The sequence below is a fragment of the Phaethon aethereus genome (assembly GCF_964289735.1).
Source record: "Phaethon aethereus genome assembly, chromosome: Z".
Taxonomy (NCBI): domain Eukaryota; kingdom Metazoa; phylum Chordata; class Aves; order Phaethontiformes; family Phaethontidae; genus Phaethon; species Phaethon aethereus.
In genome coordinates this window covers 17428164-17572342 of record NC_138577.1, presented here as the reverse complement: position 1 = coordinate 17572342, position 144179 = coordinate 17428164, and the positions used below count along the sequence as shown (strand labels likewise).

The following is a 144179-nucleotide window of genomic DNA, read 5'->3' as shown; positions in this document are numbered from 1 at the left end:
AGGCCTCTGTGCCTTCGAAGTCCAAATACTGACTTTTTGGACCTTAGTACACTTCTATCTACAGATCCTTTAGTTTAACCTTAAAAAATAAATAAAAATAAAATTACAAATTCCGCCACCCTTCCTGAACACACCATATTGATGAAACATCATAGCTGACGAATCACATACAATAGAAAAAATACAAGACTTCTGAGTGCATTCCAAACCTTAATTAGTCTGCTTTTGTGTTTACTAACTATGAAACAGGTAACTCCACCTAAAAAGGACCATTTCCCCTGTAGGCACAGAGAACACATGTTGTGAAAGGAGACAGGTGTTGTCTGCACGCTTATGTGCTCATTTGAGGCAGAAGCTAGAAGGCATGAAAAGACTGGTCATCAAGGGAAAGAAGTCAGTCATAGAAATGACATACATCCTAGAGAAGCAGCTTCAGTCTTTGCTTCTGTGGTCATAGTAGGCTGCTGCTGGACAAATTTCCTCAAGGAAACATTAACTGTGTGCTCCTCTACACCCAAACTGAGATGCTTCAGTTGAGATGAGCAAAACCGTTAAGTGCTCACAGACACAATAGAGATCAGTGACAACTGGTTTCAAATAGGTGATGCTCTGAAGTGTTGAGACCCAAAGAGATTTAAACCCTATGTTCCAAATCAGTAGATATTTCGCACTTGAAATTCTGCGTGCATCTTTCCTATCTATAAAGTGGGAGTAAAGGGCACAGAGATTGCAGAGATCACTGCACTTATCATGAAGTAACAGTTTCATGAAATAACCTTTGGAAAAGCACCTGCACAAAATCTAACATTTGGGAAAAAAAAATACTGCAAATAAGGGAATGAAATGAAGTTTAAAAACAGAAACACAGAAAAATCTGCTTCTCTTAAGAGTTCTTCTCAGTCATCTGAACACATTACAAGAGTTATTATGCTTTTCAAGTATAGTAGCTGAAACCACAGTCTTTGTCTTACAGCCTTTGACCACCAGAGCTAAAGCAATACTACTTGTTATTCTGTGCAGATTCAAAAAAACCCTTTTTTTTCCCTAGGACTTAAAGGTAAGATGAAAAAAAAAGAAGATTCATTCCATTTGCTGTAGTTTGAAAATTTTTTAGTACTTTTATTAAAATAAGAAATAATTTGTCATTATACCGAGAATGAAAAACACATTTTTATCAAGATCAACAGTATGCACAGCTTCTGAGATGACTGTATTTCTGTGGCGTAGTAGGCATACAGTTTACAAAAAGAATGTTACTGTTGACTTTTTTACATTTTTTTACATTGTTGTTGAATTCTAAAAAGAAAGAGCTGACCAAACTGTCAAACAACAGGAAATTGTCTTTCCAAAATAAACAATGGACTTGAGACACATCAAATATTAATCATTGGCTTACAGCACAGCTTTACTGCTGTAAATATGAAACATACCTGTGGGGTGAATGTTCATAGAATAGTTTGGAGTTGGAAGGGACCTTTAGAGGCCATCCAGTCCAACAATCCTGCAATCAGCAGGGACATCTTCAACTAGATCAGGTTGCTCAGAGCCCCGTCCAACGTGACCTGGAATGTTTCCAGGGATGGGGCATCTACCACCTCTCTGGGCAACCTGTGCCAGTGTTTCACCATAAAAAATCTCTTCCTTTTATATTTAGTCTAAATCCACCCTCTTTTAGTTTAAAACCATTACCCCTTGTCCTATCACAACAGGCCCTATTCTGTCCCCATCTTTCTTCTAAGCCCCCTTTAAGGACTGGAGGGCTGCAATAAGGTCTGCCTGGAGCCTTCTCTTCTCCAGGCTCAACAACATCCACTCTCTCAGCCTGTCCTCACAGAGAGGTGTTCCACCTCTCTGATCATTGTTGTGGCCTCCACTGGACCTGCTCCCAGGGGTCCATATACAACAATATTGCTGCTGTAGAGAGACTGTAAGTCATGTAAGAGAATAGGAAGATACTTACACTGACATGTAATCGTACAGCGCATTGTCGCTGACCTCTGAAAAGGCTTTATTAAAAATCTCCACATCTGGGAGTGATTTCCAATCAACAGATGTCCAGAAGGGGAGATCCCTCAGGAGAAAATACCTCCACAACAATGGATCTTGCACAGCTGCCCTCCAGTAACAACTCGTACTTCCCAAATGGCACAAATCTTGTGGCGAGAGGAAGGACATGATGTTCAACTGTACGTCAATCTGAAAACCATCAAGAGCAGCAGTTTAACGACCCAGGACTTAACAGTGAAGATGCAGAAGGTGGGATGACGAATTGAACACACACCCCCCACACCCCCCCCCCGACCGGGCCCCACTCACCGGCAGCGCCTGCAAAGCGCTCACCTCATCCTCCGGGTGCGCTGGGCGCGGGGGATCCGCGAACGCGGCGGTACCGCCGCGTTCGCGGATCCCCCGCGCCCAGCGCTCCCGGAAGATGCGGAATCGATCCCGCACAGCGGCCTCCAAACTGCCCCGCTCCTCCCTTCCCCCGTACGCCATTATGCCTCAACCCCGCCACCGCCCGTCCGGTCCCAGTACGCCGGCGCCAGGGAAGGCGGAGCGGAGAGAAGGGACAGCTCTGGCACCGTAGAGGATTTTTTTTTTTTTTTTTACCCCCCTAAAAATACTTGATTAGACTTTGGACCTGTATTCCAGGAGTTCTTTGAATGCATGTTTTTAATGCAACGCAAGTATACATTTTGATAAGAATGGTCAGACACTGAAGCAGAGAGACCACCTCCCTCAGCGTGCTCTTCACATACAAGATTTCTTCCCAGCACAACCAAATCAGAGTTTTTCAGTTGTGGCTTTTCAGAAAGTAATACAACATCTCTTTTGCAGTTGTTGTGTTCCACCCTTGGCCTTTTAAAGGTCCCTCACACACAGCCACATACTTCGTTAACATCTTTTTGCCCGTTTCTCGGAAATCCAGCGACATACTCTGTGATCTGCAGACCAAGTCACTGGTAGAGACTGAATCTACGGTCTCAAGTCTTTCCTGCTTCCCTTCTCCGCAGTGTTGCAGTCCCCAGTAGCACATTTCTCCGCTGTACATCATCGCCAGTAAGTGAGTGTCGCTAAATACTCCTGCAAAAATAATTTAGATCAAGTACTTACTGTTGTGTACAATACAAGTGTACAAGTACAATACAAGTACACAGCTTGTTAACCCCAAAATTTTTCAGAAAAAAAATCCAAAAGGGCAGTACAAGCCTATTTGAAGGGTACACCAAAAACCCCCAAATTTTAAGCATGAGATGATTGGCACTGCCCAGAGAAGAACCTGAATCAAGGCTTTGCTCATTTTGCCCCTCCATAACACTAAAATCTTTAAGATTGCCATATAAATATTATTCTGATAATTGTGTTTGCCTATTTATCTTAGAGAATTTCAGTATTTCTTTACAATCCATTAAGTGCAGGCATGATTATGCATCTTTATTTCAGAATGCTTCTGTGCCTACCACAATTCAAGTGTAAAAGAAGATGCCATTTGAGCATCGTCATAACTCAAGTTAATCAGCAGCAGCTTTAGTATTTGAATAAAGCACGACATACTTGTCCACGGTCACTGAAAAGAAAAATCCTGCTAAATAAAATTACAAATCAGTTACTGAACTTGGTTTTGTATTGTGGAGCTGAACAGGAGCAACGTTTCTTTCAGATGAAATTAAGCAAGAAGGTGCTCCATGCCCCCCCATAGCCAGAGTAGAGCTAGTTTTGCATGTGTACAACATGGGCATCATGTGGATAATGGTTTTAAACTAAAAGAGGGTAATTTTAGACTAGACATAAGGAAGAAATTTTTCACAATGAGGGTGGTGAAACACTGGCACAGGCTGCAGAGAGGTGGTAGATGTCCCATCCCTGGAAACATTCCAGGTCAGGATAGATGGGGCTCTGAGCAACCTGATCTAGTTGAAGATGTCCCTGCTGATTGCAGAGGGGTTGGACTAGATGACTAGATGACCTTTAGAGGTCCCTTCCAACCCCAATTATTCTGTGATTCCATGTCCTCAGCACCAGCTGTTTTACCTTACAAACCCCCTCCTGCTATATCACTCTACCTGCACCACACTGATGCAGCCTCAGATCCTCATGTAAATGTACTATAGTAATGCAACTTACATAAAGCTACATAAAGTGGAGGCAGAGAGAGTGTTTGCCAAATCTAACCAATTCTAAATGTACTTCCTACCTGTGTGAAGTCAGTAATTCTGTGTTCCTATCTGTGTTCTCTTAGATCTAAACAGGAAGACTAACATGGGATTGTCAAGCACCCTCTGCAGTCATATTTGTGCTTTCAACAGTTGTCAGTGGACACTTGGATTGTTGTAAAACACACATGCTGTGCATAAAACAACCATTGTCTCAGTTCACTTTACTCCAGTGAACTCAAAAACAGAGAAAATGAGTGCTGCCACGTCCTAAAATGCATGAGTCAAAAACAAAGGGGAGTGAGGGGGAGAGCACTGCTGCCTGCTTATCCACCTCATCTATTTTAGTTTTTTTTCTAAAAAGTGACAGGTTTTGAACACAAATGAAGTCAAACAACAAAATTACACAATAAAGCATTTAATAAAGTGGAGCAATTATTAAGAGGAGAGGGCTGTGGGGTTTTTGGAGTTGTTGGTTGTTTTTTTTACCTTCGCTGAGTAATCTAGCTGTGTCTTTATCTTGAAGTAAGACATCTTCATTTAGCTGAAGAGGGCATCTAAAGCTAAGCATCTTCATCAAGTAATGAACTCCATCATTAAGACACTGAGTACAGTTAAAAAATGAGGGGGGAGAAAAAAAAACTTTTAGGTAAGTTCTGATTAATTTAATGATGGCCAGAAATACTTCTTTGCTATGAATTTCCCAAACCACTATTTAAAAAGAAAGAAAAAAAAAGCTGTATTTTAAAAGCGAAGAGTCAAACTTTAAAACTGTACTCACATGCCCATAGAACTTTTTAATCTCCTTTACCTTCTTAAATATGGCAATGTTTTCTTGTAGCCATTTACTCCTTTCTTTTGCTGTGTGACAATACATGTAAATCAGGGCTCCTTTTCTCCAGTAAAGACATTCTAACAACTCTGCACCAAGGACATTGATGGGCTGAAATAAAATTCAACAAACTGGGCTAACCCAAAAGTAAACCATCTGAACTACTCATATACACACTCACACATGTGAACAGTGTAAGTCTCTTAACTTTAGAGGCTGTACTTAACAACAGTCACAAACACAAACCTAATACTTTGGATTTAAACTGCCAAAAGCACACAGAATCATGAAATGTTACCAAGAAAAGTTCTGAGCATGCAACAAGTAATTTAAAAAAATATTTTCAGGAATCACTATTTAAATACAAATAAGTCTTGAAAATTTTTCAAAATATCTTAAATTCTGCCCATCGAAAATACAAATACTAATACCCTGTTCCAGATTTTTTATTTTTAAAAATTAAATTATTAATTCTTGGGCTGAATAACATTAGTACTTACTTCTTCATTTATGTTGCATTCCCTCATTAACTCTTCAGGTTCTGAAAGAATACAAACAAGTTCTTTAACTTTCTGCAAGGAAGATTCTTCTGCAAAATCTTCATCCACAAGCTGGGTTTCCTCAAAATATGTAATGTCTAAGACAGCCTATGGAAACAATAAGAGACACAATGTAAAAATGTTACCAGCAAAATAATCAAATGGTGGTATGCAGTAACAAACTTGTTACAGTTTATAAAACATTACAATTTTAAACTAATTTTTAACCTTTAGTTTACAAAAGTTGCAAGTTGTAGCTATGGTAAGATTGCTGACAGTGAAGGTAAACTCAAAACCATTCCTGTCCTTACAATGCCAGCACAATTATTAGCGACTCTATGTTCCAACACGGAGAAAAGCAGCACTACACTTCATGGATGTTCACCGCACACAGCGAGTAACAGAGACCCCTTTCTGCTATACCCTCTTTCCTACACCCAACCCTCTCCCGTAACCTACACAGCAGATTTTCTTTAAAGGGAGTTCTTAGCGCTTTAAATAGACTACCTGTGTATAGAGCTGCAAAAGCACGGAAGGATGTTCTTTCCCTTCATTACAGAGGTCCTTCAATTTGTCCAGAGTAGCAGAGCCCTTTGCTAAGAAGGTATCTGAAGGAAGAACACAACGCTTCCTTAGCACCGAACAAGCACGCAGCAACAGCATTGCTTACTTTCCCCTTTCACTTCATAGGGTTTTATCCACCTTTGAGGCACCTACAAGAGCTGCTGGACGATACAGCACTGAAACAGGCCCGTTGTCCAGTTCGACTACACCTCTCACGACTGGATCAAGGGCATTCGTGGTTACCGTCTGATGTTTCAACACCCATGCCACACACTCGGCCTGCAAAGAGGCCGCACACCAAGAGCGCCCCTTGCTAAGGCCCGGGTACACACTCGCGGCCTCAGCCGCCCTGCTCCACAGAGTCTGCAGAGGGAGCGCCGGAGGGAGGCTTGGCCGGCACAGCCGCACCGCTCCTGGGGCAACTCTCTTTCTGGAGGAGGGCGAAGCGGAGCCCCCCCGCCGCCCCGCGGCCGGGGCTCCAGGCCTCCAGGCCCGCTCCCGCGACGCTGCGGTGTCTGCTTCCCCGCGGCGCGGCGGCGGCGAAGGGCGGAGCGGGCCCGCGGGAGCGCCGGGCAAGGGCCCGGCCCCGTCCCCTCCCTCCTGCGGCCCCTCACCGTCGCCGCCCGCTCCCCTCGGCACCGCCAGCCGCCGGCCCAGAGCCGCCAGCCGCGGCCGCAGCGCGGACTCGGCGCCCCCCGCCTCGGCGCCCCCCGCCTGCGCCTCCGCCATCGCCGCCGCCCGTCACCGCGACGCGGCAGCGGTTCGGGGCGGCCGCTGGGGCGGGCGTCGCCGGGGCGGGGGTAGGCGCGCAGGCGCGGCAGCCGCGCCGGGTCCGCGGGCGCTGGGGATGGCCGCGCCTCCCCGGTGGTGCGGTACGAGGTGGGGGGCGGCCGCCAGTGGGGCTGCGTGGGGCAGGCTCCGGCGGAGCGGGGACCGCTGCCCGCCGGCGCCGCGGCTGCACTCCCCTCTCCTGCCGGCGGGGCCTGCCGCCACCGCGGCGGCGGTGGGGCCTTGTTGGCCTCGCCTGGCAGCGGGCCAAGGCGGCAGGAGAGGACGAGCAGCACCCCGGCCTCCCCAGCTTGCTTTTGTGTTGCTTTCTTCGTAACTAGTCAAGTGGGCAGGTGGGTCAGCCCTTCACAGCAAAGGAGATGTCATCCAGCTTTCAAGTTGTCTCTTGTAAAAAACAAAACAAAACAAAACAACTAAACAAAAAAACCCAAACAAAACAAAAGTCCAAAATGGTTGTGTGATGACTCATCTGGTAAAGGAAGTGGTATCCTGTGCTTCAGCCACTGCTGCAGCTTATTTTAGCTGTATCTGTTTAGAAAGCTAGATGTATGTGCAATGAATTTTTCCCAGAAATTGTTATCCAGCGTTTCCTTAAATATACAGTGAAATCTGATTTTGACCTTTCTCATCAGTGGCTGAGATGGAAGCAATGTGTTTCTGTCAATACCAAGCTGGTAAAATAGAAGGTGCTACAAATGTTAAAATAAGGGGCTGATCGTCAGGTGGCCAAGGCGGCCAACAGCGTCCTGGCCTGTATCAGGAATAGTGTGGCCAGCAGGAGCAGGGAAGTGATTGTGCCCCTGTACTCGGCACTGGTGAGGCTGCACCTCGAATCCTGTGTTCAGTTTTGGGCCCCTCACTACAAGAAGGACATTGAGGTGCTGGAGCGTGTCCAAAGAATGGCAACAAAGCTGGGGAGGGCTCTGGAGAACAAGTCTTATGAGGAGCGGCTGAGGGAACTGGGGTTGTTCAGTGTGGAGAAGAGGAGGCTGAGGGGAGACCTTATCGCTCTCCACAACTACCTGAAAGGAGGTTGTGATGAGGTGGGTGTTGGTCTCTTCTCCCAAGTACCCAGTGACAGAACAAGAGGAAATGGCCTCAATTTTCACCAGGGAAGGTTTAAATTTGGTATTAGGAAATATTTCATCACCAAAAGGGTTTTCAAGCATTGGAACAGGCTGCCCAGGGAAGTGGTTGAGTCACCGTCCCTGGAGGTATTTAAAAGTCGTGTAGACATGGCGCTTAGGGACATGGTTTTATGGTAGGGTTGTCAGTGTTAGGTTAACGGTTGGACTTGATGATCTTAAAGTCCAACATAAATGATGCTATGATTCTATGACATTTAGTCATGTTTGTCTCCTGTGGATTTGAGCAATAGAAGTTCACTCTAAATAAGTTTGAAGTGTGTTTCAGGTCCATCTTGTTTCATTTTGCATCAGGAAATGAGCTTTACTGAGCAAAGACATGAACTGAAGGGATGTGCCAGCTTCACAGCCTGTTCTGTGGCTCACCTGGTCAGAGCTGCCTCAATAACAACTGTATTGTTGCACTGAGATGTCTGTCATGAATGAGTGGTTTAGGCCACTTAAAGAATCACTGCCAAAGATATTAGAAAGCAAATGATTTTAATGTAAATTTGTAAAAAAGCACAACCTAGCAGAAGTCAATGGCAAGGTCCTCTCTATTATGTATTCAACATGGAAAAATCATACAAAAAAGAAATCACAGTAAAATTAAGTTAGAATGATTTACACAGTCAGGAAAATTGAGTCAGAATCAGGTTGATGTGATTATTACTTGTGATTAACTCTATTAAGGTAAATTACAAATTATACAATTTTCTAACAAAGCTTAATAACACAAGAACTTAGTTAAATGCTTAACAAAGTTCTCAAATTACATACACAGCAATATAGACATAGAGATATATAAAGAGATATAGAGAAAGATATATATATATATATACACAAAGGTCCTGTTAAAAATTTCCCTTGAGAAATGTCAAAGGCCTTTGCATTTCTCAATGAGTGAAGGTTGAGCCTTAAGGAGTGGTGGGTTTCAGCCCAGGTCCTGTTTCAGCCCTTGAGAATTTGCAAGCTCTAAGAGGCGTCCCACTCAGAGGAAGATGCTGGAGAGCTCAAAGGGTCTCGCAGAGAACTGCTGTTCATGCAGTGGGGAGGTGATTGACTTTAGGCATCTGTAAATTTCCGTCCTTGCCACAATCATTTGCTGGTAATTGCTGGAATTCTCAAAGTTCCAGCAATGCTGATACTGATCCACCTGAGTCACAATTAGACAAAAAATGTTCCAGGGCTATCAGGGGACGATTAGTCACTCCCATAATTGATAGTCCTGGTATGGTCCGTACCATTCCCTACCTTAGCTATGCAAGAGGGCTTGGCACACTCGGGGGCTCTCAACCGCCAAACAAAGGCTTGATGCAGCAAGGACAAGGCTTGATGAGAGTTCCAGGAGCAAGGGCTGGGAGGGTGGGAAATGCACCACCACAGTCCACCCTGTGACTAAAATCAACCCATCTCTTTATCACAGAGTGGTGGAGTGGTCACCTCGTGCCTCTGTGCCTATAAACACAGCAATGTTATACTCCAATTGTAATTTGAGGGAAATTTTTGTGTTAGGAGTTAAACAACATATGCATGAGGAGGTTCTCGTAGTAGCATAATCTGATGTGTCAAGTGCCAGGTTTCAATGCGTAGAACAATGTTTGACAATTAACGTAGTATAACAACAATCAACAGAATTTTGATGGGGTGTAGCATCTGGTTCAGGGTTCCAGTTTCTGTTGGACACCACCTAAACAGAGTGTCCCACTGGTGATGTTCCCCGCCTTTCTTCGTGCTGTCCAAGACACGGTGTATCTCTTCCGCATCGTGATGAATGGCGATTAGAGTTTCGTGTCTATTGTTTTGGATGTGTTCTAGCAGATCACATAGGCCACCATGTTTCAACAGTTTTCTCACCAATGTGAGATTCATTACAATAGAAGTAGGCAATAAATTTTGACTGCATGTATAACTAAATTGTAACAATTGATACAATGTAGCAGGAGTTGAATAATTAAAGTTGCATCCCATAATTCTGGTAAAGTTAGAAAAACAAATATTTGAGTAGTTGCCTGTCTTTACAGTGGCATCATCTGCAAATACAGAATCATAAAGGGTTCCTTATACAAACACATCCATTTCTACTATGTACTAGTAAAATTTCAGAGGCTTCATTGGGATGTACTTCAAAATTACAAACATTTTGCTTGGTATCAAGATAAATGTCTTGAGCCTTGATGGTATTGCTTTCACAGATAAATCTCTGTTGTTCCTGCACAACACGTGAATCAACGTTGACGGTTTGCCAGTTTCTGGTTTTTTGGGCCCGTACTCTATGTTATAATGAATAGAGTACAGTTCCATGGTGATTTAATCCCAGTGCAATGATTTGGTATATGGTGTATACCAAAGCATTGCGTATTGTCAAATTGGTAGAGTCATAAGTGAAATTAACTAGATGCCACCAGGATTGGAATTCCTTTTCAAATTTGGTTGTATTATCCCAGATTTTCTTTTGAATTTCAGTGGGTAAGGTTCCTCCTTTTCTATAATAATAGCTGCTACTACAGACTGTATTCATAATTGTGCTTGGAAACAGCTGAATGTGAGAGCAATAATACCTCGGGTTGGTCCAAGGGCATTTATAATTAATTGATGGTCATTTTCTTCCATTTGTTCCCGATGAGGTAGAATGTTTGGGAAGAGCCATTGTATTGCTCCTAATGCCAATAGAAATTATTTTAGTGGGTGTTCTCATTTGTTTAGGTTATTGGTAGCAGCAGTTAATTTGTTATAGGACTTCAGCGTCTATGCTATTCAATACTCCCAGTCCTGTTCCTCAGATACCAGTCACATCTCTCCGTGATGATTTTGGAGAGGTGAGGGTTCATCCATGCAACCATGCTAACCATCCTGTATAAGTTGTATTCAGGAATGGTGAGCAGGTAGATTTAATTGCAGAAGTATCAACCTGCATTGACAGTTCCACGCATTTGAGAGACCACGGCGGGTTGAATAACATTTGCTGTTGCCCTCTATTTTTAATTATGTAGGGAACAGTGTTATAAATCTGAAGAGGCAATTTGAATAGGAGGCTGAGTTGGTGAATATGATTGTTAGATATCAATCTTGAATTGAAAACCTAGGCTGGAATGAGAGTTGGGAGTCTGTCCAAAGGCAAATTATGAGTGCTGAATATGTTGTAGTAAAAGCATACCAGCATTCATGTTTGAAAGGACAGTCATGTCTGTATTGTTTTCCTTTGACATAGTTAATGATAATGCGCAAAGTCCTTGTCATGCATTTAATGTGGTTTTCAGTTCGGCATCCTATCAAAATGGTGTCTCCTTTAGTTCCCTTTAAAGATGTAATTTGTCGATTTTCATTTTGATCTTTAACGATCCATTCTTTTCTATGGAAGGTGACATTGTGTTGTAGTATTAGTGTTGATAAATTTAGATTAGGTGTAGGTATGTCAAAAAGTATGTATGCATCAACCCATGACCTGTCACACATGAATTCCTGTCACACCGTCATACATGAATTCTACATTTTACATATGATAATCATGAAATCAAACAATAGTTCTGCATCATGATTATCCCAGAAGCAGAGTGTGAGAACCGGTTGTGTAAAAGTGAAATTGTACCAGTGATCTCATTCTGGTATCTTATAGCAAGATTTCTTACTGTCTTTTGGTTTAAAAAAATTGGTATATTTTAATTTTGGTGGGTTTCTTCAATTCATTGATTGCCCAACACCCAATTTTTATTTCTTCCCCTGGTGTGGCCTGAAGTGATAATATTTGACAAATGTCATTATTGTTATGAGAGTTTTTAATATTTTGGTTATACAGTGTCTCCCATCTCCAGTCATTCTCTAGATACAGCTCATTTCCATGAGTAACTAAAGTAGCAAGGTTCAGGTTTGTCTTAATTTTTGGCTGAATCTTACACATCCAGTGTAATTTAGTAGTGCATGGTCCCAAAGACGCTGTGCCCAAATTGGAAGGATCATACTTACCTTGAATAAGAGGGAAAGCAAGGCTGGGTTGAGGGCATTCTGCTGTTGTTGTTGCTATCGATGTAGATTCATTTTTCCCTGTAAGAGAAAAGAAGGGAAATGTTTTGGTGGGGAAGGCCGAACGGGTTACCCCTTTTTATGATGCAGGAAGAATCCATCATGCACCGATTCTGTGTTTTGCACCATTACTGTCAGTAGCTTCCCAGGCACACAAGCCACGAGATTTAATTAAAGTCATGGGCACAGTGCTGATGGATGGTAGGTTAACCATTACAGGTTGTCCTGGTTGTAGTGTTGTTGGACACTTTCTGTGCTCAGTAGGTGGAGCACTAGGCTCAGCCTTTGAAAAGAAAGCTCGGCTCACAGGACTCCGTGTGAGATTACTTAATTGATGAGGCACTGTGGAAAGTGGAGTATGCCACTGGGCCTTGTGTGGCTCAAGGCTCTTTTTCAAGAAGCCATTGGCTCTTTCTACCATCCCATTTGGTTGAGGGTAATGTAGAGTGTGGAGTAACCATTGAATTCCTTCTTGTTTTGCCCATTCTTGTACCTGTTTGCATGAGAAGTGCGAGCCGTTATCCCTTTGCATGACATCCAGGGTAGGTAGGCTGTAGTCCTCATATTGTATTTTGTCCATCGGCTTTACGACACTTAGCTGCCATAAGCAAGCTGGAGACTGCTTCTACTCCTGTGAGGATATATTGGTATCCCGCAGAGGATTTGAGTGGTCCAGTGTGACCAATTTGCCATATAGACCATAAAGTTTTCCCTTCATTGATGTGTAGAAGTCGTGCCCTAGCAGGGTGATCTGCTTGTAGCTTTAACCTACCCTGGGGACATTCTGTAAAGATAGTTTCACAAGTTTTTCTGTTTATAGGCCAGCCTTTGCTTTATGCAGCTAAGAAAAGTGCTTCTTTACCTGGGTGGCCTAGGTTTTGATGTAAGCATTCTCCAAATCGATACTACTCAGGATCTAAGGTGATTTTTCTAATCTTTGTTAACTCATTCACCTTTTGGTTCCATCTTATGGCTGACTTACCCTTAGCATGAGCTTTCACCTATCCCGTCTTGAATGGAGTTTTCCTGGCTATACCTAATAATAATTGCCAGTCTGGAGTTCTCCAGACTGGAGATCAATTCACTTCCCAGTTCTGATTGATTCAGATTCCCACTGACAGAGCCATTGTATGACACCAGCCCACATGGCGCAGGAGTCTACATATATGACTTTTGCTCCGTTTTGTGCTGCTAGAATAACTGCCCTTAATCCTCCCTTTTGTGCAGTGCCTTCACCTTTTTCTGTTATTTGTTTGCCAGGGGCAATTTCTAATGCAGCAGCCCTGTATTGCCATTTACCATTTATCCTTTTCGCTGAGGCATCAGTGGACCAAATGTTTTCTGCAGGTGTTCCCTTGGTGAGAGTAGGTGCATCTACAATTGGTGAGGGTTTTGAAGGTTGTTGCAATGCTAGTGGGTCTGCATTTGTAGGCATCTAATTTGGAAGCTTTAGTATGTCCTTTGGTTAACTGCATTTCATCTGCTACTCCTGTCAAGTAGGAACTGCAGGTTTCTGTGCAATTCCTTCTGGGGGAGGAGTTCCCTTAAGGACTGTTTCTAACAGGTTAAACGTCCCTCTAGTCTGAACGGGTTGTCCGTGATGTATTTTCTCAACTCGTTTGACTGCTTGGACTAAAGACAAAAGTCCCTTTTCTGATTTGGAATATCTCTTGTTCTGTCTCTTCAAATGCAGCTGAGCTGAATAATGCAGGTCTCCGGTGTGTCGGGGCAGTTTGGAATAGATTATGGTAAGCACCATGTTCAGCACATCCCCATTCTGCTATAATAGGATCGTGGGGGTGTACTGATCCCAGTGACTGGTATGTTTTTAATTCCTGTATTAAGGTTGTAATTGCTGCTTCATATTCTGGGTCCCATTTCCATAGTTTTCCCTTTCGTAAAAGTGAGTACAGTGAATGAGAAATGATAGAAAATCCAGGTACGTGTTTTCCCAATATCCTAGAGTACCCATAAGATGTTGCAATTCTTTGAGATTGGAGCATCTGCAATTGCTCTGTTTTATTTATGGTGTCTGGTGGAATTGCTGCACTACCTGCAATCCACAAAGTACCTAAAAATTTTACTTCTCTGCTTGGTGCCTGACATTTTTCAGGTGGGACTTCAACTTCTGCTTGGTATAGTGCTTGCCACACTGCTGTTGCTGCCTCCCCCACCTTTTCAGGGGAGGTCCCTCTGATTAGAGTATCATCTATATATTGGTACAGTGTCACATCCTGAGGGACTGAGACTGTAAAAGTTCAGCAAGCGCAGCATGAGCAACCGTGGGTGAATGTTTACATCCATGTGGGAGCCTGTATTGTACACCTTCCCAGGTACGAGCAAATTTCTCTTTATCCGTTTCTCCTAAGGGAACCATAAAGAACATACCTTTTATATCTAGTGCTGCCATCCATGGGTGTGCGGCTGCTTGAAGTGTGGCTGTTAGAGTTGCAATATTAGGTACTGCAGCTGTTAATGGGGCTGCTTTAACATTTAAGTGCCGTTAATCACTAGTTAATTGCCACCTCCCATCTGGTTTTCTGACTGGACAACCAAGTGAATTATAGCAGGAATGGGTTCTGGAGATGATTTGTCATCTTTCCACATCTGCTATTAGCTCAGAAATTCCATTTTGTGCCACAGCAGAAATTGGATATTGCAGGACATTATTTTTGAATCATAGAGTGCAGGGGCCAAGCGGACTACCCGCACTGTAGTCTCCTGAATTTTATCAGGGCTAGGGTCAATTTTTGAACTGAAGGACCACACACTGCCGTCTGGCAGGTGCCAGGTTTGGCTGTTCAAAACATCAAAACCCAAAATATTTTAATTATGATCTTTAACTGTAAAGTGAGTAGACAACAAGATTGGAGGCAGCCTGAGCTGCAGTGATCATTCACTGGTGGAGTTCGCAGTCCTGAGGGATGTGGGGCAGGCAAAGAGTAAAGTCAGGACCCTGAATTTTAGGAAAGCAAACTTCAGTTTGCTTCAAGGAAAACTTCCAAGCTCTTCAAGGAATTAGTCAGTAGGACCCCCTGGGAAACTGCCCTCAGGGACAAGGGAGCAGAACAGAGCTGGCTTATCTTTAAGGATGCTTTGCATAGAGCGCAAGAGCTCTTGATCCCCAGGTGTAAGGAATCAGGAAAGGGAGGCAAGAGACCAACATGGCTGAGTCAAGACCTGCTGGTCAAACTCAAAGGCAGGAAGGAAATGCACAGGCAGTGGAAGCAGGGACAGGTATCCTGGGAAGAGTACAGGGACACTGCCTGGTTGTGTAGGGATAAGGATAGGAGGGCCAAGGCATGGCTGGAGCTGAACTTGTCAAGGGACAGGTATGTCATCCAGCAAAGGAAGGTCAAAGAAAGCATAACCCCCTTGATGAGCAAGACTGGCAAACTGGCAACAATGGATGAGGAGAAGGTTGACAACTTCTTGGCCTCAGTGTTCAATGGCACTCTCTCTTCCCACACCTCTATATAGACTAGATACAATGAAGAAATTCTTCACAATGGAGGTGGTGAGACACTGGCACAGGTTGCCTAGAGACATAGTAGATGCCCCATCCCTAGAACATTGGAGGTCAGGTTGAATGGGGCTCTGAGCAACCTGATCTAGTTGAAGATGTCCCTGCTGATTGCAGGGGGGCTGGAGTAGACGACCTTAAAGGTCCCTTCCAACCCAAAGTATTCTATGATTCGATGTTTCCATGACATATGTTTCTCACCTGGGAGCCATAAATTGACCTTGGCAGTTTGGCAAACAGCACTAGCTCCATTTATCCCACTGATTTTAACTCTTTGCTCTTGGGGTTGTATACCCAGCTTCTCAGCATTCTGTAGTTGATTTCATTTCCAGCACTGAAATTTGTACTCCCATACCTATTAGAAATGTATTAATTGTTGTCAAGGACCAACTGGGATCAAAATATATGGGCTCTTATTATTTATCCATTGATATGATTCCTCTTGCTGGAAAGACAGACCCAATTGTCATCCAGGCAGTATTATTTTTTTTGATCTCGAGTTTTGGGAAAGGAAGGGGTCATCATTCCCTCTCGGAGCTGGTGATGGTGTCTGAGTGTTAAGAGTGTTTCCTCTCTGACTGTGTGTCTGGAATGCCTGAATTAGACCCTGGGTAGTGCTAGAAGGTCGTCTCCGAATTGAGCTCTTGGAATGCCTAATGCTAATGCTTGATTATATAGTTCTCTCCAGCTGCAAGGTCTGGGCTGATGATCAATGGGCTCCAATTCTTGGGAACTATTTTGAGGTGTTTAAGTTGCCTAATGTTACAACCTGGTTCTGGTTTTGTTGGATAAATCACCACATACCATTTCTTGCCCATGATTTATGATATCATACATTAGTATTGCCCAGGTAGGGAGATTCCTGTGCATTAGTTCTTCTTCCTTTTTGTCAACAACATTCTATGTCCAATAGGGCATTGAAATCTGTATCTCTTCTAATTTCATCTCATTTTGCAATGAGATAAAGATTGAGTACAGCGGGGGCTCTCTTTATTAATGGCTTTAGCATTTCATGATTTACGACCGCGGATATAGGAACATTGTGAAGGCTATGTTCATGCATAGCCTGGATACAGGCAGCCTTTGTAATAGCTGCGGAGTGATCATTTAAAGATTGTATCAACAGAGGCTCTCCTCTCTCCAATATGTCAGTTCCACCAGCTCACTATATGTGTTACAAAATATTTGGTCTTTTGTACGTCTTTCACCACTGTATTCTATGAAGAAAATACTTCTGCTCTACAAAATAAGCAAAAAAAAATTATATTTATGCACAGAAACTATTAAACATGGGTCTTTATTTATTGTATGTGAGCTTCCTGAGTTTGTTTTATCTAATAATATCTGTAAGAAAAATGGTCAATATTATGGTGTAACCTTTCAAACATTCCTCAGATTCACAAAAGGAGATGCATGTTCTCTCTCCCTTTCAGTGTGGCTTTGCAATTACCAGAGAAGGGGCATAAAACTGGAATTTATTCAGAATAATGCTACAAAAGTGGAAGATGGTTACCAAAGATTTCCTACATCCTCATGGGATTAAGCACTATGAAATGATTTCCAGAGTTCAGTGTCATAGTGGATAATGTCATGGCATTGAATAAGGAATTATCAAATTCAGTCAGTGCTCTTAAAATAAGGCTGTGTATTCAGTCTGAAATATATCAAAGTCAGAGCATTTGATGTTCACACTGTTGTATATGAATGTGAAATCAGGGCATAAGGGTTATCTGTAATGGCATTTTACCTTTGTATCAGTAGATGTGAAATATATTTATTCTGGAGAGGCATGTGAGTGTCAACTGTTAGTAGACATTGTAGGTGCGTCATATTTGTGTTGGCATAACCTTGCATGACCGTTCTTTGTTCTACCTACTTTCTACTCTGTGTATAGTTAAGGTGGTGTCCTGACAAAGTATAAACCAGCTGCTTTCTTACAATGTGGTCACCTACAACCAGGATAACACAGTACCTCATCCACATTTAAATAGGTTCTGAACACACAAGATTATTTAGCAGTTTGATTTTTGATTATTAGAAGTGGCATGCGCTGAACTTTGATGTTGGAACCGCTCTCTTCTAAAGTGACATCCGTAGAAGAAGGGAGCATTAGAGACTGACAAATAGGAACTGCTTCTTGCTGCTCAAGGGAGAGCTGGAGTAGTTTCTTTTTGAAAAGCAAGTATAAAGTGTACCGTCTTCTATAATGGATGAAACATTTTATTTGCAACTGGCAGGGAAACCTGTGTTTTTCTGTTATATGGTTAATGATCAAAGAATAGTGTGTTCTGTGGATGCCTTCCTCCAGAAGAATGCTTCTGCCTGCTGCATCTCTTTTATGGGCTCCTATTTGTATTTACTTGGGAGAACTTGCTTACAGCAATATTCATCCCAGTCTCCTACTGTTATAAATTACTGTGTATGTAACTTAGGGTAGCACTTCACAGTTGACTTCTAGCTAACACAGAAGTAATGTAATTTGGTCAAACAAGTGATTAGACTCATGTCCCTAACTGCATGTTCCCATGTTTAATTGTATTAATCCTACAGTCATGGGATGATTCAGTGTATAAGATCAGCTCGCTTATCTGACTGAATGCTGCTCATTTTTCCACAGAACTAGTCTGCAGTTGGATCACCAAGCTGACCTGGATGGCTATAAACTGAGATCATAACTTCCTTCTGAAACTGTAATGTGTAACGTACTCTCAGAGAACCTTCATTTGGCTTTTAGTAAAGTTTTGTGCCACCATAAGAGGTTTTATACAGTTAATTTCCTTGGATCATAGCAAAATTAAATCTACTAATTGAGGCATTGTATTAATCTATGTAGCACTTAGCATTAAAGCTTTTCCAGTTCGTCTGGGGTTTCTCTTGAGGAAAAAAAAAAAAACCAAACCAAAACATTCCTGAAAGGATCATGGGGTGGGTAAGAAGCAATGTGTACTTGAGAATGCAAGACAGAGGGGTCATATGTTACTCTGGCAAGCATTTCTCTTGGAAGAGAATTAGTTTAAACAGCTGCTCTGCTCTCTTGCCTCGTCTTCCCACTCTTTATGATACTGCCTTTTAAGTTGTGCTCATGTAATTGTATCTTTCAGATGAACGTGACTGGGAAGCTCATCTGTGTGAAAAGACTCCCCACCCCTTTTCCTGTACTGCAGTTGAATGTTCAAACGTGCAAATGCATGTACTGTCCCTGCGAGGGCAAGAAGTCCATGTTTCTAGTACATTAACTGTGGAGTAGGATGTGAAGTGTCTGCACTGTTCTGGTTGGCTTGCTGGAAATCTGCTACCTGGGAGTGTGACTGCCGAGAGGACCTCCTTGAACCTATGTTCAACCAAATACTGTATCTTTCAAAGGCATAAGAAAATAAATACAAGCATACTGATTTTGAAGACCTATTCTTGTCACAGGTAATTCCTTTGTTATGGCGCACAACTGCTGGAGTAGCAAACCATGATAATGGTAATCAAGGTTTTATCCTGTGAGGTAAATGGGAAATTCAAGTATGTTGGCAGATTTTATGATTCCTGTTGTGGATAAATTGCAAGCTGAGTGAAATTCTGGAAGTGCTTGCTTGAATTTATTGAAAATTTAAATGCACTACAACCAAAAAATATTATATTTATCACTTGGATACATAAACTAAAGTCATATGAACTACACATTCTAAAAGTGCTTTTAAATCACGTGAGAATCATAGAATCATAGAATCTTTAGGTTGGAAGGGACCTTTCAGGTCATCTAGTCCAACCCTCCTGCAATCAGCAGGGATATCTTCAACTAGATCAGGTTGCGCAGAGCCCCGTTCAACCTGACCTTGAATGTTTCCAGGGATGGAGCATCTACCACCTCTCTGGCAAAACTGTGCCAGTGTTTCACCATCCTCAGTGTGAAAAACTTCTTCCTTACATCTAGTCTAAATCTGCCCTTTTTTAGTTTAAAACCAGTACCACTGGTCCTATTGCAACAGTTCCTGCTAAAAGATCTGTCTTCATCTTTCTCATAAGCTCCCTTTAAGGACTGGAAGGCTGCAAGAAGGTCTCCCCAGAGCCCTCTTGTCTCCAGGATCAACAACCCCAACTCTCTCAGCCTGTCCTCACAGGAGAGGTGTTCCATCCCTCTGACCATTTTGGTGGCCTCCTCTGGACCTGCTCCAACAGGTCCATGTCTTTCCTGTGCTGAGGGCTCCAGAGCTGGACACAGGACTCCAGTTGGGGTCTCACCAGAGTGCAGTAGAGGAGCAGAATCCCCTGCCTTGACCTGCTAGCCACACTGCTTTGGATGCAGCCCAGGATACGGTTGGCCTTCTGGTCTGCAAGCGCCCATTGCCAGCTCATGTTGAGCTTTTCATCCACCAGTACCCCCAAGTCCTTCCTGAGCAGGGCTACTCTTGATCCCTTCATCCCTCAGTCTGTGTGGATAACAGGGATTGCCCCGACCCAGGTGCAGGACCTTGCATGTGGCCTTGTTGAACCTCATGAGGTTCACACGGGCCCATTCATCGAGCTTGTCCAGGTCCCTCTGGATGCCATCCCGTCCCTCAGGCATGTCAACTGTACCACTCAGCTTGGTGTCACCTGCAAACCTGCTGAGGGTACACTTGATCCCACTGTCTATGTCACTAATGAAGGTATTAAAGAGCACTGGTCCCATTATGGACCCCTGAGGGACAGCCCTCGTCACTGATCTCCATCTGGACATTGAGCCATTGACCACTACCCTCTGGATGCAACCATCCAACCAATTTCTCATCCACCAGATAGTTCACCCATGAAATCAATATATCTCTAATTTAGAGAGAATCTGAGAGCCTTTCTGCCATTCCCATTGGCATTAGTTTCAACCGAGTCTTTCTGGTTACCATTGGTCCCTAAAGATCTCTGTGCCAAACTTGCTACAGGAGTAGCACCTCATTGAGGCCCACTAGTCTTAAGTGAGGACAGACATCTGTGCTAGAGGAAGACAAATGCCACCTTGAAGCCCTTTCTGTTTGGAAGTTCAGCAGGATGCCACAGGGTGTCACCAGCGTGCTCAATATAGTCCCGCTTTTCACGGGGATGTTTCGTGGTAGTGATGTCAATCTGAAATGATTGTGTTTCCTGAAGCTCTGCAAAACCCCAAAAGTACGGAAGTCTTCAGTGAACTGTTAGCATATGGCTTCAAAGTGGCCAAACAAGAATGGCCAAAGTCGCTGAAACAAGAATTAGGCAAAATGGCTCAAGTGAGAATGGATTTGTCAGCGCACACAGGGAACTGGCTCGCTAGTCAGTGGATGATAAAATAGTTACAAGGGCTTGGATTGCATGCATGAGTTTGCATGCTGGACTTTTGTAGCCAAGAAATGGTGCTTGCCAATTAAGCTCCACACCCATGAAACGGATGGCAAAGTCCAGGTTTCAAACAGGAAACCAGAGTTACAGGCGAAACTTGCAGACCAGGCAGGTGTTGCTTTTTTTAATTTCCAAGACTGGCAGCTGTCCTGGGGTCTTACTCTACAGCACTAGCTGCAGGGACGTACAGGTGGGGGTGTCTGATCTGTTAGTCTGTACAACATCTGTAAGCAAAGTTTTGCACTATCATCTTAAAGCTGTATATTTTTAAGCTGTGTATGAAATACAAGGAGAAAGATTTCTTCACTAGTTGTTTTACAAAGTCCTCCTAGGTTCTGAGTTTAAAGTACATTCTGTTGCTGATGAGGTTTGTTTGAAAGTACCCCGTGCATCTTATTAATGTAACATTGCATGGCAGAATCCGGAAAAGCCTGTTACAGTAGTGCTACCAAACATGAACTGACTCGCAGTGTGACAGCTGCTCGGCATTTGTGTTTACAGTTTCTTGTTTCTCTAGCCCTGTTTATTATGTTTACCTTTACTTTTTTACAACACTATGGGTATGGAGCGTAAAATAGATCCATTCTTTCAGCTTGGACAGAGCGCGGAGAAAAAAGACTTTCCTGTTCTGCTGCATTGTTGTTGCATTGCAGCAAAAAATTCCTGGCAAAAATGAAGAGTAAGAGATTAGTAGGGTTTTCTGAATAAGAATTTAAACCAGCCACCATAAATATCAATACACAAACATGTGGAACTTGTGCAGCTTATATGTGCAAATATCTGCTGAATAGGCATTTTGGTTTTTCCTTACTCCTGCTGTAAAGGAATGATAAGTCACTTATCCTTTCTCCAGAACTAGTAGACATACTGACTGTTGAAGGTTATTACACTTAACTAAATATGCAATATATGAACATGAATAGAAAGGCCAAGGATCATGCTGAGTAACAGACTTTGTGGTTCTATTTAAACAAAAATGACACTTTAATTTTAAATACTGTATAATTATACCTTCTAAGTACTGTGGTTTTGAATTTATGTGTAGCATTTGCAGTGGTCAGAAGGTCTGAAGTTTTGTAACTTTAAGACAACTGAATTGAAGTAACTATTTAACTGCTGATATTTTAGTGGCTATTTCTTAGTGCTGTCAAGGTTACTAAGCGAATAACTTGCTGCGGTAACTTTAATTCTCCAATTTTGACCAAGTATAAAACGTTCAGTGGCTTCTAAGAAGTTCTGCATAGGTGCTTATCTTAGTTTGTAATAATGATATGAAAGTCTGACAGGATATAGAAACTTCTGTATCATTTATATGAAGGTAGGGCATCGTGCCTAAAATATTAGACTGCTATAACGGAAACTGGCCTAGTATGAAATAGGCAAAAAAATCCCCCCCGACTATTTTTCACAATATGGACCTCCTCATGCAATTAGGCTTTTCTATGTTCTTAATTAGATGAGCTGCTGTGTTCTACTACGATATTCATTGTAACAAAAATTTGTTGATTTTCTGTTGTCTGCTCAAGAGGTCCTTCAGGGATAAAGAACTGCTCTTGCCCAAGGGTTGTTGATTCTTCCTTATTATGGAGCTTCAGGATCTTTTCATAGTTTGTTATCCCCTTTGATCTTAAGCTCAGGGCTGTGAAGAGAAAATGTTGCCAGAGTTAGTTGGCAAAGAGATTCCTCAACAGCTCCACAGGTTGTTTCCTTAAAAAATCTTGGCTCTGAGGTTCTCTCATTTGCTTTACATTTCCATAACTGTCTGGAAGATGGCTTTTTGGTTTGGGGCTTGGTTTTTTTTTTTTGTTTTCCAATTTAATTTTTCCTTTGGTATTTATGTTTAATTATGTATGAACTTTCATTTGCCAAATCCCTGCTGATTTTTAACATCTATAGTTTTCACTAGACCTGTGAATATCCACTTTTCTTTGTAATGACCTTCCTTTCACGTGGACCTTGTTAATAAGTTGAATATTTAAGTTCACATGGCTTACTAGTGTAATAATTGGTGATGCAGGTGGCAGCCCTTTTGTCTCCCCTAGCTGAATATATTTCCTGTAAATACTATGAGTCAATCTTAAAATGATTGACCGTATTGCACAAGAGCTTGTACTTATTTTTATATTCTCAGCTGGAATATATTTGTAATTATCTAATGCCTTTAGGTCTGTATCATAAGTTCTGTATCCTTCCTTTATTTGTTTTCTGTGTGGTATTCCATTCTTGCAGGAAGATGTAGATGCTATGAAATAATCTTTTGGTTTTCTTTGACTTTCCATCCCGTATCAAGGGAATTGGGTTCATTCCACTTTATCCAAAGATGAGTTTCAAGTGCTCTTAAATGATTAATATTAAAAATACTTTACTATTTTGAGTAATACTCAAAAGTACTTAAACACCAACCTTTTGTTTCAGCACTGGGACCTATTAACGTGTTGGAGGTAAGTTTAGGTGTTCTCTGTGTGTTCTAGTTGCTGTGTAGTTTAACAAGCTTTCCTGTCTGTGTGGCATGGTTTTCATGCCTCAATAACTAAATTTTATTGCCAAATAAAAAAGATCTGAAAAGATCTGAAAGAAAAGCAAATTGCTAAATTTTCATTCGCTAAAATCTGGGTCAAGAATAAACGAATTTTAAGAAATTTGTCAAGAAACAAGGTTGTTCATCTCAGACTTGCTGTTCTTCCCCCTGTAGAGATAAAACAAACATATAAAAATAGCCTGCCTACCTGCTAACTTTTTGTTGGCTTCTTTGGGAAATATTTCACTGTATTGGAGTACTGACTTTGATGTCTTATTATGCTTGGTATTGGTATAAATTAGCTGGTGTTATATGGTGTATATAATGATTAACCTGCGGTAGCTCCAGAATGCCTACCTGCTGACTTGGTTTTGGCACCAAAGGCTTAAAACTCTTCCACTACTCATTTGTAAATGCTGTTGAATTTTAAAAGTGTTTGACTTGCATGCTACTATCGTTATGTGATTTACTTCAATAGACAAAAAAAGATGATATTAAAAATATTCTTGATCATTTTAGAGACTTGTTTCATGTTGGTTGCTTAGTTGTAGTCTTTGTTGTGTGAAGAGCTTTAAGACATCTTAAAAATTAAGACAAAGTAGATGATACTACTATCCTTTATAAACTTCTCCCAAACAACTTCTTTTATCTACTCATTCAGTTATGTTTTGAGCTTTTCTAGCCAAGATAAGAGGGTTGCAGTCCAAAGCATGTGGACTTTGCACAATTTTTTTGAATTATTTTGGGTTTAGATAATCCATAACACCTGATAAGGAAAAGTTATAACCCCTTAATTTCCTAGCTCAGAAAGGTAATTTATATACGTAGCATTACCAGTTTTACATAATAAATCTTCCAGGGAGGTATTAATACCCATGAGCTATACCTACTGCACGCAGTTAGCCCTCTTCCTCCAGCCTGCCAGGAGGAACGTTGTTGGATTGCCAAATAGTCCAAACCCCATGCAAAATAAATGCTAGCTGTTATGTAACAAGTTCTCAAGAGTGAACACTTTGATAAGTTTGAGAAAGCACACTATAGAAGATACTCTCTTCTATAACTGAAGAGAATAAACTTCTTTTAGATGAGTTTTTCAATGCTTAGGGAGATTTTTTCATTAAAGGAAATGTGACTTAAGGATTTACATGTCTCTATGAAATTTAGGTAGAACCCAGGTTCAGAAACCCAGTCCTGTAAAATGTTTCTACTGATCCTTAACCCTGGCAGAATACAAGCTGTGCTGTTATTTTGTTTTTCAGTTCACTAAGCCCCTGTAATTTGTAGCTTTTTACACCTGGAGCTGCTGCAGACTTAACTGACTAGCTAAATACAGTGAATACCTGGAAAAAAAAAACCAGCCCAAAACCTACCTGCCAGAGAAGGTGTCTCCACCACACTTCACTGGCATCTGCAAGGTTTGTCTGTTACGTGAGCTTTGACTGCAGGTACCACGTACCACCACATTTTAAAATACATGGCAGGGACCACAGAGCAGCACCTGCAAGGCTGGACCAGCGCCTTGAATAAAATGGACTGGGTGTGCACAGGCACTTCAGAGACTGGCAGCATGCTCTTAGAACCTTGGCTTCCTTGTTGTAAATTGTCCTTCTGCGTGTTCATACCACGATGGCTAAGCACAGCGAGGCTGGCGTTGGAGATAGCCTGGAAAGAAGACAAGGAGCAGCGTGACATGCAAGAAGTGTGACCTCCTGTCATGTGCATGAGGGGAATTTCTCTTTTCCTGCATCTGAACAGTTTCTCACATTTTTCTGTAAATCCTTCTGTTTCATCGGGCATCGTTAGGCCATGCACTGATCATTTGGGGTATTTTTAGAAAGGGTAAATAATGGCAGAGGCATGCTTTGAATTTTCCTTTTAGCAGCGGCAGAAACGCCAGCAGTTCACATCACATGGCTGCTTGAACAAGTACAGATCTATTCTAGTAACATTTTCCCACCCAAACATAGCATCCAAGCGCCCTGTGGAGACCATGTGCTTACTGGAGCCTGGCTCACCCTCACGGCTGCACGTTGGAAACTTAACTGTTCAAAGCCTCTGCCCTTACTTTAATTCTTGTGATGTTAGTCCTCGGGACAGAAATGAAAGCCACCTCAGCTTCACAGAGACATCCGCCACGGCGCATCCGAGTTGCCCGTCTGTGGAAGCAGTGGAGGGTTCAGAAGGAAAACAGGAAAGCCCCTCCCCCGCCCCCCACTTAACAACTGAAGTGGCTGTGACATTGATGGGTTTGTCCGCGCCTGTTTTCCGTGGGTCCGAGGGTGTTTAAGAACAAAACCGCCGACTGCGCGGTCGGCGGTACCGGTGGGCTGTAGGTCTGCTTCTGCTCCCCGATGCTCTCCCGCGCCCCGGACTTGGGGGCGTGCGGCGGGCCCCCGGCTGAGGGGAGTCGGCAGCCGCTGGGGCCCCGCCGGCCCCCCGTCCCTCCGGCGGCCCCGCCTCGGGCGCAGCCGACGTCAGTGGGCGTCAGGGCCGAGCCTCCCACCCTCCCTCCGCCCGCGGTCTCCGCCGTCCTTCCCGCTCTCCTCGCCCGGCGTTAGACGGCAGCAGCCGCCGCCTCGGCCCAGCCCGCCGGCCCCTCCGTTCCCCTCCCCGACAGCCGCGCCGCGCGAAGATGGCGGCGTACAAATTCCTCCTGCCGCCGCTCAGCCGCCGCATCCTCTTTCCCGCCGCGCGGGTGCGGGCCGCCGAGGTAAGGCGAGCGGCGGGGGCAGCCGGATCCCTGCACCGTCGCTTGGCCGCGCTCCCCGCTACAGGGGCCGGCCCCGGCCGCGCTCCCCGCCGCGTCCCCCTTCCCGACGGGCCCTCGCCGCCTTGCCCGCCCGGGCGGCGGTGACCTTGGCAGGGGACCCGCCGCGGCGGGGCTGCCTCCGCCGGGAGTCGATGTCTCCCGTGGGCGAGGCGGGCGGGGCCGGGCGGCCGGCGCCCCGGGGGTAGGCGGCAGCCCTGCTGCCCTGAGGGTGCCGTTGCTCGCCCCGCGGGGAAGTGATGGGCTTTGCTTCGGTTCTTCTCCTGTTACGGTGACGGGTTTGGCCCGAAGGAGGCCCGCGGGCGCGGCGGGCGGCGGGGAGGACGGCAGGGCGCGGCGCCGGGGCAGGCCTGGCCACGGCGGCGGCTTGGGATGCGGTGACCTTGGGGGACCGGCCCGGAGGTTTGGTTTTGAGTTGGTTTTTTTTAAATTTTGTTATTTATTTCCCCTGCATTTGCAATGGCCGCGCAATTGCAGCATGTTACTGTATGTTTCAGTCATGCTCCCCCCACTTCGGTCTCTCGTGGGCTGCAGGTGTAGGCAGGGAGGGCCTGCCCGCCCCGCCGTGTGTTGCCGGTCATCAACGCGCGGGGCTTGGCCGTGCAGCAAGCTGGCGTGCTCGCTTTGCTCCTCCTGGGGGAAGCTTCTGTCAAACCTTGCTGTTCTGATGGTTTCCAGCCCACGTGTAACCGTAGCCAAGTTATTTTTTTGGTCTCTTCAGCAAGAATTGTTTCTGTGGCTTTTCATATTTTATTTTAGTTGAAACAGCGCATCTACTCTCCTTCCCATGCCCATGTTTACTCTCTCTGATGTCTTTATGGACACATAATCATAGCTCTTTCGGTCTTTGTTGCGCTCAGTTACATTTTGCTCTTCTAGAAATTTACTTCGATTTTGTTGATTATTCTAGGAGCTCATCTGTTGCCACGTTACTTCTCTCTTAAACCTGGGCTGCCAGAATTGCCGCCAGCTGCTGAGGTCATAGCTTGCAGTCCCAGTGTGCAGGGGAGCGTGTGTGATCCCTGGCATCTCAGCTACCTCAAAGCCCATTGCTCTCAAATGCCAGAGTGGGTTAGAAAGGGAGTGAAAAGAACTTAGTGTAGACAGGTAGATGCTCTCATTGGAGACATCCAGCCTGGGAACACATGCTTCTGCAACACATGCTGCTGTGTTGTTCCACACTGTTACAGGCAGTTGGGAAGATTAAACAAAAGGTACCACATGGCCTCTTTGAATATTTTCCTATGTGTAGGTGCAGTGGCATTGCAGTGGCCTGACCTCCCTCCAGCCCCAGCCCTCATGCCTGCTTGCAGCCCTGTTGTACTGCATTCCCCTAGGCTGCCAGCACTTAATACTCGTTTTGTCACTTACCTACTGAAAGCTACTGGAAGAGACACTCTTTGCAGTCTTACTGTCGTTACTGTCTGAAAGAAATACTCGTGGTATAACTGAGCATGGGGAAGGGCCTTTTTCTCACCGGGCACTGTTCCTTATGACCCATGTACTGCTGTGGGTTTTTTTAAGCTCATCAAAGCAGAGGAACATCAGTGTTTCCACTGGGAAGCAGATAAGTGTCCATTCAGGAAGGTGATCTTAATATTCAGTGCGAAGTCTTGCAACCTTAATTTTGTAAAGAAGGCAGTTTGTGTAAGTCTTGAAACTGAGCCAAAAATGATTGCCCTGGTTGTAACTGGATCTTAAGGCAACTCTTTAGGGAATAATTAAGCTATTGTCTTTAAAAGGTATGTACATTAGCTTGTTTATTTATTTACTCATTCTTCTCCTTCTTTCACAGTTTAAAATTTCTCACTTCTACTAACAAATTAGAAGTGGAAACACTTAGTATCTTAACTTCCAAATACTCTCAATTTACGGGGACTGTGTCAATGTAGTGACTTAAATGTCAGTTGCTTCTGGTGCCTTGACAGTAGTTGATTAGTATTATTGCATGGTAGTACTAGTGGGAAATACTTAAAGAAGAAGAAAAAAGGGTAACTGTGACCTAAGAATATAACAGATGAGTTATGATGATTACTGTGTAAGGCTTTGCACTGTGAAGTTTACTTTTGGGGGTGACATTTGTACTGATTTCCCTCTTGCCCTCTGTATTTCACCAGTTTGTTGGAGTCTCACTGGTTCTGAGCTGTTCTTCAACAACACAAATAGCTCTAAGACTGCATTAGGAAGCTGGGGAAGGTTTACTCCATTGAAGGTAGTCCCTGCTTACTGCACTGCCAGCACAGCACTGTACTTCGTATTGTTCCTTGGCCTCCACTCAAATTTTGTGGTGGTGTTGGCTCTCTGCTTCAGCAATTTCTGGTTATGTTTAGTGTCTGCATGTCTGAAGCTACAAGTAGCAATATATAGGTTAAAGCGGCCTTTGAGTGTCTCTGACTTGTGCAGAGGAATTGTATTTGTGAATCTGTTCACAATAAGTTACAATTTGTCAGCAGTTTAGGATGGAATTCAGAAATTTAAAATCTCTTTGGATATTGTCAAATTGATGCAGTTCATATTAAGACTAAAGGTTTTGTAATACATATGAATGTCATAAAATATGGGTGATATGAGGGAGAGACAAGAGTCCTTGTTGTGGAGACGTGAACCATTCTCTTTCTCCCATGTAAACAACGTTCAGTGTTTACAGTAGCAATATCTTTTTTTATGTATTTTTCCCCATATCTAGCCAGAGGCATCGTCGTCATTATAAAGCCACTATATAATGCTTTTATTAATTCACTTGTTTCTTTTAATGTTGTTCCAGATCTGTGGATGCTATTTTTCTACCAGCTGTCATCGCAACACCAAATTTTATACTGATCCCGTTGAAGCTGTAAAAGATATACCCAATGGGGCAACTGTACTTGTTGGTGGTAAATATTTGAATTCTTTATGAATGCAATCACATGTTCTATTAATGGCATGCTTTTTACCATTTTACCATGTTTCCTTTAATATTACCTAATTTGAAAATCCATATTTTTGTATGGGCATTTTAAACAAATTATTTCCTACCCTGCTAATGAGGGGCAGACTTCTTCAGTGAGAAAATCACAGTTTGTTTCTTAGGAGAGGGAAAAAGCCTCAGAAAAATCATTAGGTTTTTTTGCTCACTAGTGAAGTATTACACTTTACTTGTGCAAGTTTGAATGCAGAAAATGAACTTGTGCATTTTCAAGTTAGCATTGTTATTTCAGATAGTGAGGAATAAAATTTGGTTTGATCATTTTTATGGTAACATCCTCTATATTCTATATCTGCCTAGTAGCTGGATCTCTGTGACTTTGAACAAATCACCTCACCTGTTTCTGGCTTTAGGAAGTGAAGATAATACTTATCTGTGTTACAATAAATGGTTATGCGTAGCATTTCCAGAAGAGTTAAGAAGTTGTATCATACTGACTTTCACTGTGACTTGAACATTTGAATATTCTAGATGATTTCCACAGTTTCATGCTGTTCAATCTATGGAAAGAAAAGCAGTCTCTCTAGTAGGTTATAAGCGATTTTTAGCATTGAAGAAGTAATTAATGTAATGTTGTAAAACATGGGAAAACTCACTGGACATATGTAATGAGGCAAAATGCCTTCTAGGAAGAATTACTGTATTTTTTTATTATTGGAACAAAAGATGTGAGGCTAAGTGGCTGGGAAGGAAATGGTAGTAATTGTAGTATTAGACCCTGGCCGAGGACTCAAATGTGGCGTCGTGTTTCATTTTAGACATACTGAGTTGTTGCATAATAGGTAGGAGTGTGAGGCACCTCAGCCTGGGTGGAGATGCGTGAAAATTCACAGATTTTTATCACCTAATTATAGGCTGAGCTGTATGGGAGAAATCCTTGCTCCTCCTGTTTGACATTGTTAGGTGCAGCAAAGAGCTGAAGGGTAGTTGGGTGGAAGGAGGAGGAGGAATAAAGAATACAATGGTTAGGGCACAAGTCAGGAGAGAGGAGGTCCAGGAGCCCTTCGCCAAAGGCCGTTTGTGTGTAAGCAGACCTCTGATGGTTAAAAGGCTTTCATCTAAACTGGGAATCACCTAGCGACTGGGAGATTCCAGTACTAGGGTGCAACTCTTTCCAGAAGCATTGGTGTATTTAGTTGATAAGGAGCTTGTTCTATTTGGAAAAGATTTTTAATTAAACAATGCGCATTCTCAGACTTCTGATTAATCTGTGTTCTTTTAGACTTGTTCCATGTTCAGCTGTCTTTTATTTTACATAGGTTTTGGATTGTGTGGGATTCCTGAAAACCTCATTGGAGGTTTACTGAAGACTGGAGTAAAGGGAATAACAGCAGTCAGTAATAATGCAGGGTACGTATTCATGATATGCCTGTGGTTTAGTAAGTACAGACTGAAGTAAGTACATTCTGTTCATGTGAAAAGGCTCATACGTGTGGAAGGGTCTTACTTTTCATTATAAGAATTTTCCTATTAACCACAGCTGTGTTTGAAAGTGTTCTTTTTGGAATGAGCCCAGAAAGTACACTACTGTATGTATACTCAACTTTGTCAGGGAGCAGTTGTCACTGTTGTAGACAATTGCAATTATGTGTTTTATATATATTTAACTGGCTGACTGTAACTGAAAATTCTGACTCTAGATGCTTTAAATGTAGTATTGTTGTTCCAAACAGGAGTTCTTTCTCGCGGTGTGCAGAGCACCGAAAACCACATGGAGTCAAGACACTTGCTTTTATTCCATGCTAGGTGGTAGGTCCACAAAGCTAGCACACTTCAGTTAACCCAGGGGAAATATTTATACATTTCGAGCAACAGTTAACAGTATTTTTGCAAGTTGGCTCAGTCACCCTGGTTCCTACTGGTTCTTGCAAGCCTCGTCTCTGCTTAAAGTCACAGCGTCCTCCTTTTTGTACTGTGCATGCTCAGTGAGGAAGGGACCTCTGTGGACAGGGGCCTTTCCCTACCCGATGTTAATTAAGGTAGTTCACTTAAAGTTCAGTAGTAGCGTTCCTTTGTGGTTATCTTGTTCCTTCCCTCAAAGTTGCACTTTGTTAACTACTGTCAGAGACTAAAGTATAACCCTTAGCTTCATTCCTCCCATATGTCCAACAGTATCAATGATTTATTTTATTTGTGTGTGGGTGTGAAGTTCTAAATAAGGATTTTTTTTTTTAACTACACTTTGGTGCTTTCTGACCTTCTTACTGTAATTCTGTTACTTTAAAAAAAAAAACAAACAACACAACAGCAGTGGAGAACATTTATGATGAAAGAATGGAGAGCCTTTTTAAAGGGTCTTGGAATTATTCTTTTTAAATGTTTGCCCATTATGAAATTCATGTGGGGTCAACAGTGAGAATAATTCTTTTACATATGTTTTCTATACTTCTCCGTAGGGCTAATTTTTATGCAAGCTGTTCATTGTAGTAGACTCCACAACACATAGTGATCTTCATAAAGAGAAATAACTACAGCCACTTCTGTTGAAGTGCATTGATAAAATAGAAATGCAATTAAATAAAAATATGCAGACTTGTATTTGAAATCAGGCTGGCCAATAAGACTGATATTCTGTTTCTTGCAGTGTTGTTGGATGACTAGCATCTGCAGGTGGCCCTAACCTTGGTTCAGTGACTTATCCTATTAAATGTCACCTTCAGCAACATAATAATTCCAGTGTAATTTAGTTCATTGTAGATTTAAAGACTTTGGGAAGGCTGATGTCTCCTAGAGGCATCGTACTTTCTTTAGCAGATTTTCTTTGATTAGGGATCTTATCCTAAATTCTATTTCTATTGTCTTGTGAAATGTCTTCTCACAGCTAGATGTACTGGGGTTACATAGACCAGTTCATGAGGAAGATAGTTTGTGAGCATTCCTTCTGGGGTTTTTTTGGTGGTTTTGGTGTTTTGTTTTTTTTAAACTTTTTATAATGTTGCATACTTTCAGCAAATAGTAGTATCTGTTACTACATTTTCTGTGAACTTTTTACTTTTGAATGCTGTATTTATGGTGAAATGATAATGAGAATTTTGTATTTTTTTCATGGAATTTCATTAATGCTTGCAATTACGAGCCCTTTCCTTGGGTTGGAAGTCTCCCATCTGTTCTGCAGAAGCTCAGCCTTTATCCAATTGCAGAATAAGAGTTGTAGGAAAAAAAATCACTGGGGAACTCTTTTCTTCTGTACTTACATTGGAATAAGAGTCAAGTTTATGTGAGCCAGAAAGGTTGTTTGGCTATAAAGAACTTTGTTCTTCATACAAAATGAAAATAGATGTCAAACCTTGCTCCTTCAATTCCTCCAGCCTTGGCAAAGTGAATTGGGTAGGATTTATCTAATAATGTTTTGTGCTGTTTTCAGCTGTATCATTATAACTCCCATATACTTTGTCCATAGACTTGTATCCCAATCTGTTTTGTTTTTCACGTAAGTTAAAACCAGAATACCATTCAAAACCCACAGATGTATGTATACACACACACACTCTAGGCTTTGGAGGCTGAAGTTCACAGTGTGTTGGTCTTCATTTTTCCTCAGTGCTTCATCCTTGCCATTTCACATTCATTGGATAACAGATGTGATTTTTATTGGTATTTGGCACATACACAGTCAAACTCAAGCTCCTTAGACTTTTGTGGGAAACAAATTTCTGATGGATGGTAAAAAAAAGAGAGAAAGTGGCAAATAATTTTGAGTGGAAAGATCAATCACTTAGAGTAGAGATCATTCACTTTCTTCATACTCTTGTTTCTGAATGATACACATATATGTAGATAGGTTGCACAGATGCTCCTGTGTGGGAGGTGAAAAAGAATCATTATGGAATAGACTGGAGAAGATGACATTTTGTATTGTATTCTGCATATAGTTGTTGTTGGTGGTATAGGTTAGAATTAATTTTTCTTGAAATAATGCTAACTTTCCTGAAAATTCTTTGGACTTTGAGTCTGGAGTGATTACTGTAAAATGTTTGGTTGTTGGTGGGAAAGCAAAATTGAATTCCTTTTTTCTTGAAACTAGTTTTCCATGAGCAGTCATGGAAGTCTGGTAAGCTCCTTACAGAACAGCGTAATGATTTGAAAATGCCCAAGGGCACTTAGGCTTTTTATAAAGTCTTGTAAAAATCCTGGTTTTGCTCTCATGTTGAACAGTATAATTTAGAAATTAAATTAATAATAAAATACGGTCTCTTCTATTGTTTTTATGTATTGTATTACTATTATATGGAACTTAGCCTGCTATAGTTCAGTAGGGTTTGGGAACCAGGTTAAAGCACAGATGTCATCATTAATAAAGTCAGAATCCTCATCACAGGGATTGATACCATTTAAGCATCTTCTAATACCATGTCAAAAAGCATAGTGATAGTATCAAATACTGCAATACTAATAAATGTGTTTGAAAACTGAAGTAGCACAGCAATCTCATACTCTGCAGCAATAGTATTCGAAGGGTGAACTGTTCCTGTAATCTCGGGATGTCAGGTACTTTGTGGGATCAGTAATTTGCCACTTTCCAAGATGCCTCGGGATTAAGTGTGTTTTGCTTTGGCACTGTTGTGCTGCAGTTGATGCCCTGCTATGTTTCGTCTTCCTGACTGCAGTTGCTTTCTCTTCTCCAGTTCTTCCAGCAAACAGGAGGTAATTGGCTGTGTTTAGGTTTTCTCATCCTGCAGTGGGTTTAGCAGGCAACTTGTAACTGGAGCAGGGGAGGAGCCAAGAACATAGATGGACAACCTGCTCTGGAGAGCAGTGCAGCTGTATGGATTAGGTCACATGTCTTTCAATACGCGTGAACCACAAAATGTGTTACAGAGCTATCTGTTTATAACTAAAATAGCTGCAATGGAGACAGCGTTTCATTTGCACCTAGGGGAAGGTAGTAGTTGGGAAGTCCTGAAGAGCACTCTTAGCTGGAAAGAAGGCTCAGCGAAGCCTGGAAATGCTTGGCAGTGTCTGGAAACAACTTTAAAGGAGTAGGATATTCACAAGTTCACACCCTGCTGTTCTGTGCTGCAGTGTAGCAGGGAGGAGATTCATCCTGCAAATCCTTGTTCAAATTGCGTAGTTGCTGGCAGGTAAAGTCCTTGTTTTGGCCTTTGAAAGACTTGCCAAGGACAGGTTGTACAGTAGCGTAGGGGTGTTCTTAGGCACCTTGGTTAGAAAATCATCCTGCTAGTTATTGTCTGTTGCTGTGCATTATGCTACTGCGTACGCCGTGTGCTGGCTTGTGAAACAGCACCTTTAAGAGTCGGTGCTCTTTTGCCAAGCCAAACAAGGCAAAGTGTTTGAAAGGGAAGCAGTACAAATATGCAGTATCTCTGGTATTTACACAACTTGCTGCAAGGGAAACCAGCTTGTGAACCAGGGAGATAGTGAAACACGGTGGGTGGATTTCTCCTAAAATACAACTTCTCACACCTTTCCTTTTAACTTGTGTTGCCTACGTTGTTCGTATTTCTTCACACTATGTTATTATAAACCCTTTAAATTTAGAGGATTCTGTGTCAGTAAGCGACTAAAATCCATTTTATTAAATTTTAGCTGCGTTATTGTTTAACTTTTGTTTGCTCCTCATACGTCAGTGGGTCCTTATTTTAAACCTTGATTCAGTAAATTCCCAACATGGTTGTGATTAGTATACAGTACCTTCTTGCACATGGCTGTTTTTTCATCTGCATGCGACTTGGTGGTATCATGTTGCATACTGATTTCAAGTTAGAGTGGACTTGGATGTTTCAGATCAGCTTATGCTAAGACTTCCCTATTGCAGGCTATCAGACCTATTGTTTCAGGACCTGTGTTGCAACAGAAACCACGTTCTTGTCAACACAGTGGAGTATTTAAAATGAAAGTTTAAGAAATTGGCACCAAATTATTATTTTTTATTACTTTTGCTTAACGAGATGGATAACTAATTTTGGTTATAATCACATTCTGAGATCAATGCTTTCAGTCTGTCTCTACCACCTCAATAGACTGAATTTGTACTTGGTAAAAATGAAGTCTGTAACTTGTAGTAGCTGCACATGTGTTCTGACTTGCATCAAATAAGCTACTTCCCTCTGGGCTTTTGAAGGGACTTTGAGACTTAAATATGCATTCTTTTTGAACGCAATAGTGTTGAACAGTAGGGTTTCACTTATAGTAAAAATAGAGAATTCACAATTAAGATCTTAATTACTAATCACCTCGGTGATCATCTAAAAGGAGATTGACAGCATGCTGTCAGATTATCACAGATTCAGACTGTCTGCTTAAAAGGCATTACCAGCTTTTTGAACCTTTGGTCTCTGTGCTGTTTCTGAAGAAGTTTTTTTTATTTGCAATGTTATGCATATTAGTAAGAGAAAATAGCTTTGAGATAAACATTTGAACTGTTGGTCATGATGCCCGAGTGCACTGTTACTTAGTTTTGTTGAACGTAATACCTTTGTTTTCCTAATGGGCTATTTGCAGTTGCCAAATTTCCAGATAAGGCACTACCCCGTGGCATCAGATGCAATGGTAAACTTGCTGTACCCTATATTCTAAGGCACAAAAGGTATTTTTATGTTCTTAGCAATTAAATATCTTGGATTTAAGGCAGGATGCATAAATGTTAGTATGTTGAAGTCTAATTTTTCAGTCATTGCTTTGAATTGTATGTTTCTGTTAAAAACAAAATGTGTCTGCCATCTTTGCCACAGACTTTGCCTGTTTGTTCTAGCATGTGCAACTCTTGTGGCTTAATTCCATCCTTATTATTACTTTTATATATATGTTATATATACTTATACATATTTATGTTACTTATATATTAAAATATATTTTAAAAATATAAAAAAATACCATCAAGTTTTTTTCATATAGTATAAGGTGTCAGGTGATTTTTAATGGCATGAATTTCGCAATCCTTTGATTCAGAGGGCTAATATGTGTCTGAAAAAGTCTATGAGGGACTGGGAAGATAGCTTGTATGCATACACAAAGATATTATCAAGGTGATGCTCAGAGTATCTTACATTATGTATGTAATTTTTGTATATGCACAAGAAATTCTTTAAACATCCCAAATTAAATATACTTTCAGAAGTGAAATACAAGGTCACCAATGACTCTTATCTTTTTTTGTGGAGATATGAGAGTGGAGTTAGGTAAAGTCCTGTGCATGGCAAGTTGCCAAAACAATGTGGGAAGGTATATAAAATACTTTTGGTGTTAAGTTGATTATTTGAAGTAGTTTACTTTTTAAAAAAAAAATCTCCATTCTTTGTAAAGAATCTAATCAGATCCTTTACTACAGCAGTTAAAGTGATGACGCTGTGTGAACTGCAAATCCCTGAAAATCTGACTAGGTCATCTTGCTAATTTTAGTGTGGAGGTTATTTCGGATTTTGGCAGGGTGAATTGTACTAAACTTTGCACTACATGGAACTATTGAGAAATCATCTGTGCAGATGGCTTTCTGTTTGTGAGTAGAAATGAGGAAGACAAAATAGGAATGTGGTCGAGGAACTGTGTCAACTTGGTTTTAGAAAAGTTAAAAACAGCTTTCAGGAAATTTTTGAAGTATGATGCATTTCATGATGAAATTCAGATATTTATGCTATTAAGTCTATAGCATATAACTTCACTGTGAAGGAAAAATACAGTAAATTTTAAAAGTTCTGAATAGAGTTGTCTTATTTGTTGTAATAAAAACACAGTGTGCCATTCCATAGCAGAAAGGAATGTGGAAGGAGGAGACATTGCTGCTGATGTACAGTACTTGTCCTCTTCAAAAATTATCTGCCTTCACAGCCTTTCGATGGACTTGGCCCATATGCCTGCATCCATCATTCTTACAGCAGTGCAGCATCGTTTCTGGAGGAAGAATACTGCCGTGTTGCTGCGAGGCTGGAGCTGAGATGAAGTTTCCAGAGTAGGGAGGACAGAGTTCCCCTAAAAAGGCTTCAGTAGGGGAGGGAGGAGAGTGCAGTGCAGACGCTGCGGAGAGGGAGCAGAGGTTGTTTAAGGCTCCGTCATGCCAACTTGCACGCAGGGCTTTGTGATTCCTGGCAGCTGTGGGCTCACTTTCTTCCTTTCTTCCTTCTCTGTTCAAAGTGGAAGAAGACCCAGGCTGCTGAGCTGAGAGGGATTCAGTGCACTGTTTCTTCTGTCCTTTTCCATGGGCTGAAAAGGTGATGAGACAGTTTCTGTAGTTTCTGGGAGCTGTGACCCACTGCCCTGTTTTCTGTCCTGCCTCTTCCTTCTCCTGAATGGGTCTGCCTTAGCATATGGCAGCACCCGTCCTTCTTCCCTCTTAGTTGACTCCTGTTCCTCACCGTGCCCTAATGCTATGTACCCTGCTGGAAGTCAGGGACAGAAAAGGAGGAAAAATACAGTATTGTCTGAGCTGGCTCCCTAGTAATCTTTCAGTGTAACATGTGGGGGATTATTTTGGGTTATCTCACTGCTAAGAGCCAGCTAGATGGCTGGGGAAGGCGAGTCGTCAAGAACTGTTAACGTGAGTGATTGACCACATTTATTTTACCCTTGGTGTGCCTGCACTTTGGTTTGGTGTCTTCTGTCAAATGCCATCTAGTAGGCATCTACTCATTTTCTGCATAAAAGCTATAAAGGATCACTTTCTGGTGCTGCCAGGATTATACTTTATGATTATTTTTGTGGACCTATGAATGTACATCACTAAGAACTCGGGTGGTGTCTTCAGCCACGTACCGTCTTTCATGTTGGTGGAGTTTCATGCTATAATCGAGCACCCCTGTGAGCCTGAAAGCTTAAGGCTGTGTTACTAAGAGGCTCCAAACAGGTAGTGATTGATGCGTTCCTTTCAGCTGGGGAGCGTATGTGGCTTCTCTAGGAAGTGTGGACGTACAGGGAGATGAAATTGCATGTAACTTGGAGCAGATCCTTTTGAGGCCTGAAAAGCTGATGTTACAAAGTAAAACAGGCGAGATGAAGCCTCTTTTAAGTGGTGAATGATAGAGGAAATTGTTTCCCTCTCCCACTCCTAGGCTCTTGCCAGGAAAATTTCTAGCTCTGGAACAGGTCCATCTGTTACCAAGTTTCACGCACAGTTGTGTAACACTCGGACCTGCTGAATGCCTAGAGAGACTGTTCATGTGTCTCCAGGAGCTGACTAGTGTCTTTCCATAAAGCATTCTCCAGGAGCAGGATCAAGCATAAACACGCTTTTTTGCAGCAACAGCTGCCTTCTTGAGTGCCAGGTTAGATCTTTTCCTACATGTGTTTCATGTATTCTGTTGATTCTGTTTTCAACCTGATACAGAATGGGGAAACTTCTAGAGATATTAACAATTTTGAGGGCAAAAGAATGCATTTGCTGTCTTCCACCAATGTGTACTTTCCCTTTTCCGACAGCATGCATAACAACTGTATCAGCTTCCACCACGCCTTTTTCCTTCCTATCTAGAGCAACACGTTTCTATTGCACTCACCTTTGTTTAATTTTTTAAAGGACTGGACCCAGCTTTTAAAATAGGTATAGAGGAGGTATTCTTTCCATGCACTCAGTAAAGGATCTTTTTTTCTTTCTATGGTTACTATTTGATAGGAAGGGCATTGCCTGCCAGACAGATTTTAGAGGTAACACTTTCAGCATAAACATAATTTAAGCTGAAAAGTCCAAAGAAACTTTTGCACCTAAAACAAAACAACCAAGAAAGCATCAAAATCTAGAAAGGGAGAACAAGTAAGTAAGATAAAAAATACTGTATTAAAATGTTATATTGAAAGAAATTTTCCTAAACCAGAAGTGCTTTTTTATTTTTAATTCTGGTATAAGGATGCGAAGTAAAGAGCAAAGGTTAGGCAGAATAGGAGTGAGAACAGCATTTTCACTATTGTGTGAAATGTTGGTTTCTTAGGACATTCAAACACCAGCAAAAAACATAGGAAATGTAAAATAGTCTGAAGTGCTCAAATAAGTTTTTGGAGGGAGATGAAAAGAAAACTCATGTGCATGGAAAGCAAAAGAGTTATTTCAGCTAGAAACCTGAATGCAGATTGCATCTTTAAAAAAGGTGGGTAGCACTATATTTCTCTTAAGAAATTTACATCTAAAATAAACATATAAGATGAGTAACAGCACTTGGATTTTATCATGCTGCTCTGAAGATGAAATGCAGCTGGGAATTGAAGTAATGTTGTGTTATCTGTCAGGCAGAGCCTCTTAGTGCATGACTTTCTGAAGGTAAAATTCCTCTTGTCATTGTGCTAGGGAAATAATGTTGTATGACCTGTGTGCTCAGTGACTGATCCTCACTGCAATTTTATTTTTTAATAAATTGACTGTCTTTGAGGTGTGGAGAAAGAGTGACTTAAGAAGTGAGCAATAACTTGGAATGAGTGTGACAGAGAATAATTTTTGGCGATTTTCTATTTAATTTCTATAGGGAACTTTGTAACTACAGAGTTTTGTTTGAGAGAAGATACCTTCCTGTAGTAGATGAGGGAATCAAGTGCATCTGTAAGGGATCCTGCAGGACAATATGCAAAATCCTGCTAAGGACAATGTGCTCCAGTCCAGCTTCTGAAACTGTAGGAGGAAGGATTATATATCTTAGTGAAATGAGGCAGAAATTTTTTAACCATTACAAATCTGCTGTTGACCCTCTGTTGCCATCCCTTTCTCATGTGAACATGCACTCAGAATTTTGTTGTCTGCATGCAGAAATCTCCCATCTGCCTGTTTATATTTGACAGCTTTCAAGTTTTGCAATGGTAAGAGCAGCGTTAACCATGTGAATGATAACGCAGAAGTAGCAAACTGTGTTTGTAAGCAGTTCAGGCTGCCCTTGCTGGTTCTTGACCTACAAAGCACTGCACAGTTTCATTTAACTTCTGTACTTTCGGTTCGCAGCACTCTAGTTATACAAACCCATTAAACTACCATCAGATATTGGCTGGTCTGTTACATTTGCTTATTACCCTTTACAATGAGAGTTGAGGCTTTGATGGTTTTCTTGTGAGAGGGGTCGTCCTGCTTTGAGTGACCCTGTACAGAAATTCTGGAATTCATATTTTTATTCTTTTTTTTAATCCCTTTCTTTGCCCACAAGACTCCTCCTTCTACTCTATTCCTAGCTCTTTCTGTTTCAAACTGCTGGAATATTTTTCTGTGAAGAGTTCGAAATACAGGTTGTTTCCAGGCAGCATACATTTTATTCTTTATTGCTTTGGTCCTGCAACACTTTGAACATTGCATCAGAGTTAGATTTTTTTTTTTTTTTACTACGTCAGAGTTGGGGAGTGGAGAAAGCTTTTATAGTCAGTGAAGTTCTTTACATCTAGAGAACATAGAATAAATTCAGAGAATCAGATCAGAGGAGTGCGTTTCACTTCCTATCACGCAGTTTCCAAACATCTGAGTATGCATAGAAGTGAGCTATCTTCTTAAAGTAATCCTAAACTTAAAATAGTCCTCACTATGCATGCAGTTAAGAAGTCTGATGGCATGTCTGTCCATGCAGCTGTGATGAATATTGTAGTAGGAGATGAAGAGCTGGTGTTGGTCTTTGTTCAGCCCCTCTCCCTTCACACATGGCACTGTGGCACGTGCTATGGGATGCCGGTGCTGGCAAGCAAGAGGATAGTGATGCTGTTGTAAAAGTGGGTTCATCAGTACCGCTTTTATATTTGAAAATGGATATTGTATAATAGTAAACGTTTGGAATCTGGCCTTTTGATAGGATGCGAGGAGGTTGCAGCTGGGATGTCTGGTGTGGATCCTGAAGTGGTAGAGTATTAACGTACATTAAGTGAGGTTTGGTTGTGGCTCAGTGGGTTCTTTCCTTTGTTCTACGCTAATTTATTGTGCAAAACAAAAACCTTTCAGCTCACTCAGCATCATATCTTGATTTCTAAGTGGCTTCTTTTTTCCTTTTTTCCATTTTTTGCGTAAGATAATATTTTTTGTATGCGGTATAGATTTGTATTACAGTACTTATACATGTCTCCTTTACATTACTTTTTTTCCCCCATCACCATGGCTTATAAGCCAGGGTTAGGGGATATACTTACTGATAATTGGGGTAAGGTATAAAGAGGGAGAAGAGAGGGAATGCGGTCTGTCATGGGACAATGACCAGGGAAACCATCTGGTGATTAGTGGAAAGAGTTCATTTCTGATAGGACCTAAAGAAGGAAGCAACGTTGTAGACATGGTGGTGTAAGAATACCAAGAAGGTAATATTTATGTAGGAAAAACATATATGTTATTAAAGTAATTAACAGAATTAGCAAATACAGACAATGTTTTTGGAGCTGTTCTTCAGGAGTGGTGTTTTCAATAGGATGCATGTATTGTAAGCACACGTGCGTGTTAATTACAGCATGCTGGATATTGAGTTATCCATATTATATATTGAGATATTGAGGTATGGGATTATCCCCCAGAATCCAGGAGGAAGCAGTTAAAGACCTGTTAAGCCACTTGGACACCCACAGGTCTATGGGGCCTGATGGGATCCATCCAAGAGTACTGAGGGAGCTGGCGGAGGAGCTTGCCAAGCCATTCTCCATCATTTATCAGCAGTCCTGGTTAACAGGGGAGGTTCCAGAAGACTGGAGGCTTGCCAATGTGACACCCATCTACAAGAAAGGCTGGAAGGAGGATCCTGGGAACTACAGGCCTATCAGCCTGACCTCCGTACCGGGGAAGATCATGGAGCAGTTTGTCCTGAGAGTGCTTACAGGGCATCTGCAGGACAAGCAAGGGATCAGGCCCAGCCAGCATGGGTTCATGAAAGGCAGGTCCTGCTAGACCAGCCTGATTTCCTTCTATGACCAGGTGACCTGCCTAGTGGATGAGGGAAAGGCTGTGGACATTGTCTACCTGGACTTTAGTAAAGCCTTTGACAGCGTCTCCCACAGCATTCTCCTGGAGAAACTGGCGGCTCGTGGCTTAGACAGGTTTACTCTTCGCTGGGTGAGGAACTGGCTGGACGGCCGAGCCCAGAGAGTTGTGGTGAATGGCGTTAAATCCAGCTGGTGGCCAGTCACAAGCGGTGTTCCCCAGGGCTCGGTTCTGGGGCCGGTCTTATTCAGTATCTTTATTGGTGATCTGGATGAGGGAATTGAGTGCTCCCTCAGTAAGTTTGCAGATGACACCAAGTTGCGTGGGAGTGTTGAGCTGCTGGAGGGTAGGAGGGCTCTGCAGAGGGATCTGGACAGGCTGGATCGATGGGCAGAGGTCAACTGTATGAGGTTTAATAAGGCCAAGTGCAGGGTCCTGCACTTCGGCCACAACAACCCCATGCAATGCTACAGGCTTGGGGAGGAGTGGCTGGAGAGCTGCCAGGCGGAAAGGGACCTGGGGGTGCTGGTTGACAACCGGCTGAACATGAGGCAGCAGTGTGCCCAGGTGGCCAAGTTGGCCAACAGCATCCTGGCCTGTATCAGAAATAGTGTGGCCAGCAGGAGTGGGGAAGTGATTGTGCCCCTGTACTCGGCACTGGTGAGGCCACACCTCGAATCCTGTGTTCAGTTCTGGGCCCCTCACTACAAGAAGGATGCTGAGGTGCTGGAGTGTGTCCAGAGAAGGGCAATGAATCTGGTGAGGGGTCTGGAGCACAATTCTTACGAGGAGCGGCTGAGGTTGTTGAACAACTGGGGTTGTTCAGTGTGGAGAAGAGGAGGCTGAGGGGAGACCTTATTGCTCTCTACAACTACCTGAAAGGTGGTTGTGGCGATGTGGGTGTTGGTCTCTTCTCCCAAGTAACTAGCAATAGGACGAGAGGAAATGTCCTCAAGTTGCACCAGGGGAGGTTTAGATTGGATATTAGGAAAAATTTCTTTACCGAGAGAGTGGTCAGGCATTGGAACAGGCTGCCCAGGGAGGTGGTGGAGTCACCATCTCTGGAAGCATTCAAAAAACGTGTGGATGTGGCACTTCAGGACATGGTTTAGTGGATATGGTGGCACTGGGTTAATGGTTGGACTTGACGATCTTGAAGGTCCTTTCCAACCTTAGTGATTCTGTGATTCTGTGAGTTTGGTTTCTTAAAGGATTGTTTTAATATTTTTCAATATTTCTTACCCTGAAAATTCAAGCCATTGTGTAGATAATTAAGTAATTTGAATTGAAACAACTAGTGGCAAATACACGTCACTTTTTCTGAGGTGCTTCTGGATCATGGCGTCTTTCCTCTGGTGGGAGTGGAAGGTCTTAGTTTTTCACTCACACGTTGCAGAAACCAGTATAAATGTAGAGGAACTTCACACACATGTACCAGTCTGCCAGTATCCTGCATAATGTGTTGGAAATGTGAAAGAAACATGCCTTCGTGTCCTGGTTTCGACTAAGATAAAGTTAATTTTCTTCCTAGTAGCTGGTATACTGTTTTGGATTTGTGATGAAAATAATGTTGATAACATGCTGATGTTTTTATTTGTTGCTAAGCAGTCAAGGGCTGTTCAGCTTCTCATGCTCTGCCCTGTCAGCGAGTGGGCTGGGGGTGCGCGGGAAGCTGGGAGGGGGCACAGCCAGGACAGCTGACCCCTGGCAAAAGGGATGTTCCATTCCATACCACATCATGCTCAGTATATAAACTGGGGGAGTTGGATGGGGAGGGGCCACAGGTCGAGAACTAACTGGGCATCGGTCAGCGGGTGGTGAGCAATTGTGCCGTGCATCACTTGTATATTCTTTTATCATTATTATTATTATCATCAGTATTACTCTTTTTTTTCCTGTCCTATTAAACTCCCTTTATCTCAACCCATGAGTTCTACCTTTTTTTTTTTAGATTCTCTGCCTCATCCTGCTGAGCTGGCGGGAGTGGTGAGCAAATGGCTGTGTGGTTTTAGCTACTTGCCAGGTTAAACCACAACTCTTTGTAATATCATCTCTGTTTAGTTCCATTTTTATATTTTAGCCTTATATTTTTTCAAATTGAAATAGCTTTTTTTACAGAGCCCTTTTGTTACAGTAACTCTTGAAGTATCTTCTCCCATCACATACACAATGTAGTGTGACAAACCACAAAAATTCTGAAGATTAATAGAGAGTAATGTCTTTAGGATAACAGAATTCAGAAGCACTGGCACAAGGAAAATGTTGTATGTTATCTCTGGCATTCAGTTTGAGATGATATATTAAGACACAGACAAGAAAACCTTGGCTGCAGTGTTAACAGCTTTTGCTGGAGTAGGCAATTTCTCAATAAGATAGTGAATTACTTACTTTAATAAGAAAATTTAAATGCAAATATTCTTTTACCTTGTATACAGACCAGCACTATAAATGTGAATTCGCCTTTCTCCTTGAGCTGCTAAGCAATCACTTGCCTTTTTCCTGGGGAGCAAGAGTTTAAAGAAAGAAGTCTGTTCACTGAAAGACAGATTGTGCCATGTGTGACTTTTTATTAATTAGTAAGGCTTTTTAAAGGAGCAGATGTGTAAAATAACACCACTTATTAAGCTGATGTTTGTAGCTGTTACATGTAAAACATCTTTAAAATGGAGTTTGGGATGTATTCAGTACCTTAGAAGAGATAAGATCTGAGCACTGGACTTCTAAATTTTATTTGTAGTTTCGATGTTCTCCCTCCTAAAAGCTGAAATTCAATTTTTGTCTCCAATTCCTATGTCTGAAGTGGGGGGAGATAACTTTGTCCTATCTTGTTAAGTCATTAAAGTTTATCGAGTGCTTTGAATGCAACAAAACTCTGTTATTAATGCTGAGTATTGTCTGGCTTTTTCTACACAGTGTTGACAATTTTGGACTTGGTCTTCTGCTTCAGACTAAGCAGATAAAACGCATGGTGTCATCATATGTTGGAGAGAATGCTGAATTTGAACGCCAGTATTTATCTGGTGAGCTTGAAGTTGAGCTTACCCCTCAGGTAAGGAATGTGTCTAGGAGACAGGTAATTTCTTTTAATCTAAAATAATGAGCAGGATAATGCTTAAGTGGTCTTACAAAATTATTTTGCAGTTCAAATGTCTTACCTGTGTGCAGAGGTGCAGTAAAGATGTGCAATAGAGAAATGGCATTTGCCATCTTAGGATCATGGGCTGTAGGCTGCAGCTGGTCTGTTAAGAACTGACTGGTTGTATAGTGTGAATTCATTTTATGGCTTGTTACATTATATTCATTCCATGTATATCTGTCTCTCTCTCTCTCTCTATGTATATCTTATTGTACAATCTTTGATTTTTGGTAGTTCCTCTCAGACTATAGAAAAGACATGAAGCATGCTCGCTACTGTGGCCCATATACAGGGAAAAAATTGAGGGAGTTACTGAATTCCTGTATTGGTGGCAGCTTGTGTATGCTTTTGCGGATGTTGCGTGTGCAGTGTCTGCCATCTAGTGGGTAGGAATCAAATTAGGAGATTTCGGTTCATTGTGAGACATAACTCTTTTGGGCTTGTTCATTAAATCTTAGCTAAATTAATCTCAGCATAGTGTTAGGAGCCACTATTTACAACTTCACTTTTTAGCACCGTAGTGTTAACTATTCTAGCGCTGCCAAGCTACCCAAATAGCCTGCATGCAATGAGATCCTAAAATCATGAGTATCAGTCATATCCTATTGAGATATAGTTTTGTGAAGTTAGTACTTTAACTTTAAAGCCTACAGCATGTTAGTGTGTGGCATTTCCAAAGGTAACACATAACCTTTAGGCTTTAATGAGTATTGATTTAAGTCTCTAGGGAAAGCAACAATCTTAAGTTTTTATGACGAGAGTTTTGGGCTCCGTCTCTTGGGAATGTCTCTTAGAATCCCAGAGATGAGCAGAAAAGCTCCTCACACCCAGTCAGCTGACATGGAATAACCAAGCACTTGTCACTTCTCATGTTTCAAAAATTGCAAACCTCGCCTTTCTATCACCTCACAATTAATTTTTTTCTTCTTCCTACTTAATGTTCAGTGGTTTAATCTAGAAGACCATGAACTCCTTAGACACGTAACCGCTTTGTGGACTGCAGAGACAAGCTATGTAGATCCAGCATGAAAATGTTGGGTCTACAGTGTGCAATGGTGAACAGTGAGGTGAATTAATGACTTGCTGACTGATGCGGGGATTTGAAATATTTGTGTCAAGATGAAATAACCTTTTGGAACATGGTCTTCAGGTTTGGTATGGCTTTAGGCAAAATGGGGGACTGTTGCATCCTTGTTACACAGTAAGGGAGAGGTCATGGTGAGATCTTGACATGCTAAGGCTGCTTGGAATGCAGGACTTTGTATCATTGCACGGTTTGCGTCTGCCTCTTGCTGCCATATTGTAAACCTACTAGAAGTCATTGTGTTTCTTGCAGGATAACTGGGGAAAATGCAACCTATGTTTTGGAGGCCGTCAAGCTAGATAATTGACTGTGACGGCCTTGTCTTGCTTTGAATCCAGAAAAATATAAAAAAAAATTGCAAAAGGACACTAGTGAAAAGCAGGCAGACATGTCTTTGGCCATAAGTCCATAATTAAGGCTGATGAGGAATTTGGGCTGTTGATATCTATGGTACAGCTGGACATTGAGCAGAGTGCAGATGGGATGGTCAAACAGAGTAGAAATGCTATTCTGTCAGCTTCTTGGTATTCTTAGCACAGGCAACCTAGATCACTGGACTCCCTTTTCCTTTCTCAATCTGCTATGTGTGGCTGTTTCAACTTGGAATGAGGTACGAAGTTTTTCTTAAGATGTTGGAGGATGAAACATAAATATGTAGGACTGTTATAAAAGAAAAATCTTCCAGCATATGTAGCCATGTGGGAAAGAGAAAAAGAACTCTGTAGTGTTCTCAGAGTAATGGATTGGGAAACAAGCTGAAGGAGAGGAGGCACAGCAAAGTGCTGGGGCTTGGGAGTTGACAGGGGGTTGTGTGATGGTGTGCTCTTGAGCAATTTATGGCTGTGTGTGAAGCGTTTCTTGCCACATCCAGTACCCATCCCACAAAGGAAAGCTAAAACGGGAGGAAGAAATAGGTGTGGTGGTCTGCTGAGTTCAGAAGAAAAAGCTCCAGATGACAGGATATAAAAATAAGTTCATGCAAGCCATTCATGAAAGTTTGATTTGTTGTTCCCAAATGACTAGTTCTTGAATGCGTTTTCCCACAGGGTACGCTTGCTGAACGTATTAGAGCAGGAGGAGCAGGAATCCCAGCATTTTACACCAGTACGGGCTATGGGACACTGGTGCAGGAAGGGGGTGCACCTATCAAATACAACACAGATGGCACCATTGCCATTGCTAGCCAGCCAAGAGAGGTAAGACATCAATTTCTTGTTAGGAAGCCTTTTGCTTTGAAAACTGAATTTCTTACGTATTTCCAAGATAAACAGTAGTTTAAGCACCTCCTGGCCAAGTTTAACCTTGGTATTTTGGATTAACAGAATATCTGTAAGCACTGGACGCATTAGTTTTTCTCCCAATGCTTAATTCTGTCCTCTGTGATGTGTTAGAAAAGTTTTTACATCTTTAGGGTGACTTAACATCAAGACCAGTCCAAGTGAAAACCTATCTTGCTGAGTTACTCTTCACTTAGTTCCCTGACCAGGTTTGCTGTGTATTCAAACAAACTCTTGTACCAGGTCATTGCAGTACACAGTACAGATTGAGGACAACCTCCTATTAGTGAGACAGGTGCTCCTTAAATACTGTGGTATGGAGTAAGCAGCCCTGCAGCTGTACATGAAGCTTTAGCATTAGAAGAGGTGGGACGTTTTCCTGTTAAACCAGGAAGAGCTCAGTTGACGCAAACTTTCAGGAAATGTATTTGCCAACAGTTGAAATGCAATTTCATCTGAGTACTTGAAATTGCAAAGAAATAAAAAGAGTGTAGCTTCCAAGTGTGAAACAAGGGCTTCATGTTGAAATTGGATGTAGAATTTGGAGACAGGAAGAGATTTCTCAGTGCCATAACTGTACCTGAAAAAATGGATGGGGCTAATGTGGTATGTTCCATTTAGGCTGCAAATGGCATTAAATTCTACCTCGAGAACGTCTCTTGGGTAAAAGTAATTTTTCCCCTTTCATGATTTTTGTATATTTTATACATGGCTATTTTCAGTATCTAATCATTAACATAGTCTTTTTTTCCTTAATTTTCTTACTGAATATATCATTATAAAGTTTTACCATTTGAAGGAATGTTCTGTTTATTAGGTAGTTTATAATTTGGATAACATTTTTCTTCTACTTTTCATATTTGTGGAAAAGTCTCTCTTACTCAGTCTTTTGGGGGGCTAATAACATGACTAACACTGATAGCATGATTTGATCAAATCCATTCTCCAAATCAATTTTGACTGCAAGTTCATTTTATAAAAGCTGAGATCTGCTTTTACAGGACCGAAAAACTGACTTCTGATACACTTCTGTCATACTTCCTCCCCCTCTCAGAAATGTTAATAGCTCTCAAGTAGTATTTGTGTGTACTCTAACCTTCTGCATTGTTAGAGAAATGCTGTTTCATGTTTCTATATAGGATTAAAATACTAGCTGTTTGTCAGTTACATATTGTGGCTTCAGGCACAATATCACTATTGGTCATACATGCAGAGAAAACCAAATGAAATTCAGCCTGTCATATGATGTGATTTCAGTACTCTGAAATCCACTTCATTTTTGATTTGGTGTTTCTGGTAGTGGGCAGTGATTATGAACTTTCTCAACAGTTCTGCTTTAGCACTTCAGTTTTTGGTTAGCTGATAGATGTGCAGGAAAAAGCATATCTAATTCCAGTAGATGGAGCAGCAAGAATATGGATCTGATTCGCATTCTGTTTCACTGAACAGAGACACTATGATAAAACTGGGGTTTACAGCCTTTCCACGCTTCTCTGTTACTATACAGTTGAGATACAGTTTTTCAGATAAAACTTTATGTAGTACAAAAAGAAGTCTAAATGTAATAGCCTGTAAAATTAAGCCCATAAAATAAATATTACATGGGGTACCTGTTTGAAGAAACCCACATCTCAATAGTGTACTATTCTCTGTAGGTGCGAGAGTTTGATGGCCGTCACTTTATTCTGGAGAAGTCAATTACAGGAGATTTTGCTCTTGTGAAGGCATGGAAGGCTGATCGTGCAGGAAACATCATCTTCAGGTATGACTTGTTTACCAGTGGGAAGAGATTCTTTAATGGTTTAGATAATGAAAGAGAAGGAGAATCCTGTCTCCTGTGTGATGGCAAAATAATGTTCTACTGATTTCACTTTCATATTGCCTTTCCCTACTGTCAAATCATACTGCTATAAAAAACAAAATTGCTTTTTGTTTTGACTAATTGCTTTTTCTAATGACTTTTGAGAATTCAAACATAGCTGTGAAATAAAACATTGGTAGTTAAAAATGAGACATAATAGACCAAAGTCATCATGATGACTGTGGAGGAATGTAGTGACATTCTGTTAATTTCAATTTTCATGGTGGTTTGGGTCCTATTCCTTGCGAAATTGAAGACTGACCCAGGAAGCACAGGTTCGTGTATGTCAGAAGAGGAGGGAGCTGAGTCAGTCTCTTGGCCAGTCAGTGATGGGAAAACTTTGTTCTGTCCCCAGAAAAGTATGTTTAAAGTCAGTATCATCTCAGTGATGTAGGGAGAGGCATTATATGTATCTAAACGTCTTTTGTAGTGAAAAGTTTGGGCATTGCATTAGTGATAACATCATTTATTTAAGTTGCTATACTTCTGATCTAGTTTGTCCTGAACTGAAGCAGGAAAGGTTTGCTTATGTTTAACCTCTGGTTTTTATTTGTTTGTTTTGTGGCTGTCAGATGAAAAGGTAAGTGTTACAGTAGCCAGTTGCAGTTTATTACAAGATTCTGCTCAGTGATATAGTCTGTCTTTGCTTGTATTAAACAGAAAGTTGAAGAAGCAACTGAAAAATATGCAGATAAAATAATACCAATAAAGTAGTGCTTTTTCTGTGTATATATGTATACATACACATGTATTCACATAAATCTATGTATCTTGTAGGTATAATAATAATATTAAACGAAAATACTTGAAAATTAAGACATAATTTTTTATTTTATCCAACTCAATATCCTGGCTTGACTACTGGCAAGACAAGATGGTTTCTGATTCAAAATTGAACTTTCTTGTGTGTGCGCACAGGAGTTTGGTGCCTGCTAAACTGTTTTCCTTAGGCTCTGGGACATGGAATACAGGAAATAGTCTTCCCCCTTGGCCTTGACTTTCTCTGATCTTGTCTCCCACATTCACACAATACAGTTGGTACCAGATACTACTTCCATCTGGAGTGGAGACCTAAAAATCTTGACTCCTTCTTTCAAGTGTGACTAATGAAAGATGGAAAAGTCATCATCCAGTGTCTTATTCCATGTAGACTATTGCTATCTTAAAAGAATTTGCTTATAATAAGCAGTGACACATTTTGGTTTTGGATGTTTGTTTTTGGATATGGCACAGATTACCTCATGGCCTACAACAGAGAAACATAGGCTCATCTCATAGCCTGCAGGAGACAATAGAGGAGGAACTTGTAATAGATTAGAATAACAGCAACATTTCTGTGATCTAGAGGATGAAAAGGAATATGTATTTTTGACATAGTGGATGTAGTTTGTTGGTTTAGCCTACTATGAACTAGTTTCCTATCTTTTGCCTTTGGGAGAAAAGCTGTTGTCATGCCTTTGGGTCAGCTTAGGAATCCATCACTGGAACAATGGACTTTGTAGACATTGCTGGGTCTAGATGTTCAGAAACATATCTTGAAATAAAAAGACAAACCTGGCTATCTAGCTTCTTGATTTCATACTCCAAAAACCTGAACATTGTTCTGTTTTGGAAAATAAATATAGTGTTTCTGTTTTTTTTCTTCTGGCTTATGTAGTGTTTCTGTGTAAGTAGTGTTTAGGTGGTGGAGTCACCATCACTGGAAGTGTTCAAAAAATATGTAGACATGGCACTTTGGGACATGGTTTAGTGAGCATGGTGGTGTTGGCTTGATGGTTGGACTTGATGGTCCTAAAGGTCTTTTCCAACCTTAATGGTTCTGTGATGCTTTTTTTTTTCCTTCTGGATGATGTGTTCTTTAGAAATAAGACCTTTGATCTTGTAAAAGACTGCTGCTTCTGAAACAATTTTACTAACCTAAGAACATTATAAACTGCATAAGCTTTTATAAATAGGGTCAGAATCAAGCCCATTAACTCTTCTTAATTTGACATTGAAATGTTTTCTTGTAACTTTTTCCCCTGTGTAAAAATAATTTTATACCAATTCCTTTTACTGGCAGACCAAATGATCTTGAGAAAGTCTTTGGCTTAGAAAGATGAAATAACTGAATTCTTTCTTTCCACATCTGCCCTCCTTCATCTGGATCCATTCCCTTGGTGTTTTAATTCAGCTTTTATAACTCTATTTTTCTTCTCATTCTCTACCTAGTTTAGGGTAGTTTTCCCTAAATCACTACTGTCTAATGTATTCATGCACTAAGAGAAGAATATAAATTAAAGCCTTTTTCTTTTTTCTATGTTTTCCTCTTCTTACATCCTTTTATGTTTCCACAGCCACAGAGGAGAACCACGGACAAAAGATACTGTCCCTTCTGTAGCCTCTGTCAGAGGCTTCACAGCTGCAGTGTATTGCCGATAAAACAGGATTTCCCCAAGACAGGTGTCTTTGAGTATAGCTTTGATTCTGTAGGTCTCTGCACTAGAAATCCTGTTAAAACTGCTTGGTAGTCTCAGGATTTGGCCATTTCAGTTCCCTACCGCCCCCAAAGCCACGAGGTGGCAGCAGCATCCCAAAGTTCAGCATGGCCACAGCACTCGGCATGGTCATCGCAGGCAAGGGTGAATAAGGGAGGAGAAGGCTTTGGGAAATAAGGGTGGTCAGAAAAAAAATGGAAAAGGGACGGGGGAAGGGATGTTTTGACTTGTTTTGAACCTGGTTTCATGCATTTTGATAAAAAATTTTCAAGAATTCTACTTCTTGAAAGAGAAAAATGCTGAGTATCTATCAGTGGAATGCCGCTAAAATATATATAATATTTCTTAAATATTATCCTGCACAGTTTTGTTTGCTTTCTGAAAAAATACAGAGAGGGGGTGACACAGGTCACTTGTTTTTTCTTGTGCCTACTAGAATCTCGGTGCAGATCCCAGCAGGGTTATATATGTCATGTGTTACTTTTAGTCCCTAGAGGTTCTTCTTCCTTGTTACAGAAATACTGCATGGAAGTACTTAGGATGAATGCCAGAGTCTTGCAGAGAGTGCCAAAACTGGCACAGGTTTTTAATCAAGAGAACTATATTAAATTTACTAATGTGCAAAGTGTTATCCCAAGTCCTAGTCTGAATTATGAAGGCATATGCGGGACTTGAGAGGTTGTTGGCCCTGTGCTGGCTGCCTGTGGAGATCAGTTTCATTCTTTGTGCAGTGAAATAATGGGAAGGTATGTTGTTCAAAGCCCAGCTTGCTGCTACTCTTGGATCTAATAAATGAAGATATCAGTAGCATACCTGATTTCAGTTAAACAGTGTGCTGATTAAAAGTCAAGAGAGCTGTAATAAATATTTTCTAATGTAGCAAAATATGATTTAATTTCATATGCGTCTTAACACAATTCCATAATACTTTTTACTCCCTCTGTTTTTTTATTAGTCCTCTAGCTATTTGGTGAAGAGATTTGTGATGTTTATATGACAGAAATACTTGCAGTAACTTATCTCTGAAAAGTCTTTCTTTGTACTATTAACAGCTTTTAATAGTTATTAATTTTCTTTTCTTTTGCAGGAAAACTGCAAGAAACTTCAACCAACCTATGTGCAAAGCTGCCAAGACAACTGTGGTAGAGGTAGGGAATTGACACATTGCAAGCTCTATACCCCTGTAGTCAGTAAGTTCCATTGTTTTGTGTGGTGTTATGGGGACAGAGTTCTTTTCTTTTCTTTACTCATTGGGGGATTTCATACCCGGGAGAGTGGTATAACCTTGTCTCCCTGGATTGCCTCCTCCTAACACTACGATCTCTTTTAGTTCATCATGCTTCCTCAGTTTATCTGATCCTGGCCAGGACTTCTTGTTAGCTGTGATTAGCCTTTGAAAGGGAAACACGGCTACAGCCTTTGAATTTGTTAAATAAAATAATATATGGATGGAAGAAGAAATGTAGGCTTCGGCTGTGCTTGAGAAGATTCACATAAGACCTTATGCAAAACTTTCTGATAATAAGGATAAGTACATAACAACATAGATTGGGCAAATCGTGGAGCTATCACAGTCAGTCTCTAATGAGTTAGATGAGTGTCGGTGCAGAATGAGAAACAGACATTTGGTTATGCCTTGAGAAAGAGAATGGACTAGATGATGTGGAAGTTTCTTCCAATTTTTTGTCCTTTTGCCTTGTCTGGAACAATAACGTTTAAAAACATGGAGCACCCTCCAGTGGAAATATATTGGTGACTGGAGAGTTGATAAGACATAGCAATATCTAAAAGATAGACTGCTCTATTAGCTTTTTCATCACTCTCTGTTAAGTTTTTTATATATGCTTAATAAAAGCTAAGTATGGTTTGACAGTAAGATGAAGACAAACTCTTTTAGTCTATTTCTAGTAAATTCTAAATGGAAGAGGCTTGTGTTTTTTCAGGGTTTTTGTTTTGTTTTTTTGTTTTGTTTGGGGGTTGGGTTTTGATTTTGTTTCTTTTTCTGTAAAATCTTATCTGAAAAATACATTTGTTGTATAAACATCCCTGGGTAAGACATTTGGGGACTTGAGTTATTTCTTTGTGTTTTACAAAACTATGACAAAAAATACCGTAGAATTTGTCACACAACTAACAGTGACAGTTCACTAACAGTACATGACTTTTCACAGTTGGTTTTCAAGAAAGGTTTAAAATATTTTTCCATTTAAAAGTGAAATAAAGAATCTTTCATCATTCGCTTTCCTTCTCATCACTTGCCCTTCATACTTTATTCAGTCTGGTGTTTAGAGAATTTAAGTAGATCAAAGCCTTCCACCTACATTCCATCTCATTCTCTCTTTCTGCTCTTCTATCCACGTGTGATAGTGTAGAATTTTCTTGTCAGTGAGCAGCAATTATGTGACATCCTTCTTGCTATAATTCCATCTAACAGTATTTAGTAGATCTGCTGTGAACTGTGTCCACCGTGAGTCATGCTGCTTTTTCAATACCATTTAAAAACTGAGAAGCTTTTTGCAAGATTTCACATTAATATTACTTTACAACTGTAGTTTTTTATGGAAAAATTAATGGCTGAAGAGGCATAACCAGAGATTTAGGATAAATAGATATTTTGAGCCAAATGCAATGCCTTATTGTCTTAACTTCTAAGTGTCTTTCTTCCAATGTGGAGTTCAGAATGTTGTGTTTGGGTTTAAGAGTTCAAACCCAGGGAATCGCAAGGAGATATCTCAGTATGTCATCTAGTACATCCTCAGTACTTAGCACTGTCAGCCTGCAGTTGTCTAGAACTAATCACTGGGAATCTAAGGCAACTGAAAAGAGTTTTGCCTGACTCCTTAGTTAACGTTGTACAAAGCTGAAGGGTGAAATTCTCAATCCCACTTACAGGGAAAAGAAAAAATATTTTGTAGGGTAGTAATTTTAATACTGTCTTGGCAGCAAATTTCTAAATTCTGGTATATGTTCCCAGCACTGTTTTTCACCCACTGACCATTTAATTTAATTTAAGCAGACAGTCCTAGAAGCAGTGATTTGAAGCCATCCTTGCTCCTTTCCATCAAACTGGCTACAAGTCAGACTTGTCTTAGAGTCATGCAGTGATTAATTGGGATTTGCAGGATTGTAGTGTCTCAGTTTAGCGCTCCCACCCAATTTTGAACACGGAGCTTCGTACCTGTTATGCAACCTGACTTGTGCTGCCAACATCTGCTTGTCTCACACAAAGCACCAAGCTGAGGCAGGTAACGAGCAAAAATTAGAGGCATATCCCTCTGTGTTTCTGATTTTTGACTTGCTGAAATTTTTCTTTTAAAATTAATGCTATAAATGCACAGAAAAAGAGAGTTTCTCCTTGTAGCTACTCTGATGGGATATTTATTTCCTTCTTCTGCTTATTTGTATACATCTAGTTTTATCCAATCCTTTAGAAGCAACCTCTTTTTTATGAACAGAACTTCATTTGTTAACCTTTACATTAGAACAATGGTGCTGGGTCATTCACTTATCATAGAATCATGGAATAGTTTGGGTTGGAACTAGCTGGTCTAGTTCCTGGTCATCTAGTGGACTTGTCATCCTGGACTAGATGACTGGCTGGTCATCTAGTCCAACCCCCCTGCAATGAGCAGGGACATCTTCAACTAGATCAGGTTCCTCAGAGCCCCGTCCAACCTGACCTTGAATGATTCCAGGGATGGGGCATCTACTTTGGGCAACCTGTTCCGGTGTTTCGCCACCCTTATAAAGAATTTCTTCCTTACAATCTACCCTCTTTTAGTTTAAAAACACTACCCCTGGTCCTCTTGCAACAGGCCCTGCTAAAAAGCCTGTCCCCATCTTTCTTAGAAGCCCCCTTTAAGTACTGGAAGGCTGCAGTAAGGTCTCCCTGGAGCCTTTTCCTCCAGGCTCAACAACCCCAACTCTCTCAGCCTGTCCTCACAGGAGAGGTGTTCCATCCCTCTGACCATTTTGGTGGCCTCCTCTGGACCTGCTCCAACAGGTCCATGTCTTTCCTGTGCTGAGGGCTCCAGAGCTGGACACAGGACTCCAGTTGGGGTCTCACCAGAGTGCAGTAGAGGAGCAGAATCCCCTGCCTTGACCTGCTAGCCACACTGCTTTGGATGCAGCCCAGGATACGGTTGGCCTTCTGGTCTGCAAGCGCCCATTGCCAGCTCATGTTGAGCTTTTCATCCACCAGTACCCCCAAGTCCTTCTGGGCAGGCCTGCTCTCAATCCTTTCATCCCCCAGTCTGGATTGATAGCGGGGGTTGCCCCAACCCAGCCAGGTACAGGACCTTGCACGTGGCCTTGTAGAACCTCATGAGGTTCACACAGGCCCATTCGTTGAGCTGCCTCCAGGTCCCTCTGGATGGCATCCCATCCCCCAGGTGTGTCACCACTCAGCTTGGTGTCACCTACATAGTTGGTGAGGTTGCACTTGATCCCACTGTCTGTGTCACTGGTGATGGTATTAAACAGTACTGGTCCCAGTACAGACCCCCGAGGGACAGCACTCGTCACCGATCTCCATCTGGACATTGAGCTGTTGTCACTATTAAGTTGAGTGAGTACGTTTAATCAGAGTATAACTTGAATTTTGGAATATGTGTTTAAATCAGAAAGTTATCCTGCCTTGATGCAAACAAAACAAGAGATGGAAACCTCATCCTTCTGTTTGTGCTTGTTCCAGTTGTTAATCACTGGTGTAAATAAGTCTTTTTACCGTAATTAGTTTGGCTTTAGGTTCCATCCAGTGCTTTTACTCTCTCTGCTAGATTAAAAGCCTTTCTGGGGCTGGCATTTCCTTCCCCTGGGTGACTTCTCAGTGCTGTTGATACGATGAACAGATTGAAGTCTTAATGATTTTATCTGTAAAACGTTTTCTTTAGCTTGCCTATGCTTTTTATGTCCGTCTCTTTCTCTCTCTGTTTTTTTCTGAAACTTTACAAATACGACGAACTGGACTGTCTTCAGCATTGTAACGCTGCTGCCACTAATGTCCCCTGAAAAATGGAGTTACTCTTTGGACTTGCTGCTTCCTTGTTTGCATACCTGTAGTCTTTGCTGATCATTATACAGTGGGCCCTACCGTGTTAGTTCCTTACACCTTGTTGATCTGTTTCTGGTATACTTCAGGAAAGGTATACTTTCCAACATGCGTCTGTAGGTATTGCAGATATTTCTTGATCACAGATGTCTATCTTTGTATTCTGTTGTGAAACATGTTATGTTTGAATAGACCCAGTTTACCTGTTGTGTCTGGTACTGCTGCTTCCTTCTTAGGATTTGTTTTTTCAGCAGTCTTTCCCCAGATTTGTTTTAGTTTCTGATCATTGGTAAAAATATGGAGTGGCACTTGGCATAGTAAGATCCAAACCAAGGGAAATATAAACTACTAGAAATCCAATCTCAAGGCATCTGTGAGCTTGGTGAAAGTGAGTGGGAAGTACCCTGGGAATCAATTGCATTTGTTAACCTGCCCTTCTAAGTTAACCTGAGGAGCTGCATACACAGTAAAAGACACTTTTTTCTTTAATGTGTTAAAGCTGCTGTTCTCTAGTTTAAGTCAGTGTGGTATTTTACACTCTCATAGCTGAAGTACGGACAGACTTAATTTTTGTAGCAATTCAGATGTGGGGGAACTTTGCAGCATTTGCGGATGTGGAGGATAAGAGTAGAGACCAAAAAAACCCCACCTCAGAAACCCACAGACAGATAGCTATTGCTTGCTTAAAAACTCCTGTGTTGTGAAGAGTGAGGGTGGCTGTGTGTAGAGAGGCTTCTGAAGGAGCAGGCATTCAAACTGTGCTGTGACCAGTTATGTCTGTGGCACGCAGCGGAGAGTTACGGATTTTTAAAACTCCCCTAGAACAAATTTTAGTTTAACGTACCTGACCCTGAGCCCTGTTTATTTTGACTAGGCAAATGGTCAGAAGTGGCTGTTCAGTACCCTTTCTGGGATCAGAAATAGACTGATTGTAAACCTCTAATGAAACGCAAGACCTGTTTACTGACCTGCACAAATGTTTTGGAGTGTTACATGCATTTCTTTTGTTTATCTAAGTGATAGGAAAGAGAACCTGCTAAGATGTGGGATGATACGGATATATGCTGAAGCACAGCTAACTGTCTGTAAAGACACAACTGTGCTGCGTCCAGTGGAATTTGTACTTCAATTTAAAGATGACCAGTATTAAGGGTCAAAAAGAAGTTTTCAACTGAATCACATGATTCCTGTTCTTTGGAAGATAACCCTTGCAGAGAAAAATGTTAAGTAATCCAGTATTGGCAGCATTGGTTAGTTTGGCTTTATCTATATGTGAAAGCAAAATGATGCAGGAATTTATTTGTTTTTCAGTTCTTCTACAGTATTGCATTTTAAAGAAGTTCTTTGTTCATCTGCTTCTCACTTCATCTTGCAGAACTCGCAGGAGTGAAGTATGAAGTCAGAGCTGTAGCTTTGTTTGGACCTGAGCCCTCACACACGCACTCAGCCTGAGGCTTTCAGTTGATTTTCAGATCTATAAACAATTTCCTGCTCCTTTTGCAAAGACTGCGGAGTTGGAAAATAAGCCAATCTAAAAGGAACGCAGCGGTCACAAGTTATATGTGAGCCACCAGCTCATGTAAAAGTGCAGAGGAAGGTCTCGGCATGTGAAGAAACTTGAGGGCTTGTGTAGTCTTACATATGTGGTAACATTTCCAACACCCTCTGTTGCATGAAAGACACGTCTGCTGAATTCAGCAGGCAGCCCTGCTGTCAGGCTTCTCAACAGACCCATTGTATTGTGTGGTGGGAAGTGAAATGTCAGCAGCTCAGAGTTACAGGGAGGCCTCCTGGATGTGTGCCTAGACTGCTAGGGCAAGGGCTGTGACACTAGGACGCTTCCTAAGATGTGCATCTTCCTGTAGAGGCTTCTGTGAGCAGAGCCCCACCGAGGGGCACAGCTTTTGGTGATGTTGCCTGTTTTTTGGAGAGAATTGAGGCAACCCAAAGCCACAGGAAACAACATGGTGTGACCTTGCCAGGTGTGGGTGTCACCCTTCACCTCTGTCACAGCAGAGGTGAAGGGTGATAGAGGCTTTGGCTCATGTTCTCTGCCATGGAGGAGTACATAAACATCCATAACAGCCCCAAATGTCCCTAAGCTGTTGTCTGTTTTCTTGCCATTGTTCTTCTCTGCTGTGAGACCTACTGAAGACTAGTCCCTGGTGAAGTGGTTTGAGATCTCAGCTGCTACCATGATGTAAGTTTTTGATAGAGATAATAGTCAATATGTTTAGAAATATTTATTGACTGGCTGTTTGAATATCCAGTTTGAATAATTTTCCTGTTCAGACTGTAGAGAATAGCTAAATATATCTCCCTGTGTAAACAGCATTTCCACCTCAAATAATATCAGGGGAGGGAAAAAGAGAGTGTACTTTCTCATAAAAATGCATTAAATAAAAATCATTAAAGCCTGCATTTTATCTTTGGTTGCCTAGTAACAACATAGCCACGTCAGCGAGTGCCATTATCTCAGGTACAATGAACTGTGCTGCACTAAGGGACAGAAGCAGACTGAAATAAGCTATTTGTGTCCTGTTATCTGTGCTAAATCATGGCATTGTGTTTTATTGAGGAAACTGGAAAATGAACCTTTTTTTTTTGGTGTCTATTTCTCCAAGTGCTTTAACAACAGTAAAACTTTCCTCAGATGCATAGCTCTGTTCTGAGGAATTCTTCAAGGTTTTTGCACAGTGACAGTTTACTGTAAAAAAGCCTGTAAGTACTATTTTGAAATGGAAAAATAATCTAAATGAATCTTTTTCCTTTCTTGGGTGCCCCAGCCATGCAACTCTAAACCTAACCCTGCTACAGGAAGTAGTTCTGTATTTGGGATGGGTACTGACTTTGCATTAGGAAGTGTTTCTGGGAAACCACAGATGGGGATTTGAGGCCAGGAAGGATATGGAATTGAAGTACTTCTGTGCAAATGCTGTAATCACTGAGCTGTTGTGTTGCTATAGCCTTTTTTGATATTGTTTAATTGCTCAGTGATGACTCCATGTGCACTCAGGAGATGATTGCTAAGGGAGTGTCCCAGGGATTTGCAGTGGGGGGATGCTTTGTTTGAGAATCCCATTTAGCACAGCATGGACACTGAGCTGCTTGGTCCTGCCACCTTACCAGCAGCTTTTGGCACAAGTGACAGTAGAATTCTGTCTAACAATATGTTAGTATAATATATGCAAAATATATATGTTTATAAATGTATATTATTAATAGAAGTACCAAAGTCTTTGCATCTTAAAACACCTAGGTGGTTAGTGAGGGCTTTTGACTGCAGGATTGGATTTACATGGCTAAACCCTGAATCAGAGGTGCTCGTGGGTCTGAATTTAGAGGGCCCAATTATGGAGTACAGGCATTACAATATCCATTCCCAAAGGAACCTTAGATGAAAGATTTGACTGAACACTTGTGGGAAAATAGGAAATGCAGGCTCGTGATTCTTAGAAAGCATAGAAGGGAAAATGGCAAAGTATCAGGAATGCCTCTTAGGAAGACTGCTTTTATAAGCTCCAAGACTTGGTAGATGAAGGCTTCTGGGAGGTATAGCTAAGAAGAAATGAAGTTAGGGAAAGACTGTGTTAAGAGCTTGAGAACAAATTTTTCCAGCATGGAGAAAGTATTGGAAGAACAGTAGGAGTTTGACCTTGATCACAGTCATTGCAATCTCAAACACAGAAAAGAAAAATGGCAGAAAATGAGACCAAGGTCAGATGTCTGAGGCTAAGCATTACAAAACCCAAACAAGCAAAAAAGCTTGAGCACATAGGAGCAAACTCAGAAATCTCTAGCCTAGTATGAAATAAAGAAGACTTGAAAGTAGCAAGAAATCTTTCTTTCTAGTACATATGTGGTGGTCTGGGAAACCAAGGATGTTGGTACTTCACTACTCAATGAAGAGAGTAAAATTACAAATACAGAGTACAAAGGCTGAAGTGTTTAATGACTTTTCTGCTTCAGTATTCAGCAGTGTTCAAAGTTTGGTGCCTCTTATGGCTCCAGTCATAGAAGGTTAAAGAACAAGCTAGAAAAGGATTGGAATTGAAATCCAGGGACTACTAGTACTGATTTGGAAAAGCAACTCCTAGAAACGTTTGCTCACCATTGCCACAGTAATTTTAGTTTGCCAAAATGAAGCCCACCCACAGACTTGAATGCTCTTTGGTTTTTATTTCCCTTCATTGTATTTGATCCCTTGCTCTGTGTGTGCATGTGTTTACTAAAAGATAGAACAGAAGAACAAAACATTTTTACAGCTCTCGTGCAGATCATCTTATTATTTGAGAAGCACTGGAATAGACTGGGCTAGAAGGGAGTTCATGAGATAGTTCTTTCTACATTTAGTTTACATGCTTCTGATTTTTAGGGAGATAAACTTCTTTAATTTAGCTATGTGATTTTGTTTTGTGGGTTTTTTTCCATACAGTTGCTTTTCTTATATATATATAACCTCTAATTATGTGGGTTCAGATTTGGCACTTCATTGCTGGAGTAGTGCATATTAAGTGGTTAAAATCCTTAGCAGATCAAATTGTTGCTGACTGCTGTTAAAGACAGTTTTACCTACACACAACATTGTGCTGGAAGATTGGAATTTATTTTTCTTTTATCTGTCTCTTATTTTTTATTCCTTTCTAAATTGATACTTTCTTGAACAGCTATCACGAGCTTTCTCAGCATTTAGCCTCAGAAGTTCATTGCAGATGTGAATATAATCTTTAATGAAAAAAAATCTTTTTATCCTTGTCACATATGTTAAGAACAAGTATGACATTCAAAAAAAGTCAAGCTAGAGCAAGTCCGTGCTTGATCAGTAGATACTGCAGATTGCCAGGAAGTCAGTGTGCTGGAGAAACTGATGGAAAGCCTCTGTTAGCTCCTAAAGCTAAATTTAGGGGGTTTTAATAACAATTTGTAGAAAGCCTGATATCCTGTACATTTGAAGTGTGATTCATTAACAGTACTCATGTCCTCTATCATGAAAATTTGAAAATTAATAAGGTTTAAAATACTCTAGGTTTAACTTTTTGTTGTATGTACTAATATGTACAGTAAATTAATGATAATTCTTATGCCCTGCTTTGTGTGTAAGATGCGTTGATCAGTGATACCAGTCTTGTCATTTTAAATCATGCATGATTGTATCACTGAAAAGATGCTGCAGAGAGAGTTCTAGGCATGATTCAAGGAATTTGTATGCATATACACTTTTTTTTTGTATGTCTTAAAGCAATAATTTGTTTTCTGTGCTTTTAACATCTCTGATAGCGATTTCTAGTACAAAATGAGAAAGATTTGACATTCAAACTGAAAATCTTACAGAAAGTTCACAATGTGAGTAATTGCGTACTGACATGAAACAAATGTATTTTTCCAGGTGAGAAAAATATACTGAGATTTGAAAAGCTGCAGCCTTGTAACTATTGCTGCAGTGACAATTTTTGAATAATCGTTTGAATCAGTAGCTCAGATTTTAGTCTTCTCTTGCAGCATCCTTTCTGCAAATGCTATAGAATAGAATTATTCAGTGACAAAAGTAAGGATTTAAGGAGAAGTAAAGGATTGTGATACCAAGACTGTCTTGACTTCAAATCATGCTGATTTTGCAGACTGCAGGAGATGGTACTAGAACGAATGAAGGACACAGAGTAGTTTTCTATTTCTGTCTCCCAAACAGTTTCCTGGTGTTTATTTGAAAGTTGTCTAGTCTTCTGTTTTTCTTCTAAAACTATGTTAAATTGCTTTATAGAAAATCTGCACTCATGAAGTCTAGTGTGTGGAAATGTGCTCCACTTGATATTCCCATGAATTAGATACTAAATTCCTTAGTTTGCCACTTGTGATTAAGCTGGAGAAAGCAATAGCTAAACAAATCTTGAAACAACATAAAGTTTAAACAGGTTTTTTGGGGTTTTTGTTATAGAAAAATAGATACATTTATCTTTTTTTGTTAATCTTTGGAACAAGTCAAATGCATTATATCAGTTTTTTAGTTCTTGTTGAAAGAAGCAGGGGAAAGCAAAGAGGAGAGCTGGGATATATTCCTGATCGAAACAGGGAGCTATGTAGCCAGTTGGCTGTGTAAGAAATGCTCTAAGGAGCACTTATGCCCCCACAGGCTCTCAAAGTGCTGAATTTCTGAAACACTCTGAGCATCAAGAGCTGCAAATGAAGGTACAAACACATCTAGCAATTATTTTTTTAAGTAAACTAAATTTCTCAATAAAAATAGTTTCAGGTACCAATTTTTTCCCTTCAAAATAGACGCTTGCATTTTTATGCCAAAATGTTTATTTATTTGAATTCCAGGCTAATGGAAGTTATACTGATGTCTCGTGGCTCTCCCTTGTTATTTTAAGTGAATTAGGCAAGCCCTTTGTCTCCTTTGTTTCTGTTGCTTTGCGCTTGTTGGGTTTGGGGTTTTTTTTGTGTGTGTTTTTTTTAAATTTTGTATTTTGAAATGTCTTGTAGCTTTTGTAACATCTTGGGATGAGGCCAGCTGAGAAACAGGCTTCCTATCTTGGACAGCAGCACATTCTTGATGCTGTGGTATTTGGTCACCTCCTATAAGGCATTTTGGAGGGGTTATATGCTTTGTGTTTGCCTTTGCCACCAGCAATTAGAAAAGACTCCTGGCCCGCCATACACACTAAAGTGGACTATCCTGTGATTTTCCTGAGCTATGTATGCATTCAGTTTCTCCTAGTGTTCATGCATTGAGAAAAGCTATTTTTACATGGTTTTGGTCTTAAATTTTACAGAAATATTATGGTAGATGTGCTTCATTCATTCAAAATTAGAACTAATTTGGGATTTTAAGAAACTCCAGATTTAAGGACTAAATTGAGCCATCATATAAGTGGAAATGAATTGCTGTTTGTGATGGATTCCATCGGAATCCATCAAGGCTGAAACATACACAAACCAGATGTATCCGATTTGGATGTCTGCCAGGAGGCTTATGGGAAGGGGGAGAACCAGATGAGTTATATGAAATTATCCACCCAGCCACCCACTTCAAGACATCATCTAGACTTTCAGACACAGGAAGAACAAAAATTGCTAAATGAATGTGAAGGTTTCTGAGAGCACTGAATTTCTGTTTCAACAATTCAGAGGAATCAGAGACAGCAGAGGAACCTACCATTAATGTATTTCTGTTTTGAAGGGGCTGGAGAGGGAAGTTTAAATAAGTTGCGTAAGTATTTATTGGGAATTTCAAGCTAATTGGTATTGGCTTGATGTGCTTCAGTGGTTATTCGTCCTGATTTAATAAATAGACAGAGTAGAAAACTTGGTATGATCAGGAAAAATTAGAGGTCATACTTGTTATGTCTTTGAATTTGAACGTGCTAAAGAAAAGTTCTCATCGTTGCTAGACGGAAAGAAATGAGAATTTTCTCAGGAGGCTATGATAAGCAAAAACTTCTATTTTTGTGATCTGAAGGACTGATCTAACATGTTTCTGTCAGCTTCAGCATCAAATAATGTTTTTGGTCCTGTGAAGCACTTTGTTCTTGTTTTTTATTTCCATGCATGTCTAATGCTCTCCTTTCCAGGCAGCTTTCAGGAAGGAGAATGACTAAGTGTAAGAAAAGTTTTATTATTCTTAAAATTTACTTTCAATCTCTTGATACCCACATTCCTGTGGCTTCTGATTAGTCTGTTGAAAGTGTCTAAGCCACATGACATACTACCATCAGCTGTTGTCTCTCTTCCAATCCTTTCCTTGAAAAATACTCTTGACTACCTTCTCCCTTAACGCTGCAGAAAGGTTTACTGATCTTGAATACTTTGGGATATCTCCTATGATTTTGAAGGTGAAATGGGCCACACTGATCTCTCATTGAGAAAGGAACTGGTAGCATATAAAGTAGTTTTAAGCAATCTTTGTAAACTACCGCTGTCTATAACAAACGTCTAAAATAAGGATGATAACTAATACATGTGTGCACGTAAAGTGGCATTTTGAGATGATGTGTCTTTTTGTAGCCTTTATTGAAATACCTGTGGGGTTTCTTTTTCTTACCAGAAAGAACCAGTAACATAATTTGTTACAAAATAGCTGCTAATATGTTGTTTTACCCTGTTTACCTTCCTATCTGTCTCTTCGTTAGCATGCTCTGGTCTGATCCTTTGCTAGAGGCATTCCTTGAATTTGAGGGTTGTTTAGATGGACTTGCATAGCCTGGAAAATACAAAGAATTCCATCTTGGATGGTGCAATTAAATCTCTGATTTTTTCTTACTTTCCTACCTCTCCCTTCAGCACTTAAATTCTGCTCAGGTAATTTTGGAAAGTAAGGCTTAAATTTATCTCCTGACCTTTAAGTTACATTTCTTTGAATGTGTAGGAGATGGGATCTTTTTCAGGCTCTCTTCATTTGTCATTTCTCTGATATGAGTAAGAAAACAAAACCTTTTGTTGAGATTAAAACTATTTTTTTTTTTTTTTATTTTTCTTGATACTGTGAATAATTTTAGTAAAAAATGTCAGTTACTTACTTTTACCTTCTAATCAGTTCAAAGGCTTTTGATCACAAAGGCTTTGGTCACAACAACCCCATGCAATGCTACAGGCTTGGGGAGGAGTGGCTGGAGAGCAGCCCAGTGGAAAAGGACCCGGGGGTGCTGGTTGACAACCGGCTGAACATGAGCCAGCAGTGTGCCCAGGTGGCCAAGGTGGCCAACAGCATCCTGGCCTGTATCAGAAATAGTGTGGCCAGCAGGAATAGGGAAGTGATCGTGCCCCTGTACTCAGCACTGGTGAGGCTGCACCTCGAATCCTGTGTTCAGTTTTGGGCCCCTCACTACAAGAAGGACATTGAGGTGCTGGAGCATGTCCAGAGAAGAGCAACAAAGCTGGTGAGGGGTCTGGAGCACAAGTCTTATGAGGAGTGGCTCAGGGAACTGGGGTTGCTGAGCCTGGAGAAGAGGAGCCTGAGGGGAGACCTTATCACTCGCTACAACTACCTGAAAGGGGGTTGTGGCAAGGTGGGTGTTGGTCTCTTCTCCCAAGTAACCAGTGATAGGACGAGAGGAAATGGCCTCAAGTTGCGCCAGGTGAGGTTTAGATTGGGTATTAGGAAAAATTTCTTTACGGAGAGAGTGGTCAAGCATTCGCACAGGCTGCCCAGGGAGGTGGTGGAGTCACCATCTCTGGAAGTGTTCAGAAAACATGTAGACATGGCACTTCGGGACATGGTTTAGTGGGTATGGTGGTGTTGGGTTGACGGACTTTATGATCTTTTCCAGCCTTAATGATTCTGTGATCTAATATATTTTGGAAATAAGCAATGAAGTACAGAAATAATATATTTAGAGCAACTTACATTTTGTCTGCAAAAATGGTAAATGATATCATTCCAGTAGAGCTAATATTGTTAGCAGCTATTTTGTTCTGGAATGGATGGATTTGGGAAGTGGCCAGTTCCCTTATTCAGCAGAAGTACCTAGTACAGGTTAAGCAGGTTCTTTTGCTCTTAGCTAGCCCCTAACAAATGAAGACTATGTTCACCAATTGCGGGATTTTTGTTTGTTTTCTTCTGTCTCTTCTCCCATTATTTTAATTATATGATTGAAAAATAATTACATAATGTAATCTAAAAAAATATTTTCCAAAATTACCTTTTCCAGATCTGATAAGGCAATTTTATATGTATTCCATGTGGATGGTTACGTTTTCTTTTGTGTTAAGAACTTAGGTACTGAGTACAAACTGGGCATTTTATAATTAGAATGTAAGAATGTAATTATGTTCCTGTTTTTGCTGTCACTACTATCATCCAGTTGAGTATAGTAAAAATAAGCACTGAGCACTATGATCACCTAATTTCATCAAGAAAGCATAAGTCAGAAAATGTGATCACAACCAGCATGAGAACAAATTTTAAGAAGAGTTTAGGAAGGAGTCATTCCTTAGGTGTGCCTGCTGCAGGAGGCTGGGTTGGTTGGTAGTACTGAAATCTGTAGATTGCTGGATCTTAAAGTAATCTATCATACTTTTAATTCAGGTAAATTTACAGTAGAAAAATAGTGTAAGATCCAAATGAATGAATTTAAGGAAGCCAGAAAACAGTTATCATTTATCACTTTTGCTTTTTGATGTATACTGAATTATATAGACCTTGTGCAAATCATCAAACAAGCGGTTCCATGAATTTAATGGAATAACTTCAGTAACCAGTAATGGTTAGCGGACACTGCTTTTTTCTTCATTATCTGCTTTGCAAACGTCTTAAGGAAAAACCTGCAAGTTTCAGTTTATAATTACAGAATACATTTTTACAGTACATATTTATAGGCACAATTTTAAAATGTATTTATAAAAATAAATTTTTACAGTACATATTTATAGCAGGCATTTATTGTGGAAGTAGCTACTCTTTTATAAAACCACTTCTATTATGATATAAGTGAGTCTGCCTAAATTGAGTTTTTATTTTGGGTAGAACTACCCGGGGGAAAAAAAAAGGTGAAAATACATTGTTTTGAGAATGTTATTTTCTCAGGATTGTTCCTTTGAGAAATTTCAGTAGCTTGGAACTTCGAACATGTTCTTGAAACTTAACAATGTTATATATCCCGGTTGTGCTAAAAAGTGCAACTAGCTTAAAAATCTCTGAAGAAATGTAGTTCTATGTACGTGGTGGAACATTTTCAGAGGCTGGGGGTTAAATTTTTCATATTCTTTCATGCACGCACACAGCTTTTGCAGATAATCAAGTATGCTTCCTCTTTTCTGTGCAGTTGTTACCCAGAACTGCTATGTGTGAGGACCTAGAACAGGTAATTTCATAGTCTGTTTTCTTTTTTGCTGTCAGCAGTACAGCGTGGAGGAGGAAACAGAAAGGGGCAGTTGGAGGAAAGAAGCATCAGGTGCAGAGAAGTGTGAGAGAAGAGATTAAGCTTGAGGCAACTGAGGAGGTAATTGAGGAGATTTAGAACAGAGAAAACAAAGGTGAAAGGAGTATAATCTAGCAGTGACTCCTAAGTCATGAGGGTCTGTAGCCACATGACAAAAAACCTGGAGACAATAGTAGGAGATTTATGTCAGCTTTGCTTCCCTGATGATCAGATATGACATACTGCCAGCACAACTCACTTTTTTTCATGGAGGATAACAGCCTACTAGAAGACAGGAAAAATATAAAGGTACACAGGATCTTCATTAGTATGGAACAGGCAAATAAAGAACAGCTGCATACTATTCCTGTATAGCAAAGAGAAGGAAGCACACAGTGAAATTACAAGAGATAATGACAAATGTTTTTTATAGTAGTTAAGTTGTAGAAATGCAATAATAGAGTCTTTTGGGTTCCAAGAAAACTATTAGACAAGTTCATAGTCCATCAGAAGCTATGAAGCAAGGTGGTCTGTGTCTAGCCTCTGAGGACATCCTTGAACTGTACGTTCCTAGAAGCTGGGAGAGTATAACCAGAAGTACCACACTGTCTTTTAAGCTCCTTTTCTTTGCCAAGAAGAAGGGTTACTGGACTGAATGGACTTTCAGTGTGACCCAAATCAGTCTCATTAGGCTAAAGGTTCTTTAATAAACCTGAACTTTCCAGATTTTTACTGTTCCCCTGCCCCTCAGTGTGCTTATAAAGACATTTATTCCAACTCTGATGTGAGCATAACGTGGTGATTATTGACCAAAATGTGCCTTCATCAGACTATTTGTTAGTTGCTTGTTTTTTAAAGTTGTAAAAGTCTCTTCTTCAGGACGGCTGTTGTCTGACAGTCTTTTCATTACCATAGGAGTTTGGCAAGAGTAGAAATGTCATGGTCTAGCTGATCTCAGAGTCAGAAAATGACAGAACTGAACTCAGAAGATCCTCTGTTTCATACCCTGCATGCAGGCAGAACTGAGTAAATTAATATTAACCTTCTTTGCTCTTTGCTGTAGTTCGTATAGTGTGTTCTTAATTTCCAGTAACCTGTTTTCAGAGTGTATTCCACTGTTTTACAATATCAAAGCTTTTTGTGAAATTCGGTCTACACAATTAAAATTAAGACGGACCTTTTTTTTTTTTTTGTTATAGCCATGGGGTGTGGTTGATCACTGTTTTTGTGATTTTGAGTGAACCAGACATATAAAACTTCTCATAGACCTTACTGTGTGTTTTGTTTTTTTTTTAACTTCTTATGATTTTGTAAATGTTACAACAAATTTTCTAGTGGCATCCTGACTCTTCCAATAGTGAGCTGAAGAAGTCCTCCAATGAGTTTGTCTTGAGCATCTAAGGGGCTAAATTTTATTTCATTCTTCTGTTGTTTTGGACATTTGACCAGTTGTAGTGTTTTATTCTACTCATGTTCTGCTGGGTATTTCTATTATTTCACTTTGAAGAACTGAAGTGTACTAGGATAATTAAGATAGTGATAGAGAGTTTTAATAAACAGTGTAAAAAATAAGCTACTTAAAAATGCATAGGTTTTGTTACGCTCGCTCTCTCGCCGAGTCTCTTTCTTTCTCTCACCCACCCACCCAGGCACATTTTTGATTTTTTCCCCATAATAAGGAATTATATTGTCATTTCTAGTTATAGTTTAGTTTTATGAAAACTGGGGTTTAAAACTAAAACAGCTGAAAACATTTCACTTATCATAAAGGATCTAATTAGACTGCAGAAATAGGTTAAAAGGTACATACTCAAAGGAAACACCTTTTTATTTTCAGGTGTTTTAGCATGAATAGTTGTGTCATTGTAATTTCCTTGCAAATTTTTTGGTCAAGAACTGGAGTTCTTTATCTTCCTTATTGGAAGTAAGAGATTCCCTTTCTCTCTCTGGAAGCTTTCAAAAACTCTGAGATAAAACTGTAGAAGAGTAGCTGAATTTCCATAAGCAAAAATAAATCCAAGTACTTTAAAAAGGGAAAAGTAGATGTAAATTACAGAAGGAAGTGATATTGTGAAACAAATGACCATTGATTCAGTGAGTGCTGATACCAAAAGGAATAGCAGAAGGCTCTTGTGAATCATAACAGAGAACAGCTTTTATGTTCTGGGTTTACTTGCGGATACACCAGTATTCAGAAACGATTGAATTTATTCATTCTGCTCCCATTGTCAGCAATCAGAAAAGATTTGCAAGAATGTTTATACCCAGGAAGAAAACCAATACTATGAAACTCTTGAAACACTGAAAGGTTTTTTAAATCATCCATCAGAGCCTTCCCAGAAGAGGGAACTCAGCACATACAGTCTCTTGAAGTTACTCTTTAACTTCACCTGTGTGGCAAAGATGTAAACATTTTCTACCTTCTAGCATGTTGATGAAGTTAAATCTTAACTGTTTTAACGTCTGATCAAGGCAATTTAAATAGTACCAGAGTATTTTGATTTGCTAATTAAAAAAAGTGTAGGAGATGGTCTGCCCTGATTAGTTCCCTCTTTATGTTTTGCCAGCCTTTTTGTCTCTTGGGTGGGATGCCTGTGGGGAATCACTGTGAGTCAATAGGGAGTAGCAGGGTTTGATGCGAGCAACATGCTTATCTTCAAAAGCAACCTTGACAAGTTGGAGTCGGGTGGTCTCAGAGTTGACTACTTTTGAGTGACATCTGGGATGAAGCAAAAGTCTTGGAGCCCAACGTTGCTGCAGCAAGGCCACAAAGACCGCCGTACGTCTGCAGCGAATTCCACTCCCCATACTGACTCATGAGGCCCCACCAACTCTCCAGAACTGACAGACAAGAATTGACAGCAAGAGCCAGTTGGCACATGGTAATTGGCTTAGTCATACCTCACCAGGAGTATAAGCCTGGTATTTAGAATCCTCCATTTTGAGCCTGAGAACTGCAACTACTGGACGGGTCCATGGGCCTGTACCTCTCTCCTCCCCAAGCAGGGATGTCTCTTTAGTAAGATTTGCGCTTCCGACTGCCTTGGGTGTTCCCCAGGGAAGTATCTTGACAAAAGTGTGGAAGCATTAACTTGAGCTTGATTTTTGCAGTAAGTGCAAAATTCCATGGCAATTCCAAATCTGTTACATCTGTTGCCTTAATAAATCCTCTATCTTTTCAACTTTGTGAATCTGTCTCAGTGAAAGTCCTTGAGAGGGCTCTGTCATGCAAACGTTGACTCTTGGTAAGTGGCTACACACACAGTCCTTCAGACATAAGCTGTTGACCAAGTCTGGGACTAAGAGTGGAGCTGGCCACACGTAGACTCTTCTCTGAGAAGGATTTTAGAAAGCAAGGGTGTCCTCTCTGAGCCTCATGACTCAGCGGGAGGGCTTCCCCATCCACATCTCAGACTCTTACTCCTAATGTGACAGAAAATAGGCATCACGGACAGGATTGCCAGGAATAAGCTGCTGCAAAAATATAAGTGTGCACCATCCCAGTGTCGCGGCCCGAAAAGGAGTCGTTTAGGACGACCTCCTTCCCCGGGAGACCAACGACCAAGTTCGTGATTCCCCTGGACTGAATTAAGGTGAAACGACACCAGCCAACCAATTTTAACAATTTAATAATACAAAATGCAAGGCATGAGGTTACATAAATGACTCAGTGGCAACTACTCTACCTAAATAATTCAACTAAACAAACAAGTCCCCTACAGCACATCTTTTACACTTTGCCAAAGAGAGGAGAGAGAAAGAGATAGAGATAGAAGAGAGGAAATGCCCCGTATTGAGACATGGTCAAGCTTTTGTAGCAAAAAAAAGGTGTGAGTTCCTCGGAACTTGTGAAATGTTTAAGACAGAAACCGCATATTGGTCTGCCACACCCAGGTAGGAATAGAATGGGCAAAAAAATATTGGAAAGGTGAGGACAAAATGTTAGAATGGATAGAACAATGTAGAAGTGACCAAACGTTTAAAAAAGGTAAAGGCAAAGGAATTGTTTGTGCAGTGTTGGGGGGCTTGCTTATCTTGCATGCAAAAAGAAACTTTAAAATCCCTTCTCCCCCGAACAAATTGCAGATGTAGAACACACTGCGTTAAAATCAGAAAATGAAGCATTAAAGACATCATTCACCTTTGGAAGTGAAAACGGCGAGAAGTTGCGGACATGAGTAGATACCCTCATGACTGAAAAACAAAACTTAAAAACTGAAAATAGGGAGCTTAAAATGTTATTAGCCTCAGCTGAAAGGTGAGAAAAACAACTGCAGGAAAAACTAAATCTCTTACTAAATCAAATGCTGTCCTCAGTCTTGGCTAGACAAATCAGCAAATGAGTAACACTGTGTAGACGCCGAGGCATGGGATGGAGACATCTGGCTTGATAATGAGAACAATGAACTGGTGGAAGATTTTCATCTTACCCCAGAACCTGTACCTGTATGACTATTGATCAAAACCACAAACAAGGGAGATGACAGTGTTCGTACTACTGTACGAACCATCCTATGGTCTCTTGATGAATTGGCAAAGTTGCAGGAAGAGTTTTCCAGGCGATTAGAGGAATCTGAGATGGAGTATATGTGGTGAGTCTCCCTTGAGGAGGGGGATCAATTCTTATTAAGTGAGGAAGAAGCAGGAGGTTATGGGGCATGGGGTATTTTTAACTACTACGCTGGATGGCCATAATTACACATTAACTGAATGGACTGTCTATTGCCAGTGGCATAGACCTGCAAAAAAGAGGAGATCCCCTTGTTATTAAGACCTCAGGTTCTCCAGTTTCACTGTGTCTGTACAAAAGGCAGCCTGCATACAAGCGATGTCTTAGAGGGATGTGTTAAGTAGATCCATAATGCTAGCTCCTTTTGATCCAACAAGGTTAATTCTCCTCATCCGTGGCCTCCCAGATAGCTTAAAAACATATGTTGCTCATGCACAGGACCACAGACAAACTACCTGTGCTGTGAATGATGCCACAGCTGCTGCACAGCCCACACAGGAGCAGGTCCATATAACCACCTGGAGCGAGTTTGTGCAAGACATAGTGAATTACGGGTGCCACATCGGCTGGGTCAGATCTTCCACTGAGAAACCACCAGAACCTCTGCAACATGTTTGCCAGGTGCACACCACTAAGCCTAATCCAGAATTCAAATCAAAGTTTGGTAAGGAACCTAACACACATCTACTGCTGACCTCGGAGCTCTGGTACTGTCGCTAAGCCAAAGAATTGATTCAGCAAGGAGAAAACAGGTGGCAGAAAATAAACTGATTCATGTTAGACCTGTGCCCTCAGCCCCGCAGTGGGATCTAATTAACTTAGCGGATACCCTGGCAAAAAACTTGCATACCCGGGGAAGACAGTGAGCCACCCTGCCTGTCAGGTGCTAGTTATACAACGATTCTTTGATAAACATCGTGAACCTGTCATTGCTATTCCAGTAGGACCAAGGAGAGTTTTTATAAATTTCCTCATTTGTATAGATGCTCAAATAGCAGTAATCACCAAAGAGACTGTAGAGTGCTTAAATGTGAAACCTGGTTGCCATAAGGTAAAATTTACAGGGATTGATGAGATTATAAAGGAATGCCCCACAGCAAAAATTGCACTGTGGCTCCCAGGTGAGAGGACATTAACCCACACCGAAGTGGTGGTTGGTGCTGCCAACACTAACATATTGGGGTTCGATTTGTTGTATGGAGGAGTGTGGAGACTTCCTGATGGAGTTTTGCAGGATGAGGTAATTGAGAAATAGCATGGCTGGAAGGGGATGAGCCTAAACCTAGAAATTTGTAAGAGACATCTATACCTTTACCGTGGTCAAAAATTACAAACGTAAGACAATACCCCTTGCCAGCGGCCATGCAGTCAGGTATTGATGAGGTGGTGAAAGATTTAGAAAATCAAGGCATCGTTACCCATGGACACTCCCCATACAGTTCTTCTGTCTGGACAGTTTAAAAAATGAATGGACAATGGAGACTCATAATTGATTATAGGTGACTGAATGCCAATACTGCACCTTTAGTGGCAGCCATACCAAACATCATAGAATTAGTAACACGAATCCAGGGAGCGTCACACTCATGGATGGTGACTGTAAATGTCAAAGACATGTTCTTTATGATTCGATTCCACTCCAGGAACACGACAAGGCTCAATTTGCGTTTACTTGGACAGGCGTACAGTACACATTTAAAAGGCTGCCACAGGGATGTAAACACTCCCCCACCATTGCCCACAATGCCCCGGCAAAGGTTTTAACAGAAATTTCCAGCCCACTGGGCATCATGATAGATCAATATGTATCATCAATGATACAGAGAGAAAACTCAGAGGAATTCAGGCATACCATGGAAGGTGTACAAGAAAAATTGATAACTTTGGGACTAGACATTTCTTCATCCAAGTGTCAAGGACCCGCACAGGACTTTTAAGTTTCTGGGGCTATGGTGGATCAAAGGAGCCATTTCTATTCCCCCAGACACCCTGAAAAAAATAGAGCGTGGACAGAATCCATCTAGCATGAAGGACTTACAGCAAGTTCTAGGAGCTTTAGGCTGTTGGTGCAAACATATCCTTGTTTTTTTTATTATTGCTCATCCCATCTACTATTTGCTCAGAAACCGTTAATCATGGGAATGGACTAAACAGCACAAGAAAGCGTTAGAATTATTAATGAAAGACCTGAGGCTATTTCAACAGATAGGCCACTTACACCTGACTGACCGTATCCATGTAGAATGGGGATTCAGTGAACACAGTTCCCATTGTAATCTATGACAGAAGGGACCCAAAGGGCCAGAGATACTGCTAGAATTTAGCTCCTACTCTTTCAATGATATTGAAATGAGATATTCAGACCTTGAAAAAGGCTTGCTGTCCCTAGTGCGAGCGGTGAAACGAGTGGAACAGATAAGAAAAGGACAGAATGTTCATTCGGGAGCCTTTCCATCTCCTAGCTATAGTTCACAAGGGGACAGCACCATCCACAGGCATTGCCCAGAAGCCTACAGTCTGTAAGTGGTACACCTCTTTGGAAGATATCCATGAAATTATGCCTATTACAGAAGGTGGCGTTCAAGTATCTAAATAGCAGAAGGATGTAGGCAGAACATAGTTATTCCAAACCCAGCCAAGCAAACCACCTCTGATTCAGTAGGCACCTCCTCTGAAAGAGGTTGGTGACCTTAAGGGGGTAGGGTTTACCGATACATCATCTTATAGGCAAAAGCATGAGTGGAATTATAAGGCCATAGCACTGCAAGTGGCCACTGAACAAAGGTTAAATGAAACAGGTAAAGGAAGTGCGCAAGTAGGGGAGCTTAGACTAGTCCTACTAGCTGCACAACATGGTGCCAGCTGTATCTGTACTGATTCATATGCTGTCTTTAAGGGAGCTGCAAGAGTGGGTAGGCTGCTGGGCAGCTAATGACTGGTAGGCAAATAGAGCCCCAATCTGGCAAACTGACAGCTGGAAGCAATTGCTAAAAATAGAACAATAGGTGCTGCACATTCGCTGGGTAAAAGGGCATGACCGGTCAACTTCTGTCGCTGCCTAATTTAATCAACAAGTGGATAGTCTCACATGACTATGAAAAATTGATGTGGATGACGGCCAGGAATGGGAATGCTTACTCAAATGGTTGCACGTGGAACGAGGCGACACTGGATGAGCCAATTTGTATCAGGAAGGTGTAGCCAGAGAATGGCCCATATTGGTAGAGCTGTGTGAATAAGTGGTAACCACCTCTTCGCAATGTGGTTTGTGACTTAAACCGTCTGAGTAAGGCACTTCCCCTGCATATCTGGGACAAGAAAACACTGTGGCATACCTGGCAGATTGACTACATAGGTCCACCTGTGACCCTCAGGGGGTGAAAAATACATACTGGTGGGAGTCAGAAGTCATTTCAGGAGTTACCATGACTGCTGGTAACTGGGAAAAATACAGTCCATGGTCTGAAGGAATGGTTTAGTACCTTCCTCCTTCCTGACGAGATTCAAAGTGATAATGGGTTGCGTTTTTCAGTTACAGTAGTACAAAACTGGGCAAAGGAAGAATGGATCCAGTGGGTATTCCACTGTACTACCTCCAAACCAACAGTATTGTTGAGCAAACAAACAAATGGATTGCCCAAGTGATTTGCTAAAATGCATGAATCTGGGTGGCACCTGTGACCGTCCAACACCATCTATCTATTAAATAATAGATGGAGCAGAGGCAGTTTCCAAAGATGAAAACTATTTGTGCTTTGCCACAACTTTGGTGCCAAAGGCAAGTGTAAAACCAGGGGAATACCCTACTGGCTTTTATGAGGGCCAGCCTGCGCTGGTTAAAATGTCTCAGGTTGGGACAGTGACAATGATACTAACAACCCCAAAGAACCTTTATATGTGGGAACTGAAATATAGCTCTGGAAAACTCCATTGAATTACTACTAGATGCATAGTACCCACCTTTTAACCTAATGCCTGCTGGTTAAGTAACGACCGAGCACCTCTGTATTTTTTTTTGTGTCCGCAGGTACTCTGAATGCCAGGAAATTGCCCCGGGATCATGGACTCCCCTATGCCAATCTAATCTAGAGTGCCCCAAGGACTGTTGATTTTTATTGGTTTGGTATTCCTAATCCTAAAATTTACCTGGAAACCAAAATTTTAATATAACCACAACAAACAAAACTGTGATGTTATTTGGGGCCATAGTTGAAATAACTTGTGTGTGTTTGTTGAGATGTTGATTTGGAATGTATTCTAAGCTTAATCACACTCATCATTGTTGTTTTGTTTGTATTATTGATTGTTAGGTAGCGACCACAGTTTAATCAATATGAACTTGTTATTGTGTGTGAGCTGTTTTAGGAAGATAGGTATGAGCCTAATATATGTGTATGTTAGGAGTAGTAATTGCGTGGGTAACTCATAGAGATTATTATCAAAGTAAGAGAACCTGAGAAATGTTGCAGGAAAACACAGCTTTTAAGCTGTTACAAGGATTTTTTAGGATGATGAATTGGACCCAAGGTACTACTTGTTTAACGATGCCAATAAGCCCTGCAGAGGGACTCCATTTCATGGTTATTCCCCTTAAAATAAGCAGAGCACTATCTATCTATCTATCTATCTATCTATCTATCTATCTATCTATCTATCTATCTATCTATCTATCTATCTATCTATCTCATCTATGGGAGAGACATTACACAGTAGTACAAGACTAGATACAAGTACAAGATACTAGATACTAGTACAAGATAGAAGGTACTCCTTCTTTATATTTATCCTTCAGGCCTTAACCTTAGGAACTTATGGAATATTAATTGCACTGAAAAATACTGGCCACAATCTTCCTGGATTATGGAAGGAAAAGGAAGAAATAAGAATGTACCTGAGGTTATCAGTTGCACTGAGGTTCTTTGGTTTATACAACCTTCTCAACACTTCTGGGATGCACTCATTACATTCAAATCCTGTGTCCCAATAAACACTAAATGGTAGATTGAGTTTCCCTCTAATTATGGATTGGAATGTGTGGCCCACAGTCTGATAGTGTTTCTTGCACATGGACCACCTCTGAGCATAAAAGACATTTTAAAGAATGGATGAAGAGACCCCAATATACCATGCCATTGGAACCAGATAGGCTATGGAATTGTACCAACAAGATAAATTGTTCCAGTATTTATAATTATAGAATTATAGAACCATAGAATCATAGAATAGTTTGAGTTGGAAGGGAACTCTAAAGGTCATCAAGTCCAGCCCCACTGCAATGAGCTGGGACATCTTCAACTAAATCAGATCACTCAGAGCCCCAACCAGACTGACCTTCAGTGTTTCCAGGGATGGAGCATCTACCACCTCTCTGGCAAAACTTTGCCAGTGTTTCACCACCCTCAGTTTGAACAATTTCTTCCTTATATCTAGTCTAAATATACCTTCTTCTAGTTTAAAACCATTACCCCTTGTCCTATCACTACAGGCCCTGCTAAAAAGTCTGTCCCCATCTTTCTTCTAAGCCCCTTTTAAGTACTGGAAGGCTGCAATAAGGTCTTCCGCAGAGCCTTCTCTTCTCCAGGCTGAACAACCCTCATTCTTTCAGCCCGTCCTCACAGGAGAGGTGTTCCATCCCTCTGATCATTGTTGTGGCCTCCTCTGGACTCGCTCCAACAGGTCCATGTCTTTCCTGAGCTGAGGGCTCCAGAGCTGGATGCAGGACTCCAGGTGGGGTCTCACCAGAGTGCAGTCGATGGGCAGAATTGCCCTCCTCCACCTGCTGGCCATGCTTCTTTGGATGCAGCCCAGGATATGGTTGGCCGTCTGGGCTGTGAGTGCACACTGTCAGCTCATGTCCAGCTTTTCGTGCACCAGTACCCACAAGTCATCTGGGCAGGGCTGCTCTCAATCCCTTCACCCCCCAGTCTGTACTGATAACAGCGATTGCCCTGACCCAGGTGCAGGACCCTGCACTTGGCCTTGTGGAACCTTATGAGGTTCACACAGGCCCATTCTAAAGCTTGTAAAGGTCCCTGTGGATGGCATCCCGTCCCTCAGTCATGTCAACCACACCACTCAGCTTGGTGTCATCAGCAAACTTGCTGAGGGTGCACTCGATCCCACTATGTCATTGATGAAGATATTAAACAGTACTGGTCCCAGTATGGACCCCTGAGGGACAGCACTCGTCACCGATCTCCATCTGGACATTGAGCCGTTGACCACTACCCTCTGCATACGACCATCCAACAAACTCCTCATCCACCCAGCAGTCCACCCATCAAATCCATATCTCTCCAATCTAGAGAGAAGGATGTTGTGGGGGACCATGTCAAAGGTCTTACAGAAGTCCAGAGATATGACATCTGTAGCTCTTCCCTTGTCCACTGCTGTGGTCAGTCCATCAGGGAAGGCCACTAGGTTCGTCAGGCAGGACTTGCCCTTGGTGAAGCCATGCTAGCTGTCTCGAATCACCTCCCTGTCCTGCGTGTACCTTAGCATAGCTTCTAGGAGGATCTGTTCCGTGATCTTCTGAGGCACGGAGGAGAGGCTGACAGGTTGATAGTTCCCAGAGTCCTCCTTTCTGCCCTTTGTAAGAATGGATGCAATGTTTCCCTTTTTCCTGTTTCCAGGGACATCACCTGACTGCCAGGACTTTTCAAGTATCATGGAGAGTGGCTTGGCAACTACATCAGCCAATTCCCTCAGGACTCTGGGATGCATCTCGTTAGGTCCCACAGACTTGTGTTCTTCAGGTGGTCTTGAACCTGATCTTCATTTACGGTTGGATGGACCTTGCTCCTCCAGTCCCCGTCTTGCAGTCCATCCACTCGAGAGGTGTGGGAAGAGACACTGCCAGTGAAGCCTGAAGCAAAGTCGTCGCTGAGTACCTCAGCCTTCTCCTCATCCATTGTTTTCAGTCTTTCAGTCTTGCTTATCAAGGGGGTTACGCTTTCCTTGGCCTTCCTTTGCTGGATGACATAACCTGTAGAAGACTTTCTTATAATTCTTCGCATCCCTTGCCAAGTTCAGCTCCAGCTGTGCGTTGTCCCTACTGACCTCATAGCTACACAACTGGGCAGCATCCCTGTACTCTTCTCAGGATACCTGTCCCTGTTTCCACTGCGTGTGCATTTCCTTCTTACCCTTGAGTTTGACCAGCAGGTCTTGACTCAGCCATGCTGGTCTCTTGCCTTCCTTTCCTGGTTTCTTACACCTGGGGATTGAGAGCTCTTGCGCTCTATGGAGGGTGTCCTTAAAAATCTGCCAGCTCTGTTCTGCTCCCTTGTCCCTGAGGGCAGCTTTCCAGAGGGTCCTATTGACTAACTCGTTGAAGAGCTTGAAGTTTGCTTTCCTAAAATTCAGGGTCCTGACTTTACTCTTTGCCTGCCCCATATCCCTCAGGATTGCAAACTCCACCAGTGCATGATCACTGCAGCTCAGGCTGCCTCCAGTGTTGATGTCACCAACTGTTGGTGACCAACAGGTTCAATGTGGCATCCCTTCTGGTAGGCCTGTCTGTTACCTGGCACAGGAAGTCATCCTCCATGCACTCCAGGAGTCTCCTGGATTGCCCACAGCTCCCTGTGCTACTTTTCCAGCAGATGTCAGGGTGGTTGAAGTCCCCCAGCAGGACAAGAGCCTGTGAGCACGATGCCTCCTGTAGCTTTTGACCTGCTCATGCCTATTGTTCAGACAGCTCTTCACACTCCCTCTATTTCTTGATGTAGAGGGCAACGCTTACACCCCTCCTTCCTTACCTGTACCTTCAACAGCCTGTAGCCATCAATACCCACACTCAAGTTGTGGGATTCATCCCACCAAGTTTCAGTAAAGGCACCCAGGTCGTAGCCTTCTAGCAGCACGTTGGCTTCCGGCTCATTGCGTTTGTTGCCCATGCTGCATGCATTCGTGTAGAGGGACTTCAGCTGGGCTGTCAGTTGTGTCACCCTTTTAGAGGAACGCCCCTTAGTTCCTTTGAGGTCTTTCTCTGGTGCAACTGGAACATCTCTCGTATAAGCAAAGGCTGAGGGCCCTCAGTTGCACCCCATCCCTCTGTCCCTGGTGTGTCATCCCACAGCTTGTTTTGGGTGAGCCTGATATTATCCCCCTTCACAGAATCACAGAATGGTAGGGGTTGGAAGGGACCTCTGAAGATCATCTGGTCCAACCCCCATGCCAAGACACGATCACTTAGGTTGCACAGGAATGTGTCCAGTCGGGTTTTGAGGGTCTCCAGTGAAGGAGACTCCACAAGCTCTCTGGGCAGCCTGTTCCAGTGCTCCATCACCCTCACAGTAAAGAAGTTTTTCCTCATGTTGATGTGGAACTTCCTGTGCTGCAGTTCATGCCCATTGCCCCTCATCCTATCACTGAGCACTACTGAAAAGAGACTGGCTCCTTCCTCCTGGCAGCCACTCTTCAGATAGACGTAGATAAAGTCCCCTCTCAGCCTTCTCTTCTCCAGACTAAACAGCCCCAGGTCTCTCAGCCTTTGCTTATACGAGAGATGTTCCAGTTCCTTAATCATCCTCATAACCCTCCATTGGACTCTCCAAAAGTTCCTTGTCTCTCTTGAACTGGAGAGCTCAGAACTGGAGTATTGTGTGCTCTACCAGCACAGAGTAGAGGGGGGAGGATAACTTCTCTCGACCTGCTGGTCACACTCTTCTTAATGCACCCCAGGATACCATTGGCCCTCTTGGCCACCAGGGCACATTGCTGTCCCATGGATAACTTACTGTCTAGCAGGACTCCAAAGTTCTTCTCCATGGAACTGTTTTCCAGTAGGTCAACCCCTAACGTGTACTGGTGCATGGGGTTGTTCCTCCCCAGGTGCAGAACTCTACCCTTGCCCTCGTTAGGAGTTCCCCTCCACCCAACTCTCCATCTGTCCAGATCCTGTTGAATGGCAGCACAACCTCGTGGTGTATCAGCCACTCCTCCCAGTGTTGTATCATCAGCAAACTTGCTGAGGGTACATTCCAACCCTTCATCTAGGTCATTGATGAAGATGAACAAAACTGGACCCAGTACTGATCCCTGGGGAACACCACTAGCTACAGGCCTCCAACTGGACTCTGCATTGCTGACCACAACCCTTTGAGCTCTGTTGCTTAGCCAGTTCTCGATCCATCTCACAGTCCACTCATCCAACCCATACTTCCTGAGCTTCACTATGAGGATGTTATGGGGAGACAGTGTCAAAAGCCTTACTGAAGTCAAGGTAAACCACATCCACTGCTCTCCCTTCCATCATAGAAGGTTATCAGATTGGTCAAACACGGTCTCCCCTTGGTGAATCCATGCTGACTACTCCTGATAACTTTCTTTTCATCCCTGTGCCTAGAGATGGCCTCCAGAAGGAGACGTTCCATTGCCTTCCCAGGGATGGAGGTGAGGCTGACTGGTCTATAATTTCCCGGGTCGTCTTTTTTGCCCTTTTTGAAGACTGGGGTGACATTGGCTTTCCTCCAGTCCTCGGGAACCTCTCCCGTTCTCCATGATTTTTCAAAAATGATGGAGAGAGGTGTTGCAACAACATCAGCCAGCTCCCTTAGCACTCGTGGGTGCATCCCATCAGGGCCCATGGATTTGTGAGTGTTCAGTTCAGCCAAATGGTCTCTAACCCAAACCTCGTCAATCAGTGGAGAGTCTTCCTCCAGGCTTTTTCACTTACCTCCAGGGTCTGGGATTCCTGAGGAGTAGTCTTAGCAGTAAAGACTGAAGTGGAAAAGGCATTCAGTAACTCTACCTTCTCTACCTCCTCTGTCACCAGGGCTCCCACTTCATTCACCAAAGGTCCCACATTTTCCCTAGTCTTCCTTTTACCACTGATATACTTGGAGAAGCCCTTCTTGTTCTCTTTTACTTTGTTCACCAGATTAGTTCCAAGAGGGCCTTGACCTTCCTTGTTGCATCCCTGCATATCCTGACAACATTCCTATAGTCCTCCCAAGTGAATAGCCCCTTTTTCCACCTACTGTAAACTCCTTTTTTCCATACAAGTTTTTCCAGCAGTTCCTTGTTCATCCATGGGGGTCTCCTGCCTCCTCTTCTTGATTTCTTACTCAAAGGAATGCACCGATCTTGAGCTTTGAGGAAGTGGTTCTTGAGTATTAAGCAACTCTTTTGGGCTCCCCTACCTCCTAGAGTCCTAGCCCATGGGATACCTCCAAGTAGATCTTTGAAGAGGACATAGTTAGCCCTCCTGAAATCCAGGGTTGCAATCTTACTTGTGGCCCTGCTTCTTCCTTGTATGATACTGAACTCCACCGTGTCGTGATTACTACAGCCAAGGCTACCCCCAACCTTTACGTCCCCAACCAGTCCTTCCTTGTTTGTTAATACAAGGTCCAGCAGCACTCCTCTCCTTGTTGGCTTCTCCACCACCTGCGTCAGAAAGTTGTCATCAATGCACTGCAGGAACCTTCTGGATTGTGTGTTCCTAGCTGTGTGGCCTTTCCAACAAGTATCTGGGTGATTGAAGTCACCCATAAGCACCAGGGCATGTGATTTTGAGGCTACTTCTAGTTGTTTGTAGAAGGCTTCATCTACTTCTTCTTCCTGGTCTGGTGGTCTGTAGTGAACACCCACAACAGTATCGGCCATCTTAGCCTGCCCCTTGATTCTTACCCATAAACTTTCAACACATACTTCATCCCCTCCTAGGCAGAGCTCAGTACATTCCAGTTGTTTATGTACATAAAGAGCAACACTACCACCTCGCCTTCCTGGCCTATCTTTCCTAAACAGGACGTAGCCATCCATGACAATGTTCCCGTCATGCGAGCTATCCTGCCATGTCTCCGTGATTGCAATGATATCATGGCCCTGTGACCGCACCCAGATCTCTAGTTCTTCCTGTTTATTCCCCATGCTGCGTGCGTTGGTGTACAGGCGTTTCAGGAAGGGAGTTGATCGATTGTCACAGACAATCTTGATATTATTATCATCCTGCCCCTTCGCATTTAGTTTAAAGCTCTGTCAATCAGCCCTGCTATCTCTTGGGCAAAGACCCTCTTTCCCTTTGAGAGAGGTGTCTCCCATTTGATGCCAGCATTCCTGGTGCCGTGTATGCCATCCCATTATCAAAAAACCCAAAACTGTGGCAGTAACACCAGCGACGGAGCTGTGTGTTAAGAGAGTGGATCTTCCTGTTCCTTCCGGTGTCACTGCGTTCAACTGGAAGGACAGAAGAAAAAATAACCTGTGCCCCAAATTCTCTCACTAGCTGTCCCAAAGGCCCTAAACTCTCTCATAATTGTTGCAGGACTACAAATTGCTGTTTCTTCTCCACCCACATGGAAAATCAGTAGTGGGTAGTAATCTGTGGGCCTCACTAAGCTAGGAAGTTTCCTAGTGATGTCCTTAACCTGGGCTCCAGGGAGACAGCAGACCTCCCTGTGAGGAGGGTCTGCATGGCATATTGGACCCTCTGTTCCCCGCTACAACCCTTCTTTTTTTCCTTTTGTGTGTGGTGGTGATACAGGAAGTAGGACTCTCTGACTGCGTAGGCAACTCTGGGGTACCTTGCCTGTCGTCCACATCCTCATTTGGCTGTTCTTTCTCAACCAGAGCCTCATACCTGTTGCTGAGAGGCTCCTGGGGGGCAAGAAGGGCAAGAGGGGATTTCACCTGCTGCCCCTACCATGGACTTGCCTCCACTCACTCTTTCCGTTTTGGCTTCTGCCTTTGGCTTGGGGCAGGATACAGAGGCCCCTTGATCCTGGGTGATCTCTGGTGGGTGCTCCCAGTTCTGTTTCCAGGAGGGCAGAGCCTGGCTCCACTGGTCTACCTCCTGTGCAGTCTCCCTAACGCTCCTCAACCTTCCAGCCTCCTGGCGCAGCTCTGCCACCAGGCCGAGCATCTTGTCCGCCTGTTCCCAGTGGACGCAGCAGCTCTCCTCACTGCCACTTGTTGCCGGTGCGAGGCTCTGGACTCCCTGCCGCCTGTGACCTGGGCAGCTGCCTGTTCCCGTGGGAGTTCCGTCGGGGTTCCCACGTCCATCCTGGCAAGCGCAGAGGTCACTGCCGTCCACCTGGCCACGGCCGGGCTCTCCCGCGTGCCCTGCTCGCGCTGACGGAGGAGGCGCTTACAGCGAGAAGGCCGCGGCTTGGCTCCCCGCTGGCGGGGAGCTACTGAACGTACCTCTCGCACTGGCAGAGCTCTCAGCGCCTGCCCGCGCCTCCGGCTGCGCCAGCTGCAATGCTTTGGGGTGATGCCCGGATACGCTCCCTCACTGCTTGTTTGCTTGGTGCTTCTTTTGGGGGGGGGGTGTGGTCTCGGCGAGTGACCGTTAGGCGCGTTTACGCCTCGTTTGGATCTGCCGCCGGTGGTGCTGGCTCCGCCCACACACGTCAGCAGCCCACCCACAAGCTGCGCACACCCAGCACAGGCGTGCTGCTTTCCCGACTAAAAAAAGCCCCAAAAGAGCTCTCTGTCGGCCCTCTTTGCCGATTTTGACCTCCTCGGTGCAGACTTACCTGCACCGGAGCTGGTCTCCTCGGAAACACCTTCCCTGCACGCCCTGCCTGCGCGAACTGCTGTGCAAACTGACACGCCATGCCCTTCCCCCTTCCTCATCTGTGGGTATGGTTTGCTTCAGGCCTCTGTCACACCTTAGGAATCACAGAATCATTAAGGTTGGAAAAGACCTTTAAGATCATCAAGCCCAACTGTCAACCCAACACCACCATACCCACTAAACCATGTCCTGAAGTGCCATGTCCACACATTTTTTGAACTCTTCCGGTGATGGTGACTCCACCACCTCCCTGGGCAGCCTGTTCCAATGCTTAACCACTCTCTCCGTAAAGAAATTTTTCCTAATATCCAATCTAAACCTCCCCTTACGCAACTTGAGGCCATTTCCTCTCATCCTATCTCTGGTTTCTTGGGAGAAGAGACCAACACCCACCTTGCCACAACCCCCTTTCAGGTAGTTGTAGAGAGTGATAAGGTCTCCCCTCAGGCTCCTCTTCTCCAAGCTGAACAACCCCAGTTCCCTTAGCTGCGCCTCATAAGACTTGTGCTCCAGACCCCTCACCAGCTTCTCTGGACACGCTCCCGAACCTCAGTGTCCTTGTAGTGAGGGGCCCAAAACCGAACACAGGATTCAAGGTGCGGCCTCACCAGTGCTGAGTACAGGGGCACAATCACTTCCCTACTCCTGCTGGCCACACTATTTCTGATACAGACCAGGAAGCTGTTGGCCTTCTTGGCCACCTGGGCACACTGCTGGCTCATGTAAAAGTATATGTCTATGCCACAGTTATAGAGCTCCAATCCCTAGCTTACAGACAGCATGTCAGATAGAATTCTCTAATCACGTAGTTCGTAAATGTAGGATTCCTTCCCAACATTATAAAAATGGATATGAGAATCACGAGCCAATAGTAGACAGCACATGTACCGCTCTAATGTTAACCTGCACCACCTGAGACCATATGGGTGTGTTCTAATGGAGAGATACCAGATTACATTCAACCCTATTGGTATGGGTTAGAATGCACTTTAGGAAGTCCAAGTTTATGTGCCGTAATAGCTTCTAATTGTACGCAGTCATTAATGAAACCTAGAGTGTACAGAACAAAGAGAAATGTATTGCCCTATGGCCAAGCTATTATACAGCAGGGATGAGAGTAAGCTTAGCAATTGCAATCATTTTGGAGTTCTTGGGCTGTGATAACTGAAAATCGATTTTATCTAGAAAATCTAACATGGCACATAGAGACACTAGCTAATTGGACACTGACAGCCATTCAGGCTAGCAATGCTCAGCTACAAGCAACCTTCACAGATGACCTTGCAAAATTGATTAGCACTGGATATGATACTGCTAAAGGAGAGCGGAATTTGTGGATGACTGAATACCACCTATCCCAATGAAATCTGCTGTGTGTCAATTCCAAATGAGTCCATTACGCTGCATCAAGCTGTAGACGAAATGTGAATATATTGTGGACCAAACCTGCAAATTTCAGGAAAAGGTGAAACCAAGCACCTGGCAATGGATTGGGTGGATTTAAAAAAATTTCAATTGGCTTGGATTAAAAATTAGTGGATGGGTTCAGAGTCTAATCCATTATGTACTAATGTTTATCATAATGATTGTAAATACTAGTCTTGGATTGTCATGAGTGAAATATATGATAACTAGAGCCATAACTATGCATATTAAGATGCTTCAGGTCTATGATCCTGAATACATCCCTTTAATACCATCCCCTACTTAAAATTACCAACCAACAAAGGAAGATGAAAACATGGGAGAGAGAGATGAATCCCTTGACCTACCTAAATCCAAATTATACGATGTTTCTTTTTAGTGAGTTGTGACTAAGGTCATGGAGTAGATAATGTGGGAAATCACTGTGAGTCACTAGGGAGTAGCAGGGTTTTATTCGAGCAACATGCATCACGGATAGGATTGCCAGGAAAAAGCTGCTGCAAACATGTAAGTGTGCACCATTCCAAGTAGGAATAGAATGGGCAAAAAAATATTGGAAAGGTGAGGACAAAATGTTAGAATGGATAGAACAATGTAGAAGTGACCAAACGTTTAAAAAAGGTAAAGGCAAAGGAATTGTTTGTGCAGTGTTGGGGGGCTTGCTTATCTTGCATGCAAAAAGAAACTTTAAAATCCCCTCTCCCCCGAACAAATTGCAGATGTAGAACACGCTGCGTTAAAATCAGAAAATGAAGCATTAAAGACATCATTCACCTTTGGAAGTGAAAACGGCGAGAAGTTGCGGACATGAGTAGATACCCTCATGACTGAAAAACAAAACTTAAAAACTGAAAATAGGGAGCTTAAAATGTTATTAGCCTCAGCTGAAAGGTGAGAAAAACAACTGCAGGAAAAACTAAATCTCTTACTAAATCAAATGCTGTCCTCAGTCTTGGCTAGACAAATCAGCAAATGAGTAACACTGTGCAGACGCCGAGGCATGGGATGGAGACATCTGGCTTGATAATGAGAACAATGAACTGGTGGAAGATTTTCATCTTACCCCAGAACCTGTACCTGTATGACTATTGATCAAAACCACAAACAAGGGAGATGACAGTGTTCGTACTACTGTACGAACCATCCTATGGTCTCTTGATGAATTGGCAAAGTTGCAGGAAAGTTTTCCAGGTGATCAGAGGAATCTGAGACGGAGTAGCAAGACAATGCCATATAATGATTTTTGATGTTTACATGGGTTCTTCTGTACATGACACAATAAAGCCTGAGGCAAGGTAAGTAGAGAGAAGAAAGAACGGAAGGCTAGGGAAGGTGGAGATCAGAGCAAGAAGAAAACTCACATACATCCTATTAATTATTAATTTAAATGCTCTCCACATATTGTATTGAGGCTTAAGCTGTGGATGTGTTACAGAAGACTCATAAAGGTCTATGAAACCTGAAAGGGAAGTGATTATGTCTAGCTATGGACCTTTTTTTTTTTTTTGCATTATCATTCCTATCTAGAAAGATGCTAGGATTATGTCTTGTGGTGGTCACAGAAAGTTATGTTGCTGATTCCCATAGCCACCAAATTTCCTGGTTTCAGCTTCATTGTCACAGCTTCAGATGTGGTAGCAGTGCTGGCAATACCGATGGAGGCTGGTGGCAGCTCATCTACAGTGTCTCAGCTGGAGTATCATCTAGTTCCTTGTGAGAGGCTTGGGAGAGAGAGTTGCAGCAATCAGATGGCATTTGTATTTCCCCTACATGAATTCTTTCTTTTTCATCTAAACATGCTGAGTAATTTCACTTGCAGAATTGGATTATATGTATTTTTGCAGACATTACATGCAAATTTTTAATCCTTTTTCAAAATTGTATTTCATTGCTAGATAGATATTTTAACATACTTAATTTTAACTACATTTGATGCCTATTTCACATAATGGTAGAATATGGAAATCTCAAAACATGAGTAAGAATAGTGGGGGGCTACATGTGAGCTACATGTGATCCTGCAGGGATCCTTAGGCTCATTTGAAATCCCTAGGACAAAATACAGTTTGTTTGTGTTACATTCTTTTAGGATAATACACAGAAATAATAAATGATTATGTTGATGGTTCTTGTGAGGAAGAGCTATCATGCTGACTGCTGTTTCCAAAGAGACAAAATACTAACCAAATAAGAGAATGGGGTCACTAACAACAAAATCCAATAATCTATTGTTGGATAAATTATTTATTTTGTGTATTCTATGGGGGGAGAGATACAGTGTGTCAGGTTTTCTGACAGCATAATTCTGTTCAAGTTGGTTGAACTGTGCCAGCAAATATTTTGGTTTTATGATCTTATTTGGTTTTATAAGCTACTGCAGCAAATAAATGTAGTTCTTTCATGAGAAAGTTCGCATCAGTAGCAATAAGTATTCCCCAGGCCTAATTTTCCACCTCACAAGTGAAGACAAATTTCGTTAGAAAATATGTACTTGGATTTTCTGCTGGTAGCAGATCATCTGCTTGCGTATGGCTTCATTGAAAAGTCTTGTCTCCTGCTTCTCCTCCCTTTTGAACCTGTCCTGATAGTACTCACTGCACCAGGTGTGGTTCAACTTTGTGCTTCAGGATTTTTTCATTTTATTGTGTGTTTGTCTTGGTTTTCATATTAATTTTAAAGTTCATGTACAAAATAATAAACATCAAGTGAGACAGGGCATGGATACGATTGCACTGTTTTTTCGTGAATACAGTAGTCTGAATTTTAGAAATATTGATTTGATTGTCTCTCCTCATCTTGTGGATAAGCACTTTCTGTGATTCTGCTCTCCATAAACACTGAGGCTGCTGTCGCTATGGCTGTTATCTTCCTTACCACTTTTGCCTTACAGATTTCACAACTTGTCTGTTCCTGTCTGTTTAACCCAGGGCTTTTTTTAGGGATCATCTGAAACTGGTCCTGTGGTCTTTAGTTTGTTAATTCTTCCTCTCCTTCTGCTGCTTTTAGGGTGTATTTGTTTGTTTGTTTATTGTTACGCTGCAAGGCACAGTAGGAGGGTAATTGTCTATCAGATGTACTATAGATTTTATTATTGATCACATTGTGCAGTAGCAGTAGGACATCAAACTGATTTTAAGCCCTTTAATGTTGCTTCACTGGTGATGGCTGCTTAGTGATGTACCCCTACTGATATGTGATACGCCGGGTCTTGTTTGGGGGATTTTAGACTTCGGATATTCCTGAAAGTTTAACTAGTTCCTGGTGATAAAGCAGTTTGGAAACTTATTTAATTTCTTTTTGAGTAGATTGTTTCAGATGATATCTTTGACCTGTTGCTTTAACATTATACGTTTTCTCTGTGGTTGGATGCAGGTACCGCCCTAACAGTAGAGTGTTTTGTTGCAGGGTGAGATGTGCTCTCTGCACCTGAGACTTGTCAGGGACAGTACCAGACATGGCTGAGGATCTGTGCTGCAGGCATCTGGCCATAGCAAGGTCTCCATCCAGACCACCCTGAACTCAGACATAGAAGGAAGTAAAACCCTGTTGTCTGTGGTGCTCCAGATGGATGGTGTTTCAAATGTACTATGTATGGATCAGTGCCATTTCGTGATAAATCTGTTTCACTAACTGCTGAGACTTCTAGATCTTCACATCTTTCTTGGAGTCAATTATTACAGTTCAAATGTTTTCAATTTTATTTTTGAGCACACTATGGAGAAACTTTGTGCCAGCTCCTGTGTTTGTATCCTTAAAATTCATACTATTGCTTTGTGCTCTGACATTTTGTTACCAGCATATTGTTTCCTTCTGTTTGGATGGAAATTGTTTGTAGGTACAAACAACTCTGATGTAACTGCACATGGTGTGTACCTTCAAGGTGGTCGTAAAAATTGGGCTATTAAAACACAAACTACTTTCAAATTGTATGTAGAAATATCCTTTGAAAGAAGAGGAAAGATAAGCATCTAAAATAGCCTCTTTTAAAGGGTATATCTATTTTATTCCATTCCTTAGTTGTCTTGACTTGATCCACTGTATATTTCATATTTAAAACTTCATTGCTAATAAAATTTCTCATTGAATACATTTTTCTAAATATTTTCACTTTCCCTTTTCTCTCTGTAGGTGGAAGAAATTGTTGATATAGGAGCATTTGCCCCGGAAGACATTCATGTACCTAAAATCTATGTTGATCGTCTGATACAAGGAGAGAAGTTTGAGAAGAGAATTGAAGTAAGTAGCTGAGCTTCTTGGTCACAACATATTTCAGCTTGGGGTGTATTTTAGAATTTACAGGGTTTTTGCTCTAACCACCAAGTCTTAGCACTGAGAAAATAGTGTGAGAAAGATCTGGCAAGTTTTGCTAAGGACTAGAGCTTAGGCAGGTACTTAGGTAGTTAGTACTTAGGTGGAGACCTGAGAATTGACACTTGTTTCTTATACCTCAGCCTCTTTGGTTCAGCCCCTGAATAATTTAGAGCAACTGCCTGTAGTTCTGGATGGCTTTAATGCAGTTGAAAATTTGATGAGAAATTCCACTTCATTCTCATTCCCTCTTTCAGTTCTGCAGACACAACAAGGGGAACACCTAGACTAAGAGCTGACTTTGACAATTAGATACTTTATTTTCTACTGCAGAGCTAGCTTTTGACACGGGCACATAGGCTAGTCTCAGCCCCTTTTGTGCTGTGTATTGAATTACATTACATTGCAAAGGTCCTGGAACCTTTCTTTCCTTTTCTTTAATCAGGAATTTTTTTAGCCAGTGGCATTTCTGGTGTGAATAAAAAAATGTCAATAGCTATTAAAAATTGCAGCAGTAATAGTCCATCGCTGAAAACATCCAAGAAAATGATGATTATGCAATTGTTCTTCTCTGTTTCTGTTGCTTTGCCTCTCTCAGGCTATGTCCCTATATTTATTTTGGTGATGTGACAATGCACTTGAAGTGCAAGCGAAAATTCTGTATTTCTCCTGTGTTGCCATATTCTGGAGTTGGGAATTATTCGAAACATCATCAGAAGAGTTGGTGGAGGCGAAGATATATGACACAAGTTGAAAAACATCCTGGGACAAAAAAAGTGCAGAAAGGAATTGTAATAATTATTTTTTGTTATTAAAATCAAGTCACAAAAGTCCTAGAAAGTCATACAAGGCCTTTTCTCTGAATAAACTGTTTTATGATTGTTAAGGTTCAAAAGGTGTTTTTTTCCTTCCGTCTGTTCATTCTGCAAAAGCATATTGCATGTTATTGAATATTTGACTGGAAACAGATCTGTCAAACCTCTTTTTTTTTTTTTCTTTTCTTTCTCTGGGCATCTTGTGTTAGACTGCAATTAATGACCTGTTTTCTTCTTCTGAATGGCTGCAATATCTCACAGAAAAGCTTTTACCTTTCATGACAGAAATCCATTTTGCATTTGTTAAACTGCTGTTCTTATTGGAGTTTGGCAGTGGATGAACAGATGATTCTCTGTCCAGGAAAGACTTTTATACAAACACCTGGTTTTCTTTGGCTTGGCTGCATAATTGAATTTACCTACCTAGTCAACTGCCCCTTCCCTATATACTTAAGCAAAAAAGGAAGTGAGAGGGAGAAAGAAAAAAAGCTACTATAAACTGTACATCAAAGCTGTAACAGGGATTAATTTTGTTTGTGCAAGTTTGCGATTCTGGCAGTGGTGTCTCTCATTAATAGAAGTATAGGAAGGAAATGGCAGATTTTTTTACTCTTCCATAAAAGCTTATATATGAAGGAAGTGGCTGTACATATGAAAGCATTGAGTATAAGTGGTAAAAGGAGAGATGGGGAATAAAGAGAAGGTAGTCTGTCATAATTCTTACTGGCTTTAAATAGCAGTTTCTGCCTGATTTGGCTCAGATGCGGTCCCTCTAGTGCAAGTCATACTTTTTATCCAACCTTCTCTTTGCCACAGAGAAGCCCTCTGTGATTGTTCTTACTTTTCTGTGAAGTAAAGTGAAGCAATTCTAGGGAAAATAGCCAAGGCATAAAAAGAAAGTTGCTGGGAAATTCAAGGGGATTGATACTGTTTCTGACCACCCAAGAGGAAAGTGGCTCCCAACATCAGGAAGAAAGACACTGCAAAAATTCATCTGCTTGTGGTGATGAACAGAGGATAATTTTGCCTGATGTGTTCCTTGTGGTCTGAAGTAGGAGAGGATGTGAAGACATATGGGAGTGCAGGACATGATGTTGCCCAGTGCGGTTTTATATGCATGGGAGAGATGCGCAAATAACATGGATCTGTGTAAACAATAAATTACAAAAATAGTCTTACAAACTTTTGAATGTCATGGCATTTTCACCTATATGTGATTTAGCAAGCATCAATTTAAGGTCAGAAAATCTCAGGAAATAACTTCAGGCAGATTTATGCAAGATTATACAGATTTATGTTTGAAAACTTAGTTGCTTAGCTCCCAGTATCTTTAGATGGCTGGCATTTGTCTGTCTCATGCATATAAATTTAGAATAGTAACACTGAATTAAATGAATGCAGAAAGAGAGCAGTATTGGTATTTTAGGCTGACATTTTACAAATCTATTTAGGTACCTCTGGGGTAACGAATCTCAGATTTGCTAGTATTTGCACTAATGTTTGGTGCCGCCTTAACCAGTTGTCCTATGTGTCACGTACTCTCTCAGCCTTGGCAATACAAAGAAATAACTTTTTGCTCTAAGGCTATCATTGGGGATATTTAATGACTCCATCGACTTAGATAAGCTTGAACTGGTAGAATGAAAGGTCATTTTTTTTAGAAGGTGGATAAATAACATTATTCTTAGGCGAAGTATCTCAGTGCAATCATAAACCAGGCTTTTGTGTCTTGAGAAGCAAGCATCTGGATTCTAATCTTTACTTATGATTACTCCTTCTTTTGCAGCGCTTATCAATCCGAAAGCCTGAAGACTCAAAAGCCAAACAAAAACAAGGAGACAATGTGAGGGAGAGGATTATCAGACGGGCGGCTTTAGAGTTTGAGGATGGCATGTACGGTATCCTTCAGCTGTGCTATAGGTTAAAGCGACGACTCACTAGAATAACAACCGCAGCTGTTTTGCTGAAGACAAGTTAATTACCCATGCTCATTGTTTGTCTTTCTCAGAGCCTCTCTCATTTTATTAACACCTTTTTGAAATAGATGGGATGTTAAGACATGGGGTACCTGGAGATTTTATGCAGGCATACCTGGAGAGTTTGTTAGCAGTTGAATGTTTTGCAAGAATTTCTTGAAAAAGTTACTTATGTTGCAGATGATGCTTACTTTCACTGTGGGGTTTTTATCACGTAAAGCATTTGACAGATTGCAATTAGACAGTCCAAACTGCAAAATAATTCATCACAAATATGAGGCAGCTAACTAAAAATGAACATGTTTGTGCAGAGAACTGTTCTAATCTAATAGTACAATGATAATTTTAAATTTATTAGTTTGCAGTAAGTGTGTTCCTGCTTGTGCCTTAACCAATTCTCTTCAGCTAATCTGGGTATTGGAATCCCACTGTTGGCCAGTAACTTCATCAGTCCAGACATAACTGTTCACCTACAGAGTGAAAATGGAGTCCTGGGTTTGGTAAGAATATATCTTGGTCACTTACTGCAGTACACTTATCAGCAGTGGCTGGATTTTATACCCTGCCCACTCCCAATTACTCAAATATATGCTATATTGCATGACCATAAAATTCTCATTGTGGTGCGGGGAAGTTTTTAAGGAAATGCTTATTTCAGGATTATAGGGCTACTTTGCTAATTATTTTCTTAAGTACATGTTCTGCTGGAAGAAGTCAGAACCTTCTGTAGCTTGCAAGACCTTGTAAGCCTTACCAAATGTAATTTTAAACAAAGCTTAAAGTTAATACTATTTTCATTGTCGTATGGCTTTATGAAGTTGCATCTACATACCATTTTCTGAAAAATGTCTGTCACTTTGGTTAAACACAAAAAACCCCCAAAAAACAAATTAAACAAAACCCCCGCTTCATGGATATTTACTAATTTTAACACCCTCTAACAATGTGTCCATCATTGCTGATATGTTACTTGGTGTAAATTGTGGCTTGTATTGTCAGGGATGTTGTTCTGCTAAATATTAAAGCAAACATTTCTGTGATGATCTGTTTTCAGTAATAAGCATTGGAAATAATAAAGCTGTTATGAATTGTTTCTCAAAGGTATTTTAACATAAAGCTGAGATCTGTCTGTGTTGTTGTCAGGGTCCTTATCCACTTGAAAATGAAGTTGATCCAGACCTGATTAATGCAGGTAAAATCTTTTAAATAAATTTAATTTATGGAAAATTATTATTCATTGTTAATCTAAAAATTTTGTTTTGATTCAGTATTTGTACCACAATCCCTGTTCTATTTACATATAGATATTAATGTATTTGTCTTCTTTTAAGTGAATGTTGTTTTTGATCAATGGAGATGTTTAATACTCTGATTAGAGAGCCTATGCTTTGATGCATTTTAGTAGCTACTGAAGGAAACTCTCCTTCAGGCCAGGCAGTAAAGGGTCAAATCTTTGTGAGATTGTTTTGTGAAGCCTGTATGCGAATATGGATTTGTTTTTCTGCTACTTTTCACCTTGTGTCTCCTAGAAAATGCTTTTCAATGATTCATGTTTGGGACATGTTTTAAAATGTCCTGTGTGTAACAGCCTGGTTTATTCCGGGCTAGCGAGTTGCCAGGAATGCAACTCTTGCATTTGGAGAGGGAGCGATAGCCAGGGCAGGGGAAAGAGGTCCCCAGACAGGCCCTGGCACGCTGGAGGGCTCTGCTGCGGGCGGCTGCTTTTGCCACTTCAGCGGGGGGATGCCAGCCCTCACGCTCTGTTTTCGCCCAGGTGTTTTGGGGCATTTCACCTCAGAAGCAGCCACGCAATGTAAAAACTTCAGCTTTCTACAATTTAGTGCATCTGCCTGGTTTCTGTTTTCTTCATGGAAAGTTGTGCCTATGTCTGTTCTCTGCTTCCATGTAAAATTACACCTATATGTTGCATTGTGGCAAACAGAAGTAGGCCTTGGCATCTTATAAATTCTCATTGATGTTAGTGATATAGGTTATAGACCCATAGCTGACATCTTAGAGTTGTTTTTTTGTATGGAAAACCTATGCATTTTATATTTTATATTTATGTATGTACATACACATATATGTATGTGCGTGTACATGTGTATCTATATAGACAGTGCCTTTCTCAGCCACTGTTATCAAGTACAATTAAACTGTGAGAAGACAAAGGACATGAAGCACTGATATCAAACAAGCTTTTAATTCAATATCAGAGTGCAGTCCAGCAATTGTTCACTGACTTGAAACGTTTGCTACCTGGCTTAACTAACCGATACCATTACCGTACTGCTATGTTATTGCCCCGTTTCAGTATTATGTTTTCAATAAGGGGTTATTTAAGGCCATCTTCTGATTTGAAATAAGAAACTATTAAAGAGTTGAGTCCAGAATTTCACCAGTAGCAAGGTAACTGTTGTGGTACACTGGATGAAGGAAAATGTCACAGGCACATGAGAGCTATGTTAATGGTTGAAATGAAATTGAGTTGTTTTGTTGTTTTATTTTTTTAACAAATTATTGAAGGTGTCACCAGAAGGAAAGAAGTATTTAGAATAAAAAACATTTAGTATAAGAGGTGAAATTATTTGCATGCATGCTAGAACTTAAGTTCTAATATGGTTGCATTACAAATGAACATGTTAAAAGAATGACGATGAAAAAAAAGATCCAAGAACTTGATCTGAAAAATCACTTGTGCTTTTATATGGATGTCAGTATGATCTTGAATTGTTATTTATGGTTGTTAAATGTTTTTGAAGAGATAATCTTGCAGGGAAGAAGCTAATCCAAGAGGTCAGAATGCAACATAAAAATCAGATTATTCTAATATTGGTAATTCAGTGTTAAGCCTTCACATCTTCTTCTGATGCTGCCATAGACAGGACACAGGATAGGTGAACTTCAACTCTGCCACAAAAATTATTATTGTTATCATTGCTGAAACATTCAGAAACTGCTAAATCCCACTGACACTTAGTTGGATTAAGACCATTCTAGGTGCTTTCCAAACAAATTTTTAAAACCATGTGAAGAAAACAGAAACTAAATGGCAAATGAATAGGATTTAATTCTGCTCGCATTCATCTACTTCAGTGGTCCAGTATCAGCCCCCAAAGCCCACATTTTCAAAATATACTCCTGGTATGGGCTTTTGCCAAATTTTTATCTGCAAATGTAATTGTATTTCTCTGAAATATGTATGGGTTTTTTGTTTGTCCCATTTTCTTAATGTCTCACATGAAGTTTATCTTATCTTCACTGTAGTTGAAAGGCAGACTTCTGTCTTACAGCAGAAGTATTTGCAAGTACTGACTTCCTGAGAGCTTTTTCGTGATGTGGGTAATAGGGTGCTTTCGTTATGTTATTCTGTGGTCCTCAGCCTGTGTCTCTTTCTTCTCAGCATTGTGTTGTGGTTTAACCCCAGCTGTAAACTAAGCACCACGCAGCCGCTGGATCACTCCTCCCCCCTGCTCCCACGGTGGGATGTGGAGGAGAACCAAAAAACCCCAAAAAGGTGGTCAACGAATGGGCAACCCTATCATTAAAAACTGTATCAAACTGCTTCACAATTCATTATGATTGATTAGGTTTACATGTGACATAGTGAGTGTAATCAGGTCCATAGCTGTACAGAATCCAAAGGAATTTGATAAAAAAATCTTATTTCTTGGTTAATATCTGCAACATCATTTGTCAAAGAGATAAAATACAAACATACTATATCTTATGTCTTTTACAGGTAAGGAGACAGTTACTGTTCTTCCGGGTTCTTCCTATTTCTCTAGTGATGAATCATTTGCAATGATAAGAGGGTATGTAACAACACAAACCCTGATCTTTTGAAACATGAAAAGTACAAACTGATTCCGTGACTGAACTCAATAGCAATTCTTTGAAATGTGGTTAGCATTTGAACAACCTGTAAAATGATCATGCACTTAATCAGTGATGGTTTATAGAGGATTAGGTCTAGCCATTGGAGAAAGAAAAACACTGTAACTAATAGATACTGTAGTGATGTTTGTGTCTACCACCACCTGGCCATATATAAACACATTTATAACTGTGTTTTAACAACTACTTTTTGGTCATTTCCAAGTATCTAATCTGTACTTGCACTCTGTGTATTCTCTTTGCTCAGCTTGCAACTGTGAGCCACATTCCACCTCCCTAATGGAAATTCACTATCTGCACCTGTTTTTTGTTTGGTTTTCGGGAAGGAGGTTGGATGCAAACAAACACTGAATCCTAATGGCTCTGAAAAGATAATGAGTGCATGTAAATATGTGAAGGAGTGCACTTAGAAGTGTGAGTTCAGAGCTGATTGACTGTGCATGCAATTAACCAAAAGCAGACAGAAGTAGTACCATTTTTGAGGCTCGGTAGGCAGACAGAAAAATTTGCATCAGTGATACCATCTAGAGGGGAAAAAAACCCAACTACACATGTGACAAAATGGTTGCTACCTCTGTGTTATGCCACCATTTTTATATTGATGTAATGAGAAGGTGAACAAAAACTTGTTAAGATTTGTGGGCTGTTACTTGAACATGATATGCTAACTACACACTTTCTGTTGCCAGAGGCCATGTTGATTTGACAATGCTTGGAGCTATGCAGGTGTCTAAGTACGGTGACCTGGCCAACTGGATGATTCCTGTAAGTAGCTGTTTGTACTACTGTCAGTGCGCTATATTTAGGATAATGTAAACATAGCTGAGGGTCAGGCAAAGGAGAAAAGGGCTGAATCAGAATGGGGGTTGTGAAGCTCAAACCATTAAAAGAGAGGCTAAGTGCAGCTTTAAGGTCATCAGGTTTTCTTGTGTACTGCTGGCACCAAGCAATCAATTATCAGGAGTCAGCCCTCTAAATTATGCTTGTGCTAGACATTGTGAAAAGCTAAACATGATTTATGTAAGCCTTTTTCCTTCCTCTTGGGTGTATGCCTTTCAGATGTCACTTTTTTTGCTGAGGACTGATGATTTTTCATGAGAGTGACAACTTGTACATGGAGCAAGAACTTGAAGGAAGTTGTAAAATAGCATGTAGCTCATCATAAAATTATAAAAAAAGTCTGCATTATTTTTCTCAGTGTTCCTGTCAAAGGATCACGACATTGCCATTTTGAATACATCTAGAAGGAACCAATACTATTGTATTTATCCAAATAGTCCTACAGGTTTCAACCATAGAAATATGAGATAATCCCAGTATTACTTAAGCAGCTGATGACATCAAGCTATTCTTTGAACACAGGTTATGTTTTAACATTAAACAGCATATGCATTTTTCACATGGTTTACAAGTTTGATATTTTCAACAGCTTTCAATATGGTACTTTCTGATATGGTTGGTATCAGAGATGTCTAGAAACAAGTTTTCAGTTTAGCGTGGTTTAAGGTAATGAGACATATTTCTATCTGTCTGAGCACTGCTAAAGGTCTTAGGAGAGTCTTTGAAAACTGAAACCTGGGTAGAGGAAGAAAAATACCCAAGTGAAGGTACTGTCTCTTGAAGAAACATTAGTTGATCCCAGCAGTCGTTGTGACTTCTCCAGCAAAAGTTGTGGAGCGGTGACGAGCATAGCTGCTCCCCTCACCAGAGAGGGGACAAAGACAGGGTCTGTACAGGCACATGTGGGAGGAAGGGTTATTGGAAGGGCTATTCCAGTTATCTGTGTGATTGATTGTAGGGGATATGAAGGGATGAAGTCTAGGTAGGAATATGGCACATAGAAGATAAATCCATAAGAAAACAGCCTTCCTTAGATGTTCTCACAGCAAAACCTGGGTTTATAGTTGCACAACTGAGGATAGACGGAGTAACGCTGGCGAGATCTTTTCAGACCCCACTCATAGAATTGCTAGGTTTTTCAAGACCCTTTTCTATTCACAGTGTCATCCAGTTAATATTGTGAAAAACAGGGTCTGAAAATTAATGCTGCTGTAAGTGCATCACTCTGGGATCCTGTGTGTGCTCTTAGAATCATAGAGTAGTTTGGGTTGGAAAGGTCTTTTAAAGGTCATCTAGTCCAACCCCCCCTGCAATCAGCAGGGACATCTTCAACTAGATCAGGTTGCTCAGAGCCCCATCCAACCTGACCTCCAATGTTTCCAGGGATGGGGCATCTACCACCTCTCTGTCCAACCTGGGCCAGTGTTTCACCACCCTCGGTGTGAAAAATTTCTTCCTTACATGTAGTCTCAATCTGCCCTCTTTTAGTTTAAAACCATTACCCCTTGTCCTATTGCAATAGGCGCTGCTAAAAAGTCTGTCCCCATCTTTCTTAGAAGCCCCCTTTCAGTACTGGAAGGCTACAAGAAGGTCTCCCTGGAGCCTTCTCTTCTCCAAGCTGAACATCCCCAACTGTCTCAGCCTGTCCTCATAGTGTTCCAGCCCTCTGACCATTTTTGTGGCCTCCTCTGGACGCGCTCCAACAGGTCCATGTCTTTTGTGTGCTGAGAGCTCCAGAGCTGGACAAAAGACTGCAGGTGGGTCTCACCAGAGTGGAGTAGAGGGGCAGAATCCCCTCCCTTGACCTGCTGGCCACGCTGCTTTGGATGCAGCCCAGGAGACGGTTGGCCGCCTGGGCTGTGAGCATGCACTGTCGGCTAATGTCCAACTTTTTATCCACCAGTACCCCCAAGTCCTTCTGGACAGGGCTGCTCTCAATCCTTTCATCCCCGAGTCTGTACTGATACAGGGGTTGCCCCAACCCAGGTGCAGGACCCTGCACTTGGCCTTTTGGAACCTCATGAGGTTCTCACAGGTCCATTCCTCAAGCTTGTCCAGGTCCCTCTGGATTCTTGTGCTGTTTTATGTCTTTTGATAGAACTCTGTGTTTTAAACATAATCTGAGGGTCAGATATACTGTAGGAGTCCAAATGCAACATGCATTAAGGTAATACTGGTTAGCTTTGCATTGTCCAATTCCAATTTCTTTTTTTTTCCTTGAGTTACAAGGATTTGTCACTAGAATGCAAAATAACAAAAACAACCTCTATGGAGGAACCCACACACAGTTTGTAATATAAGGGATAAATCAAATTACAGCTTTAACTCTAGGTTTGCTGTTTGACCCAAGGCAAAAGTATGATAGTGTAAGTTTTTAAGGAGCTGAAACCTGGGGTAACTAAAATTGGAGTTCACCTGATTTATCCATGACCCTGTATCTCAAAAGTATGATAAGTCACCCAAACTCTAATTGTATATTTTAAATAGCTAACTTTAAGAAACTTACATTTAGTAAATGCTATTTTTTTTCAGATGATTGACATAAGTAAATGTAAGTAATATACACTGTCAGTCCAGTGCTGCAGCTATATGTCACTGAGAAGCTGAGGGGGATATTTTTTCCTTCATTTCAGTCTTAAGAACTACTGTTCTTTTTTACTGGAAGTAGCTCTGGTTTTGTGCAAGCACTTCCTTTGCATTAACTTCTGCCTGCTGTGATGTATTACACAAGTAGAAATTACTTGCTTACATAATGGACTTTAAAAGTTATTCTGAATTACTACATTATCTGTCAAAATTTTGAAGATAGAGCAGAAAAAATATTTAAAGGTAAATTGTTAGAGTATAAACTCTTTTTTTTTTTTTTAAATAGTACTTAGAGATTTTCTTATAGGCACAGTTCAAGATTATTTTAATCTATGCATCTTCTTATTTCAATTTTCAGATAAATCCTAGGCTTTGTTTCGCTGGGTTTCCCTAGACTGACATTCTCTTTACACTTTTGCAAAATTTCTTTTGCAGTGAGTTTGTATTTACTTGTGAGTAAATATTCCTGATGACACCCCATAAATCTAGCCAAGAGCCTTTCCAATCCGCAATCATTCCCCTTTGGTTACTTTGTTTTGAGATCTATTGGTCAGATGATTCTTAATCTGCTTTATTGATGTATTATTACTATTCTACAGTACAGATTTTAAAAATGGGATTAACTAGCATGGAGGCATTCAGATCTTCCTGCTTTTCCTGTAAATAAAATGTTATGTTATCGTCAGTTAAGTTGAATTATAAGTGAGATGCATCTTTTTTTAGTCGCAAGATTTGTGTGGGTTGATACGAAGATCAACTTTGCTGAAAGCTTATAGTGTAAGGAAACTAAGCTGTATTTTATTATAACATTTTTCACTTAGCTTTGTGTTTAGACTTGGTTTAAGTATTTTTTATACGCTGCAGCTTTTGGGTTCTTGGATTGATGGTATTCACCACTATTTCAGAGGCAAGTAATAACTCTAAATTTTGTGTTATGACTAAGTAGCAATGTGAAGCTATCCTTTCTGTCCCATAAGAGCTTGATAACACTTGAGCCCTATTGCGTGCATGTCAGTATTTACTTGCACATATTATTAGGAACTGAGCTAGGGAAGACTCACTGCAATAATTACAGCCCTTTCTTCGCTCCTATCTGCTAATTTCTAATAGAGGGGAAAATCCCATGAGTAAAGGAGGAAGAGGGTGAGAATAATTTAAGCACATGCAGTAAACAATGCTGTTTGCTTAGGCAGAACTTACTTCCTAAACACTGGCATTTATTGGTAGTTTTATTCCATTAGGCACTACTACTTAATGGCTTTTTACCTTCCTCCCTTTGGTATTTCTCCAACTAACAAGAGGATTTCGGAGAAGGGAAAGGAGAAGGAGATGGCAAATTTCTGAGGACCCCTGGGAATGGAGTGCAGCTGGGAGAAGGTGGCCAAGAGAGGTGGAAGAGAAACGTGGAGATCACGGCCATGGAGTAGGGCAGACAGGCCAGAGTAGATGGGAGCCCGTGGCTGCTGGGAGCTACTGGATGGAGCCATGTTTCACTTTGTGAATGAAGGACACAGTATCTGACCTATTCGTGTTTCTCAAGCTACAGTCTGAAATTGCTGCTAGCAGGGCAGCTTCACTGCATCCACAGAGCAGCAGCATGCACATGCTCCCTGGGAAACATGCAGCCATGCAGGTCTCAGGCGAGTGCCGGAGCCTCTCACTGGTAACCGGAGGCAGCAGCAAGAGCCGCTATGTGAGCTGTGACCGGGTGGATGATCTGCTCGGCCTGGGGGCAGAGCTACAAAAGGAGGTAGGAAGGTTAAGGAGCATCAGGGAGTCGGACTAAGATATGGACTCGAGGAACCATGCTGCTCTGCCCTCCCTGAGGCAGAAGCAGGAACAACCACCAAAAAAACCCAACATTAAGGGGAACCTGCATCCTCCCCCAGCCAGGCTGAAGGCAGCAGCATAAAGCAAAGGAGTGAATGGCAACATATCCACGCTCAGGGTGGCAGATGAACCCCCTCCTTGCCCACCTCGCCTCCTCAGGTGCCTCTGTACAACAGGTATGAGGCTCTGGATGTGGAAGGCCAGTCCATGGATGATGTGGATGACCTTGGAGCTGTCAAGGTCAGAAAGGCATATCCCCCACATCATGACCACCCCCAGAAGGAAGAAGAGATGGGTTACAGTTGTAGGTGACTCCTTTCTGGGGGGAACAGAGGGTCCAATATGCCAGACAGACCCTCCTCTTAGGGAAGTCTGCTGCCTCCCTGGGGCCTCGGTTAAGGACATCACTAGGAAGCTCCTTAGCCTGGTGTGGCCCTCAGACTGTTACCCATTAATGCTCTTCCATGTGGGTGGTGATGAAGCCACAACACATACTCCAGGGGTGATCAAAAGAGACTTCAGGGCTTTGGGACGGTTGGTAAGTGCACAGGTTATTTTCTCCTCTCTCCTTTCATTTGTGGGCAGCAACATAGGAAGAAACAGATGGGCCCAGTCTATGAATACATGGCTCCGTGGCTGGTGTCACCACCACAATTTTGGGATTTTTCAATAATGGGGCAGCCTACACGGCACCTGGCTTGCTGGCATCAGATCAGATTCATCTTTCTCAAAGGGGGAAGAGGGTCTTTGCTTGCAAGCTAGCAGAGCTTATTGACAGGGCTGTTGGTTCGGGGCAACCCCCATTGTCAGTACAGGCTGGGGATGAAGGGATTGAGAGCAGCCTGCCCAGAAGGACTTGGGGGTACTGGTGGATGAAAAGCTAGACATGAGCCGGCAATGTGCGCTTACAGCCCAAGAGGCCAACTGCATCCTGGGCTGCATCCAAAGCAGCACGGCCAGCAGGTCGAGGCAGGGGATTCTGCCCGTCTACTGCGCTCTGGTGAGACCCCACCTGGAGTCCTGTGTCCAACTCTGGAGCCCTCAGCACACAAAAGACATGAACCTGTTTGTTGGAGAGGGTCCAGAGGAGGGCCCACACAGGGATCAGAGGAATGGAACACCTCTCCTGTGAGGACAGAGTTGGGGTTGTTCAGCCTGGGGAAGAGAAGGCTCCAGGGAGACCTTATTGCAGTCTTCCAAGTCTTTAAAGGGGGCTTCTAAGAAAGATGGGGACAGACTTTTTAGCAGCGCCTATTGCAATAGGACAAGGGGTAATGGTTTTAAACTAAAAGAGGGCAGATTGAGACTACATGTAAGGAAGAAATTTTTCACACCGAGGGTGGTGAAACACTGGCCCAGGTTGGCCAGAGAGGTGGTAGATGCCCCATCCCTGGAAACATTGGAGGTCAGGTTGGATGGGGCTCTGAGCAACCTGATCTAGTTGAAGATCTCCCTGCTGATTGCAGGGGGGTTGGACTAGATGGTCTTTAAAACACCTTTCCAACCCAAAATGTTCTATGATTCTGTGGTTCTATGTATCAGAGGCTGGGCATAGGTCAAAACACAAGAACTACAGAGATGTTTTCCTGTGACACCAGGGCATCTGTCTTCTTACTATGCATTTCTGAACATTCCTTACCCATTAAGCAGCGCTAGTAATATAACTGCTGATACAGCTGACGTGCTGTACTAGCAGAAATACTGTTGAACCAATGTTGGAGGATCTCTGCAGCTGAAAGTCGATGAATCTGAAAGAGCAAAATGGATGAAATGTCTGTGATACCACATTTCATTAGGCACAAACTTATAGGTGAAAAGTAACTATGAAGCATGTCATTAATGAGAGGGTAGCATACTCAGGAGGACTACAAGGATATTGAGAGGTTATGGAGGGAGAAACTGAGAAGTGCCAAAGCCAGACTAGAACTTTGTCTGGCTACTGCTGTAAAAGGCAATAAAAAATAGCTTAGTAACAAAAGGAGGTCTAAGGAGAATCTCCATCATTTACTGGGTGCAGGGGAAATGTAGTGACATAGGATGAAGAAAAGGCTGAGGTACTTAAAGCTGCCTTTGCCTCAAGAGGCAATTTGAACCAGTTGTTCTCCAGGTACCCAGCCCCCTGAGCAGAAGACAGAGACAGGGAGCAAAACGGAGCCCCCATAATCCAAGGGGAAATGGTTGGAGTCTTAGCATCATAGAATCTTCGGGTTGGAAGGGACCTTTAAAGGTCATCTAGTCCAACCCCCCTGCAAGGAGCAGGGACATCTTAGACCACACAAGTCTATGGGGCCAGATGGGATCCACCCAAGTGTACTGAGGGAGCTGGCAGAAGTGATCAGCAAGCCGCTTTCTATGACTCACCATCAGTCCTGGCTACCCAGGGAGGTTCCAGTTGAGTGGAAGTTAGCAAATGTGACACCCATCTACAAGAAGGGCTAGACGAGGATCCGGGGAACTACAGGCCTGTAAATCTGACCTCACTGCCAGGGAAGGTTGTGGAACAGATCATCTTAAGTGCCATCACACGGCACAACCAGGCGATCCAGCCAGTAAGCATGGGTTTATGAAAGGCGGCTCCTGCTTGACTAACCTCATCTCCTTCCATTACAAGATGACCCACTTAGTGGATGAGGGAAAGGCTGTGGATGTTGTCTACCTAGACTTTAGTAAAGCCTTTGACACCATTTCCCACAGCATTCTCCTGGAGAAACTGTCAGCTCATTGCTTGGATGAGTGTACTCTTCACTGGTTAAAAAACTGGCTGGATGGTGGGGCCCAGAGTGTTGGGGTTGAATGGAGTTAAATTTAGTTGGAGGGCGGTCACAAGTGGTTTTTCCCAGTACTGGGGAACTGGCCAATACTGGCCTTAATATCAGAGTCACTTCTGTTTCATATCTTTATCAATGATCTGGATAAGGGGATTGAGTGCTCCCTCATGAATTTTGCAGATGTCACCAAGTTAGGCAGGCGTGTTGATCTGCTTGAGGCTAGGAGAGCTCTGCAGAGGGATCTGGAGAAACTGGATCAATGGTTGAGGACAATTGTATGAGGTTCAGCAAGGCTAAGCGCTGAGTCCTGCACTTGAGTGACAACCCCATGCAACACTAGAGGCTTGGGGAGGAGTGGCTGGAAAGCTGCCCGGCGGAAAAGGACCTGGAGGTGCTGGTTGACAGCTGGCTGACCATGAGCCAGCAGTGTGCCCAGGTGGCCAAGAAGGCCAACAGCATCCTGGCCTGTATCAGAAATAGTGTGGCCAGCAGGAGTAGGGAAGTGATTGTGCCCCTGTACTTAGCACTGGTGAGGCTGCACCTCGAATCCTGTGTTCAGTTTTGGGCCCCTCACTACAAGAAGAACGTTGAGGAGCTGGACATGTCCAAAGAAGAACAGCAAAGCTGGTGAACACAAGTCTAATGAAGAGCGGCTGAGGGAGCTGGGGTTGTTTAGCCTGGAGTAAAGGAGGCTGAGGAGAGACCTTATTGCTCTCCACAACTTCCTGAAAGAGGTTGCAGCAAGGTGGGTGTCAGTCTCTTCTCCTAAGTAACAAGCAACAGGACAAGGGGAAATGGCCTCAAGTTGCGCCAGGGGAGGTTTAGATTGGATATTAGGAAAAATTTCTTCACTGAGAGGGTTTTCAAGCGTTGGAACAAGCTGCCCAGGGAAGTGGTGGAGTCACCATCTCTGAAGGTATTTAAAAAATGTGTGGATGTGGCACTTAGGGACATGGCTTAGTGGTGGACTTGGCAGTGTTAGGCTAACTGTTGGACTCAATGATCTTAAAGGTCTTTTCTAACCTAAATGATTCTATGATTCTATATTCTGGATGAAGGCTGAGGTACTCGATATCTTTGCATTAGACTTTAGTGGCATGATCTCTATGGCTAGTGGTAGAATTTGGGGCAGGGTGGGTGGTACTCGTGGTAGGAGAGGACTGAGGACTGATAGGTAAACTGGAAATGTATGTCCACAAGGGCAGACAGGATACATCCAAAGATGCCAAGGAAACTGGCAATTTCCTGAACCACCAGGCTCAAAGCCTAGTGGCCAGCAGTTCAGTTAACAAGCAATGGCCACAGGGATGACACTGGGACTAATACTATTTAACGTCTCTATTCCCTACAAATAATAGAAACCAAATGCAATTTTGAGGAAGAACATTAACTCTAGCTTTGTATATTCTTCTGCTGGAGTATAGAATTAGCGTTGGATAGCTAAAGTAATGCAGTTAGGGGGCTGAGGAAGAGAGTGATGTAATTTCTGCAGGGTGATGCAGTTTGGATACATAAATCTGGATTGTTCTTGGAATAAATAACTACATAATCCTTGAATTTTAGAAGCAGCAGCCTTAATTTTTAATGCTCTGACTTGGAGTAGCCAAACATGAAGGATTAAAGCATTAACAGTGAAATAAATTGAAAGAAAATGATAGAAAAATTCTAAGCTTCTTCATCAGAGAAGACTATCTGAAAAGAAGGCATGAGGAGAGCCAGTGCAAATTTAGTATAAATCTTTTACTTTACCATCTGTAGAGGTCAGTATAACCTAAGGCGTTAGGAATATAATTTTATACATTATTGGTAGTTTTTCTGCAAAGCTTCAAATTACATCTTTTGTAGTTTTGGACACTTTCACCATGAGGTGAACTGCACGTTCATTGGGAGGGATGTTTTTAAAATTAAGGTAAACTGGCAGAGACCAGCTGAGTATGTGACTGCAAAAGGGTTTTTTGGGTTTATTTTTGGTTTTAATTATTATTTGTGGTGCCAAACATCAGAACAAAGGGCTCCACAGCAAGATCTTTTCTGACACGAAAGTACCATTTTTAATGATGGGAGAAAGGACATGTTATCCCTGAATGCCTGAGAGCACTCTAGGTCTTCACCAAGGTGCCCTTGTTGCAGGCTGTTTGCCACTTTGCTTGAATAGGAGTGTCTTTCCACAAGACTTTATTTTCATTTTGAATCCAAACACACTGTCTAGTAACACTTCTTCTAGTATTTCTGTTGCAATGAGTGCATCAAGCTGTAAATGTTTTGTTTCAAGTTGTACAGCATTGCAAGAAATTTTGAGAAACATACTTTAACTGTAAAATGAATTAAGCACTACAAATTAGATAAATTCTGTATGAATAGAAAATCTACACGTTAATTATGTTCAATGACTGGTTTTCTTTTAGTAGTAATGTGAAGCTGTCTGGTGTCTAGGACGTGACTGAGTAGGGCTTATACAGCAGTAATTGAAGAAATGAGAAGGACAGGACCTTCAGTTACCCAGACACTCCTTTCAGGAAACCTATCTTTCAATGGGATATTATTTTAATATGAAAAGATACTAGGTTTTTGCAGACACATGTCTTGGAATGAAGCCTACAGCAGTATATTATCTTACTGCTTCTCTCCCAACAAACACGTGTCTGGAAGCCCTGCAGAGACCTTGCAGCATGTGATTACCACCATCAGAATGAGTCCTGGAGCCTCAAAAGAGAAAGGGAGCGTCTTGTGTTAGCTCTACTTCTTCCACCTTATTGAGGGCTTTTTCTATCAATTTTTTCTGTGTTTATTTCTCTTCAGACTGCGTGAAAGGAATGTAGGAGCTCACTATCGGTATTTTATTCATATTCTCTTAAATTTTCAATGTGGGAACTGGCAGCTATGCATTAGGCATCTATATAATAAGAGCAGCTGAGGAAATTCTGCCTGTCTCAAAAGTACGAGCATATGTCAAAAGACTCCTGATCTGTGGGTTAGTGGTAATAATTGTGACCACCATATGGAACCATAACTTTCAAGTGAGAGTAGTATTATGTTGGCAGTAATATCTAATTATTGCTATGCTGTGTGTTTTGGAACTGGTATGCAAAGGTAAATGGAAGGCTTAACTGTCCCATTACAGTGAAATAACATTCATGACTGTAAAGCAAATACATTTCAACGGAGCATGTCACAGACTGTTTTGAGTTGCTCCTGAAATGCAGTTTCTCACTGTATTCATTTCACAGAATCACAGAATCATTAAGGTTGGAAAAGACCTTTAAGGTCATCAAGTCCAACCGTCAACCCAACACCATCATGCCCACCAAACCATGTCCCGAATTGCCACGTCTACACGTTTTTGGAACACTTCCAGTGATGGTGACTCCACCACCTCCCTGGGCAGCCTGTTCCATGCTTGACCACTCTCTCAGTAAAGAAATTTTTCCTAATACGTAATCTAAACTTCCCCTGGTGCAACTTGAGGACATTTCCTCTTGTCCTATGATTAGTTGCTTGGGAGAAGAGACCAACAGCCACCTCATCACAACCCCCTTTCTGGTAGTTGTAGAGAGCGAAGAGGTCTCCCCTTAGCCTGCTCTTCTCCAGACTGAACAACCCCAGTTCCCTTAGCCACCCCTCATAAGACTTGTTCTCCAGACCCTTCACCAAAATGAATACAGGATTCAAGGTGCAACCTCACCAGTGCCAAATATGGGGGCATGATCACGTCCCTACTCCCGCTGGCCTCACTATTGCTGATACAGGCCAGGATGCTTGTTGGCCACCTTGGCTACCTGGGCACACTGCTGCCTCATGTTCAGCCAGTCAACCAGTACCCACCAGGTCCTTTTCTGCTGGGCAGCTCTCCAGCCACTCCACCTCAAGCCTGTAGTGTTACATGGGGTTGGTGTGACCCAAGTGCAGGACCTGGCACTTGGCCTTACTATACCTCATACAGTTGACCTCAGCCCATTGATCCACCATTGATCCACCTGTCCAGATCCCTCTGCAGAGCCTTCCTGCCCTCCAGCAGATCAACACTCCCACCCAAATTGGTGGCATCTGCAAACTTACTGAGGGACCACTTGATCCCCTCATCCAGATCATCAATAAAGACATTAAACAAGACTGGCCCCAAAACAGCCCTGGGGAAAACCACTTGTGACCGGCCGCCAACTGGATTTAACTCCACAACCCTCTGGGCCCGGCCATCCAGCCAGTGAAGAGTATACCTGTCCAAACCACGAGCCACCAGTTTCTCCGGGAGGATGCTGTGGGAGACGCTGTCAAAGGCTTTACTAAAGTCCAGGTAGACAGCATCCACAGCCTTTCCCTCATCCACTAGGCGGGTCACCTGGTCATAGAAGGAGATCAGGTTGGTCAAGCAGGACCTGCCTTTCATGAACCCATGCTGGCTGGGCCTGATCCCTTGGTTGTCCTGCACATGCCCTGTGAGCGCTGCCAAGATGAACCACTCCATAATCTTCCCCAGTACCGAGGTCAGGCTGACGGGCCTGTAGTTCCCAGGATCCTCCTTCCGGCCTTTCTTGTAGATGGGTGTCACATTGGCAAGCCTCCAGTCATCTGGGACCTCCCCTGTTAACCAGAACTGCTGATAAATGATGGAGTGGCTTGGCAATCTCCTCTGCCAGCTCCCTCAGTACTCTTGGATGGATCCCATCAGGGCCCATAGACTTGTGGATATCCAGGTGGCTTAACAGGTCCTTAACTGTTTCCTGCTGGATTATGAGGAGTTTATTGTGCTCTCCATCCCTGTCTTCCAGCCCAGGGGGCTGAAGACCCTGAGGATACCTGGTCTGGCTATTAAAGACTGAGGCAAAGGTGCCATTAAGTACCTCAGCCTTTTCCTCATCCTTGGTGACAATGTTCCCCCCCACATCCAATAAGGTATGGAGCTTCTCTTTAGCTCTCTTTTTGTTGTTAATGTATTTGTAAAAACTTTTTTTTTGTTCCGTATGACCATGGCCAGATTGAGTTCTAGCTGGGCTTTTACCTTCTAATTTTCTCTCTGCATGACCTAAGAAGATCCTTGTACTCTTCTTGAGTTGCCTGCCCCTTCTTCCAAAGGTGATAAACTCTCCTCTTTTCCCTGAGTCCCAGCAAAATCTCCCTGTTCAGCCAGGCCGGTCATCTTTCCCACCAGCTCATCTTACGGCACATGGGGACCACCTGCTCCTGCACCTTTAAGATTTCCTTCTTGAAGACTCTCCAGCCTTCCTGGACCCTTGTGCCCTTCAGGACTGTCCCCAGGGGACTCTCTCAACCAGTGACTTGAGAACAGGCCAAAGTCTGCCCTCTGGAAGTCCATGGTAGCAGTTTTTCTGAGGCCCTCCCTTACTTCATCAAGAATTGAGAATTCTATCATGTCATGGTCGCTAAGCCCAAGACGGCCTCTGACCACCACATCTCCCACCAGTCCTTCTCTGTTTGTAAACAGCAGGTCAAGCAAGGCACCTCCCCTGGTGGGCTCGCTTACCAGCTGTGTCAGGAAGTTATCCTCCACACACTCCAGGAACCTCCTAGACTGTTTCCTCTCTGCTGTGTTGTACTTCTAGCAGATGTCTGGTAAGTTCAAGTCCCCCATGAGAACAAGGGATAGCAATTGTGAGACTTCTGCCATTTGAATTTCACTCAGTCATTTGAATCTGTTGACAGCAATTATTTCAAGTTATTTTTACAGGAGAATAAAGGAATGAAATTTGACCAGCTTTCATTGCACATATTTTATGCTGTCTTAATTTTCTGGTTACGGAAAGTGAAAATATAAATATAGTTAGTGCACATATTTGTGTATGCTACATTTTAGGGAAGAGTTATTAATAAATTTTGCCAAGAAGTATCAGTCATGCAAGAACTTATGTTCTATTCTTTCAAAAATTATACTTACTTTTTAATTTTGCTTTTCATTATGTTCATGTTAGGAGCTATCTGGTTGGCATTCTTGAAAATCAGGTCATTTTCTATACAGCTAAGCCATAAAACTAAATCTTTATTTCAGACATCCTTTAAAAAAAAAAATCTTCACCCTGTTGTGCATGTAGAGTATACTCAGCTTTGTTGCATTCAGCCAATATTAACTCTTCGTTGTGTTTTTGCGTTATCAACTCTACTGATTAAAAATCCCATTAATGATTTCCCAGTGTTTCTTGGTAATGTTTATTCAGTCATATTCTCTGAGTAAAATCTAATCTAGCTGTCATAGTTGACAGTATGATTACAATAATTCTGTAATTGTGCCATATAAAGACATAAAATCAGCGGAAAATAGGACAAAGAAGTACATTTCAGAACACTTAATCTTCAGGTTTATCCATCTTTTTTGATACAGTCTTCATCCAGTCTTTTTCACTGAAGAAATGGAAGGTGAAATCCAAAAGAGCTATGGCTTTCATTTTAGAATCAACTATAAATGTACCTTTCATTTAAACAGTGGGCAGGATTGTTAGCAATGGGCAAAGGATTGTCATTCACATTTTTATTAGTTAGATTAGATTTATGCTTATTTTTTATAATATTACCTTCTGATTGGTATCTTTATTGTACAAAGCTAAGATCTGTGCTAATATGCATCCCTGAAACAAAAAAAACCCACCACATCTAACCTCACAACAGTTGATGAGGTATTTTTGTTAAATAGTTATATGTGGCTCTGATGACCACCTTGCTTGTGCTCTGTGTATCATCTGAAGCTGGTACATCTGTGAAGACAGACAGTACCTATATGGGGAGGGAGCCCTGCGTGACTATGTTAGTCGTGCATACCTACTACTGCAGAGCGGGGCAGAGCAGAAAACTTCAAAGGGGTCCTAAGTTCATCCTTTTGACTGCAGCATTAGCACCATTAGTGAGGGTGATGGAAATACACTGTATCCACTGCATTACCTTCATTTCTGCTTTTCTCTGTGGAGTTCATACACTTCCAGTTGCTCTGAATTTTAGCAGCTGTCCCTGGCATGATATCAGTATTTCCTTTCATAAGGAAGCTGAGACTGGTGATGGATTCTGTACCTGCCACCTAGTCTGTGTCTGTGGCCACCAGAGACTATACTGACATTCTTAAAATCTTTATATTCTCATCCTAGGCAGCTTGTTCAAGGTCTTCCAGGAGGATGCCTGAAAATTCAGATTGAATGGGAAGCCTGCATGAGAATTGTAGTTTAAACTAGGAGTATTCATTGTCTTCTCTAAGAGTTTTCGAAATAGTAGTTTTACTAACTTTGAGCATAGTGTGAGGCATATGTATTCTTTCTTTTATTTAATGGAAGGAAAGAGAAATTTCAGATTAAATGCTATTTATTTAATACAGTATTAGGGAAGTTGGAAACATGGGCAAGGACTTTTAACAGCGAAGTAGCTCAGTTTCTTTTCGAACAGATATACATTTTCACCTTGTCTGTCCTTTAATATACAATTTTAAATTGAATTATTCAAGCTTTTATTTTATTTGCATTCTAATCCTTCAAATTCTGCATGTACCACTGATAGGTTTTCACTGTTTCTTGAACACATCATTAGCATCTCCTTTGCTGTACTGTTGGTGTGATATGTGTTTGTCTCAAAAGATTACGTTCTTTTAACATAACCAAATCAGTTGAGATGCATTTTATCCTATGATGTTGGGAGTAGCTATAAATTGAGTTATGGAAGAAAAGTCCTCCCCCCTGGGAATACAGAGGAAAGCTGTAAGACACCAGCGTGAATTGAAGACCTTAACAGCGTTTGAAGGCTTATGAGTCTTTTCTCTCAGACACCGCTTTTTAATCTGTTTGGATTTTCTTATAAATTGTTTCCTTGCTTGCTATAGCATCTTTCTAGCTTGCAATACCGTTGTGGAAAAACCTCACATTCTCTTGAAGATTATCTTGACTGTCTCACCTACCTTGGAGTACTCACAAGCTTCTGCTGGAATGCCACAGATTGTCTTGGGTGCTACAAGTGACCAAACCAACAGGAAGGTTTCTGTTTAGGAATTACTTTTTGGCTAAATTACTTTCTCAGGCTCTTTAATATTGTATTTTGGCACTGAAATGATGTTCAGGTATGACGACATCAGATGAGAAAATATGTACCCTTCTCTCATATTTTCTTAAAGATGCCCAATCACCATAGTAACAAATTAATTTATTTTACAATAAGTAGGCACTATAAGAAGTTCCACTAATTTTGTGTAGTTTTATGGCTGTGAAGAAGCAGAAGAGGTTAATATTTTAATTTAAAAAAAAAAATTAAAAAATCCATCAGATTCATGAGTTTCCATCTCTTGCATTCCAAGATGGACTGAGACTTAGCAAGGACTGCTGATGAAGCACAGTGGGAAAAGCAGAATTGCTCTCTGCCATATGGACCTTTTTATGGTAACTGAGAAGCTACAAGGAAACTGTCAGCTTGTTTCTATCCTCTACCTAACCCTCTGTAGAAATATTGCCAGTATTAGACCTCCCAGGAAGCACATGGCTAATTCAAAAAACTTCTCTTCTCACTGCAAGCTCTTGCTGATGAAGTGGACTTTATAATAGTCTTTCAAATTACCAGTGCTCTACCACTGAACTAGGTCTTTCCTTCTGGTTTCTTATGCTAGCAGCACCAATGTAATTGGGAATTAACTAAAGTCATCTTAAAAAATGAACAAGGAAGGGGCATGCAAACCCTGGACCTTACCAACATCGTGAGAAGGAGCAGGAAACCTGCAAATGTACTTTAGCAATTGCTCTTTTGAAATATTTCCTCTTTTTTTCTTTTTTTTTTTTTTAAGGAATTAAAACAATTGAGCTTTGTACAGGTTATTACATTACACTTAAATGCCTTATTAAGTAACCAAGAGTGAACAGTTTTACTGTGTGCAATTTTCCCTGTTCAATCAAAAATAAAAATTAACATTTTATTAAATTGAAATGTGTAGTTCACACTTCGGCCAGTATCCAGCACTGTAAACCCAATTTACTTTTTTTCAGAGACTTCACAGCAGAGGTGGCTGTCGCAAGGGGTCTTCAAGAGCAGAAAATGTTTATTTTTATGATAGGCTGCATATTACATGCAAAGTATTCAAATAAAACAGTCTGACTTATGTCAGATGCAATTAAATATGCTATTAAAATTTAAAAGAAACATAAATTGCTTGTTGCTTGTAAATGTGCAGTATTTATAAATATCAGAACTGTTTTGGTGTGCATGCATACCCTAGGCACAAAGGAACAAAATGTCTTTTGGGAATCACCTTTTAGTCTCGAGCACTTCAATTCAAATTTAGGATGCAGCTGTCCCCTGTGCCAGCATGGTGGGGGGGAAAGTGCAAGTTCTGTAAGTTTGGTAGATGCACCAAGAGTGACATAAGGCTCTTATGCTTTGGATATTCCTCAGAATAAAAGCACGTAATTACTTGGCTAGTTGGGTTAATACTTAATTGATTTGCTTTACCAGGCACCCTGCAGTGATGAGTATGTTTGCCTAAAGAGGAGGAGCAGATGTAGCAATTTAAAGGTCCCCAGTTTAAAGGCCCTTAAGTCCTTCTCTTTGACTTAACTTGCATTTTCCTGCTTCTGCGTACTCAAAGGAGTGAAGTCTCTTCTCTCAGTCCTGACAGTGCCTCCAGCAGTAGATTTGTCAGTCCTTTGTCAGCACTTATTTCTTCGGGTATTTCCTAGTTTCTGTAGGTCTTTACTAGTTAATAGAAGTAAAAGGCCTGGAAAATGAACTAATGGCATTGTCAGGACAGGTGTATGGATAGCATAGTCCTCAATGCAAGCATATTCTGAGTTACTGGGGAGATAATCCACCGTCTTTAGCTACCCTGCATTATCTTCTCAGCGAGCCTCTGGCAGGCAGGTGAGAGGTCACTGCAGTGTCTGTAAGAGCTCTGTATTTCCAGGTAGGATGGAGAATGATCTGAGCAGTGGCAGGAAATTAAGGACAGACATAAACTCTCATTCCTTTCAGGTTTGTACTTGCAAAGAAATATTTAGTAGTGATGTTAATTAGTGTGATTAATATTAAATATTAATCGGATCTGAGAAATACCAAAGAGATTGTTTATAGATACAGGAAGATGTGATTTATTCTTCACTGTGCAAACAGTAAGAAAATATGATTATTGGGGGGTGTGGAGTGTGTTTATATTCCCTTCATTGTGATCACGAGACCATAATGATGAAGAGACCAATGCCTGGCAGCTTAATGAAACAAGTCTCTTCCATATATTTTATATCATGGACCACAGGTACCAATACTAGTAATGTACTGAATCACATAGCTAATAAAAGGAAGCATAGGATAAAAGCTTTATACTAGGAAGTTTTCCAGTTGTTTAACCATATACTTTTAGTTTTTATATATAAAGCAGCATACATTGTATTACTGTCCATCATTTATTTTAATTACAGATAATAACCAGAAAAAAAAGAGCAAATACAAAGCACTTAAGACAGAAATAAATTTATTTTAATCTGTAAAATTTCTTGCCTCGTGTTTCCTACTAACCTGCCCTATCATGCAGGTGCCTTGATGTTCCACTCCTCTTTCTGCCCTCCTCAGCAACTCTGGAGTGGCATATGAGGTTGTTGCCTTCTTTGTTTTTTGGGATCCAGTGTTTGTTCAAAAATGGCTGCTCTGTTTATACTGGTAGAACTGATAGACCAGTATTTATGGTCATTTCCCATCAGAAGTGTGCCTGGTCTGGACCTCTTACCTTCCAAGATTAGGTGCATTCAGTTAAGCAGGGAGAGTTGAATGCTGTAGCATTACGGACAGTAAAAATAGAGGTATCTAAACACCAAGCCGTAATACACAGCTGCTGTGCTAACAGGTGCAGTTCTGACACTCTTTAAGAGAAGAATGAGTCACAGAAGCAGAAAGCACTGCTTGGTTTGAGGGACAAACAGAAGTGAATACTGTTCCACGCTCATTTATTTGCCCATGTTCTGAAGTCACATCCTGACATCTGGAAGAAAACAGAAAGATCAGTTTGTGCCGATACAGTGGTATGAGCCATGGCTTACTAAACTGGCAGGTGGAGAGTGCTCAGATGTTCTTGTTGCTACGTTGCATAAGCAAAGGTTTCTTTTGAGCCATTAGTGACATTTCTATCAACAGGAGAATGAACACTTTGCTTTTCTAATGTCAGAACCATGAATTCATCGCCCTGCTATGTCAGGACTTCCATTAAGCCAATGGTACTACTCAGATTTAAGTTACACCACAGGGCATCAGCCATGGCAGTGAATCCTTATTCCACTCATCATTCTTCCCCTATTTACATCGTATAGAGCCTAGAAAGAGACGGCTGTTTTTACTCTGGTAAAGCTTTGTTAGTGTGTGAATACAGTGGTGATGAAACAAGTGGGCTTTCTATGCAGGAAAAGGTGCATATCTTGTGTTGTCATTGCAGCCAATATATTCTACCTTTTTTTCTTAAAAAAAGAAAAAAATTAAATTAATTAATTTAAAAATTTAATTTTAGGGTAAGATGGTGAAAGGAATGGGGGGTGCCATGGACCTGGTATCCAGTGCACAGACCAAAGTGGTTGTCACCATGGAGCACTCAGCCAAGGTAAGGCTCTGCTGCTTCTTTCTAAATAAATGGTTTGTGCTGTACCAAATAAAGTAGAAGAAAAAAAAGGCATCTTATATTCATTCTGCTACTTTGTGAGGATTTGACAGTTTTGCTGTTAGTTATTATGGGAGGTGCAACAGGGGGCTAGGTTAATATGGTTCCTTTCTTCTTGTAAGTGGAGGATCATCCACCATGGAAAAAAATGAAATATTAACTTGATGTTTAAAAGATGCACACATTTTTGAGTTACTTCATGCAAATTTAATGAGTGGCAGTTGCCAGAGTTACAGTAGATGCTACCCCAGAGGTTTTACTCCTTGCCTCAGAATAATTTGAAAAATGAGGATCCCCATGGTTAAATACCTGTTTTGATAGAAAGATATTTATCTTTGAAGTTGCCAGTCAAATTGGTACTGACAGCTTAATAGAATAATCTTTTTGGCATGATGAGTTGCAGGCTGCCTTACATCATTATGTGATAGAGGTTCCATGTGGGGGGAGTTTTATAGACATAAACAGTCTCCCACAACAGGTCATAGGAATCTTCTTATTTGAAACTTCTAAAATGGGACTGTTCAAACTATGAGAAAAGTGGACTGAAGGACAAAAATCTCTACTTTTGGGGAACTATACCCAATGTTTAAAAAGTTAACTTTTTGATTCATTTCTGTGTTTCTGTTATTCCAAATTTGTTGTATGTGTGCCATAAGAATTAGTTGTATATTCAAGATAATATCCCTGTTAGAATATGTAAGGGCAAGCATCAGGAATTTGCATGGTAAACTACAGTAAACATAAAAGCTAATATTTTAACAGTTGTGTGTTTTTTAAATGTGATTTGAAGAATGAATTTTCACTTTAAAAAAAAGTTGAAATATATAGTAGTTTCACGATTTATACTAAGCTGTGATCTCAAGGGGGCACATTTTCAGTAACACGGCTGAGCCTGACCCAATAGTTTTCACGTGCATATGTGTAAATAAGTAAACAAAAGTGCAACGCAAATTCATCTCTATGACTCGCATCCTTATCACAGCCTCCTGAAAACTGGATATGTAATTATCCATTTGCTCCGACACACACTTCAGGTATTAATGTGAGCTGAATAAATATTTATGCTGAATTTGTAGTTACTGTGGAATTTGGTTAAGTCTCAGAGTCTACACACAGTGTAATTATTCATGCCAGTTTTTGTCTTAAAAGTACTATTACCAACATATTTTATCAGTTAAGTGTTTGGAAGTTGTTTGCATGTTGTTTTTTTGCCAGTAGGAGTACTGATACCTGAAAAAGATGGAAACACAGACAGGGTCACTGTTACAAGTAGTCCAGGCGTAGACTTATTTATTTGGCATATGTATACATAACTTGGGCTTTTAAGTACATGGGATGCCTGGTGTGCACTTCTAGAAAGCCCGTTACAAGCTTTCATAAATTATTTCTACTGCTTCTGTAAGAAAGCACTTCAAAACTAAGCTATGTGCATGATTTTTCATTTTATTTGTATTTTAAAATGGAGGGTATTCTTGGCACTCTCCTCTTACCTAGCCTCTTTTTGGGGTCTTTTATACTGCTGATTCTTGTTTGCTCAAAAGTGAAGGTGATGAAATATGGAAATGTAATGTTTAGAAATCAAAAGCTGCTGTTACAGTTTACAGGTGCTCCTCTCTTTTTTTTTTTTTTCCTTAAATACACAACCAAATATAGCACCCGTGAGACCAGTTCTGAAAGTTAGAAGCCTTTTATTGGGGTGACTGCTTCTTATAGAGCCAATTTTATATTCATGGCTTTTTAATTCTTTACACCAAAGATTTTCTCACAAGCTTCTTGCACCTGTATCTATGCATCAGAGGAGCAATCTTCTGTCCTGCTCAAAGCCCAGAGTGCTACTGAGTGAAAGAAACGTGTGGATGTACTGTGACAGATTGTTGTGTCTGCTGTCTTGTTAGTATAGGGTAATTTTTGTCATCTTGTCCTCCAAATTAGTAGTAAGAAATCTATCATTAGACACGAAAGTCTCCTGTAAATCAAAAGCAGTCAAGATTTGATGGTTGGAAGTAGAGTGGAAGGTATGGGATATATACAGTACCTTCAACGAACTTGTTCAAGAGTTGCTGCAATAGGTAGTTCTTGCAGTCAATTTTGTCTGATTTGTGATCTTGTGAAGGATCTTTTAATCCTTTTCAAGTTTTTTGTATAATAGTAATGGCTTGTTAAACATTAAAATAAATCTTCTGAGAGTTTAAAAGTGCATTCTCCCTTCAATACACGTTGCAGTTTTTAAACATAGCAATAGGCGGAGTCCTTGCTGTGCGGGCAAAATGTAATTTACACTTAATTATGAGGGTGAAACTAGTATCTGTTTTAACACTCAAATAAATACTCAAAGAATTTTCCTCTTTTTGAACTCTGATACGCAGTATATTACAGATAAAACTAAATATATTCTGCCCCAAAGTATTTACATTTTTAGTTACTTAAATTTTTACATGAAAACCAAAAGGTACAGAAGAAAGGTGACAGAACCTGATACGAGTTTTGTAGAAGACTCTTCAGTTTAAGAAATGCTATTAAGAAAGGATAACATAAAAATACACAAAATAATAAGGTCACGGAGAAGATGAATGCAGAACGGCTAGTCACTGCATTATAAAAGAAGTAGGGGTAGCCAACTGAAATTAGCAACTAGCATGTTTAAAACAACAAGAAACATTTTTCACAGCCAGCTAATGAAGTTGTGGATAATCAGCAGGATGATACAGGAGCTCAAAGAATTAAGTGTATAGGAAAGGGGCTAAACTGTTTTATGAGGTTGAGTTCATCAGTGACAATTAAATGGCATTGCCCAGGAGCAGTTTCTAGCTCAGGAAATCTGTACATCACAGCATGTCAGGAATCAGGAGAGCGTATGTGTGGAAGGGTGGCTCAATTTTTGCTCCATATGCTTAGGCCCCTGTGAGACACTTGGGAAATGCACCTTAGGTCTAATTCATTACAGTATTTCTTAACGTATATTTTGATAAATTACTATTTTGTTTATAACCATGAAGAAAAATAATAGAATGTAAGGTTGTTATTTAACGTCTAGACAGTCACTGTGCATCTGTGCCTAATCTGCTAAAATGCTGCCGGAGAAATAGAAGTCAGGTTCTTATTCCCATACCATCATTGACGTATTTTGCAAAACATAGTAGTCATGGCTGGTAATTGTTCCATGTTGTGAAATGTTGTCTACACCATTCAGAAAAATAGAATGGAAACTAGCTTTAAGCACTTGATTTGGATGTGACTGGAACATGGAGCAGTGAACTAAAAACTAATTCTATTATTGTGAATAGTTTTGATTTTAATGTGTTGTGGAAGATTAAGTTTTGTTCTTAAACAACAGAATTTTTTACTTAAAGCAGTCTGAAACACCTGAATGTTTTATGTATCTACACAACAGTCTTTTCCTTTATCTGAACAAATCCTGCATAAACTCAGACTGTAAACATTAATGCAGTTGCATTTGGATTCCTATTCTGAAAGTGCCCTGATGGAGGTCTTCCAAAAGTCGCCTTTAAAGCTAACTGGTAATATAATAATCTTCAGCTCAGATGTTAAGTGGAATGTATCATTTCTCAGGGTCACAGGAGCCATTGAGGCTGTCATCTCTGCAAGTCCATGCATTTTGATCTCAATTGGGTACCAAGAAGAGACACTTCATTTCATATAGCTGAGAAGTATACTTGATATGTAACTGAAGATACTACAAATAGCACAGATTAATCTTGGCTCTTAGGCAGAGTGCGCAGAAAGGTCCTTGAGATGGGCAAGATATAGTAGGCCAATTGGAAGTAGTTGCAAGTAATTATTTTCATTAAGAGTGAGTGAGCTTCATCAGAGTAGTTACCTTGATACCAGATGTGGATCTTGCCAGTATAATTAGAATTGGAATGAAGAAATAGTTCTTCACAGGAAAACATAAATTCAAAAGCACATGGATTGCTCATTTTGTTATCGCTCAGGAGTAAAACTGGCTAAGAGGTGGTTCCTGTGTTTATGTTAACCCTTAAGGCAAACTGATTATTGTAAATTTAAAAAGTGGTGCATTCAGATGGTTAAATGACACATGTAATACTTTGAGAGTTTTGAAATACATAACTGAAAATTGTTAATCAGCGAAAAAGTAAAACCATGTGATAATGGGAGAATTGTGCACTTAATGCTATCTCTGTAAAACGCCTACTAATACTGACTAAAAATGTAGTGATCCAACTCTTTTATATCCATTCAGAGCTCTTGCAGCCTACATTCATTTAGCAGGATGAACAGCCATATGTAAACTCCTATCAAAAAAACTGAAGAAAAAAAAGAAAGAAAAAAAAGAAGGGGAAAAAAAAGAGAAGGAAAAAACCCAAAAACCTCACCACCCAAATCTTACCTATCCAACTTCATGTCAAAAGCTATGTCTTCTCATTTAGGTAGTACTTTTCCCAGGATTTAGAGTAGCTGGCATGTGATGCCCCAGAAAAGGAAGTACCTTAAAGTAAATCCAATTTTCTCTGTATACATTCTTTTCTACTATTTTTGCGTGCTAATTTGTTCTGTCTAAAACAGAGATAATGTAACTTCTGTGTAGCACTTGAAGATGAGCATATTGCATTCATCTCTTAATCCGCTTTTGGGCTTTCCTGGAGACATGGAAGGAATGGGAATTCAATGTTGGTAAAAAAACTGGATCTAGTGTTTTCAGAGCATGACTATGCACTTGAGCCCTGGGGCTTTGAAATGCCTGGGTGTATGGCTGATCCTGAATACTGTTTGTGATAAAGTGTAAGACAGAGAAATGTCCTGCCTGCAATGTCTTCCGCTAATTTTTGTCCTTTATGTGTCATCAGTGAGATCCTATGTACCTCTTATCCTCACATTGCAGCAAGAAATGAAAATTATTAAGCAGAAATATGCAGAACTTCTAAACTCAGGAGCCCACTCAGTGGTACAGTGAAATTCTTATTAGTCATCTCCCTGTATGTGGGATTTAAGTAACAACTGTCCCAAATTGCCAGAGATGTAATCTGCCATGGAAGTGAATTCAAAGAGTGTTCTGAGTACAGTGAATGTTTCAATAACACTGAATGGCTACAGCTGTGATTTTCATGTACATATTTGAATTCTGAGTAAGTTGTGTTGTTTTTAGAAAATTAATGTTTGTCTGTATATTGTTAAACACAGGGCAATGTCCATAAAATCTTGGAAAAGTGCAATTTGCCACTTACTGGGAAACAATGTGTAAACCGCATCATTACAGAGAAGGTAAAGTACTTTCCTTGAATCCTTTTTCTTGAATCTTGTCAACACTTTCCTCCTCTTATCCCCTAAGAAGCGATGCTGAGTAAAAGTAGTAAAGCTTAGTAAAAATGAAGTATATATTTGGTATCTGTTGCCAATGAAGGGTAAAGATTCACTTGGAGAGGTCTGGTGGCTCATATTTTTCCTTTTAAAGCTTTTGCCATTGACATCTAGCATACTGGACCACACTCTTAGACACCTTCATAACAAAGATGCCATGCATGAGAAGTAAGTAAAGTGTGTATTTCCTTATTTGTCCTCAAGTATTCCACTGCCTGAAAATGTACCAAGTGAGATACAAATCCTCAAATACAGCTGTAATCACAGCTCGTTTTTTTTCCAGTGGAGCGACAACTGTGTAGCCCGTATATGTCAGACAGTTGGCATATTCCTTGGTGTGTATGACAGACTTTTTCAGAGAAACACAACCTGTAGCTGTAGCAGGGCTCTAATTCTTTCGTCCTTGCTTGATTCCATTTGTGAAGCAATTTACTCTCCAGTGCAAGTACATGTGAGCATCTGATATTGCTGCTGCTCTAAGTACATTAGTGGATCTTTTCAGCAAAGGATGAGTGACTTAAGGTTTTTGCTGTAATCATACTCCTTTTATTATCTGTGTTTATGTTTTTAAGGGCTTAGAGTAGTCCCCCTGTGAGCCATCTATCATACTAAGTAGAATGCATCAAAGGTGCCGATGTAGAATTTGCTTTCTCCTAGTGGTATATTGCTACTGTAATTTAAAGTTCTTTTTCTCCACAAAGTAAAGGAAAATAAATGAAAATGTGGAAGTTTTTCCAGTCTTCTACTAACTGGTCACATATAAATGTAAGGTGCAAAAAAACGAGAGTGAACAAGGACTAATAGAAAATAAACAACAAGCAGAAATTTCTTTTAAGTGTCATCACTTGTCAGATCTGGTAGCTTTATTAGGAGATGACAAATGTACAACAGTACCTAGAATAGTGTTGCAAATTCTGTTTCTACACTAGCTTCCTAGCAAGTATGTTCTGTACACCCAGCTTCTCTTTTAAGGCTTAGAGGAGCTATGGTTTTTCAAGCCCATAAATCAGTCTGATGTGCACAGAGGAGAGCTGAACTTTAGTACACTTCTGTGATGAGCTTAAGACTTCAATTTCATTTCAAGTTCAATCTTTACAGGTCTTTTGCTACTGACTTTTTTTTTTTTTAGGGAAAATGACTACAGGCCTTATGGTTTCCCTGGCAACTAGCTTGTAACCTGTATACCTCCTTCTGCTAGGCACCATTAAAGTGCACATCGTTTTACAGATGTTTTTATTTGATGCATTTGTGAGCCTTGGAAGTGGAAAGCATACCTTATGAAGACATCAGAAAGAACAGCCTTCGCTCCTTCAGCCACTTCCTCCCAGGCTTTCTATTAAAAATACAACAAGAAATCTTGTCTTTCATTGCTAACTTCTGAAAATACTAAAATTTGCACTGGGTGTGCAATAGCTGTTGGAGAAGCTAACAATGTGACAAAGGTGATAAACCACTCTGTACCTCTCTACTGGCCTTAAAACAAAATAGAAGAATGAGGGAGACGTCGTTTTGTGTTTTCTTTCATGGTGTCTTGGTGAGCATCTTCTTGCAGCAAAGAAGATCTCAGCCTTTTCCTTTGGACCTCTCAATTCTCAACAGATTAGAGCAGAAGGCATGGTCCTCATTTCATGCAGTGAAGAACAATTGCATATTTTTCCCACAAAACTAACACATCTCATCTCTTAGATTCTTTCAGGTACAAAGAAATGTAGCAGTAATCTTTATTGGTCAGTCAGAAAAGTGAAAAATGAAACCAATTGATAATGGCATCTTCTGTTACTGAGGGAATGCTACCTACTTCAGCACACCATTTTGACCAATATTACTAGTTACATCCTCGTTTTCTGTTTTGATAATAAACAATTAATTGTGTGCTATTTGAATCTGACAGGCTGTGTTTGATGTGGACAAGAAGAAGGGATTGACCCTTGTGGAAATCTGGGAAGGACTGACAGTGGATGATATCAAGAAAAGCACTGGCTGTGACTTCACAGTAAGTCATTTTGCAAACAAACATAGTTAGTCTGGTGTCAGAACAAATATTCGCCACAAATACTCATCACATGAGGACTTGTAGATTCAGTAAGTTTCATCCTTATAGATGAGGGCTGGGTAGATTACCTGTGGCATTTACAGTAAAAATAAGAAGATAATTTAGGGCTGATCTAGTATGATTATATGGGAAGCATTAGAAGCTAGAAAGAACAGAAGAGATGGAGGAATGACTAAGAGTAAAATGTGGAAAGGGAACTTTTGTGATGCTTTGAAGAGGGAAGCTGATTCATATCTGAGAGGTGGATGAATATTTATTTTTCTACTATATAAGTTCGTTTACCTAACTCTTTGTTCTAAGTTTTCATGCTATCTTTAGGTGGGGTTGTGAGTCTTTTCAACAGAGGTGACTATACATGCCCACTCCATGTTACTGGTGCCAATCAGTTAAATTCTGTAGTGTTGATATCTTTGCTTTTTCTCTCCCATTTCCACGTACAAATGAAACTTGTGCTCTGCATTAATCCAGAAAGTCACTGCCTTTTGACCTTCACATTCATTCTTAAGTCTCACTTAACGCTAACACAAAACTGGCTGGAAAGCTGTAGTGCACTAGATTGTAACTGATTACGTTATGTATGGTTGATAGCATATAGTTTCTTCATGGCCTTCTCCTACATGCACATTATGAAATTTTTCTTCTGTGTTGTGAAGTCTTTTGGGGCAGGTTAGCCCTCTTTTGGCATGGACAGGCAGTATGACAGTATACAATTTGCTGTAAAAATAATTGGGAATATTTGGCAATTAAGTGCAATACTGTTCCTCTGCAGAGTTTCATGGCAGGGCTAGGGCACATAATTGAGGGACTGCAGAGCAGTTAGTATGTGAAAGAGTTTGTTATTAAGGCTTTAAGCATACTATTGTCAGTAAGTAAAAGTTTCTGAGCAATGAGCCTATGGAATTTTATTTATTTCCTGAGTCCATAAGAGAGCATTTCTGATAACTAAATATGATAGTGTATGTTTTTCTTGTGAAGTTTTAAGTATTTTAAATAAAGAGCTGTTCACTTCTAAAAACACATTTGTTTATCTGAGAAAAGTTGTTCGGTTAAAGACGAGTGACCTGCAACTGCAGAGTGCAGGAAACTGCCACAAAATCACTTTGTTCCATTATTAATTTTCCATGTAACATTTTATGGAAGTCATTATTATTTTTTAATTTACAGTGGAAGCAACCTTCCATATGCAGCAATTCTGTGTGCAAAAGAAATGATTCATTCAGTTTCTGACTATGATTTAGGAAAAAATGATCAAATTTTTGAAACTTTGATAGTATCAGGACTTACTTTTCTTTGGCTGATCAGCCTCTCAAACAGTTAGCAACCAAAATTAAAACATAAAAATGACCTTGTAGGTTTGTATCTTATTTCAGTCAGTCACTTTGTTTCTTTTTGCGTCTTTGATTTGTGGATTAATTGCATGATGAATTGGAAGGTGCCATGTTGTGTAAGCATTTAAATAGACTGAAACTACAGGAGAGGACTTTTGTTGTCAGAAGACACCAGTCCTTACATGTTCCAAGCCTGCTTGTTTGGAAGGAGCTGGTTTCTTTTTCGTTCAGGTGACCAATATATATGTATTTAATTGAGTGTGTGTGTAAAGTCCAGCAGTCTATGCTCAAGGCAATGAAAGTACAACCAAAGAATTCAGAGAACGAAGTTATAGGCTTAAAGTGATGGGCCATGAGATTAAGCTTTACAGCAGCACAGTGTTTATGACAGGGCAAGACTATTAGGACCAAAGAAAAGATTAGCACCACCCACTGTCCCTTAGTGCTTTCCTGTAGATGTTACAAAGGAGTGGTATAAATTTTGAATCGTTAGGATAGCCTAAAGTTAGCAATTGATGAGAGGTGTTGCAACAACCCACCACCTAGGTACCTGCGATCTGTCTCGCTGGGATCGGGAAGGGACAGTTCACAGGCACCATTTCCTCGTTCTCCTGAAGGCAAACTCCAGCACAGGCTGCTCTGTATGGTTGCCGTGGTCATGCATGAAATCATGAGCTGCACTACAGGAGCTGTGGGCATTACAAATGTAGATGCTGCTTGGTTTGTGCACTTTCATATACTTATCTTGAAAGCATGTGGCTTGCATAAATGCTTGCAAAGCAATGCTTGATGGCAAAGCATGTACCTCTGCCAGGGTATGTGTGGGGGTCAGTATTACCTACTGATTGGTAGTACCAAGCAGATGGAAAGCATGAACCACAATGATTTGTTTATTAAAGCTGTGGCATGGAAGAGTGCTAGCTCTTCCTTTCTTTCTTTTTTTTTCCTTCCCTTCCTCAGAAGAATGTTTCTAGGCCACAGTGACCCAGACAGCAGGACTGGGTCACTGTTGTATAATATTGGGCCCTTGATGGCATGATTTTCATACACAGCAAACACGTACAGCTCCTTCACTTAGTTTTTGAATTCAGAAAATAGATATTTGAGTATTGCAATAAGCATTTGTTCATAAAGTAGCATCCTTGGTCCTTTTTTCCACATTTCAAGACTCTGCCTCGGGCTTCCTTGCAAGAGTAACAGTTGTACTTGTGATTATTTATGTTCACTGAATGAGACATCTTGTTCTTGTTTGTATCAGTGACAGAAACTTTAGTGGTCTTGTATTGCTACAGTAAAAGCAGGTTTTTTGGATCATATGTTTTGCTAGTTTGAAACAGAACTAATGGGTGGAAAATGAGGACTTGACCCTTTTCTAGCATCTTTTTTTAGTGGATGCAGTGAATGATCTGAAATAAAACAAGCATCTCTAGGTTCATTACAAGAGAGGTTTTAAGGGATGGCTGTACCTTTACATGTAGCTATCTTTTTTCATGCAGACTACTTTTTGGAGAGAACTTTACAGCCTGTATGGCTTTCTTTGAGATACGTTTGGCTATCCAGTCCCATTTTCACAGCCTGCTTACTTACTTGGAAAAACATATCCTAAAGGACATTTGCAACAACAAAATGTCAAGCAAACGTGATTTAGAGTCAACAATCTTCATTATAGACTGGCATCATATCAAAAATAAACAATTCGCCCTCAATTTTACTGTGCTGTGAAGACAAAGTGTTGGCTTATCTTGCAGGCTTAAATCAGATTTGCTGTAGCCTAGCATATAGATCATCTTGGCAGGCAATCTGTTTGGTTGCACTGGCTTATACCGTTGATGAGACCATGAGAAAACAGACTGAGAACCACACTTTTGCAGATGTATTTCATTATAAAAATAATCAGGATAAGTCTGTCTGGATAAAAATTCCCCATACTCCCCTTTTTTTTCTTAATGTAAAAGCTTGTTTTTACAAAATGGTCTTAAAAGGTAACATGGAGTTTAGGAAAAATATCTGCCAAGGAAACATTATGTAGTTGAATAGCAATTGACTATTGTATGTTTAAAAAGACTGTCCAAATTCAAGCCAGTGAGTACAAGATAATGGAGGATGTGGTTGTATTTACTGGAAGTACATTTTCCTTTGAGGAAAATTGAGTCCATTTTTAAACGGATTTTGTGTTTTTTCCTGATCAATCACCCCCACTGCAAAAGTCACATTAAGAACAGATTTTTGTACAAAAGCTGATGTTGGAATTGTGGTTTGCTTTTTATTGCAATTTCAAATTATTAGGAGTTAATAAGGAATAAGCAACTTTTATTTTAATAAATATGCTAACACTGGTCGTCTTTGTTTTTGAGGGGCTGTTTTTAAATTTTTGAACAATAACTTGCTTTTGCACACCTGATAAGGCCATTACAAGCTATTAGAACTCAGTGTCTTTCGGGCCTTGAAAGAACTGCTTGCTATAAAGGAACATAACTAAATAAGCACAGGGCTTGTTTGTGTAGCTGAAAATCGTAGTTTGGGGTTGGAAAGCAGGGAACCCACAAGCCTGACTTGCAGGGAGTCCCTCAGGCTTGCGTCCTCTTACCAGTTCGGAGGCTGCCTGCAGGACTGCCCGGGCAAACTCCTCCCGGTACACCTACCTGTTCAACGTTAGCAAAGTATTTTGAAGCTTCCAAGATTAGCTGTTCTTCCTGTAAGTGAAATAATATTAGGGATGTGCTGCTTAGGAGGTACTGTAAGGCAGTATCAACGCTGCGGCTGCGTACTGCAAGGTAGTCTGCGCTAAGCACGTTCAGCCCTTTCCAAATGCAGTGCTCTTAGCACAGGGTGTTACCAAAGTGACTTTACTGGGATTTAAAGCAGTGGATTCAGGGGGCTTGCTGCATTTCAGACTAGATTACTCCTTGTTTTCGAAGCAGGAACCATTCCTTTTGTTACATTAGCATTTTTCTGCTTATTTAATCACATTTTATTTAGAGCAAACAGTTGTACTTGGGTCCAGTTCTGAGTGGTGCTGGGCTCTCGCCACCTCTGTTATCTTTAGCAGGCGTTGTGGCACTTAAGCACTGATGGGGATCAGACCCTTTCTGAAGTGGGTAGTGGTACACACAAATGACAGCTGTTAGCATCAGATGTGCAGACATTACATTTAACATAATATGCTCATTCAAATGTAAAACACTTGAGATTTTGATGGCACCAAAATCTACGACAGCAGAAAAACAATAACTTCCTCCAGTAATTGCCGTTCGTCATTTGCAGAATACAGATTTTAATGGTGCTATCTTCATCCTCCAGTTTTTGTCTTTACTGCAATGAACCATCCCTGGGTGAGGCAGAAATAAACCCAAATTAAGTGAGGCACATAGGCGCTTAGAGTCAGAAATGTTGAAACATTTCTGGAACTAGTCCAGGAATGCTGGTGCACTCGGGTTTCTCCAGCCCCTCTACACTTATATCTGTTGCATCTATTTATTACCCTAGTTCACACACAACTTTGAAAAATCAATGAACAGTTTACATCCAGTGAAAACGTTTCATTAGCGTTTGATACAATAAACGCATTCTTCATGAACTAAGCTTTCCTTGGTGGCCATTTACATAATGTTATAAATTATGATATATAGTGGCTGGAGGAAGGATAACATAGAAATCTAACTGGTACAGAAAATATAGCCCTATAGCTCTAAAAGAAAGAGGCTTTAATGCTTGGGAAGGCCCTTATATATAATTGTTTAATGAGTTAGCTTGTTCAGTACTGTGAAGTGAAAAGGGTGGGATAAGGAGGCAGAAGGAATGCTGTATGAGATATTTCAGTGGGACACATTAATCAACTAGGAGCCAGATTATCTGTGGAACTGTTTTTCATCCTCAACAAGTATGATCACAAGTAAGTTATTTTTGATCTTCATCCTGGTGTGTTTATTTAAATCAGGCTGGGAACAGGAGATACTTAAAGAAGCTTGGATGTTCTGTGGAGAGCTTTTCCTCAGGATGTTTGTGTAGACCTGCAGTCAGGGTTCAACCATTGCTGCTCTTCAAAGTCTTCTCTGTACTGTTCCCATTTACATCTTCTTTCCTCATCTAGTTTCCTATTCAGGTTTAGTGTGTTTTCGTTTTGGCCTGCTGGTTATCTTAAAATATCACTAATTGATTTTTACGAGTATATGGAATTAAAACAATAGAATACATAAGTGTGTCCTCACACAAAAATGAATGTGGATAGAAAAAGGCAAGTTAAAAAAAAAAGTTAAAATTAAAAGTATTAAGCTGTATCATTATCAAACAAACCAAATGAATATGAATTGAAGAAGGGAAATCAAAAAAAAAGAGGTAAAATTAGAAGTATTGAATTATATCATAATTAAATAATAAAATCAAATGTATACATATACTATAGCTGCAGTTTGTGTATAATATATGTATACATTTGATTATATTTCCCCTGCTAATACGCATGTGCCAAAACTCAGTTGACTACTTCTGCACAGACCCAGCATTGACAGACAGCATCCTATCTCCTGGTGGGTGGGGAGGAAAAGCAGAATGAACTTGGCTATTGAGCAAAGAAGGGGAATCAGCAGTTTAAGATTCCTTGCAATACTTGTTTTAATACTGCAATGCCAATTCAATCATGTATTGAATATAATCTGTTTTGTTGCCTCTGCATCATTGAGCATATTGATGCCTGAATGCAGGTGGATCAGAAGGTGATGGCCGAAGCCATTGCCCATCTGCAGCTATCTTTTCTCTTGCTGTTCATGGCAAGCACAGCCGCACTGTACACAAGCTATGACCATTTATGGGCCAGTGCATTAATTAAGCCACGGCCTATTTTGGGGTTGCATTCATACGCCATCCTGTATACTGTATAGTTGAGGAGCTGCTTCACCTAAGTTCAGCTATCCCTTCAGCTGGCACTGGAAACCATCTGAGAAGACCATACAGTTAGCAGGGGCAAGTACAGGTTCTGCTGTCCTCGTTGAATCTGCTTGCATTCTTAAATCAGTAACCCAACTCAAAATAAATGAAGTTTAGAGGCTGAATACTAGCACCACACGTATCTTGTATTCCTGCATCAGAAAGTTTAGTTGTGGGAGTGTTTATCTCTGAAATACTGCAAATATATCAGTTTAAGTAAATACAGTGTCTCTAGTCTTCAGTGGCACATAGCTGATAGAAGGGAATGGTGGGTTATACTGCTATATCTGTATGCCAACTGTTGTGTTTTTCCCTCCTTTTTGCTAGGTTTCGCCAAAACTAATACCAATGAGGCAGATTTAAACGTGAAATACAGACTGGGCTTAACTTGCCAGAAGGCTTGTTTCCAAATGGGAGCTCAGTGAAGAGAAATTGATGACTGTTTTGCAGTTTTACTTTTTTTTTTTTTTAAGGCTTTGTAAGTAGTTTCCAGGTAGTTATCAGCCTAAATTGTATTTTCCTTTCATAACATTACCAATTTTAATGGAAGGCGGAATTTATTCCCTAAATTTTTCATAATGTTTTACTAAAATGTGAATGAACGTTGTCAAAAATTGCCTTGTAGTCTCTCTGCCAAATACTACTCTTTTTACACAGATTCAGAAAATGACCATGAAAAACTTATGAGTGCCTCACCTTTTCCTGATGTCATTACAAGTAACTCCATTGCTCTGGAACTACAGCACTTACCATGTCGATTCTCCTGTAAAGGTGTGGGGATTTTTTCTGGAGTGGTCTATAGCAAATGTACACAGCTGTAGAGAGACATCAGGAATACGGAATTCCCTTTTCTTGAAACTTTAAATGAGTCTGTGACAAAAATGAGTCTGTTTATACTGCTGGAAATAACTGGGTCCTTAGCCCTGAATGTATCTGCTGTTTCCACGGTGTGTGTCTGTTGGCATTAAGAAGCCTACACCTCCCAAAGCCCAACTCTGACCCCTTCTACTTAAATCATACAAACTAGAATGGGGCTAGTATGAAGGAGGAAGATTAAAAAGTTTCCATCCCATGCAGACAACTGGTAGCTGCACAATTGTTCCATGTGAACTGGTCTCACTCTCCCAATATAATCCTTCTCCCCAGCCCCCATTCAAAGGCAAATGAAGATTGTTTCTGGAGTGAGGTCTATCCTTCCAGTGTTACACAGAGAAACGGGAAGAGAATGTTGTGGGCACTTGGAAGATTCTTCTGAAGGGAATACAGTTGATTAAGGTAAAAGCAGTCAGTTTACACTGCTTGCCGATCAAGGCAAAAACTAAAGAATTTGGAAACCAAACTCATGATAACTAGGATGAACACCATGAGACAATCAAAATGAAAAGTCATTCTCTCATACTGGTTCTGCTATTTGATAAAGACCTTTCTTTCCCTCTTATTAATTACAAAATGACTGTTATTTCTGCAAATAGGTGATATGACAGCATTAGATCTCACATGCCAAATCAGCACAATATGTGTTTATCACACAGAGCATGAATTGATTTGAAATCCACACTTACTAAAACAGAGTGCTCTCTCCAAGTATAGTGGTTTCTGTCATTCATATAAATAGGAACACGTGAAAGACTTCAGTTAAAGTCCTGACATAAATTCCTGACATAATGTGTGACATCAGGACTGGAACAGATTAAGTGACTGAAAATGGCTTAAAATATAGATGCATAAATAAATGTGTGTATATACATGCCTATCATACATGTGCTAAGCAGTGTTGGGATATAGTATAGAAGGGCATTCTAATACTACATGGATGAGGTATTCACCATAGTCAGTGTCTGTTGTGCAAGGAATGTAACACATTTCCAGGGAACCAGATAGGAAAATCCTGCAAACTTTAGCTCCTGTGCTAGCCTTTGTACTGGATTTTTCCATTCTAAAATAAGAAATGCTTCTCTTTCATGGTACAGTTACAAAATTTGACTTGATCCACACATGGGTTTTATACCAGTAAAAGTGTTTTGATTTAAGAGATTATTGTTCAGTTGTGCTATAAACAATTCTTTGATAATCTCTTGTCAATACCAGAATAGGTTATCCTTCTTCCCACAAAGGAATAAACAAAATGCCTTAGTAAGCACGTTTATGCTAGTACAAAAGTACTCCCATAATCCTAAGTTTTATGACTTGAACTCCTGAATGCTAATGGGTGGTGGATCGTTGTATAGCCTAATTGTGTAGGCAAGACCTGATGCTGAGCCCATGGGAAAGAAATGTGTTGTACCAAGACTAGAGCTAATTTCATGATTAAACGTATTGTGGTGGGTTGACCTTGGCTAGATGTCAGGTGCCACCAAGCCGCTCTATCACTCCCCTCCTCAGTAGGACAGGGTGGTAGAAATTAGGATGGAAAAAAAATAACCAAACACATGGGTCAAGATAAAGGCAGTTTAATAAGCAGAAAGCAAAGGCCGCGCGATTTGGAAGCAAAAGAAAACAAAAGATTTACTCTCGAAATTCAGAAAATTAATCCCGCTCCCCTCCCTTCCCCCCCGCTTTCTCTTAGCTTTTATTTCTGAGCTGACGTCATACGGTATGGAATATCCCTTTGACCAGGTTGGGCCAGCTGTCCTGGCTGTGTCCCCTCCCAAGATCCTGCCCACCCCCAGCCCCAGCCTACTGGAGCCAGGGTGAATGTTGGAGAGGCAGCCTTGATGCTGTGCCAGCACTGCCCAGCAGTAGACAAAACACTGGTGTGTTATCAACGCTGTTCCAGCTACCAGTACCCACCACACACTATGAGGGCTGCTATGGGGAGAATTAAGTCCATCTCAGCCAGACCCAATACATACATACAAGTGATTTGGTTGACAGGTAATTTGCTTGCAAGACTTTAAACTACCTTGATCAAAGTGCTCTAGAATATCTTAATTTAGGATTAGCACGAGTTAGTTTTTACCTATTTAAGTATATTCCCTATGTTACTCACTCATTCCAGCCAAGTAACTTAAAGTTTGGCTGTTTCTGTTGCTGTGGAGGTGGACTGAAGTTCTTCTCACAGAGGTTTTGCAGATTAAAAGTCTCTGTATCAAAATTTGCATACTTTATCTCAGTGTGAAACAGTTTTGGTTTCGGATAGAGCAGCCCAGAGGCCTCTTCCCCAATCCATACAGACACTTCAGTGACAGTTCTCACCCTTGTGGTGCTGTACACAGCAAAAGGTGCCTATCTTTGCCTTCAGGGCCAGATAGGTTGAAGAGCTACTCTGAGGGGATGGGTGTAATCCCTGAAGGTGGCTTGTTCATCATCACTCAAAGATAAAGAGTACCCAGAATGAATGCTGGTTTTAGGGGAGGAGTATAAAAACTATCATCGTACAGGGGAAAGTGAGTTACTATTAACTCATCCAGAGAAAAAAAAAATAGCTGGGGAAGTCTTAAAGCAATCTATAAATGGAATGTTGATCTATTGTAATTACCTATGCTACATTAGTTGTAGGACTGATTAGTTAATTACAGTGAACATTTATTGACATATATAAAGTACGGAAGTGTCTGGGGGCAGCATCAGGTGTATGCTGCTTCTGCCATAGAACTATGCTTTGCTGGCATGCGCACAGAAGCCATTCCTGTCATTAATATATGGCTATAAAAAGACTAATGACCTGATAATGTCTGGGAGTTCAGCACCTTGGTTTCTGAAGGAAAGAATTAGGAGCCAAGAACTCTTGAGTTTCGGCTTTTCCAGTTCTCCACTTACTGCCTTGAGAAATGTCATCTGTGCTCTCTCTGCTTTGTCTCCTGTTGCTGGAAAATGAGATGCTTTTCTTCCTACGTCGCAGGGATATTGTGAGGAATAACCAGCTAAGATCTGTGCAACAGGTTATTTTTTCTCTTCAGCTTGGAGATCACACTTGATCAAGAGTGTGGAAGAGTACTTGAAGACTGTCATACAAGCTGGATATTTGAGTTCTGTGTCTTCTCTTACTTGTGTCAGTGCTAATGCAAGAGAGCAAAAGTCAATCTGGTGCTGAAAACTGGGGAAGAAAGGAGAACAGGCTCTCTCCATATACAACAGTGGTGCAAATATCTGTATGTCACACTTGAATTTTTTTATCTTGAGGACAATATATTGTGGTAGAATATTGGTATTGTTATGAAAATGTTGTGTGTCCGCACAAGCTAATTGCAACAAGCTGTGACTCCAATTTTTAAATTGATTTGTAAAGTAGGATTAGAAATTAAAGCACTCCTAAGTATTTTCTTCTCTGTGGACGCAAGTGTGGTTCATAGGTAAGGTATAATCTGAGCAGTAGTTGCAATGATCGGTATTACAGGGATGAGAACTTCTCGTTCCTCTTGGGTGGTTGATGGTATGCATGAAGGTTTATTGGGACATCAATGAGATCATCCCCTGCTTGACAGCACTTCAGAAGACAAGGACAGCTCATACTCTTTGTCCTGAAGAAGACAATGATTCTACTGTATTATCACATTGGACTTATTTCACTTTATATTTTATTGACTTTTGTCCTGAAAAAACACAAAAAAAGAAATATTATAGAAAATGTAGTTGTACTGTAAGCTCTGCAAACTAAACGTCGAAGTCCTCCTATGTATTTGCAAAACAATCAATAAAAAAAAGATTAACAATCTGAGGTCTCATCTATTGTTACCATTTTTCACTATGTTCTGTTCTGCCATTAGGAGCAGTAAAAGATTAGCTCGTTTTCACACCAGCCAGTCACACCTCAGCACGTGCAAAAACCTCAAGGTCTTGGCTGAAGGTGGCGGGATTTGATAAACAGCAATAATGAAGCTCGAAACTCTGCTAACAGCTGGATTCTCCAAGTTCTGTCTTCTCACTGATGTCTCTGTTGGGTCAATTTCAAACATAATTATGACATTCATTTTTGTAATTACTTGTTTTTCAATCAAATCAAATAACGGACTACACATGTAGTCCTTAGAGAAGTGATTTTTTACCTTTTGATTAAAACTGCTGTAGAAATGATAGCGTTTGAGATGTTTATCACTGATGTTAGCGTGTGGCTGCACTCTGAAAATAGTACTAGCTGACACATGAAGAGAAATTCCATTAACCACCTGGTGAATGATAAACTAGATGATTGCAAAGTGATGAAAATGCTTGTCTGTGGATAGCGGGGTCATCCTTCCATACATGTCATAAGGTCATGAGTAAATATGTCATAGTATCATTTTATCTTCAGTATCATCACAAAGCAGGTTGATAAATGTGAAGAAAAATGTTTCAGCTCAGAAAAAAACCTTGATTATTTGCTCTGAAATGAAACTCTTCAGTAATTTACGTGTGTGGTGAAAATTCAACAGTCTGTCACCGCTGTGAAGTGGGGTACAAGGTAAGTGCCAAAACCACTGACGTAATACACCAGCCTTGCAGGTCTAAAATCCACTCATTGAAATGTAGAAGGTAGAGCTTTCCTCTGACGAGGAGAAGTTGGTTACAGGCAGACCTGAGCAGTTCTGTGGTCTCTTGTATTTCTTCTGTTGGTGCCTATTTCACAATACCCCATCCTTTCTTTGATGCACTGCAGTATTCTGAGCCCCTCTTCTGCCCGTATCTGTCTGCTGCTATAGACCAAGGGTCTTAGCTCTGAACCTACCTACACTGCAGTATGTGTGGCAGTTTTTAATGCAACAGCTTCAAGGGACACCTTGGGGCAGAGAGAAATCCCTTTCCTGAATATATTTATGTAACATCAGATTTTGAGGCTTCAGCAAAGGTAAAATAACTATTGTGTTTGTGTTCCAAAAGCTTGCTGTTGCCTGGTTCACATATTTATGTATGTATTTATAAGAAGTGAGAGCATGGAAGAAATTCTTGCCTTCAAGGCCAGTGGGTTCTCCATCTGCCTCCCATCATACTTAGATTTTATTTATTGTGTTTTATTATTGTAATGGCTTGCGAAAGCAAGTAGAACATTACTTATTTGTGGGAGAAGTTGAGTCTAAAACTAGAATTTCTATTTCCATGCTCTTAAAGCTGTCCCCTGAGCATGCAATCCAGAGAAAAACTGTTAAATATGTGTAAAGCTGTGGTAGATGCTTTGACTGCAGCTGCTGCAATGCTTTCAGGCATTGCCACTGCTGCTGTTGTGCAGGGCGAGAAGTGCTGCCTTCGGTGCATTGCAAATAATCCCATTTGTCTAAAACCTGTGCCTGTGTGAGACTGACAAGCCGGAGCCCATCCACCTGGCTGCTGAAGGGTCTCGCCGAGTGTGTAGGTTTGTGCAGTTTTCAACACAAGAAGTGGCACAGCCTGAGCTCCTTTAAAAAATGGTGATGCTGCTTCTTTCCCTGCATTAACTCGGCGAGAAGAGTGTTTGTGAAGGTTCAGTTCCTAACTCTGTCCAGGAAGATTCAAAGCGCATCTCACTTGTCCCAGGAAAGCACCGAGCTTGCCGCGCTGCGGGGTGAGCTGGATGAGAGAGCTGCTTCCCGGGAAACCGGCTTACGTTGCAGAAAGGTTTGCAAGGGCTACGAGGCTGTTAATAGAGAAATAAGGAGCAGGAGACGATCATCTAGCGTGTAGGTCATTCACTCAGCGGTGGCAAGGCCTGAATTACCCTTTGACGGCTGGCTTTTGTTTTATTTACACAGGCTTTAAACTGTAAGCAACTCACTCGCCCTCTTTCTGGCTCCCCTGCCTGTAGGCGCCTGCCGGCCCTAAGCCAGGTGTCTCGGGGCGAGCACAGAACAAACATACCAAGGCACCTGCAGAACCCGCAGGTCCAGAACGCTGCGGTGCTCTGGCACCTCGGCACGGCACAGAGCGGGGTTTTCCCTTTCAAGATTGTGTTGCCTAAATGAATCAAATTCCCTTGTAGGTGCCTATGTGAATTAATTTTTTTTTTTTGCTAAATTCCTAAATATTCCCGTTGGATCTGTCAGCTGGAAGGTATATAGTATGTAGGTAGAAAAGGGAATTGAAAACTTTCATAAATGCAGGGAAAACATGCTAGAAGAAGCACAAAAACTGGAGGCAGGAGGAGAATTAGTTTGCATAATCTGAGCAAGAGCAACATGAAAAGCAAACTTCTGTGTTGCCCAAAAGAAATGAAGGCAAGCCACAGAGGCAGCACATTGGTACCACCTACAGAAAGTATACATTACTTCTAGGACAAATTCGATTTCATCTGTTTAGGCAGTGAGTGACTGAAGATTATAAATTGGATCTGATGCCCATATCCTGCAAAATAGTGCTTTCCCCAGCCCTTTGGAAGAGCGGGCTGTATGAGCAATTAACACTTTCTCTCAGATCTGTCCAAGAATAAAGCACGCTGCATGAGGCTATAGCAGGCAAAGCTGTCTTGTCCAATAAATATCCCTAAAAATACGAACTTCAAAGCTGTTATCAGGCACTCTGGCTTGCCAGTCATTTCTGTCTAGTTCCATCTTCCACTTGCTCCAGTAAAACCCATCACCTGTGCCTTCCTTCTTCCGGCACCCTTCTAATCCTAAAGCAGCAGCTTCCTTTGCCCAAGGAATACTGGTCAAATTTCATCAGTCTTCCTGCTGGCCTGGGCTCATTCTCAGGTGAAGGAGAGAAGGTAGAAGCGTGCGTCCGTGTGTCCGCCGAGCCATGCCAGCGGGGGAACCGAGACCAGAATAGCAGAGCTGGAGAGTGCTGTGCTCGGCAGGATGGGTGCAGGTGGGCAGTGCTCACTCTGGCTGCCGTCAGCCAAAACGTGCCTGCGACGGACGGCGTGGGCAGAGGTGGTGCTGGGGAATGATGTTACAGAGCTACTCATGAGCATCAGCACGTCTGGTTTGCTGGCCTGTTTCTAATGCGCTGCCACTTACACACCTCCTGCCAGAAAAAGGATGCATGGTATGTTCTTCTCTCTGCTTTTCATTTAACTTGGAGATCACGTGGATGCCTATGTTTGAAAAACAAAAATAATGTTGTCCTGTGAAGTGGACACATCTTAGCAAAGAGCCGGGGCTGGCTAACCCAAGACCTGGGCATACTCCTGGCTGCAACGCTGGGACAGGAAGGAAGACATCAGGCTTGGACAAGGGCGTTGTGGTGAGGTGGGTGTTGGTCTCTTCTCCCAAGTAACTAGCAATAGGACGAGAGGAAATGGCCTCAAGTTGCAGCAGGGGAGGTTTAGATTGGATATGAGGAGAAATTTCTTTACTGAGAGAGGCTGCCCAGGGACGTGGTGGATTCACTGGAAGTGTTCAAAAAATGTGTAGACATGGCACTTTGGGACATGGTTTAGTGGGCATGGTGGTGTTGGGTTGATAGTTGGACTTGATCTTAAAGGTCTTTTCCAACCTTAATGATTCTGTGATTCTGTGTGACATGGCTCTTCTCAGATCCTAGATGCTCGTCGTACAGGCTGTGCTTACACAGTGGTGGGGCACAGGGCTGTACAAGGCTGTACAAGGCTGTTTGCCTTGGCTGAGAATGACTCAGGACTTCTTCAGATCAAAAGGCAGGGCTGAGACCTGGGACTGAAATGGCACAAAAACACTTCTCTGTCCTGTGCAGCAGAGCCGCTATTAAAGCTTTTGGTTCCATGAGGAGATGCTTCTCATGGTATTGATGATAATTCATTCTTCTTCAGACTTACAGGCTGGTATTTGCTGATTCTCTGCTGCTGTATCGATTAATACGGACATTTTCAGATTCTTCTCTTCTTCAGGCAACCTACAGCCTGGGGAAAAAAAAAAAAAGCCAACTGCATAAATCTGCTAGCTATAAAACTGAAGGATGGTGAAATTAGTCTGCAACAGCATATCCATGTTCTCATTAAGAGCAATTGAGCATTTTTAGGACATGTTAACTGCTGCAGTGAGGAGAAGAGGCTGCAGATCAATATAAAGTAAACCTCAGCCTTGCAAAACCCCATTTATAATTTCCAAAGTACTTTCCTTTAGTCGTGCAGGAAAGTCATTGTCAGTACATCAGTGGGGCAATTGTTACAAAAAAAAAGTCGCCGACCAGTTTGGGTGTGGAGTTGCAAAACTCACTCAATCTGAAAAAAATCTCCGTGTGTTAAATCTCCGTATGTCTCCATATGTTGTTCGGACAAAAACCTAGAGGTAATGTATGTTGTCACCGAGAAACCGAGAAAGGGTAACAATCACCGATAGCTCCACTTCAGAAGCGGGAGAGGTCGTGGCTGGTAATTAACTATCCAAATCACCGCTGTTGTATGTCTCTACCTAACAAGCTGTCCACCCTTTGCAAAACAATCCCTCTGAGACCATATCAACCTGAGAGCTTGTTTCTATGGGGATTTTAATTGTGCGGCAGAGTATTTTCACAGCAGAGCTGAAAGGGGTAGGGAGACCAGGGAGCAGCAAACGTAAGCAAGCCGGGTGCAGGAGATGGGGAGCGTGCAGGCCAATGGCCCCACACATCGCATCATGGCACCGCTGGTCCTGGGGCAGCGAACCCACCCACCAGAGCTCACCACTCCTGGCTATTGATTTGGATGGGATCTTCTTTTGGGTGATCTCTACAAGCTTCGTTTAAGCGTATCGTCAAATCTCATCAGATTTAAGCATGTCCTTGGGGACCCTGGGAGCCAGGAGGCTTAGAGGCGAAGGACAGAGGAAGGCAGGTGACAGGCATCCCGACCTGAAAGGTCTTTTTGGCTGCAGCAGGGCATGGCCAGGCGGGACCTGCCTGCAGCCGGGGCACTTGCTGGCAGTGTGTGCAGGACATACTGCTGTCCGCAGGGCAGAGCAAGTGACGGTGGGGCCGGAGAGCTGGCACGTGCTATGCAATGCGGCTGCTGGTGCAGCGACTGCCCCACGCTGTGAATCGCCACATCAAAGTCTGAGATGCATGAAAAGGGGAGGCACTTCAGCCTGTTTTGCAGAGATTTTGCGTCTCTCCCCTGAAATGCTGAGTGCTGAAACCTGGCTTGGATGAAGCACATCTGAAGGCTATCATATACAGAACAGTTCTTCTAGCATGACGAATTTTGGCAGTAGCTGACAGTTTTACCCCAGAGGGAGACCTGTTCTTAGCACAAGACAATCCTATGCAAAACATGATGCTCCAGCTGGGGCTTATGGGGGGTGGTGTGGGTGCAGTTTTAGCTAGTTAAGCCTTAACTACTAAACTTCTATTAATTTCATAGAATCATAGACAAAACAACCTTTAAGATCATCAAGTCCAACCATCGACCCAACATCACCATGCTCACTAAAACATGTCTCGAAGTGCCACATCTACACGTTTTTTGGAACACCTCCAGTGATGATGACTCCACCACCTCCCTGGGCAGCCTGTTCCAATGCTTGACCACTCTCTCGGTGAAGAAATTTTTCCTAATATCCAATCTAAACCTCCCCTGGCGCAACTTGAGGCCATTTCCTCTTGTCCTATCACTGGTTACTTGGGAGAAGAGACCAACACCCACATCGCCACAACCACCTTTCAGGTAGTTGATAGAGAGCGATAAGGTCTCCCCTCAGCCTCCTCTTCTCCAGACTAAACAACCCCAGTTCCCTCAGCCGCTCCTCATAAGACTTGTCCTCCAGACCCCTCACCAGTTTTGTTGCCCTTCTCTGGACACGCTCCAGCACCTCAACATCCTTCTTGTAGTGAGGAACCCAAAACTGAACACAGGATTCAAGGTGCGGCCTCACCAGTGCCGAGTACAGGGGCACGATCACTTCCCTACTCCTGCTGGCCACACTATTCCTGATACAGGCCAGGACGCTGTTGGCCTTCTTGGCCACCTGGACACACTGCTGGCTCATGTTCAGCCGGCTGTCAACCAGCACCCCCGGGTCCTTTTCCACCAGGCAGCTCTCCAGCCACTCCTCCCCAAGCCTGTAGCGTTGCATGGGTTGTTGTGACCCAAGTGCAGGACCCAGCACTTGGCCTTATTAAACCTCATACAGTTGGCCTCTGCCCATCAATCCAGCCTGTCCAGATCCCTCTGCAGAGCCCTCCTGCCCTCCAGCAGATCAACACTCCCACCCAGCTTGGTGTCATCTGCAAACTTACTGAGAGAGAACTCAATCCCCTCATCCAGATCACTGATAAAGACATAAAAAATTAATATAACATATAATACATACACTACAATATGTAATAGATAATATATATCATTTGTTCTATTAATATATATTATTAATATTTAATTAATATAGCATATTTATCTTAAAATATTATATAATATATTATACTAATAAGATAAATTAGTGAGACTGTGGCCTAAGGATCCCAGGATTACTGCTCCCAGGTGTGGGCTCTCACCATTAAGTCACAGTAAATGTTTTAAGCCTGTGGCATTCAAGTGTTGAGACAGCTTGAACTAAAATCTAGAAATAATCTAATAATAATATAATCTAACAACTATATTTGATTTGAGAAGCTCTGTAAAAATCTAGTAAAGAAAGAGTGCAGGAGGAGAAGGGCTTTCCTGTGATATTCTTGCCACTTAGCACTCAAAACTTCATACATTCACACAGCGCTTCACAATTTAAGACGACTTGGGCAAATCAAACCCCGCAGCAGCCGTTCATCTGCGTAATTACTGGGGGCCAGGTAAGAGTAAACGAGCTCTAATTCCACCACCCCTGTCTGCAGGTGAAGCCTTTGACAATAACAACGAATACATCTCGACTCTCGCTAGTTGTATTGAACCTTTAAAGTGGAAAATGAAGAAAAGATAACTGGGTTTGCTGAATAAATCAGCACCATCAGCTCCGGTGGGCAATGTGGTTACCTGTACCAGGGCAGGAGGAGGAGGAGGAGGAGGAGGAGGTCGGTGCCCCACGCCCAGGCACTGAGCAGTCACCCGGCTGAGCGATGGAGGGGCTGCAAAGACGCCTGGAAAGGGTGCGCGCAGCACATCCCCACCCACAGAGGGGTAATATCCGAACGGGCTGAAATGACGGAAGAAAATGTAAATTCTTGGCTGGTTTCTGCCACAAAAGCCCAGGACACAGAGAAGGAAAACTGACATGTCCTCTTAGGTGAATTAAACTGGCGGTCTAAAACGAGCATTAATTCCTCTCCAAAGTGTGGTTTTCTGGGGCATTTTTTAAGGCATCACAAAACAGCAGAGTTCTTTAAGCTTAAAATGGAGCAGTTGCAGAGAGATTATTCAAAGCAGAGGGTTCTTACTTGTATTTGCGTGGTTCAAAGATCGCAGAGCTAATCCCAGTAAACAAAAAAAAATCCCGGCAGCTGAGAGCCACGTCCAGAAAGCACAGGCAGAGTTGGCTCTCCCATGCCATTCCCCCACAGATTTCCTTCCCTCTCAGTCATGTACAAACACAAAATTTGTTTTTCACCCTTTGTCCTGTCTAGGGTAAAAAAAAAAAAAAAAAAAAAAAAAAATTTCTCAAAACAAGAGATTTTTTTTTTTTTGGTACCTTTTATTCCGCAGGTGCTAAGAGGATAGTCTCAGGATCCTCAGCATGTGTTCATCTGTATAAGTGTAAGATAACGGGGGAGAGGACGGCAGTCAAACATGTTACAGTGATACTAAGTGGCATAGGGCTAGAAATGCTGCGGTTTAAGAATAATTTAAAATCTCTTTGGCCAGGTCTTTGTCCTGTTACCAGTCCTGGAAAAGGGACTGTGCATCATATTGTGAGCCATAGTGCCTGAAAATCCTGTGGTTTGCTGTTCAAGCCACTTGAAATGAGAGAACAGTGATGCAGCAGGCAGATGTTCAACTTTCTGAGTCTCAGAGCTTTTTAGATAACCAAAGAGCGTAACGTTTGCCAGTTAGTATTTTGGGAAACACTAGAGCTGACAGAGCACGTGAAGTGCTGGCAGGGCAAGATCTGGTGTCAGTAGTGGAGCTGGGCTTACTTTCCCCAGCATAACTTTTGGGCAGGTGAAAGTAATTATTCCTGGCTACGAAATGGGGAACGTGTGCGACACTGGGGCTGGGGCCGCTGACGTGGGTCCAAGGCCTCTGCTGCCCTTGGGGCGGCTGAGCCTGCAGGCTGGGACTCGCTGGGGGGCCAAGGCTTGGGGCGAGGGTGCTCTCTGTGTGCTTGGTCAGGGCTTTGGCTTTTAACCATGCTCTGGAATAGTCCCCAGAGGATCTTGGTACAATAAAAGGCAAAGGAAAATATGAGAATATCCAGGAGAACCAGCCCATTTTAAAGTTCAGATGGAGTTTCGGGCAGGAGTGGTTCCCATACTCCCAAGGCCAGGAGAACAGTTTGTTCATTGCCTGTGCCCGTGGCTGGAAGAAGTCTTGTGAAACTTGTTTTAAAGGAAATTTTTGGCCCATGGTGGTAGTTTTCCTGTCACCAGAAAAGTTACTTTTTTTACCTCCCATCTGACAAGATCATTAAAAGTTCATCCTCTCACTTAACCTTCTCTTCAGCTCTTAATGGGTGTAAAGTAGGATTGACCATCTGTATATACCCCCTATTAAATGCTCCTTTCATAATAAGTTCTGTGGTAACTCTCACAGGGGTGTTAAGTCTGTCACAATAATGGTTTATTCCAATGCAACCATTCTTCCGATGAAAGTAAACATGGTCCAAGAGAGCAGCCACAAGGGAGGTGCAGCCTTCACCCGTGTCCCTACAACGGGGTCATTTCTCTGATGTTTGGGAGACAGGGGGGATACAGGATAATGTTGTTCGAGACAATTTCCCAGGCTGCTCATAGTGGAAGTCCTCAAGTAACCCTGGAAAAAGATGAGGACATTACATGACTGGTTCTTGGAACCTACCATGCTGCATAGAATATTGCAGGGCCAGAGGGAAGTGCTGCATGAAACATGGGAGAGGCACGT

General features: G+C 41.5%; 3 protein-coding genes across 3 annotated transcripts in view; 1 reads left to right on the top strand and 2 right to left on the bottom strand.

Annotated features, from left to right (window-relative positions):
• Positions 1 to 2503, bottom strand: part of FBXO4 (F-box protein 4) — a 7024-nt gene extending 4521 nt beyond the window's left edge. The window contains exons 1-2 of the mRNA XM_082013783.1: positions 2317 to 2503; positions 1961 to 2196 (exon numbers count right to left, since the gene is read on the bottom strand). Coding sequence (XP_081869909.1) covers positions 1961 to 2196; positions 2317 to 2496 — 416 coding nt within the window. The 5' untranslated portion in view covers positions 2497 to 2503. The remainder of the gene's footprint in view (positions 1 to 1960; positions 2197 to 2316) is intronic.
• A 264-nt stretch (positions 2504 to 2767) lies between these two features.
• RIMOC1 (RAB7A interacting MON1-CCZ1 complex subunit 1) lies at positions 2768 to 7534 on the bottom strand. Its single transcript, XM_082013785.1, has 6 exons — positions 6704 to 7534; positions 6033 to 6133; positions 5487 to 5633; positions 4966 to 5097; positions 4644 to 4758; positions 2768 to 3084 (listed from the first exon to the last, which is right to left on the bottom strand). Exons 1-6 carry the CDS (start codon positions 6816 to 6818, stop codon positions 2795 to 2797), a joined length of 900 nt encoding a protein of 299 aa, XP_081869911.1. The 5' UTR covers positions 6819 to 7534; the 3' UTR covers positions 2768 to 2794.
• Positions 7535 to 25831: 18297 nt separating this feature from the next.
• Positions 25832 to 131570, top strand: OXCT1 (3-oxoacid CoA-transferase 1). The gene is made up of 17 exons (XM_082013454.1): positions 25832 to 26110; positions 28932 to 29040; positions 30392 to 30482; positions 44851 to 44986; positions 47204 to 47353; positions 49090 to 49196; positions 52860 to 52920; positions 90265 to 90372; positions 93046 to 93157; positions 93641 to 93735; positions 94379 to 94427; positions 96978 to 97050; positions 97822 to 97897; positions 116612 to 116701; positions 121919 to 121999; positions 123987 to 124088; positions 130727 to 131570. The coding sequence occupies exons 1-17, from the start codon at positions 26033 to 26035 to the stop codon at positions 130760 to 130762; spliced, it is 1554 nt and encodes a 517-aa protein (XP_081869580.1). The 5' UTR covers positions 25832 to 26032; the 3' UTR covers positions 130763 to 131570.
• The last annotated feature ends 12609 nt before the right edge of the window (positions 131571 to 144179 follow it).

Bases quoted from the DNA above. Each gene is read 5' to 3' on its own strand.
- RIMOC1 (XM_082013785.1), bottom strand. From the start codon at position 6,818: ATGGCGGAGGCGCAGGCGGGGGGCGCCGAGGCGGGGGGCGCCGAGTCC. The intron at 5,098-5,486 runs GTAAGTACTAAT...ATTTTATTTCAG, and splicing joins AATGCAACATAAATGAAGAA to CCCATCAATGTCCTTGGTGC. The intron at 4,759-4,965 runs GTAAAGGAGATT...AACTGTACTCAG, and splicing joins ACATTGCCATATTTAAGAAG to TGTCTTAATGATGGAGTTCA.
- OXCT1 (XM_082013454.1), top strand. From the start codon at position 26,033: ATGGCGGCGTACAAATTCCTCCTGCCGCCGCTCAGCCGCCGCATCCTC. The intron at 30,483-44,850 runs GTACGTATTCAT...TTTTCTACACAG, and splicing joins GCAGTCAGTAATAATGCAGG to TGTTGACAATTTTGGACTTG. The intron at 44,987-47,203 runs GTAAGGAATGTG...GTTTTCCCACAG, and splicing joins AAGTTGAGCTTACCCCTCAG to GGTACGCTTGCTGAACGTAT.